Genomic DNA, 144,179 nt, shown 5'->3' on the forward strand with positions numbered 1-144,179 from the left:
CTGTGCCAAAGCTGACGTAGTACTCAAGTGACTTCAGCTCGAGTGGCCACCCATCTGCATCAGCAGAGATTGGGCACGCGTGGGGTCCCGCTCACATTCTATGCTGCCATGCACAGTGGATTCCAAGAGTCCTCTGTCACTACTAACCAGACTAAAAAAGTGCAAAGGAGGGACATCTTGGAGGTTTCACTTGAGAACTATATGAAAGAGGTCTGCAGATTTTTCTTGAGGATCTTGGCTAAAGCAACGGTGGGTTGCAACTAGCCCCTGAGTGATTTCTAAGTGCAGGCCGCAGTCCATTTGGACATTCCCAGAGTTTACATGGATGCTCTGACCTGTACAATTTAAAGATGCAGTAAGAGGCTTTGCTGGCCCTCCTCGCACTTGATCATGACTCCGTTCAGCGTGCATTGTCCAGGTATTTGGCCATTCAACGGCAAGTACTGTCTCAGTTCGGATTGGTCCAATCAAGAGGAAGGGAAACAGCTGGAGAGTGCAGGATTTCCCAGGAGACCAGGATTAGTTGGGGGAGCAGGATTACCCCGACAGGAAGGCATCAATGAGCTTTAAAGCTTATGGTGAGGAACTCAGAAGATAGAAGGGTTTGAGGTCCTCAAACCAGTCCAGATTGAGCTCTCTGTAGGTGCAGTGGGGTCGCACAATGACAAGTGGAAGTCAGCATAAGTCCCAACACACTCCTAAGATACAGAATGAATGGCCAGGACATGCAAGCAGAACCTACGCGATTGCAGAAGGAGGGGCGGCGGGGATAATCCAGCATGCAAGAGGTAATGCTTCTCTACTCGCAAGGGCTCATTAGAAAATCAAACATATCTCCTTTGAGAGGGTCAATACAACTTCTCAAAGCTTAGGGCAGCTTTTATTGTCAAGAGGAAAATGTGACCTTTAACTGTGTACCCTGCGGATGATAGAATGTAAGCTCATGGCTCTTCAGCTCATTGTGGAGGAGGCCTCTCAGGTAGACATTCCAAGAGGAGTAGGTGGATCACGAATCCCAGTAGGAATAGCACCACCACGAATGAAGGACGTTTGACATGCTTGAGTCAGGTGGACCTTCCCAATTCCTGAAGAAGTTGAAGAGATGTTTAACCCCAACATCCTGCAACCGTCTAGGTTCATGAGTGGACGTATCCAACATTTTGGTAATCAAGGTTAGATTGTGTAAACCTTCAGAAGAGGAACGGAAGAAGGTGCATCTTCAATTGGCGACAGAATGTCACAGACCCTGACGCGAAGGCAATGTATCCACAACCCAGGAACTTGGCCAATGCATGCTTAAATTCATGACTGAAGTTTATAGAGACCATAAGAAGGAGATTGATCACTCTTGGCCGTCCTGTCAGGGGAAGGCTGTGGATTCGTGGAGCCTCAGGCGGAGACAATGGGCGTAGCCAAAGGGGCTGAAAACAGAGGCAAGCCAATCATATGCGTGACTTGCTGGGAGCATTGGGCCACTTAGGAAACACTAAATGCACAACATCTTCCCAGAGGCATCAACTCATCCCGCTCAAATTTAACTCCAAATGGGACATTTGAAGGAAAAAGTGTGTCAAACTCATTGCCTTCTCCTCAGAGACAGTTTTACAGAAGACATTGGCAGGTTTTGGGTTATGCAGCCCTCAACAAGGCCTACTCATCTATTAGGACAATTGTCCCTACATAACCTTTTAGCAGGTTTGGTGTGGCAGATGGCTCTCACTTGCCTTCGTTCAGAGTAGAACTAAACCGTTCAAAGGCAGAAGAGAAGCATCCCATACACCTTCTTCACCTCCAGGGAGGTCATTGACACCACTGGAGGAACACTTGTAGGTATCCCGAATCGTACATGGAAAGGAGCTATTGTTCCCATGTCACTGCATCCGAAAGGGCTTTTGAGTCAAATTGTTCTGGTCCACAGGAAGGAAAAAAGGTAAGTACAATGATCAATCTTCAGGGGTTAAATGGTCGGTAGTGAACCAGTGTTACCATGTCTACCGAAGTCAGGGACAGGTCACATGGAGCCAGTCCCTCACCAGGACAGCTTGATATGCAGCGTGCTGGACCTGCAAATAACATTGCTGTCAAACAGAAGGTGGGCTATGTCCTAAGCCCTTGACTTATTCAACTCCAAGGGCACACGGACACTAATGTGCCACCACTTCTCTTACCTACCTCACACCAGGGTACATTACACCCTAATGTTCCTATCCCCTCCCCCTTACATACATAGCTACCCAACACTACGAACATTCCCCTACTTAACCATTAACATGCCATATTACTAATCACTGCTATCACACATAACCATAAATATACACCTCTATCTAAACATGCATTTAACTTATGAACACATATTAGAATACATTGGGCTGACTGCTGCAGTCAGCCACCCCTTCTCAGTTCTTGTATCTGGTGCTTTCCTTGCTGGTTAAGGGGGACTTCCCCCAATGGAAATAGGGGCTCTGTTGTCCCTCCACTTCTGTCCTCTGTCTGTTTTTATTTATTTATTTGTTTGTTTCTACCATGCCGCAGGCATCAGTGCGCCACATGTACATGCAGAATCACATTATACAAACAAAACACAGGACAACATGAACCTACAGATTTTCAGGCGGGTTTTGGCTCAGATTAAGGGAGTCATCTAAACAAGTGGGTCTTGAGTTTCTTTCGGAAGGTAATGTATGAGAGCTCCAGTGTTATTTGTGGTGGGAGGTTTTTCCATAAGGTCGCAGCTTTGGTGTGAAAGGCTTTGCCGAGTCCGTTGGTTTTCCTGAAACTGGTGGTTACGAGGTTGCCCTGGGCTTCAGACCTTAGTCCCCATTTCGGTACATATGTAACCAGTTTCTTCTTGAGATATGCTGGGGCTTTCCCATGGACGCACACCTGTGGGCTAGCGTCAGGGTCTTGAGTGTATTCTATCTTCGATAATAAGCCAGTGTAGATTTCTCCTGTCTTCACTGATGTGTTCTGTTTTCCTTTTTCCTTTGATGATTTTGCAATGTGCCTTTTGTTAGCTCCTAGTAGCAGGGCATTGCTGTAGGGGTAACCCCGACCATCACGTGTAGCCACCCAAACTCACAGCATGCCCCGCACCTACAAACTGCCCTTAGGCCGCCCCGTTACCTGGGTGGTGGACATTCGCACTCACGACGCACCACCAGCAAACTTCAGTTCTTTCTGAGCAGGTGGCCCTATGCCCTGGAGGGCCACCCACCATCACCCCAGCAACCAGCAGCCCTTGGTCATGTTCCTTGGCAACTCCACGCCCCGGAGGCCCATCCCCGGATCACCTTCACGCCTGCTGCCCCTTTATCTTTTCCAGCGGCTTCCCCGTTGTCATGGGGACGCCTCTGCTGTCATTGCACACAGCGAGGAATCATTGCCCCGGCCCTCCCTCTCTTTGTTGCATCGGATTGATGCTGGTGTTCGGGCCGTTGAAGGAACATAAGCAAGAAGCTGGGGTTTGGGATTGTCCTATTCTGATCAGTAAATTGGAAAGTATGTATAAATTCCAACTATATGCTAAACAGGCACTCTTTTTTTCCTGAACCCTTTAATTATATTATCAAAGCTAAAAATAGCGAACTGTGTTAATATGAGACTCCGTTTGAATTTATTGCACAGTGTTGACAATGTAGGGGCTTGGTCTAACATACCTTATAATTTAAGGAAATGCTTATTATGGGCCTCATCACGAGTTTGGCGGTAACCCTTAAATCCGGCGGTCGCGCTATTACCGCCGGATTTAAGGGTCCACCAAATCAGGGCTTCGGCGGATTTCTCCCCAGCTCTGAGCTGGGAGGAAATCTGTTGAAAATTCGCGCTCATACCACCGGGGGGAAATCTGCCGGCGGTATGAGCGCGAAAATTCCCCATTGAGCCCAATGGGGAATGGGGCATTCCCGAATGGGCTCAGTGGGGAATGGGGAATTCCATTACCGCCAAACCCATGATCCGGCGTAATAGCGCCGGGGATTTGGCGTTAGGGCAGATAGCGCCGGCTCTATTAGCGCCGGCATTACCGCCCAACTCGTGATGAGGCCCTATGTCAGATTGTAGTGGAAACTGTTAGGCATGTGCTTACTTCCGGCCCTTTTCTTTGATATAGGTACATCAAAGGCTATAGCAAATGTGTAATTTACAATGAAGATATTAAAGGGGACCCGTTTTGGTCACAATCATTTTCTGAGAGTCCTTTAGTGGCGGTAGTGGTGGTGTATTACATATCGAAGGAATTTTTTTAAAGTGTTAAATAGTGATTTGATATGGGGTTATCCTCGTTGCTTCTTCTTATATGGCTGTTAACATGGATTGATATTTTATAATAAACTGTATAATGATTTATATGTGATATGTTTTTTTAATCGATCTTAAAATATGTGTTCTCTTGGGATGTTTGTTTGTATTCATATATATCTAAATATTGAATATGTGCTAAGGTTTTATTGTTAAACCAATTTCACTTTAATAAAACAAACGCATTTAGAGGAATGTGCCAAGGATGTGGGCTGGCCGCCCAATGCTATTTAGCTTGTTTATAACAGACACCATTGGGAGGATAGCTCAGTGACACCATGCTCGCCTTGGAAGCAAGACGACACGGAACTACACAGGCTCGATCCCCTGGTCCGTGCTTAGAAACCTCTGGGTGTAAAGCACATTATAAATAACCTATCATATCATACTAGATCTCTCATACCAAAGTTGGGATCTACTGTGGCAGAACAGTTGTTTTATGCTGATGACCTGGTCCTAGTGGATCATACCCCCATTGGTTTACAGCGGATACTGACCGCACTCGGATACTATGTGGAGTCTAATAATTTGGAGGTTAGTCAATCTTAATTATGTCATCCACTAACAAAAGAAGTAATTTCACATGGAACATTAATGATGATAAATTGGAGTTAGCTACCTCTTTCAAGTGCCTCGATTTTCCAATTGCAGTGAAAAACGTTAAAATAACGTCTTCAAAAATGTTCAAACAAAAACAATAACATTGGTAGTCCAAGCTAAAAGAATTAACTTTCATTTCTTCCATTTTTCCTTACTTCCTATTATCAAGTTTTACCAAGGAAAAGTAGTTCCAATTCTGACGCGTGCGGCAGAAGTTGGGTACATCTCTGCTCCTCTCAGACCTGCCTGTTTGAGAGGTGCTAAGGCTTCTGATATAACTGGTGGGGCACCAAACCCTTCTTCTTATTGTAATTAATTTAAGACATTGTGCAGTAACTCCCCTTTCTTTTTATTAATATCTTCACCCACATAACGGGTAGTACAGCTCAGTGGCAACATGCTCGTCTTGGAACCAAAACAGCGCAAGCCGGGTCCGCGTTTAGAAACCTCTTTGGTATTAAGCATGTTATAAAAAAAAACAATTATAATTATATGATACAATTTCCCTCAAATCTTCTTCAAATCCATTATATGTACCTAATGTGACCTTTCCTCTATGTGTCCTAAAGTGCCTCAAGTCTTGAGGTAACATTATGGAGGGAGAGACAGTCCGATCTGGGCTGTCTAAGGGATTCCAGATGTTAGATAGGATCATCATCATTGGTGGGTGGTGGACTCGTGGGTGTGGGGACCGGGTGAAGGGCATGCTCCTATTTTGTCATTCTTTTTTTTATCATGAAACGTTTTCTCTAATTTGACCTTTTCTTCCCTGTGCTTCCCTGTGATGCTTCTTCACTCCATAGTGCACAGGCAGACTATTCCTTTGGATCGGTTCTATATCGTGGATAGTCAAGTAGGACCTGCACAGAATTTAATTCCCCCTAATCAAATGAACCTGATTGTAGGAAATGTTTCATCCCTTGTTTGGCAGTTGTATTTTCATGCCACTTAACAACAAATTTAACTGATGCTGGGCCATAGGCTGTCTCCATCTTGGCAGCAGGTGTGTCAGTTGGGTACTGAGTATAGCATCTATGGGTAACCAGTCAATATATCTAAAATATTACAGTGTGGTACATTTCAGAGTGGCCCATAATACCGAAAACACTTCAAGCATTAATTAAATCAATGAAGGGTAGTTGGATAAAGGGGTTGGGATGGGGTTGGGGTGGAGCTATAAGGGTTAAAAAATGGGGGTCTTGGGACCCACCCAAATTAAATTGTATCCACGATGAAATGTACCACTCTGTAATTGTGGTCATTAAGATCACATATAACCACATCTATGTGACTGGGTATTACCCATTCTCTCTTTATGGGAACAAACTTGCAGAAATCGCTCCAGCGACAACAAGGGAAAGGGTTGCCACAACAGCACAGAGATAACAAAGGGAGAGAGTTGGCATCAGTACCCCAGAGAGAACGAAACAACAGACTATAAAACTTAAAAATCTAAAATAATCATATAACTAAAAGACTCCTCATTTCAAAACCAGGTTAGTCCATTCAGACGACAGGATATGTGCTCTGATGGCAGCGTGGGAAGCAGCTGAATATACTTACTCCAGTGTCGAAGCGCGGCTGCCGCCCCTCCTCGACAGCTTGACAGACCGTTTTTGGAAATATCTCGAGTCAACAAGGCACAGGCACCACTCTGTTAGGACCAATTCTTCACATCCCATTCTCTGGCATCTGAAGAGGGATTTAGGAGCATGGCACACACAGCAATAAATGAACACCACACACACCGTCTGGTTTTATGGAATCAATTTCCAAAGGGTTGGCGTGGGCCAGGAGTAGGATTGTTAGTGGTTCCTCTTTTTGCAGGTGAGTTGTGATTCAAGCCGGTTTGTCGAATTGCTACGCGAGGAGGTAGGGACACCAGATATATGAAGCTTAGCTGCCAGGTACTCCAGAGTGCTATTCGTGACTACTTTCTAGATGATACATCTAAAAAGATGATACAGTCTTGAACAGCATCCTGACCTGGAGAGGAAGCCTGACCTGGAGAGGAAGCCAATGTACTTGCTTGCACAGGACGGAGGTGATTCCGTCAAATTTCCGTGCACCTGTTATAAAATGTGCTGCAGCGTGGTGGACTGTATTTAGGGAGACAAGTGAGCAGCTGGAAGCCCCCTCAGGAGAGCATTTCACTCACCATTTGTTCCAATCCACGGTGCTTGGAACATGACGCCCCATGGTATATTCAAACTGGTTAATTAGCTTTCAAATATATTTTTTGTGGTGACTTTAGTTCTCAAATCGGAAAAGAATTTGTATAGATGTCTTTATCATCTTTTCTCTGTCATTTTCTCTAGTTTTCTAGTCTTGGGAGGATAGCTCAGGGGCAATGTGCTCGCCTTGGAAGCAAGAGACACAGAGCACCACAGGTTTGATCCATGGGTCCGCGCTTATAAACCTCTGGGTATTAAGCGCATTATAAATAACCTATCATATCATATCTATGTGCATCTGTTCTGACAGTCGTACTGTACCTTGTTAGGCACTGTGCCGTTGTCCAATTACAATAAATTTACCAGGCTGGCGAGAAGCAACCTGTGAGCTTCATTTAGTATGTTACAAATGTTAACGTTGAGTGGATAATGTTACAAAATATTTACTGAGAAAGGGTATTATGCAATGTCAACATGAATTTCCATGTTCATTTGTTGGTTAACACTTCCATGCCCTTTCTCTGAATGATTAAGATGCCTATCCTATTGCACCCATCCCATATATGGCTTTCTAAGGGCAGGAGGCAGGCCTCTGATGCAAATCCTAGCACTGCCATCCAGGGTAAAGATGGCCGAATCACTCAGGCAATTAGAGCTCTGGTCGCCCAACCTGCAGGTCCCAGGTTTCAATCTCTTCTGGGCTTTATACTCAGCCTGAATTATACCCACAAGGTCAATGCATTCAGTCCCATTACATTAGGTAATAGTAACACGTGTTATTCACAGAACTAAGAAAATCCAAGGATGCTTTGGAGTGCCAACCTTGACACTTATGTGCTGTTTCGGCCCCTGAATGCAACTTTCTTCAAAGTCCCCTTTACTCTTTGCTTTTACTCTCTGTTTTTAATTTTAAAAAGTAAATGCTCTCTGCAAGTTACACTTTGCAGACGGCATTTACAATAGGTTCCCATGAAATTCTCCAGTTTTTAGCAGGTGCTAAAAAGTGGAGGCTTCCATGAGAACCCATTCCTTGTATGCCTGCATGAAATTATCATAAAAGTTAATTGCATGTGCTTTTGAAGTCAGAGGAGGAATGCACAGCGAAGTGTTAATTCTGTCTCGTGCTTCTTCTCCACCTCTAAATCACTAAGAAAATCTGCGGTGTGTACGAGAAAGACGGAAACAGCTAATGCCTTGCGTTCACTGCTAACATTTGCACTCCCAGGCTTAGAAAATTACCCCCGTGTAAAAAAGTGTTATTCATATGATTGTTATTATCACCTATTGGGCAATAAGCGTAAAATATCCTATGGGTTTCTCAATACATTTTCCTATAGGTTGAGATTTAATCTTCATCTAACAAGGGAGGTTCTGGCCTCGCGAAAGGGCCTGGAACTTAACTGTAGAGGCTGCCACTTCTGTAATCTAGACCAGGAATCATTGAGACACCTATGTGTGGAGTGCCCTTTTCTCGAAGACCTGCGACATGAGAAGTTGGTCAGATGTATTCCCAAGATTAGGATTATTCCTGAAGATCACTTGCGAATTCGAATTTTAAACTTGAATGAACCAAGTCTATTAAAACAATTTTTGAGTTTTCAGAAATAATTTTGAATCCTGAATTTTTCTTAATGGGAATATGAAATGTATTACACTTACAGTTTTTATACTCTATGTATCATGTGTTTTATACTCTATGTATCATGTGTTTTATGTGTGATGTAATCTTTTTTGAATGAAATGTTTTGTATCAATGATTGTGTCAAAGGTTTTTAATATTAACCAAAATGCACAGTAAATCAATAAAATTAGATCTTCCCTTTGAGATCCCTACTTCCAATTGAAACCCATAGCTTGATTTAGTACAGGAAGTCAGACAGGCATGGCTCGTGTCTGGAACAGGGGTTCGGTCCCGTCGCAGCTTATATGGGGAATGTATTCAACCTTTTGACATTTATGTGTGTAGAGGCTTTTAGGATGGTGCCTGTTTATCTGTTTGCAACCACGAAAGCTGGGGGACATCATTTAGTAGGTCACCTTTTGAAAGCGGAGTGATAAGGCACCCTGCTCCCTTTGGATGGTACAGGAACTTGACAAGGAGCTCCATGCTCCTTATCTTCTCACGCCGGATATAGAATGATCTTACTCTTAAAGCACTGACTATACTGACGTGTCCTATGTCATGTGTCCATTGTCAGAGCGATGTACGTGTTAAAAAGGCCTTTCCCCCAGAAGCGATGATGTCGGCTACTTCGAAAATGCAACAATATGGGTACCAAGTCACCTTCATATCAGGCTTTTCTAGCCAATCATCGGCTGTGCATTGTTTGGAAGCGTAATGAACTGGCCACTGCAGCTTCAAGATCCCCCAATGAGAAACAATTTCTCGCTGCATTGAAATGACCCTTCAAGGCCATATCTTTGCCCATGGTCACCCATCGAGAGACCTGGGTCATGGAGCAAGCTGGGAATGACATTTCTCTTTTAAGTACACATTCCACCGGAAGTGTTGTACCATTCAAATCTTTCAGCGTAGAGCTTGGAGGATATAGGGAAAGCAGCAGCCTGGCCAGGTGTTTGCATTTGTCACAGTATTTCCTGTAAGCCTATTGAGGCGATGGCTGCGTCAGTGCTGAGTAAGCTTTTGACAAGCATAGTTATTGCCTCCTGTCTTGCCATAGAATACGGATTCCCCATACTGAATAGCACAGGGAGTCTTGTTTCTCAAATTTAATGGGAGTGGCAAGGATATTTACATAGTGCATTGGTTTGGTTTAGACGATGTTTATGTATGCAGCTTTCAACTTGTGCTTCATACAACCCACACCAAGAGGTGATACTGAGTGTTATTCTGAGGTAGAGATATTAAGCCCTCATGAAAAGGCAAACTGTTCTTGCTCCAGGAGAGTTATTCAGTGGTTGCTTGCAGGAGTCTTTGGCCTGGAGGGGTTGTGTTTTCATGTTGTACAGTTAATTTAAAGGTTTCTCATCCATCTGGAGCCAAGCACTTTTTGATGTAGTTGCATTAGAGAAAGAGGTAGTACAAAGGACAGGATCTGAGATCCTGGGCAGGGCAGGTGGGGGATAACAATATGATACAATACATTTTACAAAATGTTAAAACTACACAATGCCCATGGTGTGCTGGGAACTGTAGTTTATAAGAGCTGTTTCTCTTTGTTATTAATAGCCTGTAGTAAAGAAAGTGAAGCATAATGTTTGCGTCTGTGTCTTTTATAGAATCAGGACTCCATCTACTCTCCAATGTAGGGACTCTACATTCTAATTGATAAAAAAAAGAGTAGTTTGAGAACTTTTCCTGAAAAACCCTGAAATTAGCCCTTAAAGACAAGACAGAAAATGAGACATGCAGGGGATGCCTGATGTCAAAGGGAGTATGACGAGCAGCGAGAAGAATGGCCTGGCAGAAGAGCATAGCCAGGGCATGGCTGGGAAGCATTCAATATGGCCACTCTTAAGTGGACCTTTCTTTGACGCCTCTGTTCCAGGGAACATTTAGCAATCTTTTGCAAGGCAACCCTTCCCATCAATGTGTAGGAGCCGTTGGGATGATGACACTTCATTGAGCCTTGAAAGGGTATTCTCACTGGCGTAAATCTTCCCCTAAAATGCAAAGAAGTCATCTTCAATTTTCTCTGATGCGTCCATCAATCCAGCATCTAGTATAAAGAGAATAGTCAATTAAACCGTATGTAGGTAAATGTCTATTTGATCTTTTCTCTCAGAAGGTGTTTCAAAAATATAACATCATTGAAAATATATAGAGCATACAGAAAAACACAATAATACATTAAATGTAGTCCCTTTGGGGAGGAATCATCTGTACCTTCAAGAAGTCAAGGTTAGTTGTTATATGGGAGGGATAATACTTACCCAACTGATGCACCTGCTGCCAATATGATATACAGTGATTATAACGAACTGAAAATAACGAATAACTTCTATAATGAATAATAAATAATGAACAAATATCGAATTTATTGTTAAAAGCATATACGGGGGTTGGGGTTAGGGTGGGGTAATAAAGCTAGGGAAATGGGTGGCTTGGGGGGGACCCCCCAAATTTTAAAATAGAAAAATATATAATTAGTTAAAAAGGTTTTCATTATTATTTCATTTGTTATTATCACATGGAAATGCCAATACTTATCTGTCTTTAATGAAATCAGATTTTCTTGTCACTGAAAGATATTAAAATCTCAATTTGCATTCACTTCATAAGGCTCATATTACATACACATTTAAAGGGTTCTGAGATGATGCATGATAGGAAAGCTTAAAAAAATATATGAAAATAGGAATCATTCAACTAATCAGCCAACTTGAAAACTTCTTCAAAGATTCTTCTCAGGCATCAATGACGCAGTTGAGTTTCCTTTCAACCCCATCTAGAGACTGCGTGCAAGTACAGTCAGATGCAAACATTTCTTTAGAGATTAAATGCTGACCTGTCCCATTTTGCATACTTTTTCACACACCTAACAATGTTCACTTTACAGTCTTCAATAACAGTTCTGAGGGAAATCAGCATAAACAAGGGGGGCTTCGTACCCTCAGAAAAGTAAATGCACTAATTTCTTGCACAAAATTATTCAAACCTTTGTGAGAATCTCAGTTGATCAAAACCAAGTTTGTACCACTAAGAAAAATCCATTAATACACATCTCATAGTTACATCAGCCTATTTTATTTGGCTGTAGATGTAGGTTTAAAGGTTTTAAAGTTTAAAGTGACAAACAATACATATACACAAATAAGGTAATGTGAAAGTACAAAACCTGCAATAGATTGAGTTTCTACAATTTAATAAAATATCATCAATCATGTATGGTTATTTTGAATTTGCTGGTACATTCAACTGGACATGAAAAGACAATGCATCAAATAGGTTACAGATCCAGTGACATATTAATGTGTCCACTGTGATCCATATATCGTCATGAACTCATGAATCAGTTGTAAGCACAACACAGGTAGTTGTATTGTGTACATCATTCAAAACATAATGCATTAGAAACATGAGTTTGAGATGCACATACTCCAAAGTTCTTCACACGTGTGTTCTGGTGTGCTCATCACTCAGTAACAGAGAAGAAAAAAAGTGTCCAGGGGGGCTGCCTATTAAAGTTTCAATTCATGCAGATTCCCAAGGTTCTAGTGTGAGGACACTATAAGGGTGATATGGAGATCTATAAGAAAGGTCTACCAGAGCCTGGCAAAGGGGTGACCAAAGGACTGGTTGGTGGCCCTTAATTTCACGCATATTCCAGAGGGTGGATCTGGGATTTTTTTGTCTGGTTCTGGCGTGGGTGAGAAAATCTTTGAGGTTCTCAGATCTTCTTAATGCCATCCTGGGTAAGGGTTCCGCTGGGAGGCTAAGTTGGACTAAGGGCCAACATTTTTTGATCATGCTCTTAAGTTTAGATGTGGTAGAGGCGAACGTGGAGACACAGGCCATAATATTTTCATTGGTGGTGCCGTGTTGTTTAGGCATGAGTAGTGTTTCTCTTGGCATATGCAGTGCTCTCTTCATTGTATTTTTCAGTCGTTTTTTCGGGTATCCCCTGTCTTGCAATTTGTGTTGCAGAATGGTGGCATGTGTTTTGAATTCTCTGATTTCTGTACAGTTCCTGCGAATCCTGAGAAATTCTAAAAAGGGGAGGTTCTGCGGTAGGTTTTTGTGATGATGGCTCCTTTAATGTAATATTGTGTTTCTGTCAGTAGGTTTTTTGTAAATGGAGCATTCTAACTGGTCATTCCTGGCAATTATGTTGAGGTCCAGAAAATTGATATTCATATTGCTGTTGTTGATGGTAAATTAAATTCCCTGGGTTCGGCCATTAATCCAGTTGAAAAAGCTCTCTAGGTCCTGGTTTTGACCCTTCCAAATAAAGATATCATCAATATATTTGCGTCAGAGGCAGATGTTCTCATGGAATGGATTGTGCATATTGAGCACATAGCTTTGTTCGTACTCAGCCATATAAATGATGGCCATGTAGGGCGCAAAGGCGGCCCCCATGGCTGTCCCACATGTTTGTAAGTAGAAAATCTCGTTAAACGAGAAGTAGTCATTGGTCAAAGCTAGGTCAAGTAACTCAACAATGAAATCACTGGCACCCTCCTTTGGGTCATGTGTTGTGTGAGGTGATGTCTTATGCACTCAACTGCACTGTCCTGGGGTATGCTGGTGTATAGAATTTTTGTGTCCATAGAGACCAGCTGGGTTTCCACCTCGTCAAAGGGTTGGTGTTCAAATATGGAGATGGTTGCCATGGTATCCTTGAGGTACAAAGGGGTATTTTGACACAGCAGTTTTAAGAAGTAGTCAATTAACTTTCCCACCAGTTCCAGAATGGCCCCACACCCCGAGATGATAGGTCTAACTGATGGTGTGATGCTGTTTTTGTGTAATTTGGGTAGAGCATATAATGCCTGGATTCTGCCCTCTGTGGTGTTGAGAAATGCTTCTTCTTTTTCTGATATCCAATCATGCTCTAGGGCAAATCTGGTTGCCTCCTGTATTTTGATTTTGATGCTTGATGTAAGGGGGAAATCAGGACATATAATGTTTTTGCTCTCTGGCATATATTACATGAAACTGGTCATGGGACAGAATAGTTCTTGGAGAGAGGTAGAGTAAGGACTTGACATCAGGTGCATTTCACGTATGGAGGATTGCTCAGGGGCAACATGCTCGCCTTGGAAACAAGACAACACAGACCACCACAGGTTCGATCCTCGGGAACCCCCTTAGAAACCACTGGGTATTAAGCGTGTTATAAATAAACTATCATATCATAACTACATCATAACAGTGTTGTCATTTTCAATACATTTCACCCAATAATAGTGCCCCTGTCATATGGCTAAACTAATAAGATGGGAAATGCCCTGTTATCGTCCCCAAAACTCGTACTCTACTTACATCCTGTGGGTATTTTCATTGTTATGCTATTTAAATGAGTGACCTTTTGTACACAGACCCACCATTCTCGAACACATGAGCTTCTGCTAGTTATCACCAATAAGCATCAATATTGCAATAACTAACAATAAAAACATCCAAATATGTTATGCTACAAATGCCTCCACAGGGTCCAGATCCTGTCCCATGATTCACTAAACTTTAGAATTCATAGCTGACCCACATCACTTCTTCATACTCTGAGCTGAAGATTCCCTCTCAAGGTTCGAAGTGGAGTGGGAAAAGGATTTAGACTTTTCAAGGCCTCTAAGTTCCCCAAGCAGCTTACTACAACTGCCTGAAAAGCCCAACTCATATGTTTTGCCTCTGTGATTCAACAAGACTTCTTCAGACATCATATGATGCTACCATGAACAAAGTTAAATCACATCACCATTTGGAGAAACAAAGCAAGTACAACAACCTATCTATCTGATAATCATGGACTAATCAAGACCAGTGTGGCTTGGTTCCTTACCAGCAAGATAAATCTAGTATCCAGACAATAGGCCATCAGTTACAAAAAATAATCCCCTGGACTGTAGAAAATCATCTTTTGTTCGATGTCCCGGGCCTGGCCTTCAACTGGAAAACCTCAGAATCAGGGACGTCTGGAATGTGACAATCATACCTACACCAAACAAACACTGTAGTTTAAAGAAAACACTGGTAAACTTTCCAATTTCATGCATTCCGGAGATATCTCAAATTCCCAATGAACTGAGGATATTCAATAGAACTGGAATATACTCAACTATAAACAAAATGTTACGATCCAAGCAATATCTCTAGAATTGCTCAATATTCAACTTTGCCTTCTTCATTGACCTGATACGTCCACATTCATTGATATTTTCGAGGCTGAACTTTTTCCAATTTTAACAAATTGAAACCTTATGAACCAACCAAACTCCTTATCATAACTATTCTTCCCTCTAGCTGCAGGCAACTGAGATACTTTCTGTTGTTTCACAATTTTCCTTCTGCTGTGTAAATTCTATGCACCACATCACAGTCAGGGACAACAATCTGTTATAAAAGGCCTCTCTGGGCATGAACTCCACCCTTATATATCAAAGTCTGTTAGCACACAAAGAAAGGGTAAATGGAGATAGCATAAATAGTATTATATCATTTGTGTCAGAGTCAATCTGTTATGTCAAAAAAGGCTATCCCTACAAGGAAGCACACCCTGTCCCTGTCATGGGGTACTCGCCCTAGGTCACAGGTGGTGCACTGTCTATCTAAAAGCATAGAGGAGAGAGACTGTCCCTGTTGCTATATCACATGCAGCAAATCATCCTTAGCATAAGACTGAGTACAAATACTTAAAAACAGAACAAAAGTGGTTGACTGTACCTCTATGCCCAAGTGCACTTTTATAACATTGTGTGTATTTTCAGAGGGGACTATTTCCTTTTGCAGAAATTTCCTAATTTATTCACCCACACTGGAGTATGTAAAACTGATGTTATACAGAAGTCAGCCAATATTAAAAAACTTGTGGTGATCCACAGTTTTAACCCATCTATTTCTAAACAAAACCTGCCTCCGTATCGTTAAGCAGGTATAACGCCAGGGTCATTTATAGCCGTAATATCGATGACTGCATGATGAATGTCATCTTCCTCAGGACTAGCAGAAATTTCAATTGAATTCAATCCATGTCGTCCATCCTGCTTGGACTGGCAGCCGAATCATGACCTAGGGTAAAGTAAAATAGGGTACTAAGTATAAATGGGGATAGCACCGTGAGCTACTATTCATTACAAGCAGGATGTACCATGCTCTATTAAGTATAATTTCACATTGCATCGGATCAATTTAACTTCTCATTCTCTGATTTTCTTATTCAAGGCTCAGTCTCCCCTCCTCACATACACACTTGCTTCTATCAATCCCCTTAATAGTCATAAATACAGGAAAGGGCGTACCTCAGGGCATGGGCATAATTATATAGGTGGGGACAGGGGGTTTTGTCCCCCCCAACTTCTGTGGCATGCCTATTTGTCCCCCCATCTTTTGGAGGTAGGGCCGGGGGGGCTGCAATCATCAATTATGTAATTGGACAGCGTGAGCAAAGCTGGGGTGCCCAGCAAGGCTCGCGCTGCCTCATTACATAATTCTGAGCTGCCTGGCGGCTGCGCTGCACCATATTCGGGGCTGGGATGCCCCGCATCACTCAGTTCCTCATGCTGGCTGGCCAGACTCGAAGTCAGCAGCCAGGGTGCTGAACTTGGTGGTGCGGGGCCCAGCGTCTGTGCTGTCACGCTAGCAGCAGCACTTCTGCGGGCCACAGCTCAGAGCGTCACTTTACGGCTTTGCGTTCGTGCGACACACAGACATGAACTAGGAAGCTCATTCAGCTTACAGGTTTCTGTCAGGAGGCGCGTGAGTGCGAAGAGGTTAGGTCGCTGTAACTTGAGACGTGGCCCTTGCTGCATTTGAAAGCAGAGCAGAGGTAAGTTTAAACAAATAATAATGTTTTTGTGTTTGTGTATGTTTGTTGGGTGGCTGGTCTGTGGGCTGGCCTTAGTGAGGGCCCAGGTAACATTTGGACAATATGAGCAGAGCTCACAGTACACATTAAGGCCCCAGGTATGAAGACACCCTAACAATAACTAATTGTGCATTCTCAGTGGCAAGCCACAGCTCTGTGATGCATCTAAAATGAGCCTTGCCACTTTTCAGGTGCTACGAAAGCACCACCATCCCAATTTCAAAATGAAGTTGGGGGAAGGTGCGCCCTCCCCGAGTAGAGTGGAAAAAGTCAAACTGCGAAAACCTGTGACCCAAAACTGTCATACTATCCAAATTTGATGAAATGAAGGTGAGTGCTATACGCCTTTGAAACATGGTGAACATGTGTTAAGCAGTTTTTGCTCTAGGTGCGCATTAGGAATCGTATGGGATTTTGTGTTAAAAGCAAACATTTGGGAGACCCATATCATTTTTCCCACTTCTGCCAAAAATAATCTTCACCAAACTGGCAAAAAGTATTTCGAGTTATGCAGATGCTTTTTCAGGACAGTTTGGTGCTTATTAGTCAATGGGCCTCATTACAACCCTGGCGTTAAGGGGTTAACGGCGCCGTAAAAGGCTGCGGGCCGTTAAACCCTTAACGCCAGATTCCCACTTTAAGACCTGCTTTTTGCAGGCGTTAAAGTCCAAGGCGCTAAGCGACCTTGGTGCTAATTACGGCACCGTAATTTACGGTGCCGTAATTAGCGCCTTCCCCATTGAGCCCTATGGGGCAAAAATGGGAATGGGGAAGGGGCAATGGTGAATGGGGATTTACCGCCCCACCAACCTTGGAATGGGGCGGTAAATCCGCCATCCACCATGGCGGAATCCGGCATGGACCATGGTGCTAATAGCACCATGGTCCTACGCCAGGGTTGTAATGAGGCCCAATGGGTGTCATGGTTCAGGTTACTGGCCACCAAAAACTGCTTCACTTATGAAACTAAGCAGGGGAGTGTCCAACATTGTAAGAGTGGGGGTTGAGGGGTGAGCGATGAAAGGCAGTGCGTGCAATTCCACATGGTCTCATTCGCGCCCCCAAACCGGCCACCCCTGCCCCAATCTATCTTTTTTGGTAACATTAGTGGTAGATGGCATTTTAATACATAGAGCAAATAAAACTGCAGGATCATTCCAGAGCACTGTCCAAGCCGGTGTCCAGTCAACTGGTCGACAACAAACTGGTCGACTGCAATTTGGTCGACACCATTTGGTCGAATGCCAAATGGTCGAATTTTTTTTTTTTTATATATATATGTGTTTTGTGGGTTTTCGTGTGGGGAAAAAAAAAAAAAAGAAAAAAAAGGGGGTTGGGTGGGTGTTTTCGACCATTTGACTGGTAACCGTCCAAGCCCTATGGGGCAAAATACATGCAAACCTCCTAATCAGTCTTTGATACTTGGGGGCACCATGGAAGTGACTTTAGAATAGGTTGCCATATGTAAGCCAAGTGGCAAATAACTTTGTGGTGCAAAATACCTAAATTGCACTATTGTTATATATGGAGAAACTCTATAGTCATTAGGCTTTTTTTTAATTATAATAGCATGATATATTAACATAAGCTTTGAGGTGAATCAGAATCAGTTACAGAGCTGCAGATAAGGCACAATGTGATTAAATGATTTGCCCAGGATCACACACTTTGGTTAAATGGTGAAACTGGGATGTGGACAATTTAAGCAACTGCACACATCTTCCCAGGTTTAGTTGATATAAATATTTATTAAGATTTTGCTTTACATTTCATGTGCTTAACTAATTATTTATAGCAATGCCTTGGAAGAAAACCACATTACATAATAAACTAGCCTTTCATAGTAAGCTAACCATACACTATATAAAATGTCATAGAAATATGTTCAGCAATGAGAGTATGGCTTTAGTTTTATTCTCCCCATCCTGCATACAAAGTCACAATAGCATTGTGTAGATTAATGTGAGCCTAACAAATCCCCTTGTGTTTTAAAGCCATTGTCATTATTTCATAAAGCATGCAGCATTATGCAACCTCCTCACTTCCGATCACTCCGTCCGATTCACATTTCTAAAAGGACAAAGTCCCTGCTAATAGCACCCCACTCCCTCCCATCAGTGCCTAATAGCTCACATTCTAATCCTCTGTTGACACAGAGCAATGTGAGGACCTTCCGCTGCCTGGAGTTCCTTGGGACATTGTCCTGGCAGCGGGACACCTCACCTGTGGTCACACACGTACCCCTAATATTCCAAATCGGATGCTCGAGCCACCAGCAGGATGCAACACCACAGCAGATAGTGTTGCCGCCATTGGGATATTTCGGGTGTAATACTGGTAGAGTATGGATCTTTTATCCCCGCCTTCCCTTTTGCGGAAGATCGTAGTGAGAGCACTGTTGATCAGCTCTCTATTTACAGTGCTGTGAATTTTCATCACAGCTACTTGTTTGGGAACACCTTCGCCCACTTGTACTATGTGTGAGTTGATTAGTCAATAACCAACCAACATATGTATGTTTCCGTGTGCATAGACATTAGTTAGCTTCTGAGTTTCTAGCACTGCGAGCCGTTGTAATGCGCAATGAACATCACGCTTTACTGGCCAACGATTGTGGACTACACATACCATGATACCAGTGCTATCGAGAACACCTGTTTACCATCTCGTCAGCCCCGGGTTGCCGCCCCTTTTGCGACAGCGCAATGGAGAGGTGGTCCTTTATTATACTGGAGGTCGGTTGCAAGCCACACCCCCCCTCTAACTTTGTGAGAGCGGTGGATAGTACGTTCTGTACGAGAGGAGGAGACACGGACACCCCGCCGGACGTAACCGACATTGTCTTCGGTAAGCAGTGTTCTATTAGTTTGTGTTCGAGTCACTAAAGCGGATGAGATACATACTGTGCCAACCTCTATTGGATGGCAATGTTTAGCCAAGGGGATACCTATTTAGTACGTGTACCTTTATGACCCTATAGCTACTACTACCGGATCTTCTACAGGTAGCCGGGCAGCTGTGGACTGAACAGGCACAGAGCGAGCCCCTACAACTGTTCCCATGAACCGCGTGGTGCAGTCAGTTGCAGACAGATAACATCCGCATCCTCAGGTACATATGGAACCCCGCTCTTCCACTGAATTTCAATCTAGGCGCACCTAGGTGTGCCGAGCTTCATCAAGACAGGACTAATTCGTATTTTTATCGCCTCACCAGTGAATTTTTATGGGTATCCGCTGAAAACATAGCGCATGACAAACTGTGGGCAGCTCCGGGTGTGGAGAATTACTAGACATTTCCTGTCCTACATCCCGAGCGAGGTAGTAAACATGGAGCACATATTGTTGGGTTGGGGAAGGGTGTATAATGAGTTAACGTACACTCTTAGTCCCCGGATTTCCCACGTGCCATTAACAGCAGACGCATTTGTATTTACAATAGGTAGCATAACCGATTTGTTTCCACACGGCTGGCCAACGTGACCCTCCACCATGACCGATTTAAGAGCGAGCGACCCCAGAGGGATCTACCCCTTCACTGTTGTTCCCTGTCTTGAGTGATGTCCCTTCACAAGCCTTTTTACTCCTCCATGTCCAGTTGACGCATGCATCCACCGAGGTAAGCAGACCCAGTGCAATAATGGCATCCTGTAGGTGGGTCGTGTGTGTGTGTTTTCATAACAAGTCCACAAGTGTTAACTTAATATATGCCATCAGGTTAGGGTAACATGATTTGATTTTTCTCTCTGTAAGCGAGAAATCCTCGTAGATGGTCCCCTGAATGAGCGGGACGAGCAATGGTGTTTTACCACATGAATCTCTTTGATAAAACATACCTTTTTAGATATGAGCCACTTGTATTACTGAGCCAGTGTGATGCGTGAATCTCGAGTTACTTTGAGCTCTACAGACTATCTAACTGTAAAGTCTGCATATTTAGAAAGACCAGTCTTTTCTATCTACTTTTTATTTGTCTACAGGTGTGATCTGTCTATCTCCCGCTGGAGTAAAGGCCAAGCTGATTGTCAGAGCAGGAAAGAGTTGCTTGCAATCCTTCAGCATTTAACCCCCACTCAACAATAATAGTGTTTGTCTGGGTTGTATATTGTGTAGAGTTACACATATGTTTCCATTATAAAACCGTTGTTGCTGCTTTTACAGCCCTTCAAATTGTATATGAAATATTTGTGCAAATTATTTTTTAGATACAAGTGCATGCCCCTGATGAATTTCCCTTTACTATGCGTGTTTTGAATGAGTGAGGAATGAAACATGTTGAGTTGAATGGGTATGAAGTAGTGTGAGATTTAGTGGATAATTGAGTACTGTATGGTCTGAAATCGGTCAACTTCATTTATTTTAGTATTGACTTTAGACAGTGATTTATCATTTGCCTAATTCTTAAACGTGCTTTGTTTGGGTTTATTTATACTTTCTATCCTTGTGTGTTTTTTTTTCTCTTGTTATTTGCAACTTTCATTGTAACTTTTTGATGAATTGTAAGATAATTTTAAGGCGCTTTGTTTTTTTACCTAGTGATTATTAAGTATTGTGCTATGTAAATAAATAAAATGTATATGCTAATGTCTTGTTCATTGTGTATGGTTTAGTGGTAAACTCAAACTGCCTAATCCCTTGGGTACCCTCTTTGAGGTGCCTAACGGGAGAGGTGTCCCACTGACAAATGTCCCGGTCTGGCTCATAAAAGAGCCATCGGGGGCAGCATTCCCCCCCCCCCACTGCCTCTCCCGCTTGGTACTCCACTGCTTCGAGTAATTTGAACACATGAAAACATACTTTAATTTTAATCAGCCAGAATCTTGTAGAAAATATCTATCAGCACGTACACACATAAGGTGTTGTGCAGAACCCAACCCTGGAGATATATGGCATTTAAAAATCTATACCAAGTATACTTGGTCAATCTCTGCAGTGTATTAACGGATGGCTTCTGCCTTTGAATGAACGGAAAAATCAAGGAAATTGCTGAAATTCCAGTGAATTTGTTCCTTTCTGCCATGGCTTTATAGTTCAGCATGTGTATGTACATATATATGTTGTGTGGACACACACAATGTAAATGGAGGTGCTGGGTGCATTTGTGTGTGAGTGAGTGTGTGTGCAAGCATATGTGTGTTGATGTTTGTGTCTGAATAAATGATAAATAATGCATTGTTTGGATGCTGTGGGTGGAATGAAGTTTGTGAATGTTATGTTGTGTCACTGGGTGCATGGCAGGCCCGGCTGAAGATGTGTGGGGGCCCAGTTGAATTTTAAAGGTAGGCCAGCAGTCTTATGAAAGTTATAGCAGAGCGTCGGCAATGGACTCTTGTTGTGTATTAGTTTATTGTTATCCCTCAGGGATTTGGGTTGTTTGACAGAGTTAAAAAGATTTGCGGCAAAATTGACCGTAGTCATTTTTGCTGTGAATACATTTTTACCTCCGTACAAAAAAAAAAACATGTCCCCCCAAACTACCAGTAGACCCACAAACCCCCCTACTTACCTTTTCTCTGTCCGCCGTCTCTCCTGTACTCTGTGGTGTCAGTTCCATTCCTCTTATGCAGGTTGGATCTGACTCAGCATGGGGTCCCTTTTTCTTTTTTCTTCTTTTATTTTTGATGGGGTCCCCCGCCTCCAATGTTGAGGAAGCGGGGGAGACCCCCGCAACCACACAGCTGAAAATAGACCCACACATCCCCCGCTCTACATGTTTGGTATCTTTGACTTCAATTAATCGTTGTAACCGAATTTGGTCAAATTTACCATTCATTGAAATTTTTATGAACAATTTCTGCGAAACGATCCCTCAGAGCCACATCCGCCCTTCTTCCACCCCGCCGCTTTCCTACCCTTGCCATGTCCCCTCCCAACATTTTCAGCAAAGTTACTCCACTGCCTCAGGGCCATGATGGGTTCTCCACCGGCACCAAGGTACAGGTTTATCAGTCCCGTGAGCCGCTTCTTGCTTTGTCTGATCTCACTTCGGGGAGACAAAGCACCAAGCGGTAATCAGTGTGGTGTTTGTAGAGCTAGTGAAAAAGGGAGTAGCACCATTCTGTTATACACATGCCCCCGTGGTGAGCCGTAATGCACTTTCCACCATTAGTAACAATGTCTGCATTGAACGAGACATCTCCGATACCATTTTGTTTGGTTTGATGTCGCAAAGTCCCTATCTATAAACGGAAGCATTGCTCGCATCGCAAGAGCCATAGCTGTCTCCTGTTTGTCAGTGATTTCGGTCACGTGCAGCATGACCCGACACAAATCAATATTACTATATTTATGTTATAGCGGGGCAAGCGGTGCAAGCTAATGTCGAAGCCCACACTTACCGTTACGCCACTTCTCTACTTCTTGGGGGACGGCAGTCGTGTGATAAGCCATGCGTTCCCAGTGAGTATATACATTACTGGGCTTCTCACGTTGGCCTACGCTCAAAGGAGTGTTTACAGCATAATGACCTAAAGTCAGAGTGGGGGGGACTCTGGTGTCCCCTTAAGCCACTTGGCCGTTCCTCCAACAGAGCAGTAAGAATTGTTTATATTTGCTATTTAAATGTGGACCCGCCTGGAGCTGCCAGTAGGGTAGTTATAGCTTAAGGAAAAAGACCTCTCTGTCCTGCTGGATCTCATATTTTTATACGTTTTTGGACTTTACCTCTACCTCTTTTGCACTTTTTCAGCATTTTGTTAGCATGACGTTGCAAATTTAATTGTAAGTTTTATATAGACTAACATGGGCATGGACACATGCTTTTTTAGATTTTTTTAGAATTGTATAATTCATTTTTTGCATTGTCACTTTTTCGTGCCCAGGTGTCAAAAAAGTGTAATTTGGAAGGATGAGTAGGAGAGCTTATAACCTTATGGCTTCTATGTGACTTCATCGAGGAGATTTGATCGAATCCAAGTACCTTTAATTTTTGTGTTTCTTTCAAAGCCATTTTGCTGCAAATATATATGCGGGGGAGGCCTTCCCCCACAGCCCCCCCCCCGCACTCCCACCTTAATTATTACCCTTACCCACCACACACCTATATTTTCGGCCAAATTCAGCCAAAAAAGGCGATGAATTTGTCTTCGACCAAATCTCCTATGATGAAACCTCCCTATAACACTTTATGTGCATAAACCTTGTCAGCTATATCAAGGGGCTGAGGTTGAAGGTACCTGAAGGGAATATAGTTGATCTATTGTTTGAATTGCATCTGTTTATATAAGTATTGATTGAATGATCAGGTCCTTTAGGGGAAGGGCCTGGTATAGACTGCCTCTGAAGCTAGCTGGGCAAGCCCCTCCAGGGACCTTGCGAAGGGTGCACAACCGATAGATATACTACTGTTAAGTAACTGGTGGAAGTACGTTAAAACGTAAAACAACAAATTTCGCCAGCTCAGTGCTCGAACGGAACTGGCAGCTGACTGCCCCAATTCAGGGGGTTCATAACCTGATAAATACGGTTGAGGTCCTGCTGGATGATGTCAACTAGGAGGAAGGGGGAAGAAGGGAAAGACTCCAAGATTGAGGAAGGAAAGGATTTCAGGGGGCGAGCGAGGGGGACACGGGGAAAAAGACTGCAAGCGGGGCAAAACTTCAGCAAAGCAAACTGATATTTCCCAACGCAAAACCGAATTTGCCCAAGGCGGGAACAAATTATATATTTTTCGATTCTAATGCCATAGCTAGTCCCCGGCTAGAACACCAGGCGGGGAGTTGCAATTATCCCTTCCCAGTTGAACTGCATGCCTTAACAGCAAACGAAGGGAGTATTCCCGCTAGACAACAACCTATCATGGGTAGTAATAACCCTCCAACTAGTCAACCTGAAATCCCTATCCTGCCCCATGTGTTATTAATGAAGCTGTTCCTCCAGCAACATGCGTTCTTCCCGTGGCAGAGCTAATGATGCCAGAATTACCCACTTGAGAGGGGAATGATCCTCAACCAATGATTTGGCGGGTGTACAAAGGCCTACTGATGCCAAGCACTGGGCACGTGTAAGGCCACTAGCACATCCATCACACAGAAGGGCCCTACTAATGGCGGCCGACACGTGTGTGGACTGCCACTTGGTGGGGCAAGAAATGGTTGCATTGAAAATATTGGTGAAGGAGATGAAAGCAGAGATGGGGTGATGGGTCAAAAGCTAGTCCAGTTAACCAAGGTATGTACATATCAAGCAATCTTAGCCCACTTACAAAAAGGGATGGGCCCTCATCTTCCAACACACACATTTTGTCTATTAACCAGGTGAAAAATCATCCATACCCTCTAAACACTTTAATAAGATCAGACAATATAGCCAGCCTTTCACAGCAGATCAGTAATACTCAGAGAAGGTACCTACAGAACAATACTTCTCTACAACCAAGCCCACTGACTGAGGCCAAAAGATACCCTGATAATGCCACCTGATCAGATGCCAATATATTAGTAGATATGACCAATGTGCCGAGTCTGACAAAAAAGGGGATCCCAGAGGGCAAAGATAGCCTATTGAACAAATGCATCCATTGGATACGGCATAAAAAGCTGAAAATATTTTCGATGTATGCCGTATCCATTCTGATTGCCTGGAGGATGCAGATTATTTGAAGATTACCTTAGCTAATGATTATTTAAAATCTTGGAGTCTTATCAATCGATTTTCAGACGCTGCAATCATTGAATTTACAGATTGAATTTAGAGGACGGTCCCCAGCATATTCTACTGATAAGCAATTACCTAATAGCCAATTGCAATATCTGCTGACAATTATATAGAGGTATCCCCGCAACTCAGGCTGTTTACTTGACATCCTCTGCCCCACTTATCTGGCCCGCTAGGTACCAGAAATATCCCAGAATATATAGTTATTAGAACAAGAGACCTTAGAGTGGCATCTTGGAACATTGCTGCTTTAGCCAAACATATGGAAAAACAGGATTCGGTTAATTTCAATCAAGCCTTCGACATAATTTGTCTCCAGGAAATGTGGTTTTATAAGCCACATACACTGGATGGATATTCTAATTTTGTGGTACCTGCTATTAGGCCAAAGCGTGAGTTGGGGCACCCTAGTGGGGGGCTATGTAGATGGGTAGATGCAGATCTCAATGCCCAGATTAAATCACTGGGTACAAACTCCAATGATCTCCAATGCCTTCATATTGAAATACTGAATGGTGTCAAATTGCTAATCTGTAACATATGGACTAGAGGGAGTGGAAATTCCTAATACGGTGGAATGGCTAATCGAGGTAGGGAAGTGAGCAAGTAACTCCAAAACGATTGTGATCATTCTTGGGGACATGAATCTCCAAATTGATCCATTTAATAAACTGAACGAACCTATTGAAGAACAGGGTAGCAAATATGATATCCCACACATAGTAGGGGCGATTAAGAGAAAGCCCTATAAACACGCAGATAGCAAACCTTTCATTTATAATGGGTCTGCGTGCGCGCAACAGATGAATAAAACCCAATATTCCTCGACACTCAACATTTTAAAGTGGGAATAAAAGTAGCCATGTAGAGAATGCCCAACACAGCCGTAACAGGCTTAAATAGGAGGACTCAGACCTAAAATCTAATCCGTCATTGGCATGGCAGGACATTTTACCAATCTTGAAAACAGTAATGACCACAAGTATTGTAAGGATTTCTGGCAGATTTTTTTCGGTGGAAAATCAAAGAAATAAGAACCCCCTTCAAGCAGCCATTACCGAAAATACTTGGCTTGACCCCCTTTGCAGGCCAGGATCTTGAAACAAGATCTGATTGCCTAGTTTATGGGAATCACCCCCTTCATTTTGTGGATATTGGCCCAGATTTAGTACCGTTCGAATTGGCAAATGAGGAGGTATTGGTAGCCATATGGAAACAATCCCGACGAAAAGCTCCTGATCATGATTCTGCACTGGTAGACCTCTTTACCAGTAATGTAGGTGTCATATCTCCAACTACTATGTAATGTCATACTTAAAGTGGGCCAAAAACCTAAATTTTGGCAGAGAGTGTGCCTCTCTTTAAAAAAAGGGGACCCTATTGATCCTGGGAACTATAGGCTGATATCCCTACTAGAGGCTAGTAACAACCCTTTTGGGAAAGCCCTCCAAACAACATTGGAAAAATGTGTAATGGAGACTGATGCCTTAAGTCAAACGGGGTGAGCACCATGGAGCAGGTTCTCAGACTTATATTAATTTTGAACAAGTATGTGTTGGGGAGGACCACCAGGTATGCCAGAGGGACACTGGAAGTCTGCAGACTCAGAGGGCCTAACTCCCTCCCCAGGATACGTGGAAGACTCAGTCAACAGTAAGTTCAAACTGTGGTTTATTACAGGCAAAACCAACAGGGATCAGCACAGGAACAGAAAAAACCCATGCACATATCGCTCTTCCTCAGCTCGCAGGCCAATTCTATCACCTATAGTGGACAATATAGATGTTATTCTACTGGCCCTCGCATTTCAGGTGGCTGGCCTGGTCTATTCCCAAGTAACTAACTATAACATTGTTGCAGTGTGGTGGATTTACCATTGGTTCTTGCCCGTTGCTACCCACCCCTAGGGTACTAAACTGTGATTGGCTAGAGCTGACGTCCCCCGGCATGGGATCTGCAAAGGTTCTCAGCCCGCTGTGTACCTCTTCAAGGTAACAAGTACGACTATGTGTCTACATTGTAACTTGTGTGTACCACCTTAGTTCATGAGAGTGCTCGCCTGATCGGCACAACACTTATTGCATATTGTTGCATACTTGTCGCTGTCTGTGTCTGGCGGCCTGGGACCAGTGCTCCTTTGCCACTGCTGCTCGCTGTCCATTGTCTCCTCCGGCCGTTTCACGTGTCTAAAGACCACGAATTTGAGTTGTGCAGCTCTGAATTATGAGGATTTATTAGTCTTTTTCTGCAGCTTGACACTTTGTCGTCTGGGTTTTGGGATGTCATCCGTATCTCTTGGCCTTGGGTGCATGTCCTGTTTTATACGTCTTGCTCTCTGTCCAGCCTGAATCAGCTCAGCCCGTCTCTTGCGCTGAGGCCTGAGGCCTGCAGTAATTTTCCTAAACATTGTAATGTGGTTTCTACAGTGTCCATGCTATACTACATTTCCATAGGTTAGTCACACTTGGTTCTGTCAAGTCCCTTAGGTGCTCCTGCAGTTCCATAGGGTTCTTCGCGTGTAAGCCTCTGCAAGCCTTGCTCAGGATCTCTTGTCTCTTGTGGTTTCTGCATTGCTGCGTTTGGCTAATGGCAAAAATAATAAAAACAGTGACAGTATGTATATGTATCTGTCCACTGACTACAGAACTGTATTCTCGTGTTTTCCATGTATTCGAGTGCGTGCTTGTGTCCCGAGGTGCGGATGGCACGTGTGTTTCATGTCTAACGCTGCTATGTCGTGGTGTATCTAACGACGTCAGCAACATGGCTTCTTGGTGTTTAGTCCAAACTGTCCATACAGGTGTCCTTGATCATGGCCTGCGGCTCTTCATCCACACATGGATGGATCTGTTTGTTCCTTGGTCGGTATGGCTGGCTGAGGGGATACCTCTCAACATACTTATCAATCATGTGTCCATTGGGGATTTGTCCGAAATAGAATGGGTGATTGCTGTGTTTTCTGGCCTTCTTCCTTATCATGAATTTAGTAGGAGGGTGAGAGGGTGGTAGGCTTCCCCATCCCTCTTCATATGTGACCATCAAGTGTGGCAACATACGTTTACCTTTTGTCAATTTGATAGCTCCCTTTGATAGCACACCAACAGCGGAATTATGGTGAGCGCTATCTGCCAAAAGAGTGCCCACCTCACTGCTGAACGCGATCATGGATTTATACGAAGGCACAACAGCAAGAGTGAGTTGCGGCTTAGGTGGCGAAAGCACCCAACCTTTCCCAGTTAATAAGGGTATAAGGTAGGGCTGTATACTTGCCATTCTTCTTATTAAACAGTTTTTTTGATGGCCTACTGATCGAATTTCCAACAAATACATTGGATGCTCCTTCTCTTGGAGCCAAAAAGTTTGGCATTATGTTTTTTGTGGATGATGTTGTCATTATGAAGTCCATCAGATCTCGTAAAACAGACAGGCCACTTTGTTATATTTTGCATGAAAAAAGGTCTGAAAGTAAATGCAAATAAAACAAAACTGATGAGATGTGGTCGACAAGGGGGCGACGGTCATGAATGGGCATTAACATTCCATTCTAGGTCAAATTACCCTTTTTTTTTACGAAAAGAAAATCGATTTAGAAAGACCACTTTGTGACCACACAGAGCAGTCTTTCTGAATCGCACTGTCACGCCCCTGCCGCCCCCTGCCGCACACGAGTGCACGCAGGGGCTGTCAGGCTCAGCAGGACTGGAAGCGCAGGGCGAGGAGAACGGGTAAGTGAGTGTGTGCGCTTATGTGAAGGTGTGTGTGTTGTGTGTCTGGGTGTGTTTTTGTTTGGGGGAGTCTCGGGTCGGGGGGTCTTGCGTGGGGACGGAGGGGGCTGGGGCTGAGAGATGGGGGTACAGGCAGCAAAACACCCAATTTCAGGGAAATTCCACGGTAGAGGGTGGGGGCGGGGGGTGATGGGCGTTGGGGAGGCAGGAAGCAACAATTTGGTGATTGGTGGTTGAAATCCCCCGAAAATGTTTTAAAACAACTAATTTCAAAGCTCTCAAGAGAAAAAAACCTTTACAGTGCTGATTTTACGATCAATAGAATGTTGCTCATTGTAAATCGGTCTTTTTCTCATGAGAGCTTTAAAATTAGGTCTTTTCACACAGAACCTAAAATTCGGGGGTGTGAAAATAGAAGACGTTCTCTACGTTGAGTCAGGATTGCATGGGATGGATCATGGCATGATCATGTAAAAAAGGCCAACATGACATTGGAAGTGTAATGGCATTCTATCCTTTTCTAATTCCAGCAATGGAAATATACAGAGCTCAGGGGATGGCAGCTGCTCTATCCAGAGCAGAGCTGTGGGGGCACATCAAGGTTTGCAGCACTACCGGTGACTGAAAACAACTTCTAAAAACGTTACTAAGGGTTCCCAAAAGTACACCTAATATTCCACTACACATGGAACTTGGTTTGATATTCATCAGTGACCAAATAGCTTTAAATCCAGTGTTGTTTTAGGGGCGCATTTGGTCCTGTGATTCACTCTCAAAATAGAGAGTAGTTGTAAAGGACGTTCCTCTCTCTTACCAAAACGCCCGCTCATTGAAATGGCTCAGGCACGTTAAAAGGTATTTGCACTTGCTTAAGCTAGAAGAACTCTGGCACATCCAGAGAATATCATTGGCCGCAGCAGACATACTGTTATTAAAGCGCATACAGACATGGTGTGGGGCCAATATGTATCCAAGTACCTGCACTTATCAATGGTGTTTAATTTTCTAGATATCAAACAAAGCAATTCCCTGGAAGATTATTTACATGTTATTGAAAGCCCATTTCAGAGAGCTGTGTACCAAGAAATGTGTCTATGCATTTTACCAATAGCGGTGCTCAAGGCTCCATGGAATGATAACTGTACAGATCTATGGCTTTTTTTGTCCTGACCAAAAAAAGACTCTTTACAGCACTTTCTTTTCGTATGTCCCCCATAATGCTGATATTAGACAAAGAAACGAAAAAATGTGTTAAGCAAACAAAGGCATTGACTCATTGTCAAAAGGCAAGAGCATTGGATATCATTTCTGCAGTCTCTAATTATTTTGACAAGGCTTGGTGGAGAAGAGGGAGGTGTGCAAATATTATACCTTAATAGGCGTCGTGCAATATTAGTGATGGCTTCTTAAATGCTCCTCATAACTGCAAACATTATTATACACCATGAATGAGCTAGGAATGTAGCAGGGATTGGAGTCTTCGAGTCTTTAGAAAAACATCTCTGGACTCGGATTGTACACATGGTAAACTATTATGACTGTGTTATTTATATTTGATGTATTATGGATACAGTATGGAACTTGTTTTCTTCTTTTCACAGATTTGTTCATGGTTGTGGTGCTTTAACGGAAAGGTTTCTATGTATTGCGGTCAATACTTTTATGGTTACATACCGAAATTAAGTATAATAAATGAACAAATATTTCTCTTTCAGTCTTGGCTACTATATTACACAGCCACCATTGAAACTCTTCTTTAGCCTCTGCTTTCATAGATATCCGCAGGATCTTCTTGGGGTGATACTCGTTCAATTCTTCTATTGTCTGTAATACAATGGACCCAAGAAAACTGTCTGCACAGACGCCAACAGAAAACCCATCGTTCTTACCAATTGGGTCAACAGGAAAGGCGTCTTCTGGAACAGGACTGTCAACACTGCCCAGACCTACCACACTTTTACCATTGGACGCCGGAGGGTAGATTTCTCCTCATCTGCTTAAAACCTGTCCATTGTCTGCCACTAAATCCTCACTGTTTGTTTGCAGTTCGCAATGTAACCCAGACTGAGCAAAAATTGTCCATTCATAGCCAATTTATCGCCAACCTTTGGCCATCCATGATGATGTCAAATTGCTGTCTATGTAAATTATTTGGTGCGTGCCACCTGCCACCAACCAGATTGCTAGTGGCTTTGAAAGCCCCATCAAGCACCACGGCCCAGCAGACAAACCAAATGGCGGGCCCGATAACCGCAGAAACCACCACTGCTCAGACATTTTTGTGTTGAAAAACATGCGTCTCTTATGCCTATCCACCCAAATAAGATTGTCTGTGAGCAACTAGAACTTGCTTCATTTTAACGAGATGACAGACAACTCATGATTTCGGATGAAAGTATTTTCTACTTTGCAAGAACAATATAGCTCAGGAATCATAAGGTCTGTGAAACCCTGTTCAAAGGCACCTTTCTCTTGTATCTCTTGAGCTTCTGGTCTCAGCAATTCGCTTTCCTTCTAGGAAAGCGAATACTTTGGTATTGAGCATCCTGCCCTGGAATCAAAACAAACAGAATGCTGACTCTGCTGACTCTGCTGAAACAGAGAGTGGATGGTGGCATTTCTGTTCTCTGTAGCAGTACCTTACCCTCTCCCCTATCATTTGTGAGTGGGATTCAATGATGGAAGGATGTTCAGCTGTTGATCCACTGTTGCTGGCTTGAACTTGACAGCGGCCTGGTTGCCACTCTAATTCTCGGCCACGCCTGAGACGTAAGCCAATGGTGACTTGATATCAGTTTGAAGCCGCATTGGCCTCTCTCATAGTGCCTCTGAAGTCATGTCTACTATAGGACAGCCCTACCTTGTTGGTTTACAGGCTCAGGAAACTCATCTCTTGGTTCAAGCTGATAGTATGTCCCCTTGTGCAGCAAAGGCATTGAAATACCTCTAGAGTCCCATTGTGGAACTGTCTCCAACACAAACACCCAGAACTCTTGGTCCGTCATCTATATTCACCCGATCCATCAATTTAGGGCTAGTCCTCATGTGCAATGCTCAGTTTTGACATAATGCATGCAATGCAATTTCCCACTAGCCGAAAAGCCCTTCAGACTCATCTCATGACATGGTAATGTTCACCTTCCTTTGTTGCTGCTTGCTCTGTTCTATCGGTAATCCCTCCAAAAATCGAATACAAAAACAACGAGGACGAAAATAGTGAATTTATTTGGTCACTTTTTTTTGTACCTTTTAAAACAATAAATGGATGGGGGGTTGGGTTAGGGTATAACAAAGGTGGGGTATTTTGAGCAGAGGTGGGGGGCAAAGGGTCTCCCCCGCATTACATTTTCTTTTTTTAAAAATGCAATTCGACCAAAAAACTAATTGTTGTTTTGGTCCTCTTTTTTTCTATGACATTTCAACATAGAACCGGTATATCTGCTATTCAGATAGGAGGCCCAAAAGTATTTAAAACCTTGTCATAGCATTGCTTGCTTTGATCCGTTGCCACCATCTCAGGAATCACTCCTATTGCGTATCAAACCCTGGTGTATTCCCAGGCCAAGATAACTCAGCACTCTGAATATTGCAGGATTGCCTTTCTCAGAGTCTTTGTATGTTTAGTCTTAGATGCTCCATGCTGTGGTCTAATGGTCTCTAAAGTTTAAAACAGATGAAGGCATTACATCCAGTTTTGAATATTTCCTATCTTTGGCAATCATTTCCCACCTTTTCATGTTTAGTAGAAACTTCTCATTTTATTGTAATTTTTTCAGAAAGCTCTTCCTTATCCTCACCCATTGTGTTGTCCTGTTTCCCTATAGAAGGAGTCTACAAACCTTTTTATCCTCATCATCAGATGCATTTTGAAAGAGAACTTAATTTCCCTGATTTTGTGTCTTTGTGGCAGGAAATGTCTAAGTGAGGATTTTTGCTTCTTTTGGAGTTTGTCTTGCTGGGGTGCGGGTTGCCTTCTGCAAATGGCACTCTCAATCTTTACTCCTTCCATCATATTCTTCTCCAGATCTGATCCTGTACTGTTGTGTCTTCGGAGATCCTTGCTTTACATGGAGCCGTACCTTGCAGTTCCCTTACCTGTTTTATACGCTCTGTCCCACCTCATTACCTATTCCCTGAGTGGGGTGATACCAGCACTAGATGGCAGTGACTTGTTAGCTGTGCATTTTGTTCTCATGTTTACTGTTCCTGGCATCTGTAAACTCTGGTTGAATTGTTTCTTTGTTGCCATTGCCAATAGGCCTAAGAAGAGAACCAGCCACCTTCTCCATTCTTTGAAGGTTTGCGAGCCGCCTATGGCGAAGCCTTTGTGCAGGCCTGGTGCATGGTGGTGTATGAGGATGAGTTGTCGCTTATGTACACTTCTACAGGCTTTATAGTTAAAACATTGATTGTAAAGTGGTTAAGAGGCTCACATCTGAAGAGGAAGATGGTTTGGAAGGGAATTCCATATCCTAACTCCTATAACATCTTTTTGAAGTTCTCTTGTTTTTTTGGTTGTATTTGTTTTCATGTCAACAAACAGTAAAAAATAGAAAAATAAATAGGACAAAAACAAAAACTGTAGGCAATAAAGGATCCAATCTTAACTGCGTTTAGGAATACATTTAGCCCTATGGTCTTTTGGTCAAGGTGATATACATCAGCCTGTGCAGTGAGGGTGGATCGGCTTAGATAGTCTGTCCATGGGTCAAAGTACCCAGGTTCGAGACATTTTGACATCCAACACAGTTCTTTGTCTCTTCTTCGTACACAGTCATACGTTTGAAATTTTACAGAATTAAAATAACAACAAACTTCATTGTCAATATGTGCAGTACTGTTTGTGCCCTCTTTTTAAATGTACTTCATTTGAATTTCGGATTTGATTTTGGACTTGGCAATGTTCATGTCACTTACTGTGACAAGACTTGATTTGTGTCAAGAAATATGCATATTACATCTTGCAAGCTTGGATCCTTATTGTTTTAGTCTTTATTTGCCCATTGGGGCAAAGCTTCTGTAGACTTGGTGCAGAAGTAGGCCCCATGGCTTTGTGGGCAATGGAAAGTGCTGCAACCTGTGCAACGCTTGATCATTTCAAATAATCCATCCATGGATGGAAGTGCACACGTTAGGAATCCCTTGACATCCAACACATTCTTTTAGTTTTCTCTTTATAAACAGTCTGTGTCATTTTTTTTATTTCTTTGCTTTGCATTTTGCGTTGGGTTTGGGTTACAGCAATGCTATTACCGTTTGGTGAGCACATCCCCCTTCTGAGTATTCTAATGGCGTCTCTTTATTGAAATGGATACTGCTGTTCTGGCGACCTTTTCTAAATAATTTCTTTTGAATTTTGGATTGCGTTGCTCTCTGGTTGAGGCCGCACCATTGATATGGAGATCTTAACCTTTTGCACAGTGCCCTGTTTCCCTTTTGTATTCTTGCAAAGGCTTCTCACCTTTTTGCTTGGGTAAGCTCTCTCCATCTTTGATGAAAATGTCAATAGGCTGCATCCTGGCGCCCACTCTATTCAACTTATATCCAGCCATTCTTAACAATGTGGCTTATCACTGATTATCTTCCAAATATTGGATATTTGAGGTTGCAGTAGCTGGGTTGCGCTGAAGACATTGTGATATTTGATCGCACCACATTTTACCTGCATAATCAACTAACCGCTCTCTAATGATATGCAGATATCCACTCGCCGATTATTAATACCTGAAAAACTAAGATTATTGTCTTTAATAACAGCAGTAAAAATCAGAGATAGAAGTGGGTTATTAATCAAGCAGCAGTGAATGTAGTTCATTGCACTTTGATCATGTGCAGAGTTCTATCAAGCAAACATTGCTAGCCCTCAGATAGTCTCAAAAAAGAACTGTGGATATTCACTCAAACCGTGAATTGATCAATTAAAACTAGCACTGTGATGCTGGAAATGCAATGGGGGGATAGGGCCTCCCTGTCCTTGCTCTGTAGTCCTTTTGCATGTATGTTCTGTGTTGTTTTCTGCCCAGGAATCCATGTGGGACTCCTGGCAGTGCAGCGCTTCCTCTTTTTGGCCTTGGTGAACAGAGCCTTCGGATACCCTTATGGCACCCATGGTTGGGGGGTACAACCCTGCACCCCTAGTGTATGTTTTTGGGCACCTCTGTGTGGCCCACAGAGCAGGGTATGGGCTGGTGGCAGCTCCATGCTGAATTTGACAGGTGCTCTGAGTGTCATCAATTTTGGGATACCCAAGTCCTGCCATTGGAATCAGTTGTGGCCTCTTGCTTTCTGTGATTGCCTGCTACCCTGATTTTCCAAAGTCCTGGGAAATCCTGACTCTATCCCTCCCCCCTGTCTTGCTGTTGGGTGGAAGTTCCATGTATGGTATTGCGGGGAGGCCCAGGCCAGACAATGACTGTATGTTGTGGGTACTCCCTTGGGTTGGGACCTGGGTGAATGGAGTGTGTGACCAATATACATTTCATGTTATGGGTGTCTGGTTTCTGGTATGTAACACAATGAATGAGACAGCCCTGTCTGAAACTGGTATGAATGCAGTGTGGAGGGCTGAAAGGCTGGGCGCTTGTTCCAATACACATTCCATGTTGTGAGTGTCTTGAGGGAGAAGAATGGCCTGAATGCGCTGTGAGACTGATTGGCTGCCTGCCTGCATGAATGGCATTCTGAATGATTGGTTGCCTGAGTGTGACCCAGCAGAGTGAATGAGAGTCCAAACAGTATATCTGGGGACCTCTCACTGATGGAAATCATTCAGCGGCTCAAGTCAAAACTTAATGCTTATTCAGAAGAAGAAGGTTGACTGCTGTTTCCCCTTGACGCAATCTGAAAGCTGCTGTGCTTTTAAGGAACTGATCCAAGAGAGGACCTGGCTACAAGACCTCCTCCCGAGCTACGAGGGACCAACGTGCACCAGCTAACCTTCATCAAGGCTCCTGCAAAGTCAGCCTTCGAAAGACTGTTGACCGGAGACGGGGACCGCTGAGGAAACTGAAGAGAAGCACCTGGATATCCGTCCACCATCGTCGACCATGGTTTGGAGGATCACTGTAACCGCTGGAAGCACTTCGAAGCCATGTTGCTCAGAAGCAGAGACAGCCTGACGCACTGCTGCCGATGACCAGAGCCGCAACGTTCCATTGCCTAAGAACACTTTGAATCAAGGACTCCCTTGCTCATCACAGTCAACCACTTTGTCCGGCCGGATAAAGTCAAAGTCGCTGACGAACTGAGGAGAATCCGCTGGTGGGTTTCACGCCACCCGAAGAGCACAAAGACTCCGACGACCCAACGCCCTTGCTGGGCCAAAGTTCTTCATTGACTCTTTGCGGCAACAAACTATTATCGTCAAGGTGCACTGCACGCCTTATCTTCTCAGGACGTCCACGACCGATCGTCGACGAGCACTGAAATCCATTATCTGGAGGGCACATATACAACTATGGCCTAGGTCCCATTTTCATGTTTATTTATTTATTTATATACTTATTTTAATTTTTGTAACACGCCACTTGCCCATGGGCCTCAGGGTGCACAAAAGACAGACACAAGACAAACAACAAAGTACGAGAGGATGTCGGGGAGAGGAAGAATGCTAGATTAACACGTTTTTCAGCCTGGTTTGAGGTTGAATAAGTGGGACTTGGTCATTTTCTTGAATTCTTTAAGAGAGTTTGCAATCTCAAATTCTGTGGGATTCGTTCCAGGCTCAAGGAGCCTGGACATCAAAGATGGTACCACCAAATCTAGTGAGCTTGAACCTGGGTTGCACCAATTTATATGGGTCTTGTGACCGTAGACTGCGACTGGGATGGACAACATTGAGGCAATCTACAAGGTATTGAGGCGCCTTTTTGTTCTGACACTTATTGGTCAAGGAGATGAGTTTGTGCATGATTCGATGTTTCACAGGGAGCCAATGTAGCTCCCTCCTGCCATTGGTAACATGATCTCTCGGAGATAACACATGGACTGCCCGAACCGCACCATTTTGGGTAACTTGAAGTGCCTTGACGTTGGCTTCTGATGTGCCTAGGAGCAGACTATTACAATAGTCTAGGCATGAATTCACCAGGGCCGTGACGAGCAAATATCTGATGCTAAAGGAAAAATAGGGGCAAATGTAGTTTAGGAGTTTTGTGATATAGCCACAGGTGGCCCGAATGTGAACGACCTGTTGTCTCATAGTGAGCTTGGCATCAAGGATAATGCCCACTGTCTTGACACTCCTACTCACTATGATTTTACTGCCTGAGATGTTGAAGCTCTCATAGTCGGTCTGGAGTTTATTAAGTCTTTGCCTCGAGGCAATGATTAGTAGCTTAGTTTTATCGGTGTTGGGGGCAAGAGAATTGGTTAACATCCATGCCTGGATTAACTCGTAAATTGAGTTAATGGCCAGGGCGTCCTGAGCATAGATGCCTGACAGCGCAAGGATGACCTGAGTGTCATCAGCATAGTTACTATACCAAACACCCAGGTCATCCAAGAGAAAGAAGGGGCATGACGTAAACATTAAACAGTGTAGGAAAAATACATGACCCCTGAAGGACCCCACAGGTGATGGCAGCTGACAGGGAGCTGGCGCCCTCTGTTGCTATTCTGGCATTCCGAGGTCCCAAGAAGGATGAAATCTATTGTGTGGCCATGCTGGTACAATGAGTCAGCTCTTCTAACCTGGTCACCAACAGGGAATGGTTGACCAGGTCGAGGCCACTGAGAGGTCTAATGGCATAAGGACGGCTGGCTGATCTTTGTCCACAATGCTGGCAAGATTGGATTTAAGGTCCAGCATTGCTGTCTCAGTACCATGTCTGGCTCTGAAACCTGACTGCCAGGGACTAAGGATAGCATTGCTTTCAATGAACTCCTGTAGTCAAGTGAATGCCACGTGGTCCATAATCTTCAATAAGTTGAAAACTTTAGTTATTGGACGGTAATGTTTGGCTATAGAGGGATCAAGATTGTTCATCTTTAATAAAGGAGTGATGCAGGCTTCCTTAAGTAGACAGGGAACACTACCTTGCATAAAGGAAAGGTTAATCAGCTTGGTTATCCAAGGGGCTAGAACATCCATACAACCCTTGAAGATACTAGAAGGGCAACTATCACCAAGGCAAGAAGTAGGTTTCATTCCGGCCACGATCTTACAGATTCTAGCTTTGGAACAGTGTTTGAATTCAAATTTAACTGGTGTTTGGGTAGCTCAGCGGCCGGAGAGTGGAAGAGAGCCATTCCTGGAATTTATAAGCACCCCTTTTTGGGTCAGGATTGCTTGTTAATGGCCAGTAGTTTTGGAGGAAAATTCATCACAGGCCATTTGGCACCATGCAGAATATTTGTTGGGTGCTGGTCTACTGATGGATTTGTCCTCAAATTCCTTCAGGATTGAGAAGAGCTCTTTGGAGTTGGATTTGGCAAGAGCAATTCTGTGGTTGAAAATCGTGGATTTTTCCTCAACAATTGCTAATTTGAATTTACTGTTTTACTGATTGTTTATGTAGCAAAAGGGCCTGAGGGGAAGGATGTTTCCGCCAGTCCCATTCTGCTGTACCTTTCGAGCATCTGAGTAACAAAATAGTTTAATTGAAGCAGGAGCTTCTATTTGATTCCAGTTTCACCAACTTGGGTTCTTTGAGGATCTAGTGGGCATGGCCTTTTTCAAGGAACACATTTTCTGTCTGGTGCTGGTCCCTTATGTGCAAAGGTTTTTATCCCCAGGGCACCCAAAAACTAAAGCTAATACGAGACAATGATCCAACACATTCCTTTGCTACAGGATACAAAAAGAGACAGGGTCTTTTTTGGGTTCGGACTCCCCCTGAGTGAACAGGCTTAAATCTGGCTGAAATGGTGTGGACTGATTCCCAGCGATATTTAATGCCGCTGCATAAACCTGTGAACAAAGTAAGGCTTGCTCATGGCATCGAGAAGTTTTTCTCTCTAGTACTTAAACACAATGTTTCTTGCAGGGCAATTCCCAATATTTAAATGGCCTTTGCAGTGGTCATCGAAAGGAATGGGACAGTGACATGCATACACTGCATGAATGTGAGTGTCTTTCTTGCCTACATTGATGATAAAATATAACAAATATATGATCCTGTATTATCCTCACTTTGGAGCCATTTTGGCAGTGGAATTAATGCAGCAAGATTGCCCAGAGTGGTGGGTGGGGCTTTGCCATGCAAAGGTAATGGTAGCGCCAAAGGGTCAAAGGCCGAGTGCTCCCTAAAATAGGTCTGTGGACCAACACAGACAGAGAGCCAGTCACAGTTAAATGATGCACGTTGTTTCTTGGGAGGCACAGGTGACGTCTCGACTGAACAGCCCATTTAAATGCCTGCTGACATGTTGGGGAGCTAGTAAGCCTGCAAGTTCTGGGCACTTTTGTGGGCAACCATAACTAATGCCGGCAAACCCAAAGGTAACTTGGGCCGTGTTAGGTCTGGTATCACTAGCCGGCCAGGCTAAGATTCAAGCACTACAATTAAGCATAGATATTGATAACTCAATGGAATATTCACATTAAAATAAACAGCATTTCTAAAATAACTCTTCTACTCTTCAACTTAGTCTTTGTGACCACAATTAGGTAGAAGGAGATAGACTCAGCTAAAAGGTTCATTGAAAAAACGCCCATAGCAGGGGGTGTGGAACCCTTGATGGGTGGCCTGAATGTATGTATTTATTTGTTTTTGCATTTATAGCAGTGCACCAAGCTCGAGAGCATCTAGGCGCTATTTACAGGAAATGTGGGAAGGAGAGAACAGGAAAGGGGAAAAGACAAACTTAGTTGAAGAGCAATGTCTTGAGGTGCTTCCATATGAGACAAATGTAATTGAAAAGCCATGTCTCGAGGTGCTTCCTTAAGGCGTAGTAACATGTTTCGGAGTGAAGGGAGAGTGGGAGCGAGTGCCACATCCTAGAGGCAGTGACGGGGGAAGCTTGAACCACTGACTTTCTTGGACCACATCTGGGCGTAGTGAGGCAGTGACTTTACTGTGAGCATAATGGTCTAGAGTCACTGTGTTTGGAAAGCCTCTGAGACTGGTGGGATGGGGCTGTGTTTGCGAGGCAGCGGTGATAGAATTTGAATTTGATCCTTTCTCCGACAGAGAGCCAGCAGACTCTTCTAGACAACCTTATTTAAGAAATTCCATAAACTCTATGGACTTCAACTCCCATAAAGCCTCAAGTACTGAGATGAGGAAGAGGAGGAAGGAGTCTGGAAGAAACCCAAAACTGAATGTGCAGACTAGTTGTTTGGTTGAATCACAAATGCAGAACATTTAACAATGGCACCTGCAGTCAAAATGAAAGCACAACGGGAGAGGACCGTACCGGTGGAAGTCAAGGGAACAGGCACGTCTATGCAGCAGCTCACAAACCCGAGACTCACATATCAGTGTGGCGAGAAGGAAGGAGCGATGCAGCAGGCACCTTTGGAGGGCCTTCAGAGTATCAGGAGCAGCAGAGGAGCTCCTCAAGATATGGCAGTGCCGGAAAGCAGCATTCTCCAAACCTGGCCACCGCGAGAAGTCGACGGGTGAGCGGATTGCTGAAAGAAACCCTGGAAGAAGATTTGCCCCAGAGAGGATGCTTCATCGCACAGACACGCCACGGGTCGGGAACGCTGCAAAGTACCAGTGAGTCTGCCCAGAGCCATTGGCGACCCCAGGGCATACCGACAGGCATATAGACAAGTTAATGAATTAGTAACATTTGAATACTGACCAGATAAAGTAAAAAGTACAAAAACATCATCCAACCCATTTTTGTTTAATAAACATGTCTGATAATGAGAAAATTACAACTTTGTGTCCCCCTCTCATTTCTGACCCCTCGCAAAGCCCACAAGGAGAAACCTCCAAAGAGGAAAACCTGAGATGCAGTGGTTGAAGGGTGGTTGAAAGGCGATTCCAGGTTTGCAGAAGAACAGCCCTTTTCAGAAAGTGGGGAGAAGCCAGAGCAAACAGCACTTGAGCGTAATGTATCAAGCAGGATGAAGGTAAGGTAGGATACAGGAATAAGGCACTGCGAGTGGCGACAGACTCAGGAAAGAAGGCAAACAGGTGCAAGGACCAGAACAGAAGCGAGAGGAAACAGGGGAACACAGGAGAAGGATCACTGAGGAGGTCCAACAAGGCCGAAACATGTCTGGGGTTGCTTGGTTTTCTGTGCAGAGGGGACCTGGCCTAGCAGTTCGGGCTGGGCTGCTACCTTCGGTGGCGGCAGCTGCTGACTGATTTGCACATGGCTGGTCCCCTTTTGCAATGGCGCAGACGGGCTAAAAAACGGTGGTGTGGAACGTTACCCAGAGCAATTGCCAGTGGTTTAGATTCATTTGAAACCTTCTACCCATCACTTTTGTGGTCAGTTTGTTTCTCCTTGTGAGAGAGGGTATGCCCAGACGTGGGTCCCTTGCTCGCTGCGCCACAGGGAACCAGGCTGCACCTCACTGAGGAGGTCCAACAAGGGCGAAACATGTCTGGGGTTGCTTGGTTTTCTGTGCAGAGGGGACCTGGCCTAGCAGTTCGGGCTGGGCTGCTACCTTCGGTGGCGGCAGCTGCTGACTGATTTGCACATGGCTGGTCCCCTTTTGGAATGGCGCAGACGGGCTAAAAAACGGTGGTGCGGAAGGTTGCCCAGAGCAATTGCCAGTGGTTTAGATTCATTCGAAACCTTCCACCCATCACTTTTGTGGTCAGTTTGGGAAGCGGAGAACAACAAAACGCTGTGGCTACAGGGAAGGACAAGTTGTGACACATTGACTGATCCGCGTGTATCCCTGTTGTAGAGACACAGAGCGGATTCAATGTCTGTCTAATCTGACGCCCAGCTGACGTAGTGACCGTGAGTGGTAGCGGAGGCAGCCATGTTGGAAGGGGCTTCACCGGCCTCTCGAAGTCCACCGCTGTAATAATGACTGTGGGAGCGTTTGACCGTGCAGGCTTCTGACAATATGTAGCTGCAGAGAGTGGAAGAGGACTTAATGTTTGTTCCCAGCTTGTCACTCGGGTGATTGTTTTTGATGAGTGAGAGCCCATTGAAGCGTATGGGCGTGGAAGGTTCTTGGCAGGCGAGTGAACTAATTACATGACGGGTGACACGAGCCAAAAACGCGTGCGTTGAGAAGTATGTGTAAATACGCTGACACTGCAAGTCTCTGAGATGTTTTTGAAGGACTTTCTAGAGGAGGAAGGCCTTGGCAACGGGAATCCCAGTGAGGTCTAGTCACTGCTTGAGCAAATTGAAAAAGCGCTACCTGCGTGACGGTTTTGGCAACAACGCATTTTGCATAAAAAATCGGGCTCAAGTCGAGGGTACACGCGGGTGGACGGTGTCCGCTCACCTTTTTCAGAGGGCGTGCGTTGTCTCCCCATGTATTTTAGAGGCCATGTGTAAAACAATATACTTTGACTATTTCAAATTTATTATTTAAAGTGAGACCTGGAGATACGAACGCATGTCGGGCCCTTCACCACTGAAAGTAACCAACAACTACAGGTGAAATGTCACATTTCGGGAGTGCCCTCGCCAGGGGAATGCACTCGCCAGGGGAAACATTGGCTTTGATTATTCGGGGTTAAAAAGTGCCCGCCTTTTAACATTTGTAAACCCTAGTAGAAGAAACGAACCTCCCTTGCTTCTTTTCTTGTGCTGATTTTATGAAAGGCAAATGCCCATTGCTTCTGTGCAATTTGTATGGTTATGCAAAGCCAATGGAATTGCATTTGAATATATCGCCTTGATAGGCTAATTACTGGTGACGTCACATTCCATTGCATATGTTAATGAGTCCCCCCACTTCTCTTTAGGACTTGAAACCTGAACAAAATTGCTATTTCTTTGTAATGTGAAAGCTTGTCGCCGTATTATAGAAATAATTTCTACAGAACTAGCAGAAATGAAATAATTCATAACAGCGGTGGCGTACAACCAAGCTGGAGGTCAGATGCTGCAGAAGGCTTCCGGAAAGTGCACTACTGTCCCGTCCGACCATATTGGCTTTGTTCTGTCCGTTCACTATGTTGGCCCTTTCACGTGAAAGGGTGTGCTAGAACCGGATGCCATAAATCCGGCAATAGTGGAAACAGCAGATGGACTACCGTGTTTACCAACAGTCCAACCCGACCACACCTTATCATGACCAGGGAGGAGGTTCTGCGTGTGCTAAGCCAAGAGTTGAAATGTTTTGAAGAAAGACTAAACTGCTTTTGAAGTGATAAAATCCAAAACATGTAAGTGGGTTTGGAGCCCAGTTGTCATTTATCTAAGTGGTCTACAACCTTTAGCTCTCCAGATGTTTTGGAGTTCAACTCCCATGATTCCTCACTGTTGAATATGTTGACTGGGGCTTATGGGAGTTGAAGTCCAAAACTTCTGGAGAATCCCAGGTTGCAGAGACAACCACCAAGTGACCCAACCTGGAAGTGTTAGTTCAGTAATGGTGATGAGTGTTTGGTTATCCAAAACACCACAGTTTAGGAATGCACCCCGTTTCCATCCAGTGATCGACTTCCTTGGTCAATTTTGGAATCAAATGTGTTCTGTACTGCTCAACACGTGGCCTTACATGCATGGAGTTCTATGTTTCCTCCCCCCTCACCTGTACAGCTTTCTCCCCCATTGTGGACATTTCCATTGCAGCCCATAATGTTGTAGCTTCTCAGCTAGGTTTCTGCTGCATGCTACCAACTAACTACATGCTGCACATATACGGCATGGATGCTTCCATTGCAGCGCTGTAGTCTCGCTGATTCCCAACCGGAACATATAGGCCTCTCATATAGACCATAGCACCTGGCAATATGGTTATCAAAATCTTCCAAAGTATCTTCATGCCATCAAGGATCACCATGGTGATTGCACCTGGTGTTTATGAAGGAACCCATATTTTGACGACCTAACGATTGTAACATCTGAGATACTTTGGTACAATATGTTCCGAACCCAACGAACAATAGTCAAAATTGCTGTTGTTAGATTTCTACTGTCGCTAGACATAACCTAAAATGACTATCAGCATCGCCGACTGTATCTCATCATGAGTTTTTATTTCTAACTTACAAGAGTTTGAACATTTTATAATCTCTAGTCAATTGTGTTTTTTATTTTTTAATTTGTAAGTCCCATTGTATCTAAACAAATATTGTAATATTCTATCACTGTGAATGACCAAATGGAACATGTCGAATTGAAAGGTTGCTACTTACTCAACCATAACAATATTGAAAAATAAATAAGAAAGAGTCAATTGATGGCATGTAAGTGAATATTATGCATTTCACTGTTCTTCTTTTCTTTAATAGCAGTAAGTGTGCATCAACCAAGAGCCGAGACATAACATCAGGTATTATCAAGCACGTGCCATAGTCCTCCAGGGCTGCTCTCAAAGCCTATCCAAACCAAGCCTGTCCTTCAAAGGACTCCTGCCCTTAAACAGCATCCTCTTTTGGCCACTGATCCTCAAGATACAAGGTGTGATAGAAACAAGGGAAATGCAATCACAGTACAAACCAAATCCAATGGGAAAATGGTGAACCGTTGGAGCAAGCACTCTTGTCAAAAGAACTGATGCCCTGTGTAAGTGTCCTGTGATAGATCTGGAAATGCATACAAACCAAAGGGCGCAGAGGGGGCGTTAGAAGGGTGAGATAATACTCTCCTGTGTGCCATTCCTAGAACTCCTATTTTACTTCATAGATTGTAGGAGCAATCAACATTCTATGACTTGCCACAGAGGCTTCCTCTGATGCCAATAGAAAATCCTTCCAATGAGCACAGAAGAAGCAAGCGCAATGGGTTTAGAAAAGAAGGTAGAGAACCCTCTGTCACCCAACCAATCCACTGCCATGAGGATATCCTTGAGTCTCGCTACGGTCCAAAAGGTTGGTGGAGCCATGGACCCTCTAGCAGAGTCAGCCCCAAATAAAGAAACAACCATGCCATCAAGGATGTGATCCAATTAACCCAACTGACCAGCTTGGGAGAAGAAGCTGGGAGATGGGACTGCATAAAGGAGAGAAGTAACAGATCACAAGACTTCATCAGAGAAGCACTTCCGAAGATATGAAAACGGACTGTGTCTGGGTTAAAATCTCTACCTGATAGATCCAGAGCACTAATGTCTGTTACACGTCGGAAGGACGCCAAACACACCAGCATAATAACTTTACCCAAAGGTTGCTGCAAAGACAAGTCATCATTGTTCGGCCAACCATTAAATAATGTGAAAAACAAATTTACATTCCATAAAGAGTACCATAGTTTGGGTGGAATTGACATTTGAATACCTTTGAGCTGGTGGCCTATCAAAGATTGAGCCACAACAGGCCTCCCTGTCCACCAAATGATGAAAAGAACAAATAGCTGGCAAGGAAGCAAGGGAAGCCAGAACATTTATCATGTGTATCACATAGACCATCCACAGCACCAATGAACACACATGCCCAAAGCTGATTTATGGGTGTTGACCCGGCTTGGGCCCGAAGCCCTTCTCATACGTTCCACAGCCTCTTCCAAAACAACCTTTGGCGCCCATCTACTCTGAAAACCCTCCAAGCTAAGGGAACCTCACAGAATCAAGGGACTGGTTGTGCCCTTTTTTCAGAAGCAGATCGCTGACCCTGGAAAGAGAACAGGAACATCTCAGAACATCCACAAGGTCTGTGGAAACAAAGTCTGAGAAGGCGAAAGTGGTGTGCCTAGGACCATCTTGGTGGACTCCCTGCGAATCTGAAAGAGGACTCTGAAAATCACAGGAACTGGAGGAAAGTCTTAAAGGATCCCTTTCACCCAGATTGACAAAAAAGCATCTGCCACGACTACAAAGGGATCCAAATACTGACTGAAAAACATGGAAAACTGGTTGTTCAGACAGGAACCCAACAAATTACACTGGAAGGGAACCCAGCAGTTCTGAAGGAGGAGCAAATAATCTTAACCTCTAACTGCTGCTGTTCACCCTATGGTGTGAACATTGGTCTTGGATAAGTGTGAAGGTCCCTGAAAGAAAATGCTCCTGCACCTTGATCAGGGAGCGAAGGTAAAATTCCCAAAAGTTCAATGTCAGATCTGAAAGGTTGTGGGATTTTGTGTCACCTAGCTTGTTGATGTGCTGGAAAGCAAAAGACATCCATCAACAGACTCATCACACAGCAGGTGTAACCTTTTGCAAAACTTCAAACAGAAAAATGAGCCCGCCAGACTCTGCATGCAACTGATGTGCGAGGGGGATTCCTGTTTTGACCATGAACCTGGGGCAGAAGGAAGAATAGCACTGCCATTCCAAGCATCAAGGTTCACCATCCACCATTCTAACTGCACGGAAAGTGGGACCCAGTTAGAATAATCTAAACCTTTGCTTAAAGCCTGGATGATTAAATGCCGAAGAGCCCTGTAATGGGGTGGGGCAGAAAGAAATACTTGAATGCAATCCAAGAGAAGGCCAATGCTTCTGGCCTATTGTCAGACCAAAATAACCAAAGGAGAGGGGTGGAGGGGTAACTTCAGCTCCTTCCTGGTATCCCAGACCATGTGGATGGGAAGACTTAATGTGAAGGACCTGCAATTTACCTGAAAGCATAGGAACAGGACAGACTAGGGTGGAACGCTCTCAGATTTGTCCAAGTTGATGGAGAACCCCATGACCTGCATACTGAGATGTATTCAAGACTACTCTTTGGAGTCTGCCATAATCAGAAAGATATCCAGGTACACCAGACGTTCTTCCATCCTTGACCGAAGGAAAGCTGACACCGGTGTGATCAACCTCATGAAGCACCACAGGACTTAGGAATAGCCCCTAAGGGAGTGCTCAGAAAGTGTGGGGAACCCCTTCTCAAGCAAACTGAAAGCATTTTCAACACATCACATAGCTGTACAATTGTTTCCTTGAAGTGAGAGAGGATGAGAAACTTGTTCTGGTCCCTGAGGTTGATATCGGAACGCTATCTCTTGCCCTTCTTCGTGACTAACAATGTGTTGCTTACCACCAACCCTTGAATGAAGGAACACCTCTCTCTTTTGTCCTCTTGCCTTGCAAAGTAAGTCCTTAACTTGTTATACTCAGGAGAAAGGAATGTGGACACTCAGCATTCAGCTTGCTACATGAAGCCGCATTCTGTTTGGAACAGAGGAAGACCTCAGTAAAAGCTGCTACTGGTGGAGTAGGACGCCACTCCATTGAATCTGGTGTATTTCAAAGCATTGGGCGTGAGAATAAGACCCACAACTGAATCTTAAAGCCCTGAAGGGTCCTCCCCTGGATTGAGTTGTATATCTAGATCACCAGCATTGTCACCACATGAACCTAAGCTGGTGTGACCAAACTCATCTATGGGAATAAGAGACAGGGCACCAATCTAGGCATCGTCAGGTGACAGGCCTAGAGCCACCCTGGCTCTCTTAGCGGTTCCATGTGTTAATATCCCCGCAAAAATATTGCAATACAAGAATATCGCCATATTTTTGCAACGATATTGAGGCATGGACCATGCTGGGGACACCCCGCAACCCCTGCATTATTTTTAAATGTGCGGGGGACACCCTCGCTCCCACAAATTACCCCCCCAAATAAATATCGCCTCTGGCATTCCAGGCGACCATATATACGGCAATATTTCTGGTGGGGATAATATGTAGGTATATCCTCTTAGCTGGGTTGCTGTGCTCCTCATGACCAAGGTGCTCTGGAAGTTTCCAATAGAAGCTAATTTAGGGACAGCCTGTAACCGTCCCAGTCCTAGTGTCAGTGGTTTGAGGAAATACACAGCTTGTTCCCGCTCATGTGGTATGTGCTTCCTCTTAGAAGGGTCTTTACCCAGCAAAGGGGGAGTAGACTCTGCGTCGCTGACCTGATCCTCTTCAATGCCCAAGGATCAAAGTTCTAAGACACCTGATGAAGTCTATGTAGGTTTTTTCAATGGATAAATGACAGTTCTTAGAGCCAGCATCCAGTTTATCCTCAAAAACTCTGTGTAATGCTCCAGTTGCTGAAACATTTTCAAAACACATGGCCTCCTTGCACCAATCACCAGAGTCTTGCTGCGCCCTCTACCCCGAGCCATAATGGCCTCACCCTCCCTACACAAAGTCCCAGTGGGAGCTTGCTTAACCATAGCCTATACATTACCCACATGAAAATAAGTTGAGGAAATAAATGTATGCTAATTTTCCATGGGGCCTAACCTCCTAGTCAACATATTAAGGGCCTTGTCACAAGTAGGGCAGTAAGGTCGGCAGTATTTTCGCCGGACACAATTACTGTTACTGCCATGGTGTCTAACGGAATTACTGCCACATCAAAGGTTGACGGGAGCGACACACACTGTCGGAGGTAACAGTAATTCCGTTGAGTGCCATGTGAAGGGGGGGTCGAACATCATTACTACTAATCAGTGCATGCCCCGCCAATGCCCCATATACGCAGGGCCTGCCCTCTCATGCCACACATGACAACTACCAACCTACAGGACTAAGCCCTGCAGGACTATGGATCAGAGCAATGCATAATGCCACAACAAGGAACTCCTGCACAAACAGATGACCACAGGAATCCCAATGCATAGGGCACAAATAGCTACACAGTCAATGAAACAGTTCAACACTGCACAAAGACAAAGCAACACTTCCAGACATGGATGGCATGTACAGTGCAAACCATGGGAATATATTGTGGCAGGAAAGCGCAAATCACATACGTGCACACGAACAACAGCAACAAATAACCCACCAGGGCACTACTTGACAGCACAGCACACAACAGGCCCAACACAGACAACATGAACATTTGATATCCTATCACAGGCCATGTCTGACACAAGTTGCCTGTGAGTTGCTTGCACAGTGTATCTCTAAGTGACAATGCACATGTACCCCCATAGTATATCACACATCAATGAATAACTGGGAATGAAAACCATGTAGCACAAAAGCAACGTAACTGCATCAAGACATTGTCCTTTAGCAAGACATGTAACATGATATGCATCCTCAATGCACTGTGACTGACATATGGGGCCTATGCTCTTGCACGTGACTCTGGTTATCCCCCAGCTCCCATGGCTGATGACACCTGTGCACAATCCACGTACTCCATAGGAGGTGGCCTACAATGAGGTACACGTCAGGACCAGGCTGTGCATTGAGCAAATCTTTGGCCTGCTGAATGCACGATTCTGGTGCCTGGACCATAGCGGAAGGGCCCAGATGTACAGGCCAGAGAAGGTTGCCCACCTATTTGTTGCTTGTGCCATGCTGCACAACATCTGCCTTATGCAAAATGTCTCCCTGCCCACTAATCTGGACATACCACCCCCAGCAGACAATCGGCGCGTGCGCTTCCAACAACCTAAACCGCGTGCGCTCCCTTTGTTCTCTAGCCATGTGTGCTCCCTCGCATCGTTGGTCCCCGCATCCTGTTCGTGTGCATGCACTCCCTCGAAACTTGGTCACATGTGCTCCATTGCTTCTCTAGCCGTGCACACTCCCTCACATCGTAGGTCTCCGCATCCTATTCCGCCCACTCTGCCGGCGGTCCCTTCCGTCCTCTCGCATCTTAGCCCTTCCCTTCCTCGATCTATTGTGTACTGTTTTTGACACTCTGTTGTGCTCCTGGTTTCTTTCTTCTAGGTTCCTGTTGTGTTCTGTGCCTTGCTGATGGTATTGACTTTGTGCTGTTCTCTATGGTTCTGATATTGTGTTGTTCTCCACGGTTTGTGGTATTACATTGCATTGCCTGCCTTCTTCACTTCTAGGTTCCCTATTGTGCTCTGTGCTTTGCCTGTGGTTCTGTATTACATCTGCATTATTTACTTCTAAGGTTCCCTGTTGTGCGCTGTGCTTTGCTGTTGGATCTGTATTGCATCTGATTTATTGGTCAATTGTTCTTGTTCTTTGTTGTGCTACACTCCCTTTGTGTCCTCCTCTTGTGCCTACCTCATGTTTGCCCCCCCCATGTGACTCCCCTCTCTCCTGTTTGGGCTCCCCTCTCCACCCCTCTTTCCTCCCCGCAGCCCCTATAATGCTCTCTGTCTCACCCATCTTCTCTAACTGCTTTTCTATCGACTAGCCTATCCCTCTCACTAGGTCTGGCAGTATGAAGCTCAAGAGGGACCTCCTGGTCTCCAACCCAGGCCTCCCTATCGCTGAATCCTACACCAGTGCTTCCTCCAGACAGACCGTTACCGACATAATCTTTGTCGTTCCCTCTCCAGAACCATGGAACCCCCAAATGGTCTGTGTTCTCTCTCCTTTTTCCTCTTCTCCCACTAATGGTGGCACTCAGGAGGCTCTCTAGGCCCCCTTCTGCTCCTCTAAAAACCATCATTAATGTTTACTTAAATGGCATTGTGTTGGTCCAGGGCCCTCAGGCCAATCTTCTACTTTTTTTATAGACGCTTCCCATGCCTTATCAACTTCCTTTCCTCTCCTGCTATCCCTTCTTACCCCTCTCTGTCTCCTCTGCTGCCCCCTTCTTCAGCCACCTCTTCGGCACCGCCTGCTGCTTCTCCGACTACCCTGTTGCCTCCCACCTCTGCCACCCCTCTGGCACTCTCTTCTTCCTCTCTGACTACCCTGCCTTCTCTTCCTTCCTCCTCTGCCCATCCTCAAGCACCTTCAGCACTTCCGCAGGGTGTACCCTTGCCTTCCGAAGGCCTGTACCTCTCCCTGGAAGTCATTCAAATGTGGCAACCTGCCCTACACTGCTACTCTCAACTCTCGTTCAGCTGTCAAACATTCCTCTGACATCTGTCATCTCCTGGAAGAGCTTGATTTGGATGTACTCGGTTCACGGCCACCAATGTCACAAGTTTTGACACTCTCCTTCCCGATTGCTACAAGATCCTCTCCGATCCCATAACTAACCGTCCTGGTGGGGGTGTAGCCTTGATCTTCCCAGAGTGGATCCCTGCCTATATCATTACATTGCAGGACTACTCCTACTTTGAATACTTGCTCGCAAGCTCTCTATCTCTCCTGGCCTCTCTCTCACCGTGGCCTCTATCTACAGGCCGCCTGGCAAGGTCAAGCACTCTTCCTGTCTGAGTGGGCTGACCTCTGCCCTCCCTTCTTGCCTCTACCTCTCACCTTCACCTCCTCAGAGACCTAAACATCCACTTGGATGCTATCAGCCCTTCTTCAGTACTCTTTCGCAACCTCTTCGATTCTCTATCTCTCTTTATTCTTCCCTCTGGCCCGACTCACTCTGCAGGGCACACCCTGGATGTTCTGATCTCCTCAGACATCCCCTTCCCTAACCCTCTCATCATCCCTCTCTCTTGGAGCGATCACTTTCTCCTTTCCTCCCACCTCTCTCTCTCTACCCCTCAGGCCAAGCCGACTCCAGCACTGCCTACTACCTTCTTGGTCATCCGACCCATGAAGTGTGTGTCAGTGGAGGCTTCACCGCTACTTTCTCTCCTCCTCTTACACCTTTGGCTGACCCTACCTTCATCTCTCTATCTCTAACACTGGGTGTCCTTGCCCCTGTCATGAGGATCCACTTGAAGCCCAAATTCATGTACAACTCTTGGTACGATTCCAACCTCGCCACCCTTAAACGCAGGTGTAGGGTGGAAGAGAGGAAGTGGAGGGCATCAGGGGCACCCCCTGACAAACTGGCCTGTGCCTGCTCCAAAGGCAGTACAGACCTCTGTCCTGTCTAAGAAGAGAGCCTACATCCAAGCCGTTTCTCTGTGGCATCTAACAACTCAGCCAAACCTTTCAAAATCTGCAAGGAGCTGGCCAATCCTGCTACTGTCTCAACCTCTCCTATTCCCTCCAAGGCACTCTGCACGGTCTTGGCTTCTCATTTCACCACTAAAATTCATGACATCCTGTCCACTCTCTCTTCCTCTACCTCCTCTGCCTCCTCCTCTACCACTCCTGGCCCGTCTGAGTCCATCTCTCTTTCTACTTTCTCCTCCTTTCTGCTGTTCACTCCTGACAATGTTTCTAGGCAAGTCCGATCTATGAAAGTCTCATCACACCATTTGTATATTGTTTATTGTTATATCTAAATTTGACTATCTGTATATTGTACTTGATTGATACACTATGTAACCTTGTAAATTGTGCATAAAATTGCTGTGGCCTGTTACTGCCGGGTCTGGTGCGCTTTATAAATTCAATAAACAAACAAACAAACAGCAGGTTCTCCCCTGCTCATCCAGAACCATCAAGCACCACATTGACACCCTTTCTCCAGCCTTGGCCGATTTCTGTAATCACTCCTTTGCAACTGGAACTTTCCCCTCTCCCCTCAAGCACTCCATTGTGCACCCCCTTCTAAAGAAGCCCTCGGCCGATCCTTCCTCTCCAGCTTACCGATCTCCATCACTCTTTTCTTGGGCAAACTCCTGGAAAAGCTGTCCATCTACCAGCTTAATCTCCATACTGAATCTGTTGGTTGTCTCCACAACCAGAAGGTAGGAAACTGCTTTCCTGAATACCTGTGAAAACCTGCTCTCCAATCTTGACTCTAATTTCCCTTCTGTCCTCATTCTCCTCAATCTATACCCTGCTTTTGACATCGTCAACCATGCTACCCTGCTCAATTGCCTCAGTGACCAACTGGGTATCACTGATCAGGGCCTGGCCTGGTTGACCTCACCGACCGAACCTCTCAGGTGCAACTGGGGTCTTTCCTCTCTTCTATCCCTCTCTCTACCTGTGGTGTCCTCCAGGGGTCTAACCTCTCAACCTGGCTTTTCACCCACTACCTGGCACCCCTTGCCCACCGCATTGTACTTTCTGTTCCAATTGTCAGTCTTATGCGGATGCCACCCAGCTCTCTTTCAGGCTCCCCTCAGCCACCTCTGCTCCTTCTCCCCTACCAGACTGTCTGGCCACAGTTCAGGAATGGTGTGCCACCAACAATCACTGCCTTAATACCAGTAAGACTGAGATCCTCCTCATGGGGCCACCTGCTCCCTCCTTTCCTCTCTCTCTCTGGCCGCCCACTCTGGGACCTCTTCCTGCTCCTTCATGCCATGCTAAGAACTTTGGTGTCATCTTCGACTCCACCCTCTCCTTCTCTCCTCACATCTCTGACGTCTCTAAGAAGTCAAACTATAAGCTGAAACTCCTCAGCGGTATTCTTCCTTTTCTCACTTTCCCCCAGAAACTCATTGTCTCCAGAGCTCTGGTCCTCTCGAAGCTGGACTACTGCAACAGACTCTTTCTAAATCTGCCTGCCTCGACTCTTCGGCCTTTACAACTTATTCATAACAGGACTGCAAGACTTGTCCTTGGCCTCAAGCCCAGGGATCATATCTCTCCAGCCCTGAAATCGTTTCACTGGCTACCTGTGGCTGCAAGGATCAAGTTCAAGACCCTCTGCATTGTCCACAAAGCTTTCTGGTGCCTTAGACCACTCTACCTCCAACTTTCTCTTCCAAAACATCTTCCTTCTCGAACTCTTTGCTCATCCACCTCCAACTCTCTGAGGGTCAGACGCTTCTTCAAGCAGGTAGTTGAGGACAGATCTCTCTCATCGGCTGGGGCCTCCCTCTGGAACAGCGTCCCTGCCTCTCTCAAACTTGAGCAGAACCACCTCTGGTTCCGGAAGCAACTCAAGACCGCTTTCTCTCTTCCTCTCCCCTGCTGACCTATCTGACTGCTCTGTACAATGGTCACCTGGATACCATCTGAACTCGGGTCCAGGCTCCTGCATTTCCAGTTGCCCCTGCACTGCCTCTGGGCTCCCCCAGCACTTAAGGGATTGTACCTGCAACCCTACAGTCCCTTCTCTCTGCACTCATGAGCCACCCACTGGCTGCACTTATTGAGATACCTGCACTTCTCGCTCCTCCCCATGGCACTTCTCCCCTTCCCTCTTCCCCGCACTTGCCCGATGTGAATGACACAAGGCTTATTAAGATTGTTGTTTTTTCCTCCCTTTGTTTCTCCCTCCTTGTCTTGTTGCGCCTAGAAACACTTGTGTACAGGCGCATTATAAGTGCCATATCATATCATATCAATGAGGCACTATCCGCAGATGCAGTGCTGCCGCCCCTTGAGCATGAGAAAGCCAGGGTCGGACGTCTGGCGCAGCAAGAACTAATAGACCATTCTTTTTAGACACATTACTTCTCACATGTATCACATTTTAGCATATATGTACATTTTAACGTAGCACCTACACACAAAAAGTATTGTCTTCACATTCCTTCCAGTGAACTATTTATTTAATGATCAAAAGTGGTGAGTACCCATCCCCAACACCCATGTCCTCCCACAAGCCCAATCCCAACACCCATGCCCTCCCACCTCCCTTGTGCCCAGTTAAATAGTGCCATGTTACATCATGTCACTTTCGTGGCCTCTTGCCCTTGCCAGGCTGCTCAGGCACTGTATGGGCCAGATTGCGTAATGAGTGTCACCACGGGATCCCAAGCAATGACCCCTCCATGGGGGCGATGGAGGTGGAAGGCTCTGATTTCTGGCCCTGGATGTGTTGCATTATGAGGAGCATGCATGCATACATGCATGCATGGTTTCAGCAAAGTCCAGCATGCCCTCTGTGTTCTCCCTCCTCCTCTGGCCCACAAAAGTGATGGCAGCAGTCTCCATGGACAGCTGCCGGCACTGGCAATCCAATGACTTGGCGGGCCTCCTTGTGATCCCTGCACACTGTCGCTAATTGCCTGCAGATGCTGCACCTGCCTCTCCGCCAGGTTCTTTATGGTGATCTGTGCCTGCTCCATGACAACCAGCCTCTCCCAGATTACCGCCAAGTGCTGTTGTACAGACTGTGGACCTTGGAGAGGGCAGGGCTGAAGCAGGGCGACCTGAGGCCAGTGTCATCCTCCTCATATGTATTAGTGCCATCAGTCCCTGTGTCCAGCACAGTCTGGTGCTAATAATGGCTATCTGCCCTAGGTGACAAGGAGGTGTCACGGGGCAGACGGTTGGGTGCAGGTCTGACAGTACAACCATGTTGCTTCTCAGGGTTCACCACAGTGGCCGGCTGTGCTGTGGCAGTCACAGCTGCTGGGGATTGTGCACCTGCGGTTGCATGTGCAGTACCTTCTGTGCCATCTGCAGTGCTGATAGAGGGGTCACTGGGCACACTTATGGGGGCTGTGGTTGTCTCCACACTTTGCACGGCTGACATTGGAGTTGATGTGAAGTGGCCTTGGTGCCTCCCTCATGCTCTTCCTCCTGCCACTCCCATGGCTGAACTGTTCAGGGGTGGAGGTATATGCGCTGCCGGTCTCCTGGGCAGTGGAGGGACCGCCTCTTCAGCCTGAGTCGACTGTGAACCTGTTGGGTGGATAATGACATGCTGTCAGTCATCATACATAATAGTAAGTGGGCTAGCGAGACACTCATGCAACATGAAGTATGGTCATCCTACACACATTTTGTCTGATGGGCAGGCCAATGAGTACAGCTAATGGAATGTGGGAGCAGTGTCTGCTGAGGGCGCACACAGCACAAGCATGGGAACATTGCCTATTGTTGTTGGGGCAGTGCAGGGGGTTCACTTTACAACATGGACTTTCACAGCACACATGGGTGCTTCTCATGGTTCCATGGCTACACATGCACATTTCCCCTACGTGCATGTGCATTATAACAGTATCCCACCATCCCTTGCACATGCATATGGTCTCTGTGCCTTTGTCCAGATGTCCATGTAGTTGCAGATTCCACTGAACATTGGGCCCATCTATGCTGGGGGACACATGCTTTTGGCCACTGCATTCACATGGGAGTGGGAACTTAAAGACTACCTGCATCTCCTTGGATTCTAGCTCCGAATTCAGCACTGCTGATCCCCTCTATCCCTTCGATGGGGAGGATGGAGCAGGCCTTTTCCTCCCTTGGTGTAAGGACAAGTGGCTCCACAGTGCTGCCTCTTGTGACGGAAGTCTTGCGCCTGTGCTTAGAGATTTGTTTTTTTATTTATTTTAATTGGTTATTTATAACCAGCTTAATACCCAGAGGTTTCTAAGCGCGGCCCAAGGATTGAACCTGTGTTGCTCCACATCGTCTTGCTTACAAGGCGAGCGCATTGCCCCTGATCTATCCTCCCGAGATGAGGCTGCGGACCCTGATCTTCAGGTCGTTCCACCTTTTGCTGCAGTCTTCGGTGTCCCATCAGACAAGGCCCACTGCCACAACTTTGTCCTGTATGCTTGCTCAGATGGCATCCTTCGTTTTGCTTTCTGGCTCCATACAGCTCATCCGCATCGGCAACAACCTCATCTGCCATCACCTGCAGTTTTGCCTCACTCAATTTGTACTTTCGCAGCCTCATGTCGGGCACCTTGGGTTGCCCCTTTTCCTGGGACATGTTCCTCACAACTGTTGTGTTTGGATGGCACCAGGAAATGGGAGATTCAGAGTGGATTGGATACTTCAACATGGCCGCCGGCTGGCTTCCTGTTCCAGGGATGACGCTATTTCCGCAGGCAGTAATTCTAAGAAGAATTACCATTACCGCCGATAGTGTGTGCATGCTCCCGTAAACCTGTGATGTGGCTGTAATTCCGCCAGACACAACGGTAATTCCGTCTGGGGGAGTTAGCTCTGCCCTTACTGACCTACATGTAATGAGGCCCTGCATCTTGGCAGTAATTCTGCTGGCGGAATTAGCGCCTATGCTAATTCTGCCTGATGTTGGCGGTAATTCCACTGGCAGTAATTACGCCAGTGTTAATGCCACCGGGATAATTAGTGCCAACCCCTCATCTGGTGTTGTGGTAAAAAATGGTGGTAATTCCTTTACAGCCACTTGTATACTGCCAAACTCAGAATGAACCCCTAAATGTATTCAATGCATTGAAAAAAGAGAGCCCCCAAATACTAGAGCAGTGCAAACTCCCAGCATTCACCACGGGATATGCATGTCACGCAGGAAGATGCTTTCCGCAAAGGAAAGCCATTCCCAACATGCAAGTGTAACAGTATGCCAGAGGACGGGGGTGGGGGAGCCTGCACCAATGATATCACAAGTCATCAGAATATCTAAGGCCCATCAAAACCTCGCCCGACAATAACGGAAGACTCAGCCATGGGGCAAAGTTTACTCTCTTTTATTCTCCAATAGACAGGGATCATACAGGAAATCACAAATCTGCAGCAATCACAACTCCTGAGCTCATGGCACCCGGTTGTATACCCTGGTGACGTCACAAAATCAACTCCATCCCAAAAAACCTAAGAGATATCCCAATTAGGTAGCTCAAGTATATTACTATGGAGACAGTTTACATTAGAATCTTCATTGGTCTAATATGTCAGGCGGCTTTGCCTGAGACTTCCACAAAAAACGATCTATTACATTGCTGCAGGGTCGCACAAAGACCATTGGTCTGTGCGACATTCTACACCACCCCATGATCAGAGCATCGGGATTGCTAAAACGGGTCATCCCAGGCCTGGGACCCTGTTCTGTTCACAGAGCTTGGTGTACCTTTTTAAGGTAATGGGAAGGCCTATGTGTTTCCATTGTTGCCACTGGTCCGATCACCTAGCCTGAGAGAGAGCGCCTTCAGGTTGCAAGTTTTGGTGAGCAACGGTGTGCAAATTATGTATGTATCCATCTTCACTGCTTCGGTGGGAACTGCTTCTCTTCTCACCATGAGTAAATAGCCATTGTTCGGCTCTGCTCGGTGACGTGTGCGAAGACCGTGAAACAATGCCTATTTGTCTGCATTTATGAGGATTTTATTCAAAATTCTTGCAGGTGTCTCACTGCCTCGGGAATCAGGAATTTTCCACCCGCCCTTGCCCTTGGCTGCGAACACCATCTCTGTGCTTCGTGCTGTAAAACCTGCATCCCTCTCTCCATGTATTTGAGGCCTGTGGTCTCATGAGTATTGACTACAGTCATTCTATGGTTTCCCTATGTGTTCTAATATCTTCTTAGAGGTTAATCGCGATAAAGCCCTATGGGTTCCTTATATGTTCCCATAGCTCCTTATGATTAGTTGCAATAAAGCGACTGCAAGCTTGGTCCACGTATAATTGGCTTTCTTGCGTGCATGTGTTTCATGTATGCTTGTGTGTGTCTACGTATCTTCATGCACAAATGCAAATTTGCTACATGACTAACGCTGCTATGTCATGGAGTCACTAGTGACGACATCACGGCTGGTCCTTGCTGTCAGTCAAATTGGTCCATTGTGGGACACCTGTCTCTTTGAAGCATCAATCAGATACGGTTTGAAAGGTCATCTGAGAGAATATCTCTTTGCATATGTAGGATACATCAGTGTGCCTGGTGGCTGGCCAAACAGCGAGTTACATCTTTCATTCTTCATTCTGCGGGTTGACATTCGCATCAGTGTTATGAGGCCATTCCAGGGACCCGCTCTTCACAAGCTTTCCAAGTTCCACACACACAGAGAAGAGGATGCGAGACTGATTGGAACACTCAGATCCACAAGGACATCAAACACTGGCCATCCACAAAGAAAGGCACTTATCTTGTATGCTCCTCCAAGTGTAAGAAAAGAGGATGAAATTGAAGTGTAAGAGTCCTTTGCATGACATGATGGGTTTGGATAGCCTGCGAGTGGAGCCGTGGAAGACTGTGGAACTTGTGGTTCTCACGTAGCTTAGACGTAATATTACCTCAGGTTATGGCTCATTTTTCTCTGGTGAGCTTGTCACTGCTGTGAAAAATAAAGTAAGAAGATTGAAATGCATAATAGAACGCTTCCATCCCATGCCTCAGAATAAGCAACATTGTGAAAGACCTTTGGTTTATCTATGAGACAAAATGGTGGCCTGAACTCTCAGGCGATGCCTATACTCCACTAACTACCTCCCACTAACCAACAGCATTTGCATGTTCAGTGACATCCATTTTGTTGTCCAGGCGGCTCCTCCCCACATCCCTTCTTCCACCCCAAACAGTAACTCTTACCTTTTTTTAAAATCATGGTTCGCCCTGTTTCTCCTTCTAAATCTGCACTTTGTTGGCATTTTCGTCTGCTGAAGCTGTGTAAAATGCCTAGTGATCCAGAAGCATGCTAGAAATTGCATTTCGATTGTTGAGTAATTGAGCCAGTTCAGTGCTTGTGAGGTGCCTTTTCATTGGGAGTGCACAGCACCAAACCCCTTGCTGCTGGCATCTACTCTCACAATGCTTGGTAGCCGTGTGCCGAACTGTTTGAGGGTGGGAGCATGTGTGATGGTTCTTTTAATTTCTTCAAAGGTGCCTGTTCGAAACAGTTCCACAAAAACCTTGTCCCCTTCTTTAACAGTTCCCTGTGCAAACTTTGAATATAATTCAGTCACCAAAACAATGAGATTTCTTGCTATGTGGTGGGCCTCCCGGTGATCCTGGCGGCTTGCACAAGGTCCAGCTTGGTCTTTACACTCTCTGGGGTGATGGTGTGCCCCAAGTAGTCTACTTGATTGCAGAACAGTTGACACTTGTCCTGCTTATGTGCAAGTATTCTGTTTTGCAAGATGTTCAACACACCCTTGAGGATTACCTTACTGTCTTCTCAAAAAGATCCGCCTTGGAAGCAGCGCATATAGGCAATGCCTTTCAAGAGTCTAATCATGATACATTGAGCAATCGCTGTCACGCTGGTTAGCTGGAAGGTCATCCATAAGAGTTGGAAGGTACAAAAGATGGTTACAAAAGCTGTCTTGCGTTTGGAGTCTGTTGTCAGTTCAAACTGGTGCAAAGTCGTCTTTAGGTTGAGAGTGGAGAAAACTCTGGCACCATTCATGAAATTCACCATCTCATTAATGTTAGGGGTTGGGTATGAATCCACTTGAATTGTTTTATTCAGTGACCTGAGGCTGAGGCACAGGGTTATCTCATTCGACCCAGTCTTGGTGGCAAGCACAATAGGGATGATCTATTCAGTTGGCTCTATAATCCCTTCTCTCTCTCTAAATTGTCTACTGTCCTCTTCTAGTTTAGGTTACAACGTTAGCAACAACCGTCTCACAATGTTTTTGCCTGGGGTGGCTCTGGGCTTGCGAATAATTCTGTGTTTTACCCAATCAGTTTACCTAACCCTCAACTGAAAACAGCAAAACAATATTATCACTTCTTCTCTTGACTGTGTTTGGCCGCCATTGTTCACTGGTAGTACGTGTTCCGCCCCTCCAGGTTTCAGGGTCATCCTGAAGTCTGCTTTGTGCTTCCATCCTAGGATTGGTACTCCAGAGGTTGTTACGAATACTCTCTCTGTGTCTCGGTTTTTGAATTCCAGGGTTGTTCGAAACCACCTCAGTAGACTTGTTTTATATCCAGAGTACCTTCTAGGGAGAAAACTAGGATGTACCCGTTTTTTTATTTTGTCTGTGAGCTCCTCCTAAAAGATGCACTTGGGAATTACTGTGTATACAGAACCTGAATCTGTCATCAGTGACATTTCTACTCCGGCTATGGTAATGATGGCTGAGGGTCTGGTCTGGTGTTCATCAATTTCCTGGACCAAGAGCATGGTGTTGTGCAAGGGCATTCATGTTGTGCTGTTTCTCATCCAGGTCATCAAGTGGGGTGAGTGTTTTACTCCCATGTGAAGCCCTCGATTCTCCCTGGTGAAATGGTTGCTCCTGCCTCAGTGTCACATCCCGGTTAACATCCCGGTTAAATTGGAGACTACCATGGCGTTTGTCCGAGCGCTACCCGACACGTAGAACCCTTTGAGACTACAATTCCCACAACTCCCGCTACTTGTAGTCACGTGACACGTGCACTACGTTGTTGTGTTTCCCTCATTGTGGACCGTATTTAAATGCCGGCTATTCGGAGATCGGGTGCTCCTAAACTGTTGTTAGTTACGAGCTCCTGTTCCCGGACTCCTGTTTAAATCCTTGACTACCCGGCGCTCGAATCAAGTTGTTGTCTCTGCCTTGTCCTTGTCTGCCTCCCAACGCCTGCCTCCCTCGATTGTCCCCCTTGGATTACATGAACCCGGCTTACTCATTATTGACCTCCCATTTCTGAATCCTTAAGTCTTGGTGACCCGATAACCCGAACATTTCCGTAAGGGAACTAGCGTGAGGTGAACGCTCGCTTCCCTGGTCATTTCATTTCTTTTCCTTGTCCGCTCCTGTTACTTTGAACATCTTTTGGAACACTTTGCTGCCTTAACACAGGATTGCTTTGAACACTTTTTGGGACGCTCTGCTGTTCAAACTCTGGATTGCTTTGAACACTTTTTGGGACGCTCTGCTGCTTAAACTCTGGATTGCTTTGAACACCTTTTGGACGCTTTGCTGCTTTCACCGTGGTGTTCCTAGGATACTGGCACACCTTCCCTTCACCATACATCCTCCTTGTCTCTGCATTTCGATACTAGTAGGTTACTGGTATATTGTTTCTACGGAGCAGGTAAGAGTGGGTAATTGTGGGCGGTGTTGGCTGTTTGTTTTCCGGCACTACTTGGCTGCATTTCCTGAACAATTGTTTTGTTCTTTGTCCCTCTAGCTCTGACGATTCTGCTCCTGCCTTTTCACTCAAGCCCCCGGCCTGCCAGGTGTATTGATCCCTGTAGGCTGAGCTCTTGGGGGGGAAGTCTTTGGCACATCACCATAAAGATTTCATATTCCTTGAGTGAAGGTCACTTCCCCAAAAGAGTGGGGACGTATTATCTGCAACGACCAGAAAACTATCCCTGAGTTGTGACAGATTTAGGAGCCTTACAAAAACGCCTATTGGTTATGGAGTCTGCATCAGATCCGATGGCAGCTCTCATGCAGGCTTTTTCTGCCTTACGTACCGATATGGCATCCGCACATGTGACCTTACATCAACGTATGGATGTATTACAGAGCTTCGTGCAGCCATTACCCCATGATGAGGAATTTGGTGATGCCGCTGCGGCGGCACCTCCTCCTGTACCCCCTCCAGCTCCAGCTCCAGTTGTCCTTCCTGGGCCCTTTCCTTTGGCCCCACCCAAACGCTTTTTGGGGGATCCCAAGGCGTATCGGACTTTTGTGAACCAATGTCGCCTTCACTTTCTTTGTCGTCCCTTGGCGTTTCCAGACGCTACCACTAAGGCGGCCTTCGTTCTCTCCAATCTAGGTGGCACTGCTGCAGCATGGGCAATCCATTGCTGGAAGCTAATGATCCGGCTCTATATGACTTTGATAGGTTAATCCAAGCCATGAATAGCGTTTTTGATATGCGATACAAAGCACAAACTTCAGATTTGGAGTTCTTGGCTATTAGTCAAGGCAAGACAGATCTTTTGACTTACCTGACTCGTTTCAACCAATTAGCGGCTGAGACCACGTGGCCAGAACAGAAGAAAGCGGCTGTTTTCTATTAAGGTTTGTCGGATGACCTAAAAGACGCCCTATCAGTGGTACCCGCCCTTCCGCCTGGTTTTCCCGAATTGCTCGACCTAGTCCTGCAAGTCGATGCTCGGCTTCGGCAAAGGTGCGGCGAACGTCGGTACCCCGATATTCGCACCTCTTCCCGACCAGATGGAACTACTTCTGTTTCCCATGGCGAGGCCGAACCCATGCAAATCGGGGCCATCAGGGGTCCGTTATCCAAAACTGAACGAGAAAGACTGGCGGTGAATAACCTGTGTTTCTATTGTGGCCAGTCAGGTCATTATATTCGTTTGTGACCTAAAAGACCTGCCAAGTTGGCGGGAAACGCCAAGACTCGTCCTTAAACCGGGCCTTCCGGACGAGTCGAATGAACCCGGGCTCGGATAACTGTTTTCCGTCTTCACATGTTTACCTTGCTATGCGCTTCGAGGCTCCTGGCATTAAAACCTTTTCCAATCCTGTAATGATAGACTCAGGGGCTAGTGGAATTATATGGATCTCAGGTTGGCCGAACATTACGGACTACCCGTATTTCCCAAAACGCGACCTGAGGACATCCATGCAGTAGATGGTTCCTGCTTGGTATCTGGACAAGTAACGGAGCAAACGGCTTCACTACAAATGTCCACCGCACAAGGTCATTCGGAACCCATTACCTTTGACCTTATTACGGCCCCTCAGTTCGGCATAATTCTGGGTCTTTCTTGGCTACAAATTCACAATCCTGTAATTGATTGGGTTGAACAAACTGTGCGGTTCTCCTCCTCTTTTTGCATACAGAAATGCCTTGGATCCCATGATGTAGCAGCATTTTCTCCTTGCCTAGTGATGGTGACTAACGTCCCTTCCGTCAGCGCAATGTCATCTAATCCAGTCCCTGCACTTCCATTGGAATACCAGGAGTTCTCGGATGTGTTTGATAAAGGACTGTCAGAAAAACTGCCCCCACACAGATGTTATGACTGCCCCATTGACCTGATACCGGGGGCAGTAATTCCACATGGTCATATTTACTCGCTCACTCAGAAGGAAGAGGAACATCTACGGGATTATGTGGACAATGCTGTGCGCTTAGGACACATACGTCCGTCCCGTTCACTGGCGGCCTCCCCAATCTTTTTCGTGGCGAAGAAGGAAGGGGACTTACGCCCCTGTGTGGATTATCGGGCCCTCAACAAAGTCACGATTAAAAACTAATATCCACTGCCGCTCATCACGGAACTCCTCGATAAAATGACCTCCTCTACTATCTTCACCAAGTTGGACTTGCGGGGAGCATACAACTTGGTGAGGATACGAAAGGGGGACGAATGGAAAACTGCATTTAAGACGAAATTTGGGCTCTATGAATATTGTGTAATGCCCTTTGGGCTTTGCAATGCCCCTGCGACATTCCAACATTTTGTAAACGATATCTTCAGAGACTTGCTGGATTGCTACGTCGTAATATATTTGGACGACATCCTGATATATTCAGAATCCTTGTCTCAACATGTACAACATGTGCGCTCTGTCCTACTTCGTCTAAGGGAGCATCCCCTCTTTGCAAAACTAGAGAAATGTGTGTTCCATGCATCCTCTGTGGAGTTCCTGGGGTTTCAAATTTCCCAAAAGGGAGTACTCATGTGCACCTCCAAGGTCCAGGCAGTATTGGATTGGCATGTCCCGACCTCAGTAAAAGCTCTCCAATCCTTCTTGGGCTTTTCTAATTTCTATAGGCGTTTCATCGCCTCCTTTTCCGAGATAGTAGCCCCACTAACCCGGTTAACCAGTCCGAACGTCCCTTTCCTTTGGGATGACAAAGCACAATCCGCATTTCAGACATTGAAAGAAGCTTTTACCACCGCTCCGGTATTGCAGCACCCTGATCCATCTCTCCCGTTTATTGTGGAAGCGGATGCCTCCGCTGTTGCAGTAGGGGCCATTCTATCACAGATCTTCCCCGCTACTCAACGCTTACATCCAGTGGCCTTCCATTCTCGGAAACTTACGTCGGCCGAACGAAATTATATGATCATGGAAAGAGACCTGCTGGCAATAAAGGTGGCATTTAAGGATTGGAGACACCACCTCTTAGGTGCCAGGCACACGATTACTGTGTACACGGACCATCGAAATCTCCAGGCCTTATCCCATGCGAAATGTACCAATGCCAGGCAGATACGTTGGCATTTGTTTTTCACCATGTTTGATTTCATAGTGACATATCGCCCTGGTCCATTACATGGAAAGGCAGACGCTTTATCCCGCATTGGTACGGATATGGAAACTGTGAAGCAGACTACCCCGGTATTACCCTCAGGGGCTGTTGTATGTGTTTGTTCGGTCTCTCCATCCATCCTAGACGGATTAAGGAGGTGGGCTAGGGATCATGTTCCTGTTCTTGAGGAAATGGGCGCCAAATTTATCACCGGCCTTCCGTATATTAAGGGTCTACTGTACCTGTCTGACAACCAAACCAGACGGAAGGCTCTCGAATGGTCCCACGATCTCCCGTTAACCGCTCATCCTGGCCGGGCCAAAACCTATGATCTTCTACACCGATGGTGCTGGTGGCCGGGTATGAAGAAGGACGCCGAACAATACGTCTCTAAGTGTGCCATATGTACACAGTGCAAGAGACAGCCGGGTAAACCCGTAGATCTTCTAATGAGCATGCCATTACCACCGCATCCGTGGCATACGGTTACCCATGATTTTGTGGTGGAACTCCCTTGTGTCGAGGGAATGTCCACCATTCTGGTGGTAGTGGACGTCTTTACCAAGATGGCTCGGTTTATACCATGCTCAGGATTACCTACTGCTTCTACATTAGCCAGCTTGTTTTTTGACCGTGTGATACGCTTTTTTGGATTGCCTACGGTCCTGATTTCCGACCGACGGTCTCAGTTTACCTCACGTTTCTGGCGTTCTCTCACTTCCTCCTTGGGTATTGATGCCCGCTTGTCTTCGGCCTACCATCCTCAGACAGACGGCCAGACCGAACGTACCAATGGTACCATGGAACAGTTTCTTCGCTGTCTGCGTCTACAGCATCAATCAAACTGGCTCTCGCTTCTAGGTGCAGCCGAATTTGCCTACAACAACGTCAGGCACTCGTCGATTGGTTGTTCTCCGTTTTATGCCCTATATGGACTACATCCTACAATTCTGCCGCCTGTCTTGCCTTCCCTAAAACAATTCCCCGCAGCTGATGCTGTGAGGGATTCTCTGCTCGCCATCCGTAAATCGGTCTTAACGCATCTGCAAGCTGCGCAACGTCGCACCAAAATGCAAGCTGACAGGCGGTGCTCGCCAGCTCCTTCGTATTCTTGTGGCGACCGTGTATGGCTCTCTACAAAGCACCTGGCCATGTGGGGCAAAAGGAAACTCTTGCCATGTTTTGTGGGACCTTATACCATCCTACGGTGCCTCAACCCTGTCACCATTTGTCTAAACATTCCATCTCATTGGCGGGTGCACCCTGTGTTTCATGTCTCCTTGCTTCGCCCTTTTGTTCCCGGCACACGGTTGCCTGCTGTCCCAGCCCCAGTCAATGTCAAAGGAGAGGATGAGTATGAGGTACGTGCGATTTTGGACACTCGCCTCTGTCGAGGGGTTCGAACTTACCTGATTGACTGGGTGGGGTATGGTCCAGAAGACAGGTCCTGGGAACCGGCCTCTAATTTGAATGCACCACGTTTGTTGCGTGCCTTTTGGTTGCAACGCTTACAGAAGCACAGAAGATGTCGTCCTTTGTGGAGGGGTACTGTCACATCCCGGTTATCATCCCGGTTAAATTGGTGACTACCATGGCGTTTGTCTGAGCGCTACCCGACACGTAGAACCCTTTGAGACTACAATTCCCACAACTCCCGCTACTTGTAGTCACGTGACACGTGCACTACGTTGTTGTGTTTCCCTCATTGTGGACCGTATTTAAATGCCGGCTATTCGGAGATCGGGTGCTCCTAAACTGTTGTTAGTTACGAGCTCCTGTTCCCGGACTCCTGTTTAAATCCTTGACTACCCGGCGCTCGAATCAAGTTGTTGTCTCTGCCTTGTCCTTGTCTGCCTCCCGACGCCTGCCTCCCTCGATTGTCCCCCTTGGATTACATGAACCCGGCTTACTCATTATTGACCTCCCATTTCTGAATCCTTAAGTCTTGGTGACCCGATAACCCGAACATTTCCGTAAGGGAACTAGCGTGAGGTGAACGCTCGCTTCCCTGGTCATTTCATTTCTTTTCCTTGTCCGCTCCTGTTACTTTGAACATCTTTTGGAACACTTTGCTGCCTTAACACAGGATTGCTTTGAACACTTTTTGGGACGCTCTGCTGTTCAAACTCTGGATTGCTTTGAACACTTTTTGGGACGCTCTGCTGCTTAAACTCTGGATTGCTTTGAACACTTTTTGGGACGCTCTGCTGCTTAAACTCCGGATTGCTTTGAACACCTTTTGGACGCTTTGCTGCTTTCACCGTGGTGTTCCTAGGATACTGGCACACCTTCCCTTCACCATACATCCTCCTTGTCTCTGCATTTCGATACTAGTAGGTTACTGGTATATTGTTTCTACGGAGCAGGTAAGAGTGGGTAATTGTGGGCGGTGTTGGCTGTTTGTTTTCCGGCACTACTTGGCTGCATTTCCTGAACAATTGTTTTGTTCTTTGTCCCTCTAGCTCTGACGATTCTGCTCCTGCCTTTTCACTCAAGCCCCCGGCCTGCCAGGTGTATTGATCCCTGTAGGCTGAGCTCTTGGGAGGGAAGTCTTTGGCACATCACCATAAAGATTTCATATTCCTTGAGTGAAAGTCACTTCCCCAAAAGAGTGGGGACGTATTATCTGCAATGACCAGAAAACTATCCCTGAGTTGTGACATTCAGGTGAAGCAACGCTTGGCCCACGCAGGGCAGTTCCTGGCATGGGACCCTCTCCACCTGAGGGTATTTTGGGGCTTCAGTGCAGCAGCTGGTAGCATGTGTGGCACCTTGCAGTTCCTCCTAACTTGTCCCTTAGAGTCCCTTAGAGTAGATGAGTTCATTGGGGAGGTCACCAGTGGGTCTTTGTAATGATCGAATTCTAGGTTTGGAATGTTCCACATTTTCTACTAGCTGGATGGCCAGATCTAGTCTGGTGTCAGCTGCCTGCCACAATCTTTCTCCTACGACCTTCGCCTGGACCACAATTTGGTCACACAGAACCGCTTCTAGGAATTCTCAGAAAATGCGTGTGAAGGCAACTACACATTCTTCTATGGTCTATGGTCTCTCCAGGCTGTTGTTACCTGGTGTAAAAAGGAGTCTCTCCACTACCACATTTGTTTTGGCGCGATCGTCCAACACCAGCTTTGTGATAGTCTCTATGCATCCCTCTTTATGACCACCACCTGCCAGGGTGGGGGCCAGTGTCTGCAGCATTCTTGTGCCTGCGGGAAGGGTGCGGGCCAGTGTCTACAGCATTCTTGTGCCTCCGACCCTAGGTAGCGCATGAGAATCACCCTGCACTTCTCCATTGGGTCCTCCAATCTCTCCATGGCTTTCAGGTAAGTCATTTCCAATGTTGCAATCGCCACCTATCGATCACCTGCTTGCATACCATCTCAGGCTCTGCACCAGATCTTACTTGAGCACATCTGTCATCTTATATGACACCATTTTCCTCTGAATGAATCCTAGGCTGAGTAAGGGCCTGTTGTTCATTGGCGGGACATATTGCATCTTAACTCGGACAAGGTTTACGCACATTGAGACTACTACTGTGGTGAGCTGAAACCGTCTTAAAATGATAATTATACCTGGTAACTGCAGAAATGTTGGTGGCAATGCCATGTGTTTCATGTTTATGTGGTTGTTTGGGGTCCTCCTAACTGTTGGTTGTGTTGTTTTTAGAGTCTGATCACTTGCCCCCTCAACCGGTTCACTGGCATTCCAGTCCCGCAGGTCAGTGGTCCTGCATAGTTTCCGTTGTCACTGGTCAGCTGAGGCAGTGAAACTGTGTGCTTCACGTGGAGTTGGCTACTCCCACTGTTGGCCTTGCTGATTATTGGCTGTCTCCCTGTGTTGCGTAGGCCTAGTGACAAGGCCTCTGTGACACTCCCTGTTATTGCTAGGGAAGGAGGGTGGGACTGGGGGCGGAAGCAGATAAGTTCTTTGCTGGTTGGCAAGCCTACTGTTGGAAGTTGTGGCTTTCTGCAATGCTGGTCACCAATCTGGAATTGGGTTGGCATTGGGCTTGATGCCATGGGAGGCCAGCCATAGTTCATGGGTTGTGATGGTGGTGGGAGCCGTCCTCTTCTGACCAGAGGTCCTCCTTGTACATTTGTTATGGATCAGCAAGACATTTGTACATTGCATGGGTTTATTTGGTTCACAGGAGCAGCCTGAAGTGGTGGTCACTACTGCCCAATGCATGGGAAAATAACTGATCCTCCCCCAATTCCAGAACTTTGAACCCAGCTAAGGATGACAAGGGGGAAGGGAGAGGGAAGAATGACAACAAGGTGCCCTCATGCTCGAGATGGGCACTAATGAGGCAACAACATGGCATGAAGAGAGATCCTCAATATTAATAGTACCTGTACCACTCCACCAACCACATAGCTAGAGTGACACCATGCACCCAGTGGGCCCCTTGATGAGATCACCAGAAGTGGCCTTGTACATCCTTTGACCCAGTGACTTCACGTGAGGACACATCACAGACCCTTCGGCCAAGTCAACATCTCAAAGTCAATGTAAGGTAGACATGGAAGTTGCAAGGGGAAGCCTAGAGATTACAGATGGCCTGTAAAGGATTGCAGTATAAATGAATGGTTAAAGTGCCACAAAGTGCAGGAGATGGGTGGCGATGGGGGAAGTGCCTGTAAATCAGCACACCGTCTGGTGTTAGCAACTGAAAGCTGATCATCTCTGGCGCAAACAATGGGTTTAAGGTGTAAATCTACATCTACTGATGTCCAGGGGCGTTGCTAGGGGGGGCTAAGGGGGCTATAGCCCCTGATCTTTTGGTTGTAGCCCCGGATAGAATCTCAGGAGCTACAGCCAAAAGACTAGCTAGCCCCCAGTCCCAACAGTTCCAACATCAGCGTAGCCCCGGGTCTTTTCCAGACCTAGCAACTCCCCTGCTGATGTCTCCTAAATGCATCCATGATCAAGTGTTTAATAATTAGGAAAGGGCACCAGTGCTGGAAACAGCAGAGTTTGAAATACATTGATGAATGTCCCTTGAGCCGCTTCTGGATAAATTCTAGGAGATCGCCATCTCTTCGCCTCTACCGGGTGGTAGGTATGCATTTGGCAGTAAGTGAGAGGGACTGGGCCAAAGAACCCCTCCCTTATTTGCTCACTTGGGACAGCCAGTAATTGCGGTGATGGAGGAGAGTGGGATTAATGCAACACAAACAAGGATCCCAGGTGCTCCAATAGGTACCTATGGGCACTAATCTCTTCCTTCTGCGGGTGTTAAGTGATGGCTACCCAGGTGTGATTCAGCCATTAATCTATTTGTTTATTTTATGACTGGAAAGAACAGAATTGACCTCCAATCAGAGCACAATTATTAGCTGCATCTATGTTGTGTTCTGGCTACACCTATGACAAACAGAAAGAGCACAGTTTAAAGAAAACCATGAAGCGACTGGCAAGCGGCCACCGTCAAGATAAGACAAGGGCGGCAGACACATGGATTCTTAAAACCAAGGGTAAATCTACAGACGCTTACATGATAATACCAATGCAGTCTCGTCTGGTGGGTTTTATGTTGCTCTGCAGGTCAGGTGCAGTCATAAAGATCAAAATCATGCATTGGTGTATTTGAATGTGTAGTAAATCACTTGAGTTGGTTTTTCTTCTGGCAGTTTTCAATGGTAACAAGCACATTGTTACCAGTTTCCATAACCCCCAGTTACAATATCATTGGTAGATCTCATAATACCCGCTTACTATATCATTGAGAATGTCCATTATGCCCCAATATCACATCGGTGCCAGTTAACATTGTGCCCTGTCAGCACATCATTGTGAGTTTCTATCATGCCTGTTTAGCACATGGTCGCCAGCTTTCATTATGCCTAGTTGCCACATTACCACCAGTTTCTATTATATCCAGCTATATCCACAAGCAGCATACAAATATTCATGGCTCAGCTCTTCAAAAATCTTGTGAACAGTAAGAATGTCTGGATCGCTATGTAGGAAGAGGCAGACACACCAGCATGAAACCCCTACTCTCCTCCCCAATCAGAGCACCGTCATGGTACCTGGTCACCTGAACACACCTTCACACCCAGCTGCCAACTTGCTTGTATGGGTTATCATGGTGCCATCATGCCCACTGTAATTTTTGTATTTCTCTAAAGCAGGTGAGTCTCTGCACTAGAACTGAAAATATATATGCATATATATTTTTAGGGCGTACCAACAATATATATATATTTTTTTGGGGGGTGTGCTAAGAATATCTATAAATATATTATTTCCAGCCTGGTGGGTGGGTAACTAAGCACAATTCCCGCTGCCTTGTGGGGTTCTGCCAGGCCCGGGAAGGGTAGTGCTTGAGGTTTATGGCCCTTCTGGCAGTGGCAGCCCATCCTACACCGCAGGGCCCTTGCCTTGTTGACCCTTTGAACTCTTTCTACCATATCACTAAAGAAGTTTGAAAGTTCAGCTGACCTCCCCAATTTCTCTTAGAACTAGACGACCCAGGATTACCAGATAGCACATAATTGCAATTGTCCTTGATGCCCATTTAGAAAAAAATGTAGTTTTAAAAGTTACAACATCAATGCCGGTTTCCATTATGTCAAGTTAGGAAATAATTGCGAGTTTTCCAATACCCACTTAGTTTATTATTGAACATTGCCATCTTGCTCGATTAGCACATCTTTGCCAACTAACATTATACCCAGTTCCAGTTTGATTATACTCAACGCCTCCAATTTGCCACTGTCTCTGATGCCCATTATGGGTGGTTTAACCTGTTTAGCAGTGTGCCCACACATCACATCATTGCCAATTTCAATGTGCTCACATATCACATAATTGGCAATATATATTACATACAATTTATATTATATACATATTAAATACAGTTGGCGACTAATATTTGCTTCAAATTGGCAGTTTCCATTATGACCAGTTTCAGTTTTTCCCACACACATGTATGTGGCAAAATCTACATTCTTCAGGAGTTCAGTGGCGATTATAGAGCGACTGAATCTGACGGGTGGGGAGTATATTCATTCTAAACCGCATGTATTGCGTTCTATGCCAAGCGTTTGGAAATTTGGAGAGGTATTTCGGAAGACAGACCCAGGTCTTGTGTTCTTCTTTCGTAGCAGTTTTCAATCTGTACTGTATAGGTTTTTTTTCCTCATTTGTCTTCACCCAGTCATCCTGCCACAATTTACATTTAGTCTTTTCTGGGTTCGAGATCAGATCCTCCGTTTGGACTTCCAAATGGTCGAGCAACGTTTGACAACAGTCTACCCATTCCATCAAGAAGGTATTTTTCTTGGATTTCAACGCTCTTTCTAGTATCTGGTATGGTTTTGGTATGTCGGTAACCTGCATTTTCTATATAGCGAGAGAGATTTCCAAGTTACTTTAGCATGTAATGAAATTAAACCCAGCTCGAACCGTATCACCGACGTGGGGATGAGATTAGGAAGTTTGAGGCTTTTCCACCAGAAGACTGCTTCCAAGGAGGGCCATAATCGCCAGGAGGTAAGGGGGAAACCTTTGGCTCCATTGGTAAGTATAGGCGTAACCTTACCCTTGAAAAAGGTCAGGAAAGGTTCCATGGAGAAGTTCCAATATTTTCGATGCATCAGTCTCCTTAACGAGCCAAGATATGTAGCCCTGTTTCAGATCCGCATGTGTGCCAATCGCTCGGGATAGCAATCCATGAGTTCCAAGGGGAATCTTGACATTGGTATGGTCATAGAAGGATATAATGGCTTCCTGTAAATCAGTCGGGCATTGCCACTCCTTCCTTTTCTTTCAGAGGAATTGGCGGTCATCACCGTCAAACACCTTTTTGAGTTTAATGAATGCTACATAGATTTTTACTTTCTCGTTAAAGGCTTTAGTTTTTAATGCATTTATCAAAAAGAGGTTTAATTCCGTAGCAACCCCCTTCGCGAATCCTATCTGTCTTGGGTCTTCTCTGTTGGATTCTGTTGTGCAGCCCTGAAGATGTTTTAGAAGAAATGCTGCAAATTGCTTGCCCATGGAATTCAAGAGCGATATTGGGCGATAAATGGAGGGCTCAGATCTGAGTCCATGCTTGTATATTGGTATTACCATAGCAGAACGCCAAGAATCCGGAATTGTGCCCTGCTTCAAAATTTGATTGAACAATTTATGTATGAATGGAATCCAAGTCTCCAGAGCTTCTTTTATCATTGAGTTTCAGATCCCGTCAGGTCCCGAGGCTCTGGATTGATTCTCTTTTTTGATTGGAATTTCCACATTGAGAAGGTTGAGAAGAAATGCCCAACATCGGCCTGGTTTCGCTGCTGGAGTTTGGGGGGAGCTGTATTTCGGTTTGAAAAGCTGTTTATAGAAATTGATCTAGGCTTCTTTGGAGGCTATGTGGAGCAGGGGGTCTCCTCCACTTGACTGTCATCCATTTAGTTATCGCCAAATTGATCTGGTGTCTTTGTTGATAAGAACGTTAAGCATCTGCTCGGCATCCAGTTGCATCATCTCAGCTTTGTATAAGGACAGCCAGTTTTTAAACCTTTGTTTCCTTTTTCTTATTTCAATCAAATATAGAGGCTCACGTTTCTTGGCGATCATCTTGATGTCTTTATTTAAGAGTTTTTTCTCAAAAGCGATTCTTTTAGTAGGAGCGTGCTTATGGGTTGTTTCCAGTGACAGCACTGTTTTCAAAGGCTTTTGGAATTCCTGGAGGAGAGGAACTTAGTTCATTCCTTCATCTTGCATCAGCATATCGATAGCTTTCTTGGAAACTTGTAGTATATCGTGCTCAGTCAAACAGAGGCGATTTGTTCCACAGGAAGGCTTGAGTTCCACTTTATAGGTTTAGATTAAATGTCTGGGCCTACAACTCCCCATACATTTTAAGAGCATGTGGTCACTGGTGTTTTTCTCAATTATTTCCAGGGCTACGATATTCTGAATTAGTTGGCTGGAAACAAAGGTGTAGTCTAGTATGCTAGATCTGGATCCATTCGTCCACGTCGGTTTGGCCGGGTGGTCACCGGCTGTTGAGGATGTGAATGTGGCTGCTTGTCATCACGTTCCACCATTCAGCAGCTCTCGCCTCTCCTTGGATTCTCAAATCCCACTGGGGCGGGGGGCGTTGTTTTGTCAATACATAGACAATTTAGGTCGCCACCCACTATGGTGTTGTCCGGCTCAAATAGATAAGTCCAGTGGTCAACGGAGGTGGCCATCAATTCTAGAAAGTGATCAGTGGATAAAGCAGCAAGATTCCAATAAATGTTGATAACTAGGTCTTTGGAGGTTCCTGCTTTATGGATTTCTTTCAAGCAAACTATTTGTAGGAACGGGCATGGACTTTCAAAGAATACTGTAGAAAGCCCAGAACCATTTTTCACAAAAGTGACGAGGCCCGCTGAAGTACAACCTCTTTCACCCCTGTATGCAGGAGTAAATAGTTTAGTGTATCAGTCGAGGGAGGGGGCCTCGCGGATGCCACGTTTCCTGTAAGCAATGAACATCCAGTCCCCCTTCCTGTAAGTCACTGTCGCTCGAAAGATGAGCTAAACCTCTCGTGTTCCAGAATTATATTTATTTATTTAAATGATATTGTTTAAAACACTGTTAAGGGTCTGGGTAGTCAGCATTTGGGCCTACGTAGTTCCTTAAATGTGATACTTGTATAATGAATCAGTGTACAAAACCTTATTTTTTCTTCACCTTGGAGTAATCCACTTGAGCAAGCTGTGACTCTCTTCAGTCTAGAGCACCAGTGCCACACGGAACGGGCAGTCCGCCTCGCTCAATGAGAGGTGGCAGTAATGGGAGTCAGAATATGGCAGGACAGCACCAGGAGGCTGGAATCTGCAGCTATTAAATCCACCATTGAAATATCTGAGGTGGCTCATGCAAGGATGGGCAGCAGACAACAACGGCAAGTTAGGTGGTGGCGCAACGGCGTTATGTGCCCATCCTTAGTTATGCGCTAAATGTTAGGTAACAAGCCTATCCCTCCCTACAAGGCTAAAGCCAAAGTCTGACTGAGGAAGTGACTCTGTTTTTGAGTGCTATGCCTTATGAGTCCTTATACCCCCTTAAGCAGGGGAATCCCAAATGTACCCCATAGTGTCCGAGAGAGGGGACCCCTCTCTATTGTTTGTTTGTTTGTTTGTTTGTTTATTTGGTATAGCGCAGAACCAAACCCGAAGGGGTAGCTGGGCACAATCAGTGCAAGATTACTTGAGAACTTAGTTACAGGAAAAATACAATTTATGCAGATCGCAATTGAATCAAGAAAAGTGCAGTTTATACAGTTCATGTTAGATCAAAGGTAAGTATAGAAAGAAAGCAGAGGAGAAGAAAAATATGCAGAGCTAAGGTACAGTCTAGTTGAACGGATGTCATTCAGCTGGTAGCAGACATCTAGTGTCTGTGTGGGAGGGGGAGGTCAAGTTAAGTGTCATTGGCATGGATCCAAGTGAGGACTTTTCGCCTGAAACTAGAGTAAGGTTGGTCCATTCTGAGATCCAGAGGGAGTTTGTTCCAAGTTTGCGCAGCTATGATTGGGAAACTAGAGCCGCCGGCTGTACTCTTTTTGTATCTAGGCATCACTAAGGTGAAGGCATTGGTCAGTCTCGTGGGACGGTTTGAGGTTCTCTTGTGGATTCTGTTGGCCAGATAAGGGGGGGCAATGTTGTTAAGACATTTGGATGTGAGGGAAAGTATTTTGAGGGTGATCCTGTCTTTGATTTTTAGCCAATGGATATTTTTCCTAAAGGTGGAGATGTGGGCTCTGTTAGGAATATTTAACGCTACTCTGATAGCGTTATTTTGGAGAGTTTGTAGTTTGTCAAGGGTATACTTGTTAGAACCAGCATAGAGGGCATTGCAGTAATCCAGCTTGGATATGATGAGAGCATTGGCTAATGTGATGCAGCTAGTCTCAGTTAGAAAAGGTCTGCATGCTCGGATCAATTTGCAAGTATATGCCGTGGAGGATGCTAAAGAGTTTGTTTGTTTTTTGAAGGTAAGCGCTGAGTCAAGATAAACCCCGAGGGTTTTGACTGCAGTCATCACTTTGATCACGTTATTGTCGGTGTTAAATGAGGCATAGTTGGGACCGAGTTTTTTGATGGCCAGCGCTGAGCCAAGGATCAGTAGCTCAGTCTTGTCGTCGTTCAGGCAGAGGCCATGGGATGCCATCCAAGCCTGAATGAGGAGATATATCTTATTTACTAAGTCCGTGTCTTCCAAGAAGTTACCCGAAAGGGGGATTAGAATCTGAGTGTCATCTGCGTAATTAGTGTAGACAACACCCAGTCTGTCCAACTTATCAAACAGGGGTTTAGTAAAGATGTTATACATCGTTGGAGAAACACATGATCCTTGGGGAACACCGCATGAAACTTGTATGGGATCAGCGGCAGCTGAGGGGGAGAAGACTCTCATTGTGCGGTTTGCAAGGAAGGATTGTACCCAGGTTATGGCATCACTTGAGAAATGAGCGGCCGAGCTTAGGTGATTGCATAAGACTGCATGATCTACCAAGTCGAAGGCCGCAGATAGGTCAAGGAGGAGTAGCATAGCTGTTTTACCATTGTCCTTCAACTCGTCAATTTGGGTCTTGAGGTCAATCAAGGCTGTTTCAGTGCCATGAAGGGGACGGAAGCCAGATTGCCGTGATCCTAGTAAATTGTTAGTTTCTAAGTAGTCCTGGATTTGCAGGTATGCTACTCTGTCTATGATTTTAAGTAAGAAAGGGACGGTGGTGATGGGTCTGTAGTTAGTTGGTATGGCAGGGTCAAGTGTTTGTTTTTTTAGCAAGGGAAGCACCCAGGATTGTTTGAGGTTGTCAGGTACTAGATTGGACTTAAAGGATGCATTAATGAGTTTCGAAATGAAGGGTGCTAGGTCTCGAGCTGCATCTTTTATAATTTGGGCCGGACAGTTGTCACCTTTACAGTTGGAGGGTTTTAGAGATAGTATGATTTTTTCTGTCTCCAATATGGATATTTTTCTGAAGCTAAATGGGTGAGGGGTGTTAGATTGGTTTGGGAGGAGCTGATGTTGCAATATGGGTTCTGTTGGCAGGAGCAAGGAGGCTTTTTTGATAGCAATTTTAGATTGGAGCAAGCTAATTTTACCCGCCAGGGCATTTTGTATGTTAGTGCACCAGGGCTTATTTTTAGGAATGTTGTCAGGTGGTGTTATAGGTGTTTCCATTTCACGGAGGATGGAAAATAGCTCCTTAGTGTCTGATTTGGCTTTAGAGATTCTGTCATTGAAGGTATTTTTTTTAGTACTTATGATTTCCTTTTTATACTGTTTGGCGAGGGTGGCTAATTTAGTTTTGTTCTCCTCAGTGGGTGAGTGTTGCCAGATTGACTGCAACTTTCCTTTTTGGATTCTAAGGTCTTTTAGGTATGGCGTGAACCAGTTGTTAAGGTGACAGAGTTGTTTGCTTTTGCGCAGCTTGGTAGGGGCAATCGAGTCGAGTGCCTTGATCATTGAGCTGTTGTACACTTTTACAAGCGACGTGGGGTCTGTGATGTTGTCTAAGTTATTAAGGGTAGGGAGAAGGTGGGGTAGGAGTTGTTCAGGTGTGATGTCTTTTTTATTTCTGGTGGGGAGTGGCGGGGCCATGAGTATAGGTTTGGGTCGGATAAGGTCTAGTGAGGCATTGAATACAATTAAGTGGTGGTCGGTCCAGGATTGTGGTATTATGTTGGTAATGCTGATGTTACAGTTCCGATCAGCAACCCAGTCTAGGGTTCTACCTTTGGCATGAGTAGGAGAGGAGACTTTTTGAGTTAGGGCGTAGTCATTCAGGAGTGAGGCGACAGATAGGGCATGTTTGTCGTTACTGTCATTAAAGCCCAGGTTAAAGTCTCCCAGTAATAGTATTTGGGCGTGGTCTTTAGTATTGTTAGTTATGATGCTGGTTAGGTCGTCTTCAAAGGTTCCCAATGGTCCAGGTGGTCTGTAGATAGCATGCAGGGTGAGAGTCCGGTTACAAGAGAGGTGCAATTTGGCAGTAAGGAGTTCACAAGATGGGAATATTAGAGTAGTAGCTAGTTTGAAAGGTAAGGTAGCTTTATGAATGATGGCTAGGCCGCCACCTTTAGTGTTAGGTCTATCGACTCTTAGTAGTTGGTAGCCGTCGGGTATAGCTAGCATGATGGCAGGGCCAGCCGCATCGTGGAGCCATGTTTCGGTTATGACTAATAGGTCTAAGCTTTCATTGGTTAGGGTGTCCGAGATCTCAGTAGCATGGGCGACCATGGATCTTGCGTTAATAAGAGATCCAATTATTGATAAGGTACTGGTTGGTTGAGTCGAGGGAGGTTGTTTATATTTAGTGGGGGCATCTCTTTGTGACGGTGGCTGGTTAGTAGTTATAGGAGCAGGGCGAGGGGTGGTGGGTTTGGGGTATTGCGAACGTTTGTTTGCTAGATCGGTATATCCTCTGTGATTGTAGTAGGAGGAAGGTTCATGAAGACAGGGCAGTCTTGCCCTCAGTCTCATGTTTCTATCCTTAGCAGGGTGTGAGTCCACGGCTGCAAATGCCATGGTGGTAAGGAGGCTCAGGGCAATGTGTAAGGATTGGTAATGGGTGATTATCATTCTGGTAGTGGGCCGGGATGAGAGGGTGGGCAAGTCCAAGTTCAAACTATGGGCGTGGACTAGGTTGCATGCAAAGGCGTGTAGCTGGTGGTTTGGTGCCAGAGAGGTCTGAGCAGTCTGTAAAGAGATCTGAATGTTGGCAGTTGGGTGATCTAGGCGAGTACCAGGCTAGGTTCTATGTGGGCAAAGCGGTGGCAGACTAGGCAAGTGTAGAAGGCTAGCTAGGTAGTGTGCCATCTAAGTGTGTCAGGGCAACTAGAAGCACATTGAAGTATATAGAGTGGCTAGGGCAGTGTTATACCTAGTGACAACCATGGGGCAGGTCAGGGCACAAATCAGGTGAAGTACTATCTGCAGCAGCATCGATTAAGGCACAGGTCAATTGTAGTCTATTGGCAAGCATAAGGCACAACACAAAATTAAGGCACAAATCAGGTGAGGTCTGATGGCGACCATAGGGCACAACACAAAATTAAGGCACAAATCAGATGAGGTCTGATGGCGACCATAGGGCACAACACAAAATTAAGGCACAAATCAGGTGAGGTCTGATGGCGACCATAGGGCACAGCACAAAGTTAAGGGACGAATCAGGTGAGGTCTGATGGCGACCATAGGGCACAACACAAAGTTAAGGCACGAATCAGGTAGGGTCTGATGGCGACCATAGGGCACAGCACAGATTAAGGCACAAATCAGGTGAGGTCTGATGGCGACCATAGGGCACAACACAAAATTAAGGCACAAATCGGGTGAGGTCTGATGGCGACCATAGGGCACAACACAAAATTAAGGCACAAATCAGGTGAGGTCTGATGGCGACCATAGGGCACAGCACAAAGTATTAATCATGGCGTTAGGCAGGTGGTCGTTATTTTGGCTTCATGCAAAATGGCTACACTATTTGACCTGGATAGGTCCTCTTTGACAACCTCTTCAATATGCAAATTGGAGGTTAGCTTTGTTTGCATCGAAAACCTGAGGGGTCACCTGATGAGCATGTGGGTGTGTATGTGTCTCTCACCATCTTTGGCCATTGAATGCCTGTATCCCAGGAATGGGCAATGTGGTCAGTCTGAAATGAGTTCTTACATATGTGGATGACTGTCATTGATAGTGTGGGCTTCCTTCCTTTGTGTCTGCATGGGTGTGCGTGGAGGGATGGGCAGGGATTGGTTGGCCACCCCTCTTCTTCAATAACATTTGGTGTGTAATTGGGTCCTGTGTTTGTTGCCTTGAGAGGTCTTGCAAAAGCTCCACCAAACTTGCCTCCCAGTCCCGCTTCCATTGCTGGCTCCTCTCTGGTGTGGCCCTGCAAACAAATCTTCAATTATTGTTTTTCCCTGGTGTCTTTTAAAAGGGACCCCAGTTTCAAAAACTGAAGCCTGTTCCTGAGGATGTTGGAGGAACTCTGCATCGCAGACTACCGTCGAATGCAACATCTTTGCCTTTTTGCTCCTCTGGCTTAGAGCATCAACCTGAGAACAACCGTATCATCAATAATTGCTTTTTCCAAGGGTCTTGAGGTCTCGCCTACATCAGTCTATCACCGCTGGAGCTTACTGTGGTCACCATGCAATGTGCACAATGGCCCCCTCTTGAAACCCCAAAACAGCCTCCTGCAATGTTGCTTTTTGGGTTTGGGATATTGCTCCCCCAACTCTCTGGGTCTTCTGACAAGTCCTTTCTTTGCTGGAATCTTCATCTCTGGGTTCCCTCTTCATCACTAAGGGCCCCATTCAGGGAATGATTTGCGCGGAAAATAGGGGGCATGTGCGCGAAATCGCGCGCAAGCGCCAGTTAGTGTTTTCATGGAACACAATGCGCTGGGCTTACCAGGGACTTGCGAGGAATCAGCGCCGGTCCTACACGTCAGTGCGACACCACGAACGCCTTGTGCGAGACTCGTAGCGAAGGGGCCTTGTGTTTGGCACAGTCACCTAAAAAGGAGCGGAAACACGTGGAATGGGGGACAGCAAGCGTAAATGTGGGCATTACGTGGGAAGTACCACAGTAAAATACGCACGCTAACAACGCGTATTCATGGAATCGAACAGGGCTCACTGGCGTGCGGAAAAAGACAGGCAAATCTGGAAACACGTCCGCCACATGAAAGCTGGCGTAAGTGTCACTGCTCACTAAAAACAGCGCAAAAAAATGGGCGCATGAAAAACCAACGCATGTTTACAGCTATGATGAATGTTCAATTTTTGGGGGCTGATGAAATTGGAGCACACGATGGCTCTGCAGATGTTGTAATGTAACAGTCTGTTGAGTAAGAGACCTTACTGATTAGTTTCTTTATCTCCTTGTTTGCTCACAGGTGCTTGATGTCCTTCCCTTGCTAGAGGAAAACTGAAGCTCATCACAGTAGCAGGAAATAGCTGCTCTGTTTGGTGCTCCAAAATAGTCCACTTGAGTAATTTGGCAACTCATTATAGCAGCAGAAACAGGCTGCCGGTTTTTGTGCTTTGTATAAATCTACCTCCACACGACATTGCTAGTGTGGGGTTGGCTTAGTACAGTCTGACAGTATTTTATGCCTTGAACACAATTTATCAGAACGAGTGGCGTTGAAAACTTTACCGCCTGTTGTTTTAACAACCTTGGCACTCTTTGTTTTTAAGTGCATGCCCCTGATGAATTTCCCCTGACTTTGTGTGTATGGAATGCTTGAGGAATGAAACATGTTGGGTTGAATGGGAGTGAAGGATTGTGAGATTTAGTAGTCATTGTAGCCTTGTTAGTATTCTATAGTAGATAACCTATCTTTTGGTTGGGCTTAGAATGAGTTAGTTGATTTAGACACATTTGTTTGTGCTACTGTTTCCTTAACCGTATATTTCTTTATGGTTTTTGTACACTTCTATTCCCGGTGTACTTAAAGTGTCACTATTGTGTTTTGGTTGTTTTTCTTTTCTTTTTTTCTTTTTGTGCAAATTCTTATGGACTGTGCCAAATATCTGTATAAATAATGAATGATGCCAGCTTTGCATTTTTTATGATGAATTTAATTATTGTTGAATGTCTAATAAAATTGATACGTGAACATTTTGGTAATTGTACTTTTCTGTGTACCTACTCCTCACTGTGCAATCCTTGTAGTGGCTATTAATTATATAGAGATAAGGGAATTTTATCCCTCTCTCTTTTCAGTTTCCCGCAAGCAAGGCGGGATATCTTATCCTGTGACAACGTACAGTTGACCAAATCTTTAGTTTATGAAATTTAGGTGTACCTAAAGTTAGGGGGCAGTTTGGTCAAACAGTTTAAATCCTCCCACCTCTTTTGGTATTTGGCCATTTTTGGGGGCTGCCTGCAGCGTGGCTCATGGGTGATGGGGACTGTGGTGTCTCATGTAGTGGGGGCTACCTGTAGGGTGGGGTGATGGGGGCTGGGGTATCCCATGTGGGGCGGGCTGCCTGCAGGGTGGGGTGATGGGGGCTGGGATGTCCCATGTGGTGGGGGCTGTCTGCAGCGTGCCGTCATGGGTGATGGGGGCTGGGGTGTCCCATTTGGTGGGGGCTGCCTGCAGGGTGGTGTCATGGGCGATGGGGTCTGGGGTGTCCCATGTGGTGGGGGTTGCCTGCAGGGTGGCATCATGGGTGATGGGGGCTGGGGTGAAGGGGACTGGGGTGTCCCCTGTGTTGGGGGCTGCCTGCATGGTGGCGTCATGGGTGAGGGGGCTGGGGTGTCCCATGTGGTGGGGGCTGCCTGCAGGGTGGCACCATGGGTGATGGGGGCTGAGGTGTTCCATTTGGTGGGGCTGCCTGTAGGGTGGCGTCATGGGTGATGGGGGCTGGGGTGTCCCATGTGTTGGGGGCTGCCTGCAGGGTGGTGTCACGGGTGAGGGGGGCTGGGGTGTCCCATGTGGTGGGGGCTGCCTGCACGGTGGTGTCATGGGTGATGGGGGCTGGGGTGTCCCATGTCTTGGGGGCTGCCTGCAGGGTGGTGTCACAAGTAAGGGGGGCAGGGGGTGTCCTGTCTGGAGGGGGCTGCCTGCAGGGTGGCATCATGGGTGATGGGGCCTGGGGTGTCCCATGTGGAGAGGGTTGCCTGCAGGCTGGGGGTGATGGGGACTGGGGTGTCCCATGTAGTGGGGGCTGACTGCAGGGTGGGGTGATGGGGCTGGGGTGTCACAGGTGTTCTGAGCTGCCTGCAGGCTGGGGTGAAGGGGGCTGGGGTATCCCATGTAGTGGGGGGTTCCTGCAGGAAGGGTGATGGGGGCTGGGTGTCCCGTCAGGAGGGGTATGCTTCCTGTGGATTTGTGCGGGTATCGCAGGTTGTTTTGGAGCGAATAGGGTGCGGACGGGGTATGTGCTGAGTTTCCACGCGATTTGTCTGGCTTGCGGACAGGGTACGCGCTGTTTCCATGCGATTTGGCTGGGGTGCGGACGGGGTACACAGAGTTCAAGTTAAGGATTTACCGAAAAAAGATTTGAGTCCAGAGTTTGACTTCTTCTACACCACAATGATCTGAAAATGCAAAGGAGAGGTATGTGTTGCTCCTTCAAGTCCTCGGACACGTGAATACTGTGAGCAGCATGCATTCCTTATTGGTGCTATTGCTTTAAGCAGTCTGGGAATACCAGTGGGAATATCCCTGCTTCCCTAGGGTGCTGTCGGAAGCGGGAGAAAGGAGAACTGTTTTTCGAATGTGGACTGGGGCAGAGAGGGGTTGTGCGAGAGATTTCTATTCTCTTTTTGAGCTACAGACTTGTAATGCTTAGCATACCAAATACATGTTAAATTAGGTTACAGTATTATCTGTTATAATGTGGTCGTCATCACCACTGTAGTGCTCTTAAAGCGACCAGACCTGTACTTGCACCGACACATTGTGACCCCGCCGTGGTTGGCAGCCACACCGTGGTCTCTGGGGTTAAAAGGAAACAGGGGCCAAGGAGAGCAGCAAAGCAGAAGAATGAGAAACGACAGGGGTACAAAACATACAGACCTAACTCACAACATAAAGGGAAATTAAAACATAGATGAGGGATCTTTTGGGATAAATGTCTAGTTTTCAGTGTTTTTACTGGCGGAAAATGTAATCAAAAAAACGGACGAGAGCTTCTCTTATTGGACTGCAAACCTTTCACTTAGTCCATTTCTAGTGAGGTGGGCCACTACGTTAAGTCATGTTGTGACCAAACACATGTATAATTGGTTATTTACTAAAGAGGTTCCTAAGCGCGGACCGGAACTCGAACCTGTGTTGCTTTGCGTCGTCTTGCTTCCAAGATGAGCGCGTTGCCACTGAGCTATACTAACCGTCCGTGTATAAGCACATGCCCTTGAATGGAGTAGAAAACCATGGCATCCCTTCCAAAGGAAGGTTTATCAATGGTGCGCATGTGCCCCCAATACGCTGGGGAGTATCTAGCAAAGGCTGAGACAATGGAAGGTAAGCCCTTAGGGAAGAAAAGCAACCATAAAAGATTTTTAACAAAACCTAGCCAAGTACCTGGTCAAAAATACATCATAAATGTTCACAAACGATATCCAGTTTTCCAATAAGCCAACAATACCCCTATCATTGTCGGGATCTGAAACCTTAGCACATAGTATCCCAAAGTACTGTGACCCAAGGCATTAACTCCATAGCTAGCTCCCACAACCCTGGAGACTAGAACAGGATACGAGACAAAGACCGGGATAAGTGTCATAGCATATTTTACATGAAACTATCCTATCGACGTCTCACACTATCCAAGGTCTGGGATTAGAGGGCTTTTGGTGGGGTTATTGATTTCTGCTGAACACAATTGCCTAAAGACCTCCCCAACCCTCCCGTAACCAGACATCGTTCTAATCACCAGAAAGTAATGATGGCCTTTCTCGCTGAGACGAGAACCATGTGTAGAATCTTGTGTTGCCCCATTCTGGGGTGCCACCACCAAAGAACCAGAACCTAGAAGAAGCAGCTCTTCAATGCATTTTCTAGATTTGTCCTAACCTTGGTCCAGAGGGTGTGCAATTTGGGACAGCTCTGTAATATATGCAACATTGTGCCCATGTTCTAACAACCCAGCCAACAGATCTGCAAGTCTCCGAGACCCATTCTCTGGGTACGGCATGGGGTATAATACACGTGATGGAAAATCCTGAATTGTTTTTTAATTTTACATTTTTATTTATTTATTGTGCAGTTAGTCAATAGATTTGATTTATGACTTTTTATATTCAGTTATACATCAAGTGCTCCAGACCTTTAATCATTTATGTGCTGATAAATAATCATGATTGTTTATAATGATATTCTTACAAAGTTTAGTTTATTTAGCAATTTCAATAGCTGGATAGACAGGCAGACTTCCTTCCCATCTGATAATCTTATCCAAATGTCTTGTGTACTGATCCAGTCGGTATTGTGTACTGAGCTGGCAAAGTATTTTAGTCTTAGTTTCAGAGTTGCTTTGCATGTTATTAGCAGGTGTCTAATGTCTTGTGGCATTCCCTCTCTGCCTGGGTCACATTCTCCCATTCACAAGTCTAATTTTTGCCAAATTCTTTGTGTTTCCTTTGTTTTTATCAGATATAATTGAAAGCGCAAAAGTTCTGCGTGCCAGGCAGGGTTAGGAAATCGTCTTATGCAGGGGGCAATGTGTATTTTCTGGATGTTTCACCGATGCTAATGGTTTTGCAACTTTTCATGTCACAAAATGCTGCTCTGGTTGAGATCCAATCTGTTTTCATTACTGCACGTTTTGTGAAAACAGAAAAATAATATGAGGCCGGGAAGCCCAAAAAGAAACACACCAACACAGGTTACAAAGAAACATACAAGTGCTTTATTTCAAGCTATAATAGTTACCAAGGCAATTGAAAAACGGACAGCTATTCGGCTCTCAGTATAACATAACGAACTTCAACGAGGGTTTGATGTGTTAGTGAGAGAGATCGCATTTTGGAATACCCGGGCCTTTTATACAATTTGTCCAGCCCTTGGCCAACCCTCTTGCGGGTTAACCATTCTGTGAAATATTTAATTCTGGGCTTAGTGTTCCTTGCCAGGTCAATCCTTTAATATATGCATTTCGATTAGTTTTGCTGATATAAGTAGTACATTTACATATAGGTCAACGGTAGGACAAGGTCTCTGTTCGCGACCCCGACAAGAGGCCTGCAGGCATATTAATTATTCAGTTGTACGGAAGTCACAACGGCCAGAATCTTACTCAGAATGTCATTTGGCCTCCATTTTGATGTTCAGGGTGACTTCTACATAACAAGAGAACCTAAAATGACGGCTCAATCCAAGATGGCGGCTTACATTGGTTTCTCTAAGGTCAAGACCTTGCCGTGGAGTTTGTTCGCACATGATGTTTAGACAATTTGGCGAAGGCCAATACACATACAATTGTTACAATAGGAGGCATAATATTGTTTCTATTCCGACAAACCCTCCTTTTGGCCTATGCCAAGTGCTAATACCATTTCTAATGTCTTTGTAAATAACTCCATGCATTGTCGTCCATACATCCTGAATCGTTATCTGTAATATCTATAGCCATTAGGTCGTTCACCAGAACCTCTTGCAACACAAACTCTTTAGATGCTGTATCTGGGGCATACATTTTGTGCCCTATCGTGCTCACTGCCTGAGCGCAACATCCCCCTAGCATTGCACATATACTAGGTAGACATTGGATACAGCAACAAAGGAGTAGCAGGATTCCCAAAATAACCAGTATGACAGAAAGCACCTTCCAACCCCAGGATCGTGCAGACTCCCAGAGCCAAGCACTAATACCCCAATCTCCCACAGGAACATGCACTTCTGAACTAAGGATGGCAAGTTCTGTATTGCTTTGAAAATTGTCGGTGAGAAATCTGGTCCGAAAACACAACAAGCGGACCCCACTAATTTACATACTCCACTACGTTCTGCCAGAATGACATCTAATGCCATCCGGTTTTGGAGCGCTACCAATCTTATTGCTTTCTGTTCCAGTGTCATATTGTAGAGTATATCCGTGGTCCGGTTGATGGTTCTCTCCAGTACTCTTGCTAGCCCCCTAATATTTTCAGAATTTGCTATCTGTCCCCAAAATGGCACAACTGATTTTGATATATCTCCCAATATTTGACCAGGGGTATCTCCATTCTCGTCCCGCCGTGGGCGAGCCTTAGAAACTTCCAATGTACTAGCTATGAATACCCCAGGTAACAGGATTCCTAAATAACAGATTCCCTGCCAATCCTTGGGCAACCAGGGAAATGCTGTACTACCGCAAACGAAATAGACAGGCCCCCCTACATACAGAGGCCTGTTCTCTCCGGTCAAATTTACAATGTTCACACAACCTTCAAAATCTCCCATTGACCGAGTGCCATTTCTTTGTACACAGAAGGGGACTGAATCGGGGCTATGGTTAATGGAGTAGGAAGGAGGCACAGCGTCCTTATTGCCTATCGGAGCCATTTTAAAGGAAATTAGAGTTTGGAAAGGAAGGGACAGTTTATCAGATGGCCTAATACAAGCAACATTAGGCTTACTTCTATTTGCAAAAAGCGAGCATCCCAGGGGAGTCAATTCACGTTTCTCAAAATTATTTAAATTAGTTCCATCAAAGTTCCCTGAGATGCTGTCATTCCAACGGCCAAAGAATAGTGCTCTAAGAGAGGCATAGCAAGCAGTCGTTAAAGGTAGAGGGTGAATATACCATCCTAGCCCCTTGTTCCCATGTTGCGGTTAATGGGTGCAGATCCAGCAATTACTCTTATTAAAAATGGCATGTGTTGAATTCATTATTATCATTAAAGTGTTATTATGGTACTTTCGTCAATGATGGGAGTCCCTAGGTGACAGAGTATGAAGGTGTACAGACGGAGTCAAAGCAGTAGGTACAATTTCAATTGGCAGAAGAGGCTCTAGAGGATACATTTCTTCAAAGTACCAGAGTCCCTCGGCAGTAACTATACAAATTCCAATTACTATTATCACAACACAGCAATACGTTTTCGGGGCCCAGGCACATTGTTCATTGTCCGAGTTGGTCACCCCCTTCTTTACAAGTCCAATGCGAGCAGCAGTGGTGGAGGTGGCAGGCATCGTAGTTTCTCAATCGACGACCCCAATGTTCGTTGTTGGCGACACTACGGTCGCGCAACTTCTTAGTCCTTCCCCAACCCTAGCCAGCAGAATCCCTTTCTTTTCAAAAACTTTCTTTTGCAAGAACAAACTCTCAATGACTCTTTTCTTTTCCAGATGCACAGGCAAAACCCATGCCGCAGTTCTATTTTCTTCGTCAAAGGTCGTACCTGGTGATTCCCAGTACTGTTTGATCCGGAAATAAGGTAACGTCACTTCCTGAGGGAAGCAACGTATCAGAGGCGACGGAAGTCGCAGAACTTGAAACAACGTTTTCCGGAAGTGACCTTTCCAAAGAGTGTGGAGACAAAATGGACTGTTCCCCAAGCTCCACGGGCTCAGAGAGATTCTCCGACACACTCACAGTGCTATTTGCTACTCCAGGATCTGAGATTGTAGCATCAGCGAGGGGTTCTGCTTCTTCTGTAACGTGTGGCGTTGGTTGAGGAAGTTTCTTGACATGCGTCGCGTGGATCCAATGCTTCTTTCCAGCCACCCGCACTGCTGTCTGGGTGACCAACAGCACCTGGTAGGGTCCCCGCCAGCGAGGCGCGAGGCAGGAAGACCTTTCATAGGCCTTCACCAGGACCCAACTTCCAGGCTGAATATTGTGTCCTGGGCCCGTAAACCGTACAGGTAAAGCTGATTGAACCTGATGATAAATGAGATACAGATTTTTAGTCAACTGGTTACAGTAGTCTACAAGCAATACATTTTCAACCTCCCTCAATGCGTTAGGCATTGGAAGATCCCAAATATTAGCAGGTCTCCCCATCACTACCTCAAATGGAGAGAGCCCAGTCTTAGTTTGAGGTGTGGCTCGCATGGCTAACAATACAATAGGTAAGGCGTCCGGCCATTTTAGTTTGGTACCGGCGCATGTTTTAGCAAGCTTATTCTTTAGGATACCGTTATGTCTCTCTACCAAGCCAGCACTTTGAGGATGTCTAGCCGAGTGAAATCGCTTTTCACTGTGTAACGCTGTGCATATCTGCAAAATTACTGCTGCAACAAAATGGGGACCGTTGTCCGACCAAATTACTCTTGGCAGCCCAAATCGTGGAAAGAATTCCTTTACCATAGTCTTCGCAGTGGTCATGGCAGTAGCATCCTTAACGAGGAAAGTCTCAACCCATTTACTAAAAGCACAAATGATCACAAGGACATATTTTAGATTGTTACACCATTCCATCTCAATAAAATCAAAGTGGATGACCTCGAAGGGAACAGAAGGAGGCCCAAAACTACCCCTTGGAGTTACTGTCCCCTTCCCCACATTGTGCTGTAAGCATATCATGCAATTCTGGACATAGCGCTGCGCGATCTTCAAAATTTTATCATTTAACCAGACTTGTTCTAACATTTTCGTGATCTGCTGAGCACACACATGCGTAGGACCGTGTACCATCGTAACCATCGCCAGCACATATGAATCAGTGAGCAACCATTTCCCTTCAGATGTATCCACCCAACACCCATCTTCATCTAGTTTCCCCATCCCTTCGGCCCACTTTTTAGACTCTTCTATCGTGGCATCAGCTTGGATATCTCGTACAGACCCAATACCCTCATCCATTACATAGGCATCTTTTGTTTCTCTTAGAGCATACATGTCTGCGCTAAGGTCTGTGGCCGTTTGCCTGGCTATCTGGTCAGCAAAAGCGTTCCCTTTTCCCACATCATCTATGACCTTACGATGCGCTGCACATTTCATGATCACTAACTGACTAGGGAGCGTGAGTGCCGAGAGCAATTGCACTATCAGGGGGCCATGCGGAATCTTTGTCCCCATGTGAGGTTAGGAACCCTCTTTCCGACCAGAGCCTCCCAAAGTTGTGAGCCACCAGAAAGGCGTACTGGCTATCAGTATATATGTTTACTGTATGCCCTTCAGAGAGTTCACAAGCTCGGGTCAACGCTATAATCTCTGCGGCCTGTGCGGAGTTATGCGGAATTCTCTTAGTTTCAACAACCGTACTCAATGTAGTAACTGCATAGGCAGCTGTAGATGTACCATCCGGGAGTTTGAAGCAGGAGCCATCACAAAACAGCTCCCCTTCCGCATTGCCCAAAGGAGTATCTATAAGGTCTATCCTGCCCTTCGTTTCCTGTTCAGTAGTATACAGGCAGTCATGTGATTCTTCGTCACCGCAAACAGTATTTTGCGGGAAAGGTAGGAGTTCAGCCGGATTAAGAACACAACACCTCTTAATTTGAATGTGAGGGGCAAACAAAGTTAATTCATACCTCGTCAGCCGTGCAGAGGTGAGGTGCTGTGTTTGGGTTTTATTCAATAGGACATCTACAGAGTGAGGTACCATCAGGGTTAAATCATGGCCTAGGACCATTCCCTCACTCTGTTTTACAGACGCGGCAGCAGCAGCGACAGCTCGCAAACATCTTGGCAAAGCGCATGCGACAGGATCAAGGGCGGAAGAGTAGTAGCCGGACGGTCTATTCTTCCCTCCGTGTTCCTGTGTTAACACAGCCAAAGCACATCCATCACATTCATGCACAAACAACACAAAGGCCTTATTGTAATTTGGAGTACCCAGAACCGGTGCAGAGCATAACACGGCTTTGAGAAGCTCAAATGATCGTTGATGTTCCGACTTCCATGGCAGCGGCGAAGAGATGCCCTTCTTCGTCAAGGCCAACATCGGTTTTATCACTAGTGAGAAGTTCGGGATCCACAGCCTACAGTAAGAAGCCATACCTATTAAGGCTCTGACTTCCTTCTGTGTATTTGGAACAGACATGCCAGAAATGTGTTTTATTCTTTCAGGTGTCAATCTTCTCCCCTCCTTTGACAGGAGATAGCCTAAATAGGCGACCTCCTGACAACAATATTGAAATTTCTTAAGCAAAGCTTTATGACCATGTTCAGCCAAATGAATAAGCAACACTACAGTGCCTTCTTTACAAGCACTTTCAGAATCTGCAGCTAAAAGCAAGTCATCGACATACTGAAGCAGTGTACAAGTAGATGGCAATTCAAGGGTGTCAAGCTGCTCTTTCAAAGCCCTACTATAAATGCTTGGACTTTCAGTATAACCTTGAGGTGCACGAGTAAATGTGAACGAACGTCCCCCCAAGGTGAACGCGAACAAATATCTACTCTCCTTGTGTATAGGAATACTGAAGAAAGCATTCTTCAGATCCATAACACTAAAGTGAGTAGCTGTAGCAGGGATCATCGTTAGTATCCTTGTCACATCAGGCACAATTGGAAATTGTGGGGCAACAACTTTATTAATAGTGCGTAGATCAATTATGAAACGGAATGGGATTGCATTGTCACCTTTCTTGTACACGGGTAAAATCGGGCTGTTACATAAACTACCTGCAATCTCTTCGATCACTCCTCGATGCACAAAATCGGAGACAATGCACTTCAAAGCATGCTCGCCCTCAACTGATATTTTATATTGCGGAATGTTTGGTAGTTTAACTCCATGTTTCAAAACTATTTTAACGGGTTCAACCTGTAGTACCCCGACATCATTGTCGTCGACCGCCCACAAACATTCCGGGACAACGCTAAACTCAGGAGGCAATGGTCGAGTCAAAAACGAAGAACTGGGAAGTTGCTGTGGTGAAACCGTCAGTCGCACTCCGTCAGAGGAACAATTAATTACTGCATTTAGTTTCTTCAACAGATTTAACCCCAGCAAATTCTCTCCAAAGTTTGAAGTCAAGAGGAATGGACAGTGGTCCGTAAAGGGACCCAAAGAAACAGGCACCGGCGAAGAAACCGGACAAGCAACTGGTATGCCAGAAAACCCTACAGAAACATTGGTTTGACCTGACAGTGGAATGTTTGGAACCCGAGAATGATCAATGGAGCACTTCTGTGCTCCAGTGTCTATCAAAAACTGATGTTTCCTATTCCCCACTAACAATTCAACGTAGGGACCTTTTTGACTAACAGGAATAGGTGAAGGTTCCAAACCCTGCTTTGGGCAATCCTAACAAAATAAAATGTCGTCAGAAGGAAGCTCTTCAGAAAGGTAGGCAGCAGAAGGGTGATCAAATATGTTTCTCGTGTCCACACTCGAAGTCTGATTATCCCGTGAAAAAGGTTGCTGAGGATCTTGCGAGAACTGACCTCTATCAGGGCCCCCCACTCTGGGGCGACCTCTAGGTCGTCTACCCATACTCCCAAATGTGTTGTTTGACCTCTGTCGAAGGACGGGGCACTGTGCACGCCAATGACCTTCCTGGCGGCAATAGGCACATAGATTAATATTCACAAGACCCAAGGGGACGTTCCCTTTCGGAACATACTGACCTCTGGTCTGTGAATGACCTCCTCGGGATTTCTAACAATTTGCTGTAACAATACTTTAGTCTTCAAATCTCCTTTACTCTTCTCTATTCTCTCTTTTCATTATTAGCACGGTTTTCATATTACTGAGCCATGTGCAAAACTTCAGATTGGGATTTCACCTGCGAAGCGCTCTCAGAGGACATAATCTGTGACTGGATGTCAGGCAGCAATCCACGTATAAATTTGTCAACAAACAACCTTTTCCCAGACTCTGTGCCCAAGTCCTGTCCACTGAAGTCAGAGAATACCTGTTCGAATCGATTAAGGAATTCGGTGGCACCTTCAGATTTTCCTTGAACACAGGCCGTAAGCTTGTCCCAAATAATTCTTTTCTCAGGAATTATGGTTTTCAATTTTGCGACAATTCTATCAGGCAAAGTGAGTATTACCTGAGGTGGTTTCTCACCAGCTGGTCTTTCCCCATCAAACCTAGTTATGTTAGCCCACGTATCTCCCAACCCTGGCACATCGTCTATTGTTCGAACTTGCTTCCATAAATCTACGTGCAGGAGTACATTGAATAGCAAGTCAATATCACTTAGGGTGAACACAGAGGATTGTAAAACGGACTCTATCTCTTTGTAGAATCCTGTCGGATTTTTCCTAATATCAGGAATTGATTGTCTAATAGTGTTCACTTCCTGTCGCGAAAACGGAACGTGAACAAATTGTGATACATAATGTGCAGGGATGTCCACAGCAGGTGCACCTGTCCCAACGTTAGTGGGAATCTCAACCTTTGGGACAAATGTCGGAGGAACCTCTTTCATTGGCAACCGAGATATAGGTAATTCCGATCGCTTACTAAGCAACAGAGCCAGGTCGAGCGCTAAGGTAGCCGAAGAAGTGTCGGGCGAAAAAAAGCCCTCTTACAAATACCCAATAACTCTATAGGATAACTAACCTTCTTCCTTACACATTCATCCTCCAGGTACTGTACCATTACCTGAATCACCTTCCTCTGCATTTCTACTGTATACTGACTATAGGTGTCATATACTTCATCCGGCGGTATCGATGAATCCGAGATCCATCGAATCGCATCTTTGGTACAAATTCGTACTTCCTCAGATGCCGATTTACGACACGGAAGGAACCGTTTCTGTACATACATACTGTCGTCTTCACCATCCTCATCCCGTAATCTTTCTAAGTCCCTCCTATACTCAAATAACCTCTCAACATGACCATGTACTTTCTCCTCAGTGTCCCTGGCAAGCGCTAAAGTATTTAGATCCCTCAACCCTTGTGGGAGATCCGTATTATGTAATCTACCCCACATTACACATAAATGAGTCCCCAAACCTTCAATAAAAACATTTTTCTCAGGAAAATTGCCCATATTGGATAATGTGGAAACCGTCAGCTTGATCACCTCTCTCCATACAATGCTTAGCCCATGCAAATAATTCCCGTTTCTTTTCTGCAGAGACAGTATTTCGAGTAACAATCTTTGACCCCGCACCCTGATCAACTTCAGTCAGTACAGAACCACTCGGGAGCGGAGGTGCGGGCAAATTCAATGGAGGTGCGACTATCGGCGCAAGGGGAAGGGGTGGTAGAGTAGGTGGAGGAACAACAACTAGAGGAATAGGAACAATAGGTTGTACAGGGGGAACAGGACTAACAGCAGGAATAACAGCAGGAATGGGCAGAGCACCAGGGAGAGGATCATACGGAGGTGGCGCAGAGGCACCAGGCCTGCGTTCGTTTAACAATTTATCAATAAATTCTTCAGAAATATGAAAATCTTTAGAGGGATAGATTTTCTGGATACCGAGTGAGAAAGCCCTATCCATATTCTTGACTGACTCTGAAAGTTTTTCCTTATCATATAACAACGCCTTTTCGGCATTAGTTTTATGACGGCGTGCATGTTTATCCCTACTTTTAAGCTGCTTCAACGCTTCTTTTTTCCAATTCTGCAAAACATCAAATGCTGCAGGTCTGGCCTTCTTCTTTAGCAAGACCGATTCTAGGTATTCAATACGGGGGATCTCGAAACTACCATTGATTGGCCACTGAAATTCGGAGCCATGTCTGGTTTGTCTGTGCCAAATATCATTAAATACTATACTTCCAATGCCATGCTTACAGTACATAGTACACACCGGCGAACCCTCCTGTGGTGCCGGGCGGCTAAATTCCAAAGATTGTCGATCGCTGCGGAACAGAGCCCTAAAGCAGCTAGACAATTTCCCAGGCATTTCACAAAAATTTGGTATTACCTGGTCAATAATTGTGTCTGCAGATACAATATGCCAAATTCAAATTTTCAGGGTTAAATTAAGAGTCGGGTTACGACTACACCTGACCAAACCTAAGGAGGACCGTACGGTTTACCAAAGAACTTACCTAACGAATTTTACCTTGTGTTTGGTGGTTTCGACAAATCTGCCCGCCTCAAAAATGGACCCTCGTCAAGATGCCGTGTCAGACCACACGACTATCGTCCAAGGATCGGATCGTGCAGCGCTGCCGAGGTATCACGTCTCGTTCGGTCGGGCCTGCAGTATCACACCGTCCAATCCCGGTTCAATAATCTGCGTCAATCCTTCAATGATCCGGCATCAATCTTGAGGGTCCCTATTCGGGGCGCCAACTGTGAAAACAGAAAAATAATATGAGTCCGGGAAGCCCAAAAAGAAACACACCAACACAGGTTACAAAGAAACATACAAGTGCTTTATTTCAAGCTACAACAGTTACCAAGTCAATTGACAAACGGATAGCTATTCGGCTCTCAGTATAACATAACGAACTTCAACGAGGGTTCGATGTGTTAGTGAGAGAGACCGCATATTGGAATACCCGGGCCTTTTATACAATTTGTCCAGCCCTTGGCCAACCCTCTTGCGGGTTAACCATTCTGTGAAATATTTAATTCTGGTCTTAGGGTTCCTTGCCAGGTCAATCCTTTAATATATGCATTTCAATTAGTTTTGCTGATATAAGTAGTACATTTACATATAGGTCAACGGTAGGACAAGGTCTCTGTTCGCGACCCTGACAAGTGGCCTGCAGGCATATTAATTATTCAGTTGTACGGCGGTCACAACGGATAGAATCTTACTCAGAATGTCATTTGGCCTCCATTTTGATGTTCAGGGTGACTTCTACATAACAAGAGAACCTAAAATGGCGACTCAATCCAAGATGGCGGCTTACATTGGTTTCTCTAAGGTCAAGACCTTGCCGTGGAGTTTGTTCGCACATGATGTTTAGACAACTTGGCGTAGGCCAATACACAAACAATTGTTACAATAGGAGGCGTAATATTGTTTCTATTCCGACAGTTTTACCTTGTCTGGGTTTGTTACTAGATCTTCCCTCGATGTGCCGCTGTGAGTTAATATTCTTTCAGCGTCCCCATGAAGAATCCTCAGATGTTTATTTTTTTGGTTGCCATATGCTCCTCCAGATCTTCATATATGGAGCATTTGTGAGGTAAATTATTGATCTGTATAGTGCTAATAATTTCCAGTCAAGGTACGCTTGTCAGGATTGCAATCCTAGTTCTTGTATCAGCCGGGCAGTAGCCACGGCCGAATGGAGTCGTAGTGTTTTTTTCTCCAGATGTTTCCTTCTAAGTGACCCCAATTGTAGTGCCATGCACTGAGATGAATTTCCATTCCATAGAGAATTGCTGTTACTATTTTCCCTTTATAGAATTTTATTAAAGGTAGCAGCGAGAATCTACAAAGTGACCTCAATAATTTCTTGAAATGACATATGTATTGCGTTGCTTTAGTTTGTATTTCTAGTGTGAATTCTTTCATGGTTTGACTGGTTCTTATTTGGAAGCCAGATATTTTACGTTTTTTACAGTTCGGAGAACCTGACTATACATCTTCCAAGGGAATTTAGTTTATTTGTTTGAGCGTTTGCCAATTATCATTATGTTTGATTTTACTGGATTAATTTTTAAACCATTCTCATTAGGATACATCTCCATTGCTTTTATGAGGTGTTGTAGGCCAACAGGGGTGTAGTCAAGTAGAGCTATGTAATCTGCATATGCTAAAAAGTGGATAGGACATTTGCCCATTTTTGGATACGCCGAGATATGTGTATAAAGATACTTTGCAAGATCAGCGAGGTAGAGATTGCATAAGAAAGCTGCAAGAATACATCCCTGGCAGACCTCGTTTTCAATCGCGATTTCTGAAGATAGGTCTTCCTTCACATGAATTGTTATCCGACCATGCATGCTATTAGGATGGCTAATAGACTTTTGGGTATCCCCCAGTTCCTTAGCTTGATCCATAGTTTTGCTCTATTGACTAGATCAAAAGCTTCAGTTAAGTCTATAAGGGCCATATGAATTGGTTTTTGAGTACTCATGGCACTTTCTTCCTTGATAATGTTCAATATTAGTCCATTAGGCAGTGTTGATAGTCCCTTGCGAAAGTCGGTTTGCGTTTTGATAAAATTCCTTTAGACTGTGCCCAGATTTTGAGCTCCTGCAATACCAAGTTTGAGAAGATTTTGCTATCACAGTCCAGTAAGGCGATGGGGCGGTAATTGGCTGGATCTGTTCTATCACCCCTCTTGTAAATAAGGATCAGAATGGCTTGTTTCCAGGACTCTGGTAGGGTTTGACTGTATATAATTTTTTTGAAGAGGCCAAACAATATTTCTGACCACGCAGCTGGGTCTGTTTTAAAGATTATGTTAGTCAGGCCATTTGGTCCGGTAGATCTTGATCTAGATATCTAGATGACTTGATAATCAGACCTTCTCTCACTGCTCCCTCTATATGTAGTTCCCATTTTGCCTCTCTCATTGTGTTGAGCGATGATGTATTGGGGTTTTTCAATTGGTCTGTATAGTACTTACCCCACATCTTTTCAGTGATTGTTGTTGATTGTTGTGCGCTTTGGGATTGCATCTGATTATTTATAATGGACCAAAATTGTCTCACCTTCATTGGAAGTAGTGCTTTTAGCATTGTTTGTCCATCCCCCGTGTTGTGCGCGTATCTATGAGCTCTTGACTGGTTGCGGTATGTGTTACAAAGCTCCTTTTTGAAAATGCCATAACTACTTGCGCGAGGCCTTCACATTTTAGCTCATAAAGATTTTTAGTTGTGCCCTTTTTTTATGTACGCCTCTTCATTAAAGTTGTGTAGATTCTTTTTTCCATGTGAGCTGTCTTTGTTTTGTGGGGGTTCAAAGTCCCACAGGAATTTAACAAAGCTGTCAGGTGACAAGAGGTTCCATATTTCGCAGTCATAGGTGTCCGATATTAGGTTTCCAAGCTTTCTATTCAATGTGGCACCTTGGTTCTTCAACCACACTATGGGGTTTCCTCTCAGATTGACTTGGAGCTTGGCTTAGTATACCTTTTTGATAGGTTCCCTTTTTACAGCAAATTTCGCCTGAAGGGAGCTGTGATCACTATAATTCATAGGTTTGACAAGGAAATGTGTGTCATTTTGAAAGAGGTCTTCAGATATGGCTAAGTAGTCAATTGTTGAATAGGTTCTCCCATTTGACCATGTTTCAGCAGGTGTCAGATCAGCTACGATGTTTCCATTGAGGATCGTTAGGTTCCAGTCTTGGAACATCTTTTCTCAAAGTTCTCCATTATATCTACTTATGCAGGACTTGACTTTATTCCTGCTGGCGGGTACGCATGGTGCATTTAAATATCCTGCAATCATTATAGCATATTTGGGAGTGATTATATTTATTTTAGTAAGAATCATGCATATTTCTTCGATGAATGAGTTTAGGTTTTTGCCTACTGGGTTCCAGTATACATCTATCTATCTATCTATCTATCTATCTATCTATCTATCTATCTATCTATCTATCTATCTATCTATCTATCTATCTATCTATCTACCTATTTATTTTTTGTATAGCGCGCCTGACCCGGAGGCATCTGTGCGCACATCTTAGGTTACATAATGAAACAATGGCATAATCTGTACAAAATAACAGTCTTACATAATGGGCAAAAAAACAATCATACATCAATACAGGAAATCATACATCATAGTGAAGCTAGTTACATACATAATACAGGATGATTACAGTGATATAGATATTCATATTTACATGAAGATGCTGAATGTGACTAGGAAGTCAGGTTATGTGGTAGGATTGTGGTAGATGAGACTGGTGGTTTACATGTCTTGGTCCATGAGCCATAGTTTGGCTTTGCTTTTGAAGGAGTGAAATCAGGGTTTGGATATGAGATGGTTGGGAATTGAATTCCATAATTTGGAAACAAGGACCGGGAAGCTAGTCCCACCCGTTTTCTGCAGCTTGAATCTAGGTATGGATAGGCAATTCACTTGGGCCGCTCTCTGAGATCGACCGGGGGTGTGGGGTGAGAACCGGCGCGCCAGATAGTTGGGCACCTGGTTGGCAAGACACTTGTGGGTAAGAGCAAGTGATTTGAGGGAGACTCTTTGGGCTACTGAGCGGCAGTGAAGACTCCGTCAGGTGTCTGATATGTGCTGATTCCTGGGAATATTCAATGCTGCCTTGATAGCATTATTTTGAGTGACCTGAAGCTTACTAAGATTTTGTTGGCTTATCCATAAGTAGAGAGCATTGCAATAATCAAGTTTCGACATAACAAGGGTTCTAGCAAGATTAATGCAATTCGGTGAGGAGAGCAAGGGGCGAGAGGCTGTGATGAGTTTGCGGATGCTGAAATTACAGCGTTAGTTTGTCTGGAGAGTGATCGAGTAGCTTCAAGATAGATGCCCAAGGTTTTAGTTTCGTTGGACACTTTAATTGTGTTGCCATCAATGATGAAGGATTTGAAGATGGGATCGAGTCTGTTGAGTTGGTGGTGGGAGCCCAGTATGAGGAGCTCTGTCTTATCCTCATTAAGACAGAGCTCATGTTGGGCTATCAAGGCCTGAATGACCAGTTATACATCATTTAAGGCTTTGGTGTCCAGCGTGTGGTCTTCTGTAATAGGGATGAGTATCTGGGAGTCATCCTCATAGTTGGTGTAAGTGACACCCAGATAGTCAAGGATATCGAAGAGTGGTTTTGTGAACACATTGTAAAGAGTGTGTGAGACACAGGATCCCTGTGGGACACCGCAAGGTAGTGTAGAGGGTTCAGCTGAGGCAGACGGAGAGAAGACCCTCATGGATCTATCGGCTAGGAATGAGCTAATCCACATGGTGGCTTTGTCTGAGAAGTGGGCTGCTAATTTTAGATGTCGGCATAGTATTTGGTGGTTTACCAGGTCAAATGCCGCCGATAGGTCAAGGAAAAGCAAGAGGGCCAGTTTACCATTGTCTTTTAGATCCTCAATTTGTGTTTTTAAGTCAATTAGTGCAGTTTCAGTTCTGTGCCTGGGTCGGAAACCGGATTGTCACAGACCAAGTAGTTTGTTGGTTTCCTGATAATCCTGGATCTGCAAGTAGGCCACTTGGTCCAGAATTTTTAACAGGAAGGGGACGGTGGTGATATGTCTATAATTCGTGGGTATGCAGGGGTCCAAGGAAGGTTTTTTTAGTAATGGGATGACCCAATCATCCTTGAGGTTATCGGGGACCATGCCTGAGATAAACGAGTTGTTTATAAAGGCAGTAATAAATGGGGTTAGTTTCTGAGAAGCTTTCCTGATGATAGGAGTGGGGCAGGAATCGCCCTGACAGTTGGATGGTTTAAGTTTGCTGATAATGTTGTGAGAAGCTGAATGGTTTGAGGGTGTGAGGTATTGAGGCAGCAAACCCAGGGGTGGACTTGGGCTGAGGATCAGTCTGTAGGTGTTAATTTTGGATTGAAATGTGGCAATTTTGTCAAGGAGCAGTTTTTGAATATTGGAACACTATGAACTATCTTTTCTGCAGGTATCTGGAGAAGAGGAGGGTAGTTCAAGTTCTTTGAGTATCTTAAAGAGCTCTTTCGTTCTGGACTCAGCTTGAATGATACGCTTGTTATATGTCTCTTTTTTGGCTTGAAAGATAGCCTCTTTATAGCTAAGGGAGGCTATGATGAGACTATCTTTATTGGCGTCAGATGGATGACTTTTCCAGCAGGCTTCCAAGTTTCTGTTGTCTTTGCATAACACTCTGAATTGTGGCGTGAACCAGGAGTTGAGGTGAGCACGTTTTTTAGTCTTCCTCAGTTTGATAGGGGCAATGGAATTCATGGCTTTGAGCATGATGTGGTTGTATGTATCGACTAAGACTGTGGGATCTGTGCATGACAGTGAAATGAGGGGGAGGAGTTTCTCTCTTGTTATGTCTCTTTTGTTTCTAGTGTAGATTGCAGGTGCAATGTCCTGACTATGACATTGGTCATTGCATTTGATATTGAAGGAGATAGTATGGTGGTTAGACCAAGCACATGGTGAGTTAGCTACTACGTTAATGGTGCAGTTCAGGTTGACCAGCCAATCAAGGGTTCTACCTTTGTTGTGGGTAGATTTGAGTATGTGATTGGAGAAGCCCATGTCTCTTAAGGTATTGGCACTGTCTAGTGCTTTGAAGTCATTGGGGTCATGGAGACCAAGATTGAAGTTGCCTAGTAGAATGATTTGCGAGTTAGTCTTGGTGTTATCTGCAAGGATGGATGTAATGTCATCTGCAAAGGTAGTGATGAGGCCTGGGGGCCTGTAAACAATATGCAAGGTGGCGGTTTAGTTGGGTGATATGGGTAACTTGACCGACAGTAGCTCTGCTCAGGCAATTTGTTGATTGGGGATGACTTTGAGATCGACTGAGGTTTTTGTGGATGATGGCAACACCACCACCTTTGGATTGGTTAGTGTTGCGGTCACATCTAATGATGGCATAACCATTAGGTAAGGCAATGGACAGTAGAGGACCTGACGCTGAGTGTAACCAGTCTCTGTGATAGCTATGAAGTCTAAGTCATGCACAGTGATAAAGTCAGCTATGTCCAACGTATGCGCCGGGAGGGACCTAGCGTTGACAAGGGCACCTTTAATCAGGGTCTCTGTGGCAATGGCGATTTTGAGCAAAGTGTTGATAGGGTATTGATAACTTATCAAAGTTAAACCCCTTGCTGTAGACCCCCATTTTGCGATGCATCTCACTACGAATATCCCAGGAGTGGTTGCGCTTATACATTCCGTGTCATGTCCAATAGTATTTCGCATAGCTATTGGACAAGTTGCGTGTTGTTCAATTATTGTAAAATCATCTCTGTTCATTTTTTCTCTCAGCCATGTCTCTTGGAGAAGGATGATGTCATGATCATGGAAGATGAGCCTACTTGTAGTTTTGTCCTCTAGTGTTCCAACTCACGATTTTGATGTCAACATTTTCTAATGCAAATCCTCGCTTTCATTGAGTTTCTGAAAGACCTCAGATTGTATAGTTGGTAGAATCGCCCGTATTTTGTTTTTTTCTTTATCCCCATTACGGGAGCTGGTTTCTTTTCTCTCGGATGACTTTGTATGTATTGCTGCATACTGTGTAGTGTCTTGCATGGGATCATTCTTTTTAGATTTCTCCATTATTAGCGCTGGTTGATGATCATATACTTCTACACCTGCCTTTTTCAGTTTGTTTGTGCATGATAGTAAAGCACTTGCTCCTTCTCTGGTTTTCAAGATGAGCTCCACTATGTGGGTAGATTTTTCTTAAAGAAATTATATACATAAATGCCCTGATTCATGGAATTATTTGCTGGTAAAACGCAGATTTGCGCGGCTTTCGCCCGAAAATCCCTGTTTGATGTATGGGGATTTTCGGGCAGAATGGCGTGCAAATCTGCGTTTTACACGCAAATAATTCCATGAATCAGGCAGTTAATGTCTTTGCTCGCCTTTTTTCTATACGGTAGGATATTACTGTGATTCATGGCATTCTGATTGATTTGTTGCAGCCACACTTTCGGGTCTGCAAAAAGTCTGCTCGTAGACTTTGGATACTCTCTGCTATTTGCAGCCTCTTGATTTTCTGTGTGCATATTTGATTTTTCCTTATCTGGAATGATTACGCTGGTTGAGGCTGTTATATTGCGTTGTTTCGCAGAAAATGGGAACAATTCTTAATGTTTTAACTGGTTCTTTTATTTATTTATTTATTTGCATTTATCAAGCACGCTTGCAGCCCATGAGGCATCGAGGCGCTGTTACAAATGATAAGCAGACTTAAGTTACAGGCGGGTGCCCAATGGGCTCATGGTTACACAGTAGCAAACAAATATGCAGGAAATTGCTAAAACCAATTCGTGATAGATGTTCTGTTTTAGACAAAGAGTCTAGTTTTGATAGCCTTACGGAAGGCTAGGTGTGATTCAATCAGTCTTAGGTGAGGTGGCATTGCGTTCCAGTGTGTGGCTGCTTGGTTGGGGGAGCTGGAGCCTCCAGCGCGCACCTTTTCGTGAAATAGGTGTGACAATCGTGTTGGCATAGCGTGATCTTAGGGGTCTGGTGGCCGTGTGCCTGATGATTCTGTCGGTCAGGTAGGGCGGGGTAAGTTCGTGGAGGCTTTTGAGATGTCTATTGTTTGGGAGCCCGTACTTGTTCTCGATTTACAATGTGGATTCTGTGCGTCCTTTTCTTTGAGTTTCTCTGGGACGGCTTTTGGAAATCTTTTCCTACTATTATTTTGCACATACATCTCTAATGATGTTTCAGATTTATCATTCATTGCACTGATTATATTAATTTCTGTACGCTTATTAAATTGTTTTCCCCCCCTACTTTTTCTGTGGCCTGTGCTTATTTTTTGTTACTTTCAGAGCTACTTTTTGAGTGACCTCCACTATTATGACGGAGTCTTTTTTCTTATTTGTTTTGGTAGCCTTCCTAGGTGCCAGTGTGTGCCCTTCTGGTTGTTCTGTCTCAGAGTCGTTGGGCCTCATTACGACCCTGGCGGTACGGGGTTAACAGCGCCGTAAAAGGTGCCGGCGCCGTTTACCCCATACCGCCTCATTACGAGGTCCCCTCGCGGGACCCAGGAAGTAACGCCTGGTCAAACCAGGCGTGCTTACCGGGTCCCGCGAGGGGAAGAGGGAGCAAACAATGGGCAAACTCGTAATGGCCCGCTGTTTGCTCCCTCTCCCATTCCCATTCAGCCCTATGGGGGCTTTTTCTGCCCCCATTCCCATTCAGCCCTATGGGGGCTGAATGGGAATGGGGAAGGACCGGGTCCTTGGAGGGAGGAATTACCGGGCCTTCCGAACTCAGAATGGCCCGGTATTTCCTCATTCTGTGGACCCGGACGCGATTTCGGTGGCAGCCATGCCGCCAATAGCAGCATGGCTACCGCCGAGGTCGTCATGAGGTCCAATATGTTTTGCTTGCTCTTTGGTGGCATCTTGTGCAGGGCGGACCCTTCATGTGAATTGATTGATTTTGTGTCACGTTTGTTTTCTGCATTTTGTTTTAGCTCTATCTCATCAGCTATTAAGGCTAGGCACAAGAATTCCTCCATGCAAATAGGGGTTGTCATCTGCCTAGAAAGTCTCCATACCTTTTCCCTCGGGAAAAATGATGTTGCTGATTGGGGGGTTCTTTTTGTTCTTGTTCAAGTAACTCTGATTGTATTTCTTTCCACATTTGCATTGGAAGTTTTAAAAGCTTTGATATCAGCTTTCAATTCAATTAGGCTGCCTGTGTGTTCATCAGCAATCTGTTTTATGAAATCCACAGGGTCTTTTAGTATGTTATCCAGTCTGGTATTTAGACCAACAACAGAAGCTTCACGTCCCCCCACTTCTTTTGAAAGCTCCATTAGGATTCCGGAGTACATATGAACCTCTCCTTTCAGAGATTCAAAAGCATTCACGAGGGAGTTTAGGAGAAAACTCAATTTAGTTATAGTTGGGTCTTGCAGTTTCGGTTTAACATCATTTATATTGAACTCGGTTATGGCCTTCTTTTATAGACGTGCCTCCGTCATTTGGTACAAACTGGAAGCTCTTTGAAGTGTTTGAGAGACTTAAGCACATCGTCCCATCATTGTTGGAGTTGGGTTTATGACACACGTCGGACTGCGGTTCCCCCAATAATGCTTTGGTTGAAGCTGCCGCATGCATGGTGGGAACTGTTCTAATGGTATCGATCCAGTTATGCGGCTGTTGGTTTCGGGTCGTGAATGATCCATTTTCTATTGCGCTCAAGCTGCGTGCTCGTTTCTTGTTTGCTATAGTGTGTATTGGTTTTTTTTCTCCATTGTTGTCGTTGAAAGTGTATAGGCAAGTGTTTGTTTAATTATGTCTTTTACTAAATGTCTGGGTGTTGTTGACTGATCTACTAATTCCGGGACTTCTGTTCAGTTTTTTTTCCACGCTTGTGCTGCACACAGTTTGTTCAATCATTCTTGATTGAGAGGAAGTTGTCACATTAGTTTTTGGAATTGCACCGGGTGTTTCTAATTCTGGTGCTCTGAGGTCATCTTTATATATGGCGCTCCTCGGATCATACATGCTTGTCATGTTCACTTTAAACAATGATGTCTCTTTGTAATAATGAAAACTCCCTCTTTGTATTTTTTGCCAACTTGGTCGGCGCGTTGTCGGGTTTTCAGTGACTTAAACGATCAGTGATTTTTATTAGTCAGTGCTGTTTGAAAGGGTCCGGAAGGGCCACAATTGAAAGCAAGTGTGGCGATATCGGGGGACACACCAAATGGGATCACGTATTTTTACTAATTGGCTTGTATATGCTAAATACTATATATTTGCTTACTTGCTTGTTTGTCTGCTTTCATTGTACTGTGATCCGAAGAACAGCTTTGGAATAAGACCGCCTGAACCGCCCACACTGCCAACACCAGCAGCACTCTCCACGCTCCGCTCGCTCCGCTCCTGGAAAGGGTTATGAGAGGTGGGCTCCGCCTCCACGCAAGACAGCAATGGCAATGGTAAGCAGACTCTGGATTCACGAGTAGAGTCACGATAGAACAGCAGAATGCAGAGCAACCAGCAACACTCTCCCCACTTCTTGAATTAGATTTCCCTTTCACAAACCTTAGTAGATATACCAGGAGTGACATGCCAATAAACTACATCACTTCCTACCTTAAGATCTGCCACCCAGGCTCAGAGGCAGAGATTTCTTAAGGGTTCATAATATAATAGGTTTCGATGTCAGTGGCTCTGGTGTCAGTGGCGGTGGCGGAACCTATGTGGGGTGTAAATACGCATCACTCAGAAGTAAACGAGCCAGCAAATTGATCACATCTTCCACCACCCTTTGAGGGTTTTGAATGGATCTTGCGGCCAAGACAATTTTTTAAAATCATTGTTGTAAATGATGCTTTCTATAGCTCATTATGGATAAAAAAGCCTCAATGTAAACATAGGTAGACCCAAGAACTGCAATTAGGCATGGACACATTCGTGCTAATTTGAACTACTCCTGGACATTAGCTTTGAGATTAATCAGTTAGATCAATTTTCAGTTTTAGGGCAATGGTTAGCCAGCAAGCGATCCTCATGTAGGTGTCTTGCTGCCACTTAAACTGGTATCCAATAACCGGAAAGCTTAAGCCTAGCTCCTTGTGCCACTCCCTGGAGTTGGAATGTATCTATCACTCTGATTGAATTATGATCAAAGCCTTTCTGATGAGCATTACCCTCGCCAAGTATGGCCTTTCTATTTATCTTCTTTGATCTTGATCATGTCAACAAGTGACTTGAACAAAGTATCACAATGTGCGAACGAAGAATTCAAACAATCTCTACTATCGTTCAACAATTCACGTTTTGTGAACTATGCTGAAAATGTCAACACCCCGCTTAATTGATTTAGTAGTCCAAACCGTGTTTATTAGGAAAATGTTCATAAAACGTTCACTTTTAAAGTGTCATGCCAATATCACACAGTTTAAGCACATCGGGCCTTATTACGAGATTGGCGGTAAATCCACTGAATTACCACCAAAATCAATTACTGTTACCACCACTTGGCCACTGGAGTTACCAGGGGACTACAAGTGGTGGTAATTTCCCATTTTTGAAGTCCATCGGACTCGCTGGGGAGTTTTGGCAGATTTACCGCCAGTGGAATTACCACACAATAAATTCTCCGATTTGTGAGCGTACAGTGGCGGATTCACCGCCAGCTTTTCGCTGGATGTAAATCCACCACTTTATCTCCAAATGTATACGGCAGCAGTGCAAGAAAAAATAAATTCTGTTACAGCCAAAAAAACTAGCGGTAACGGAATTACCACTTTTCTCCTGCTCCACCGAACGTGTAATGAGGCCCATAGCCATACTAGTTTACACATTGTGCTCAGCTAATACCATGCATTGACCCTAAAAAATGATCATGCCACTTACATACTGCCCCACAGCATTGCCATATTCTACATTCTCAGTAACCAGCCTGATTCTATTTTCATATTGCCACTGAATATTGGCCATGCCACCAATACATGGCACTTAGATGTATTTGTCCCACTTCCACATTCCTATTGCCACTTTCGCAATGTCCCTAATCGATTCCCCAGTGTAACGTTCCCATTACATTAACATTACATCATTACAGCATTCAATATTTCTCCATGCCGTTTTTTCATTATTGCCAAAGAATTATTCCGTTCCACTTTCATACTTGCACTAGAATTTCCCCTTGACATGAATAAGTGCCGGGGCTCAAAACTAAGTGCCGGGGCCTAGTCCTGGCAAGCCCTCACACAAATTACGCACTGTGTGCCCCAGAATTGCTCCATGACACTGTCACATTTCCCCGAAACGTTTCCCCCTGGATGCAGAATAGGCTCATGCCAGTTTCACACTTTTTTTGTGAAAAGAGCCCCTTAACATTGCACCATGTCACTTTCATAGCACTCTCAGAACTAGTTATGTTATGTTACATTCATGGGATTTATAACACACATTTCTGCCATTTGCATGTCCAAGTCACTTCCACATTGCTCTAGACCCACTCCACCCCAGTCCCTCCGACACACATGCACACCCACTTTGCACACACACTAGACTCTCGCTCACACTCTGACATGTTCACACTCACCCTGAACACACATGCACACACATGTATATTCCAACAAATATTCTCTGTCACTAATGTCAGCTAAGGGCCTCAAACATCAGTGATGCAGGAACATACAAACGGGGAGATAGCACAATAAAATCTCAAGTTACATTAAAAGGCACATGAAAGACAAACACTCTGCAACTTACCTTGCAGTGTGGTATGTCCCAGGAAGAGCCATGTTGGACATCCAACATTTCACGGTCCACAGCTAAATATATTGGTGGACAGCAAAGTAACACAATACTGAAAGGCTAAAAGGGTGGGGTAATCTTTATTTAAAGGTTGCATAAGCTATTCACATCTGACATGATATGGCACCAATGAAAAAGTGGCCCGCAGTTGAAAATGGATATTCATTCCTTTAGGCACAGACTGTTTGAATAGTACCCAAGGGTTTTTTTATTGTTAAAATGTAAGGAAATTGTGATATTTAAAGAACATTTAATCAGCGACAATGGTCAAAACTACTAGCTTCATAGTGAAGTGACTCATCAAACAGGGCCACACTAGCCAAATAAATTGGCCCATTTTGACTGGCCTACACTATCATTTTGCATTTTTGGTACGGGCATTGCCCTATTGCCCTATAGGCCAGTTCGAGCCTGGCGACTCATCCATAATGAGCGAGGGGGCGTTTTGCTTCTCCAGCCTTGCATAGCTCATTGGAAATGCTGGCTGGGGCACTGCATGTCTTTATGTGCGAGGGGGAGGTCAGGCGCCACCTCGCATATACGGACAGAGCAACCTGGCACGGGGCATTTCAGCACCCACACGCAGGTTCCTGCAGAAGGTACGCTTATGTTCATTTTTTCTTAATTTAAATATGTGTATGGATGCTTGTGTTATGAGTGAGTGTATGGTGATTGGTGCTTGTATGAATGATAGAGTGATTGCTGTGTGAAGGTGTGTGTGTTTGTTTTGGTCCGTTGAGCTGATTTTGGCATGAGGGGTAGAGGGGGAAGGAAGGTTGTAAAACAATGGCATTATAAAAATGCCTTTGTTGCACAATCCCCTACCCACATACCAAAATCAGCTCTCCTTCTGAGGTGCTGTGGAGCCAAGAGGACAGGGATGGTATTTTTGTATCTATCATAGATGTCCAGTCAAAAATACCATGTTTTCCCCCTTGGCCCCCAGCCCCAATTGCAAACTGTTTTGCTTTTTACCCATTTTTTTAAAGTATGCTCTAAAATGCAACATTTTAACCCATTATTGAAAAAAAATTCAGGAGGGGGAACCCCCGAACCCCACTCAATCAGTTGGGGCTCCCTCACTGCTCTCGGTCGCTATGGCATTTTTGTGGGAAATATTAATGCCGCTCCACTTAAAAAAATTCACCAGCTCCCACTGTCCCTGGGACTGTGTTGGGAACGGGGTGGGGGAGCCCAGGGACTGTGGTGGGAGCAGGATGGGCAGGTGCACTGGGATAGTGGCAGGAGCAGGGTGGGGAGAACCCAGGGTCTGTGATGGGGTGGGGAGAGCCCAGGGACTGGGTAGGAGTGGGATGAGGGAGCACAGAGACTTTGATGGGAGCAGGTGGGGGAGACCAGGGTTCGGTGACAGCGCACAATACTTCATAGCCATTTCTACATACTGTCCATTTGACATTTTTGGGGGGGCCCGGCCTGCCCAAATTTTGCTCAGGGGGGCCCAGGCCAAAAAAGTTTGAAGACCACTGCACTAGTGTATTAATGTATGCTTAAAGCGTTTCCTTTTATGTCAGTGATGCCGTTTGTTATGATATCATCAAGGACAAAGACCATGTGCCAGCACTTCCTGGGAAGAAATGGAGAACTACAGTCAGGTGATGTCCTTCATGGGAGGTCCTCGAGCAAGTGATGTCATTTCTGCTACCCCCAATGGGGCCACATGACGTCTCTTTGGATGGCCCTAAATGCAGTGGTCTAAGTGAGCGGGAGTGGACGGGAGCGGTGCTCCTCTACTTTTTTAAATAAAGTTTCACAGCTCCTATACTTTTATTTTAAAAAGAAAACGTTCCGGAGTGGTTTCGTTTTAAAATAACAGTGTAGGAAGAGGTTGAAACTTGTACTTTCAGTGCACTGCACTGGACGTTCCCTTAAAGAGCAGACACATGTGGTTGGGGGTTTGTATTGCGTGTTTGAGAGGGCAGGGCGATGGGGTTTGTGAGGAGCGGGGCAGGCTAGCAGGGAACATAGTTCAACTACTTCTTTTCTTACACTTCGACCACTGCCTAAATGTACAATGGGCCTAGTCTAGTCGCTATATGTTTTCACGCCAACGTCTAGCTCCCATTTTAGTTATTGCATCTTCTAAATTCTGCTATATAATATACTTAATTAAAAAAGCATATTTTGCACATAAGTATTCGATTTCGAATTCCATCTAGTCCTTTATTTCAGCACTTTTTGGTTCAGGGAAATCGCCACTGGCTGCTAAACAACACTGACGTTTCGGATGCCACGTCCTGCAGCTAACAAGGTCCCTGGCTGCTGGCAGCGCTTCCTGGTCGCTCACAACAATCACTTCCGGCTTTACATTTCAGGGTCAATGGCCCCTTGCGCGTGCTTTAAGAGGAGCTTTACGTTCAATAGCAGAGCTCTCTGGTAATCTCATCTGTATGAAAGCCCCATAAACTTCCATGACTCATGCTACCCGCCCTGGGAGGCATCGCTGGAGCTCTGCATGCCATCCATCGGCGGCGCTCCTATAACAAGCAGTGGGCGTTAATCTGGCATGAACAGATCACTTATGAGCAAGTACTTGCATTTAGGGGCTGAAGTAATGTCACTGCAGGTGGCTAATCACAGGACTCATTGACTCATATCACTGGGATGCCAAGTTCTGACAGGGCCAACAGGTTTGACATTATTGTAGAGCCTGTACACTCAAACACGATCACAGGCACACATGCACACACAGGCAACATAGTACAGGCACGGATCGACGGCATTTATACTGGCACAAGTGCACATACAGACACAGGTGAACATGCATACACACACACACACACAGGCGTGCCCAATACATGGGACATCATTTCAACATATGCCAAGTAAGGCTTCTTCATGCCAGGTATTGGCATCATATGTCCAGGTCCTCCAATCACAAACCAGAGGGTGGAGGATACTTCCACAGGCCAGGCATTGTCAACAAAGGCCTGTTTGCAACCTTCTAAAGGCAAGCATTGGCATCCCACCACATGCATGCTATTACCGTCACATACCCAGGTATACTCATGATGTGGCAAGGTGCTGTCACCGCATGCCAGGTATTGCCATGGTATGCCCAGATACTCCCATGAAACTACTGCCACTTGATGGGTAGTGTCATTATACTTTTCAGTACTCTCGCCACATGCCAGATTGTGTGCACGTATGCTACCACACTTCTACGGTAATATTATCATGCACTGGGGCACTGCTGTCAAATGCCTGCAAGCTGCCCTGTTCCCGCACCACTAGCCCCGACTTACCTAAAAGGACTCTATCCTGATGCCTTCTAGGTTGGGGAGAAAGGCACCATAGTGCAACCGTCCTACCTGACTCAACCACTGCCTCCCGCGATACTTCAGAATGTCATTTTGATATTTAATTAGTACCGCTCTTTAGTTTGAAGCACTTGCCCCCTTGGGTTAATGTTACCTTTGTAAGGCACATATTTTCTTATATAAATTTGGCTTCTGTTTATCTAGTTTTGTCCCTGGTATGTGTCCTAATTTTGAACACCCTCATGAACTGGCCCCCTGCTTCTCATCTGTATGCTGTTTAGAGGCACCCTTCGTGGGAATGCTTCCGCTATCTGTAAATGTGGTATTGTAAGTCATTTCTGATTAAAATTGACATCCTTGTTATTCAAATAAACACAAGTACAAATAGTGCAAATCGTCTGTCAGGCATTCTTGGCTTTCGCCACGGTACGACGTCATTACATCACCAGGCTTTTTTTCACTGAGTTTTTTGCTGAAAAAATATGGAGGAGGTGATATGGAGATAGAAGGGTTAGGGTGTGTGGGGAATAGGGACTAGATAATAGGGAAGGAGCGTCTTAGGGGGAACCCCCCACACCCACCAATACGTTTTTCAGGTGAAAATATTCAGCAAAAAAGGAGCAAACCCAGCGAGTATGCGAAACTCGCAGTATTGAACCGGAGGGAGAGAATCGGATGACAGCAACTCAATACTTGAGGAAGACCCACTGGCTGTGATCAGGAAGTCATTGGCCTACCATCCTGTTGGAAATTGGGGGCATGATGTGGGTGTGACAATGCACGGGGGGAGGCAGGAGCCAACCCGAAAACGCGGTGGGTGGTGCCCTGGTTATGCCCACAGGTGCGGTGGTGAAAGTTGGCGGCACAGAGCTGCTAGAAGGTACAGATGCACTGATCTTGAGAGCCAGAGTGGCCAGTGATCCTGCTCTTGGCATGCCCGCTTGACCCGTCCCCACCAACCCACGATATATGCCCTACGTTGGTCCTGCATACCCAGACTCACACTAGTTGTGGCCCGCGGTGGTGCGCGGCGAGGCAAATCTAGAAGCTGTTCGCTGCGGGAAAGCGGAAGCATGAAGCTAGGAACCTGGAGTGCAGTGGCTGCCCATCTCCACCTGCCTTCCCACCCCGCCACACGCACATCTTTGTAGAAATAGATACACTGAAACAGCTCAGTATACTCAACCACCGAAGAAGACTGGTGCACATTACTGAGGCAACACCTGACCACCTTTTGGCATGCCAGACTCCATTTTGATGTGATGTTTTTCCTATTTTCTCAAATTCATTATCTCGAAGGGATAGCTAAAGTGCTTGCTAGTAAGATTTAAAAAAGAATACACATTTTACATGGGCTGGCAATAAGCACCTCCCAATGGGAGGAAATGTAGAACTTTGAACGTGGGTTACTGTTTGCACTGCTGCCCCCAACATTTCTAGGCCAGCCCTAGTTGGTGACAGCAACCTGAGAGAGCCATTAATGACAGACACCAGTGGCAACGCGTTCGCGCTCGTCTTGGAAGCAAGAAGGCACAAAGCAACACGGGTTTGAATCCCAGGTCCGCGCTTAGAAACGTCTTCGGTATTAAGCGCGTTTTAAAAAAACACTTATATATTTATAACTATGACAAGGGCTGGACACCGAGCAGCTGATGCTAACCCATGTTTGACTCATTCATTGTTTTCTCAGGCTAGTGATGTATTTTTGCCCCCACCAAACAAAGCAGGCGGGTGGGGTCACACTTGCATCTGGAAGGGAAATTCACACCTGCTATAGGACACTGTTGTTTGCTCACTGCTTACTTGCTTGCAAAATATATCACTGCAAGATCCTGTGTTCATCTTGCTCACAAGGTAGTCCAATCAAAACCAGCATGGGCAAAGCCAACAGTTTTGCGATTTGAGGTTGGTTGTGGCCTTTTACATTTATAAGTACACTGGGGCCTAACATTCCCAGTCATTGCTTTAATAGTCCCAGAATTGTCTCCCCACCACACTCTGTGAGACTGAGAACCTTCAGGAAGCTGCATGAAACATACATCACTGTCCTGCTGGCAATACTTTCTTTGGGTAGAAGTGTGTTTGTAATGGCTGCTGGAGGGTGTACTATGGGCAAGGGATGCAGTGTGTGTGGTTGGCGGTGTGTGGGCAGATGAGGGAGGACTTTTCAGATTATTGCTGTTTCTTTAGGGTGTGAGGGTGAGTGCAATGGACTCGGGTGCGTGCAGTGTTCTTGGGCAGGTGTAGTGTGTCCATGGGTGGAGTGGTAGGGGCATTGTGTGAAGTCTGGTGGATGTCGGTGGGGTGAAGAGGGTGTAGTGTGGAGGAAAGGATGCAGTGGGAGTGGTGGGTGCTGTTGGGGAGTAGTGGGTTCTGGAGGGGGAGCAGCAAGGTGTGTCCAGAGTAAGTATGGTGCAGTCTGGAGACTGGGAGCGGGCCGGGGTACATTTTTGCATACAGACGGATGCCCTCTGCCTCAGTTCATGATGAGGTAGTGAGTGCTCAGCTGAGAGTTCACTCCCTGCAACTTCCACCTGCCCATGCAGCATCTCCCAAAGTGCAATCCCCACTGGCTGCAATTCCCTCAGAGCCCTGCAGCCTGTCTCATAGCCTCCTGTAGATCCCTGTCGCTGCAGAGGCTGCCCCCGCTGACTCACTTTCTCCTCATTAGCTTTGTTTGGCAATGCGCCCCACGCGGCATTTCAGAGGCGTTGCTAGGGGGGGCCTTGGTCCTATACCCCCGGGTTTCTGAGTTGTAGCCTTGGATAGACGCTCAGGGGCTACAACCAAAATGCTAGCTAGCCCAGAGTCCCGACTGCCCGACATTAGCGTAGCCCCAGATCTTTTCCAGACCTAGCAACACCGCTGAGCATTGATCGCTCTCAATTCTTGGCGGCAGCGCCCCAGCCGCGTCATGATCTAGAGCCCATATGTCCTTTCTTGCTACCCCGCTCCATTGGGCTCTAGTAGTCCAAGCTCTGCCGCTGCTACTGATAAAATATCCTTGTTTCTGTTCATGCCAGGAGCCCATTGGGTGTGCAGGACCATGTGCCCCACCCCATATCCAACTCCGATCCTGGTGCTCTTGCTGTCAGCTCTGCCATAATGATAATTCCCTTCTTGATTTCTAATGATGCATGTTTTGTTTATTGTGATATTCAGAGTATTTATAGTGATTGATGAATTTTATCTGTTTTATCTTTGTGTATTGTTTGTTGAAATGTGCTAAAAGTCAAATTTTGGTTATCGCACAATAAAAAAATGTAAAAAAAGAAAAAATAATAAAAAAGATACTGGGTGGCAGCTCGCCCAGGGCCCATGCCTGAGTGTTTCCCACAATGAGATTCCCGCATGATGAGACTTGAAATGAGGAAGGACAGGTTACATTTGTCTCATTAGGAGACAGAGGAGGGGTGGGAGGGTGAGTAGTACCAGATCAGTGGGCAGGAAAATCAATCAGGTGGGGGCAGCAGTACATTTGATCGTGTTTAATACCCTTTCACAACACTAGCATGTCACATCGCCACCAGACTCTTCCTACAGGTGATGAAGAAGAAGGCCCAGGAGGAAGGAGAGGGGACACAGACCAGTGGAAAGGACACATCAGGAGTAGAGCGCCTAGTACTGCGGTTCGGTTACCAGTGCTCCGGAGCCTAGGAGGCACAAACCCACAGGGCTCACTGGGAAACAGAACCTCCCGGCATCCTAACAGATTGGCATATATTTAATAAAATAACCCCTCATTTGTTAATATGGTGGAAAACACAAACAATATCAGTGGGTATACCAGTCAATGCATGCCACAAGCATTGCCAGTTATTTGCCAAGCCAAACAAATGTTCTGCTTCTGAACACCTCTTCCCCTATTCACTCCATGAAGCAGTGTTTTTGCCACAGAGCGGTGCTAAAACCACATCACGGATGCCAAAATCAAAAATAGGGTCACTCACAAAGAAAAACAGTTTTCTTAAACTAAAAAAATACCAGTTGGTTTCAGAAACATGGTGTATATTTAGGCTTTAATTTGGAAATCCACCGTATATTCACAGTATGTACAATTTCTGTATTTCTTTTTTTAGATTAATTACTGTATCAAACTATGAAAAAGAGCAGATGATGGATAACATTGTATTAAAGAGATGTCAATGTGGACCATGACAAGGATTAGATAGTCAGTGCTGGCTTTTAAACTCCAATCGCATTGCTTTCTGGTGCTTGTAGTTGTGTGTTTATAGTGGGAAATAGGCATCCAAGTGCTATACCACAAAACAGAATGGCATAAGCAAAAAGTCAGAACTTGCAAAGCATTTCAACCCATACCCAGGAAACCTGAGAGGTTTGTTCTGAATAATCTTTACACAATTGTTTTACCTGCCTAGCAATGTAAAGGGCTATAGGCCCTCATTACAAGTACAGCAGTGCCGTAAAAACAGAGGTAACTGAGTGGTAACTCCGTTACCAACGCATTGCCGCTGCATTACCGTACTACTATACTACTATGGTGGTGAAGTGGGGGATTTACCTCCAGCAAAAAGCTGGAGGTAAATCTGCCGCTTTACAGCCAAAAATCAGCGGAATCAGCAGAATTACCGCTGGCAGTAGTTCCGCCAAAATCCCCATGGAGTCTTATGGACTCAAAGAAATGGTAACTAACACCGCCTTCCCCTACTTGTAATCCGGCGGTAAATCCGTCAGACCAAGTGGCGGTAACAGTAAACTCATGTGGTGGTAATTTGGTGGATTTACAGCCAAAATACCACCAAACTTGTAATGAGGCTCTTTAGTCTTGAGTTTCTGTTACCTCAGACTATTGGGCAGTAGCGCTCGTGAACTTTGTAAATGGAAGGGTGTAAATAGTTTACACAAATTTGTGAGCATAACAAGGAGTCCCAACCAATAAAGGGAGGTTTGTTGGGTTTAAATGGCGACTTTAATAGCACACTTTTTGGTGAAATTGGGCAAAAAGTCATGCAATTTAAAGTTGGTTGTGTAAAGTAACACAAAAAAATCAATAGATTCCAGATGACCAATAGTGCTCAGGAGCATTTTCCAACACGTTTAATGCCTTTGCCCACAATCTATGCTAATGTTACCACTGTAAAACACGCTTCAAGATGCTTTTACCCACAACACATATCAGCACTGCCATGGTAAAGCACATTTTCAGGATGCCTGTGCCCACAATATAAGTTAGCATTCTCACAGCAAAACTCACTTTCATGGTCCCGTTCCTACAACATATGCAGCACTGCTACTGTAAAGCTCATATTAATTAAGCTCGTGCCAGCAGTATATGCCAGCCTTGCCACTATTAAGTACTTTTTCATTATGCCTGGACCACAATTTAAGCTACCATCACCAAAGTAATGTGCATGTTCATAATGCCAATATACTCACAATATACGCCAACACTACATCTGCAAAGAACATGCTCTTGATGCCCGCGCCCAAAATATATGTCATTACTGCTATTGTAACTTTTTCATTGTCTATGCTAGCATTACCATGCCAAAACACATTGTTATGCAGCCAGGGCCAAAAATGTGCCATTAATGCCCTGTAATATGTTGTTTTACAGCCAGTGCACAACATGTCAAGATTGCCATTGTGAAACACAGTCAGATGGTGCTGTTGTATGCTTCCCTATATAGCTTCACTTTGACCCGGCTGCACACATAAATATACAGTCAAACATGCATGCGCACACATGCACATATAAACACGTGCACACATACCCACACATGTACATACATTCAAAAAGACACGCACAATGACATCAAACAACATGCACACACAATTATATTTTATATTTGTACATTTCATTGTTTCTGTCCATCTAAAATGGACTAACTTAAAACGCCAGCATTATTGTTTCAAACATACGCGTACGTCTTCCAGGTAGATCACCTTTTCTTGTGTGGTTGCTCCCAGCGAGGTCAAAGGTTCCCGCTTCAGACGGAGCCCCCTCGTACAACACAGAACATCTAGAAGTAGAAGCTGTAGAACCAGTCTGACTTTTGCTAGAATGGTATGCACACAACATTGCATGCTGGTACAAAACTCAAGATCCAACCGGAGAAGGTTTAGTCTGAAGTCCACACATTTACAAAATACGCTGCCAGTACATCTGGGCTCCTAGGCGGGCTTTCCCACGTGACCAATCTATGTGATCCTGAGAAAATCACTCTTCCTTATTTTCTTTGGGTGCCACAATTGGGACCACCTATAATTGATTCTCTGAAGTTTGCCCTATGCAAAAGGCCTCCTACATATATGGTTTAATACAATACTGTTTAATACATAATATTGATCGATCTATATGATGCACATTGCAGGCAGAGTCATCCTGTACTTTCTTCATTGCATATCACATTTATGTTTATTTAGTTTATATAGCGCTTTAAGCCAAAGCGCTTTACATGATAACACCTGAGCGATGTTTCTCTCCTAACAGAAACGTTAAACAAACGATGTATTCCATTGTTTGGTGAGCATGGCGCCTGTTGTGATGTCAGCAACGAGCCACAGGGCTCGTGCTGAATCACATGTTTAGGGTCACGTGCTCAAGCATGTGACCCGCAAAAATAAAGGAGCCGAGCGGCCTGCCGCAGAGACAGGGCCTGTGTGCTTATTGTAGCCCCGCTCTGCACAGGCCGCCCTGCTCAGGGCATTCTCACATGGTGGGGGACGGAGAACTCGGGCCCTAACAGTGCCTTGTCTGATGACTGTGTCATGGCCCAAGCTAATAAAGGGGGCCCCTGCAGGCACGTGAGACAGAACAGCTGCAGACTCCAGAAGAGGAACTCCTGAGTCCGTGTCTCATTTATGTAGGCCTGCAGGCCTTCACGTGGGGGCACCTGCCTGCATGCTCCGATGCCGTGGGACCCTCGTGCCAGCGCGGTGGGAGAGGTCCACATGGGCAGGGGCATGGCGGGCGCTGCTCCCACCCCCGATGGTGCTGGTATCATATTGCACCATGGGCCCTGTCCGATGACCAGGGCAGGCCCCAACGCCCTCAGGCACTGGGACTATCCAGTACTGATGACCATAGGGCTCTGGGGGCCCGCTGGATGTCAATGGTGGGCTCTCCACAACACTTAGTATGTGGGGCGGTGGAGGTGCATGAAGGAAAACCGCCCACTTTTTCCCCAAAAATATTCCTGACCAGCCGCCTTTCACAAGTGGCAGCCTTTCGTGCGCAGCGCATGCTCAAAACTGCACAGGTATGAGCAGAGCCGGAATTAGCAGTAACATTGGTCTGACAAGGGAAAGGAACCAACGGGCAGCAGGGGTGGTGGCAGGGAGGGAGGAGGGGGAGGGGAAAGGTGAGGGGCGGTGAAGGAAAGGGGCGGTAAGTGGATACGAGGGAGGGGGCAGAGTTACAGGACATAAAGGAGCGAAGCCAAGGGGAGAATGGGGGTTGGGGGTATGTCCTAGACATGAGAGAATAGAGCAGGGATGGAGCACAAGCACTCAAAATGCTTCCCTGCAGTGTCACAGCCAGATCCAGTAAATCCGGCTTTGGTGAAATGGCCTGTGGGCAGGCCTTTAAGTGGGCAGGGACCGAGCCCCGGCAGGATCAGAAGTCTCGTTCTGAGGCGGGCCCCTGCCGGGCTAATTAATCTTCCCTGGCAGCCCCGGCTGCTACAGGGCAAGGCTTTTTTTCAAAAGCCTGAAGCTTTCGATCATGTGGGAGAGCTTCAGGCTTCAGAAAAAAAATGCCTTTCATCCATAATGGTAGAGCCGCACCTGCGAGGCATCCCTTCAAGCAAGAGATGCCCGTGGGCCGCTGCCACCATTATGGAGAGAAAGGCAGATGGCTTTCAAAGGCCTTTGCTTCCAATGGCCTCACCTTTTCAGCCTCCATGGTGGCGCTGCCCCTCCCCAGCTTACGGGCGCTGTCCCCTGCCAGGCAAGCCGTTTGTAAATAAATGCAAAGATGAACATCCTCTCTCCTAGTGGGGAGAGGGTCCTGAGCTCTACAAAAGGCTGTCTGGCAGGGATGCCTGTAGCCCATTGAGCTGGGGCTCGTCAAGAGGGCGTGGCCTAACGAGCCGACAGGCGACCCCCCCTTGCCTTTAGGCCACGCCCCTGTGATGAGCCCCAGCAAATTTTTCAGTGCCACTTAAGGCACTGCCTGTGGGAAAATCACATTGATCCCATGATGGCACACTCGTCATGGCATGTGGATGCTTGCCGAGCCCTGAGGCTGGCCACCCGCCACATATTGCTTTACTTTTTCTCCCCTCTCTCCCACCATTCAGGACAAGTAGGTGCCATCTGCTGCTCCCCCCCTGTGTCTGCGTGGGATCCGGATAAAGCTCAAATGGGGTATTATATCTTAGGAATTAAGCACAGTATAGGGTGACCCGATTGTCAAGATGAAAAACCGGGACGGCCAACAACATAAAAGGACTTTGCCCCTCACAGCTCGTCCCTCAAACCGAGACACTCCCCCCCCCCCCCACCTCCAACCCCCACTCCATCCCACAGTATTTCCAGCACTGTTCTTGCATATAAATTGCACGGATTTGACTGTTGATGTATATACTAAACAGATATCTCCAAGAGCTGCCGGAAATTATTTTATAAAACTGAATTGAATCTTAAGTTTTCAACTGGTGGTATCCCTAAGATGGATATCCAAATATTATGTACCCTTTCCTAAATTCTTGAGAGTCCAAATGTAAATATAAAAAAAAACAATATTTTAAACACAAAAAAATATTATTGAAAAAAACATTTTGGTCAATCATTAGAGACAAAATGTATTCAAAACAGATAGGAATTCTGTGGAAAACATATTTAACATGAAAAATAATTCTAACGTACTATAGAGACATGAATCAAGTATACCAACATGACAGAGATCAAGGTAGATCAAATCAAATCAGATCTGGGAAATCAGACAAATAATAAATAAATAAATAAAAAAACAGGTCTGCCATAATTCTAATGTACGATACAGACATGAATCAAGTATGCCAACATGGCAGAGATTGAGGTAGATCAAATCAAATCAGATCTGGGAAATCAGACAAATAATGAATTAAAAAAGTCAAAAACAGGTCTGCCTACACATATGAAAAAGTATCACAATCATTTACAATTTTAAAGTGTTCAAAACAAGTGTTTTTATGTATGAATCCAAATGGACTGTTGATGTACGCATATTACTAAAAAGAGCTTTTGCTCTGATACATATTACAGACCTTGTAGTTCATTCATTCACCAGTTGGTCTCTGTGGCACAGTTAAGGCCCGTGCCTAGGACCTGTAATGTTAGGGGTTGAAGCCCAACTGTGACTACATTTCCATTCCATTATAATATTGATGTACTTTATAATTGTTGCAAACCCTTCATTTCACCAAATCCGGAACAGGTTTTTTTAATTAAAAAGATTCTCGGGATAGGGGAACAGGGGGGGCATTTTCGGGACTGTCCTGGCAAAATGGGACATCTGGTGACCCTAGAACAGCCAGTGCTAAGGTCACAAGTACCGGTCGGTGATGTCACTTATTAGGACCGTTTTTCTGAAGTTCTACCAAACTTCATCAAAACCATTCAACTGAGACCCAATAAGACTCCACTCTTAGTATAAGGCTGTGCCACCTGAGTTCATGGTAGCGTAGACAGAGCAGCCAGGCTTATTTTAGGTGGGAGAGAGGGCTGTAGAATCAGTACAAATGAAATTGTAATACAAATGGTCCAAAGAAACACTGAAACACAATGGGCCTCATTACATGGTAGACGCTAGCCATGGCACTATTAGCGCCATGGCTATCCCCTTACTGCATTCCGGGTCCGTGTTCCCGGAATAGGGGCTTACCGGGTCATTCCGACCTTGGAGGACCCGTTAAATCCCCATTCCGGGAACCATTCCCCATTCCCATTTGAGCCCCCATAAGGCTCAATGGGAATGGGGAAGGCGCTAATAACGGTACTGCAAATTGCGGTACCGTTATTAGCTCTAAAGTCCCTTAACAGGTCGCTTCCATAACGCCTGGGACCCGCTGAGGGACCTTGTAGTAGGGCGGTAAGGGATTACCGGCACCAGCGCCCTTACCGGTGCTGCTAATCCGTTACCGCCTACCGTGTAATGAGGCCCAATGTATTGTAAAAATAAATGGTTTATTTAAATACAAGTAGGCCCAGATAAATCTTGGAGGAGATAAGTACTATCACATTATATATAACCACAATTAAAAAAACACAATACTATGCTTGAAGTTACACAGACCAATGCATATAACCTTATTTGGAACACGTAACAGTAGTTCTAGTGAAGTCAAACCTTTTTAAACAAACTCAATAAAGGACACACCTACTCTTGGGGAGTAAAACCAATGGTTACTTTCAGATGACATTCAGTAATACAAGGATAGTAGACCCTAACAGTTGTACCATGATGCTCAGCAAGAAATCACATAATCAGTCACCTGGACAACATATGTTTTGTGAATAGTGGAACACTTATTCTAGGTAAAATAAAAACCTATAACTACTTTTGTGTTAACACACAGTTATACTAGGTGAGTAAGGCCTAAGGATGTAATATTCAATTACAAGTGCTTTTGAGATCCGTGAAACACAGATTGGGATAAGCAGTAACTCTTGTAACTTATTTTAGGATGGCACACAGCTAACTCAAGGTAAGTAAAACCCATATACTTTTTCAAGGAGCTATCAGCAACTTGGGGCAGGTAAGAACCTAAGACTGTTTTTGTGTCTGCCTAAAACAGAGCAGGGAAAGCAACACCCATGACTCAAGACTTATTCTGGACAGGCTAACAGCAAGTCAGGGGAAGCAAGACCCAGTTAGGAAACTTACACACTAAGATTCTGAAAGAAATAGGTAAGTGAAGTCAACAGCATTACCTTTGGGGAAGAGCCACAACCAATTCACAGGTGAGTAAAATAACCTTATATCTACTTTTCAGAATGGCAGAACATTTCTAAGCTAAGTAAACCAACCTTATATATACTTTCCAGAAAGGTTAGACCATACTTTCTTATAATGTGAAGACAGTTTGAATCCTCTAATGAAATCTAGCAAAGCCTTTCCCAGCAGTAAAAGTGTTCAACAAATTACAACCTACAAGGGGACAAGCAATGCCAAAGTCGATAAAATTAGAAGGGTGGCTTTAGGGCACCGGGACAGCCAAAGTCAAATGGAAACAGTCTATGTTTCTGATGCACTTCTTCTTGGATAAAGTCTTTCACAAAGTTAGATAGTTTAGGAAAACCACTGGAGGAGCACAAGCTGTTAAGCCTGTGCAAGGGGAGTTGAGGTCAACTCCAAAAAGGTAAGCAAGCGCCCTTCTCAAGTGAGAAAACACGACTTATGGCATTAGGTAAGCACCTCAAGCCCCCAGAGTATCTCTTGTTGAAAAAAGTGTTCCAGCTGGATTCCTCCTTGCTACAGCCAAGCAGACTCTTGTTCCTGTGCCTCAGTCGTGGGGACCAGAGGGAGGACGCCTGGCGGGCTCCTGCGACAGTACTCGGGAGAGGACTTCGTCAGCTACAAATATCCTTAGATTCCGCTGCACTTCGTGGTGACAGCACTTTTCAAACAGCACTGATAAAGAACAAATATAGCTTGTCGGATTTTCGTCGTTACAAATATTCAGCACTCTGGTGAGGGGACTTTTCGGACTGGAATGTGCCTCTGGAGATCCAGCAGGATGCCCACGAAGTTTCAACGAGATTCGGAGCACTGTGCACCACACAATGGCTCGAGGTCCCAGGGTATTGAGGTATTGCAGCCCCGTGAGACCTCAGCATGATGTGGGATGGCTCAAAATGCAGGTCTTAAATCTAGTGGATCTCACCAGGCTCTGGGTCAGGGTCACCATTTTCGGAGTCCCCAGGTAGATTGGAAGGAAGAGCAACAGCACGCTCAGGTTACACAGCAGGCTCTCCAGTCGCTGGAAATCATCTTCACCCCTTTTCCCTCATCATCCTCTTTGGTTTTGGTTCCAGTGGTCAACTTGTCTTCAGCTTCCAGGTTTGGGGTATTTAACAGGAACTACAGCACAACTTCTGCATTCTCTCCCTACATTTTACAACAAGGGCCGGTTTGGTTGTCCAATCAGGACAGCCAGCCCCCCACTCGGATTTGTCCCCATACTGGCAAGGAGGAAGACAAAGGGCTGTGGAGTTTTGGACTCCTCCCTCGCTTCCTGCCTTCACAGACAGACTGGAGTCTGGCCGGGCCCACCGAAGATAAAAATAACACAAAGGAATTTACCACCATGGATGTCAGGGGAAGGAACAAGAAAGGACAAGGAACACTAAAATGGCGAAAAAACACAGGTAAAGGTGCACCAAATTAATAAAAGGTATCACTGCCACCAGCCATTAATGGTAAGTTTGTCCTTGTAACAGATAGTTGCAGTTTTAGTGAGAAAGGGGATACGCTGTATCCCCCCAGCACTCCACAGAAGGTGGGGTGTGCTGGTTTCACCAAATAACATGTAAAAGGGATCCAAAGATCCTTTCTACCCTTGGGAACTGTAGTTCTCACAGGTTTAGCCAGAGAAAGTTAAAAGGGGAGCCCCTATGGCAACCCAGCAACAATAGACAGTATGTGCCAAAAGTTGTCAAAGAGGATACAATTAAAAAGACACTATGGAGAGTCAAAAACATTACACCCATAAAAAGAGTAAAAGACTCTGTGATTGTGGAAAAAGGTTCCCACTCACTGAGGTATAAGGAACAATAATCCACCAGTAAAGCAAAAGGTTCTGGGGTTGACACAGATCAGGAAGATGTATCATTACTATGAAAATCCTACCTAACATCACTCCAGGTGATCTCACTTTCCATGGCATCACCTGGGTGAAATGTTGTGCCATAAGGATTCCCCTTCAGTAAATGTTAACGCCCATGGAATGTTTGTAAAATGCACTGTTGCCACCCAAGGTGTCATGGCGCTGGAGGAAAGCGGTAGAGCTGGGTATGTGAAATCGGGCAAAACGTTTTTTCGATTTAAACAGCAGAGTCTGGTGCAGAGGAAGTCAAGTACAGGGGGAGAAGGCACACCGTGGGGAAGGGGGGAACAGGACATTCCCCATTATTTGTGTCCACCTCTGTTTCAGGTCCTTCCAGGTAGACACCCTTTATCTAGAACGATCTGCTGTGAAACAAGTAATGACTTAAAAAAAAAGCACACTTAAGTCCTTGAGGGCGAGCAGGGCACATCACCTGGTGGCACGGTTATATGTAGCTCACATGGTTGATGATAAGCAATGACAGGGGCCCTTCTGCAATAGACATAAACAACATGCATTCGTGGAGGAGATGTGTTCACACAGAATGAAATGGCATGTGTCTTGTGCAGCAAAATGCTCAAGAGAGTTGAAAGGTCAGGTTTTCCCATGAAGTAGTGCAAACCCTGCAAGGTTGTCAAGCAGTGCAAGCAACGGGCAAGGTTGCCCCATTCCGCCTTTTTCTCCTTTGGGGAAGTATACCCAATATTCCCACTGGTGGAATTGGCAGGGACAGGTTCTAAGCCCCTGAAAGGCCTATGCTCCTTTGATGCCAAGTGGCAAAGCCTAGGCCAGGTTCCAGTGTCTCCAGCCATTCTTAGCACCTGCATTTGGGAGACCACCACAGTCGCCCAATCAGTTTCTTAAATTGCATTGTCAGATGTCATCCAGCAGTTCCTCCAGCCTGGCAGAAAGTCAAAAACACAGGGAAAATAAAATCTTCAGACAAAAAGAGAGAAAGGCAACGGCCCACAAAGGTGCCGAGTGCATGATTTCAATTTTCTACAAGATTAATCAAATGAGAACCCCCAAGTTATTGTGCAGGCCACAAGATAAGAGCGCCCCACTTGTGTTCATCCTAAAAGGTTAATGCGTCAGGAGCCCCTTCTCTGTCAACATTCATGGGGTCTCAACCCGATTCCCCTCATCAACAAAATTGGCTTCCAGAAATGTGAGCTCCTCTATTTTCTTTAGCTCGCTTACAGGTTCTTGCATTCCTCTGTGCAGATTATGGGTAGTCATCATTTAGATGTCATGTTCAGTGTCATATTAGCAATCCACAGATCATGGACGTCATTTCACCAAAATGCCGGGGTTAGCGGAAGTGACATCACATGACCCTTGACCTCTGATGACATCACCGGACGTGATGTCATTTGACCCCACCCCCGAAGTGGCATCACGGGAAGCGATGGAACACCACAGTTTACCCCTTGACAAAACAGCAAGTGTCATCACACAGCATTGTTTCTAAGCACACTATGAAAGATATGGTTACAATATTACTGTAACGTGATATACATTTCATACAAGAATGGATCAGCATATGTATCGGCAGAAAAAAACATGCTATAACGGCAACTTGCGAAAAGCAAAGTACGTAGTCCGAAATGGATGTTTATTCTACTCTAAATGCTCATTGGAGGATTTTGTCTGCATTGTGAATTTGAGGTGTTCAAGTACAGACAAAAGCAGTGACTCACCCCCTGAAGTGTGCCTGAAATAAAACTTTAATGCGTCTTGCAATTATTGTATAGAATTGCAGAAAGACAAATTATTTGTTATTCCTATTCTTTCTTATTTAGGGTCACTGCTCAAAGTGTTACACTTGTGGAACCCCTTGTTTTATTTTTAAGAAGCCTGAACAAGAAAGCCAGCCACTGCAGAAACAGCCCAGGAGTTTATATATTTTTTTAAAGTCATATTTCTTTTTTTAGGGGTAGCAAGGGAGACCACAGGGGTAGCAAGGGAGACCCCTGGCGACCCCTAAATGACGTCCCTGCCACAGATCCTTTATTCTTTTGGTATTTTACAGCTGCTGAATTTGGAAACAACCGCCCAGACTAGACGCTGTAAGGATCAGAACGTGTTTTGGAAGTTCTTAACCTTTTTGTGCCCCATACTTGCCCTTGGTACTGGGGTGGGGTTTTACCTCCCGCATATGCTAAAGGAGGACGCTTGGCTAATGATTGTTCCAAGGTTGTCTCAGAATTGAATGTCATCGGTGTTTCTATGCAGCCCATTGTTCATTCCTGGATGAGTTGGCAGGCGTTGGCAGCCTGTATGGAATGTTGGGATCCTGAGACCCAATCAGCATCCAGGGTTTCAGGTCAGTGATGGTTGGCGCAGCCAGGGGCCTTGATGGCTCTTCAGATTCCATGTGCCATGCCGTGTGCGGCCTCTGGCTGCACTCCCTCCCTCCCTCTGCAGGTCCCGCTCCTCTCTTACCTGTGGCCACCTTGCCTCTTACCCTTTGCTACTCGTCGCAGTTACTTTTGGCCCACTTTTCACTCACTACCAACATCACCTGCCCCAGCTGCCAGGCGCCAACAGTAATATTGAACAAATCCTCCGGCAATACTGCTTGTCAAGACTAATGAACTTTGATCAGGCCTATACGTTAGGATTCCAGGCTCAGTATTGTCCAAGGGTCCGGGCAATACTGCTTAACTGTTGCAAAGGAGATCCGGTCTGTACATCTGTTATTAAACATCAGCATCACCCTCCTGGTAACACATTACACAGTCCTAGGCTTCATTGACTTCACTTAGGCCCCCCTCCTCTTCTAAATCATCTTTCCATGTCATCGAAATGATGCTTTAGGATAGCCCTTTGTATGTCATTTCTACAATATGGAGACATTTTGAATAAGGTACGACTGGAGGAAGGCAGAAGAGTGGTGGATGGGAAGGATTTTGCAATTGTGAGGCTTATTTACGTTCGCAAAGTTAAGTTTTTGGTTGCTAGATGACATAGTGAACCACTTCCTGCTTACCGACAGGGTGACGTATGATCTATACTCCACTACTACCGCAGAGCACCTAGAAACAGCATTGCTCTACCCACTGATACTCCTTTTGCACATTTTTTCTCTTCTACGCGCTATGTGACCAAAGCCAAATAAATACAAATACAAATATTATTCGTCATGTCCAAAAACATACAAAACTCTTGTTCAGACAGCCCCGTAGTATGAAAACTCAGTGAATTGAGTATCCTTTATTTGGGTTGTAATAAAGCCTATTGTTGGCTTGGTAGGCCAGAGAGGACCGGGGTTCATACTACGCAGTCACCATTCACAGCACCCAGGGCCCAACAAACCCTCCAAGGGCCTACAAACAGAGGACTCAGCCAAGGGCAAGTTAGAACTGTCCTTTATTTTCCATAACAGACAGGGATCATACAGGAAATAATTATCCAGCAATCACAGCTGCTGAGCCCTTGTCAAGGGCTTTTCTTACAGTCTGACATCACAAATCAGGGTGCTTCCCCAAAAACCTAAGAGCATACGTGATTAGGTGATAGGGGTGGTATTGCCTATAGATGGCACATATAGATGTTATTGGACTGACCCTCGCATGTCAGGTGGCTTGCCTGAACCTTGCCCAGAAACTATCTATTACATTGTTGCATGGTCGGGGGATTACCATTGGCCCTTGCCCTGTGCCATCCACCCCTGGATTTGTGTTCCCTGATTGGCTGGAGCTGATCTCCCCAGGCCTGGGAACCAGCTCGGTTCTCAGGGCTCCAGGCACTTTCTCAAGGTGATGAGAAAGACTATGTGTCCCCATTGTTGCCATCAGTATTACCACTTTGCCTTACAGAGTGCCTGCAGGGTTGCAAAGTTGTAAAACAATATATGTATCGCTTTATGACTGTTTCGCTGGGAACTGCTCCTCTTCTCACCACGAGTAAATGGCCATTGTTTGGCTCGGTTGCAGCACGTGGGTGAAGACCACAAAATTTAGCTTTCTGGTCTGCAATTAGTGAGGATTTATTCTGTTATTTGCAGATGGCTCCTTGTCTCTGAGGCTTAGGTATGTTCTGCTCGTCTCTGACCTTAGCTGCGAGCCCTGGCTTGGTGCTTCTTGCAGCCTAATTCTGCTTTGCTTTGTCTCTCGTTCTGCAGCCTGCAGCTTCATGTAATTCTACTGTAGGTGTGCTATAACATCTATATGTTTATACCATGCTATTCTTAAAGGTTAGTAGTATTTTTGTTCTTCCAGGTTCCTTATACGATCTTGTAGTTCCATATGTTTCGTTGCAATAAGCATCTGCAAGCTTGTGCATCTCTTGTTGCTTTGCATTTCTGCATTTGGTTAGTGAGAGAAAATAAGGCTTTCGACAGTATATATATGCATATGTCCTCTATCTACAGAACTGTGTAAGCATGTTCTTTGTGTGTGCATGTTTGTGTCCATGTAACTTCATGCAGGGTTGTGAGTCTGCTTCATGGCTAACGTTGCTATGCCATGGTGTCTCTAATGCCGTCAGCGCAGTCAGATAATTTTCATTAGTCAATCATGCCCATACAGGCATCTGGATCCATGATCAGTGTTGTGGCACCTGTATCCATAATGATGTTAGCTGGATAAGGTTTGAATGGTTGTCTTAGAGAATATCTGTTTGCATATGTATTTGTCACTGGCCCTACTAGGACTGTCCAAACTGTGACTGGCATCCTGCATCTCTGGCTCTTCAGGCTGTCATGCTTATAGGTGTCAAGAGGGGCATTCAAGGGACCCTCTCTTCATTATTATTACAGCGCCAAGGAGGATTAGCAACGTGACCATTTTTGAAGTTGTATGACTGCTTGATGGTACGTACGCAAGTGTTAATGTGTAAAAATGTGTTTTCGAAAACCATGTAGCACTTGGCAAACACTGTGCCCACATTGACCCCCATAGCCGGTACTTGTAACTAAGAAAAAAAAAAAATCCTTTGATTTGAAATAACTCTTATTGTGAATGTACCTAAAGAGCTGCAATGGGAATACAGAATGAAATAGTGTATCATAGCTTTTCCATTTTTTGAATAATGCCAGCATATCAGAATCATGATGTCTAAGCAATATAATCTGAGCAGGCTGACTGGTAATACCCTGGGGCATTCGCTCAGGCTTCAACGTTATCCCCGGGACATTACCTGACCGGTAATGCCTCCTCTGCGAGGGTTATTTTGCTTTTATTACCCCATCATGTTGTACCGGGATACTAATAGAGTTTTTTTTCTCAAGTTGAGAAATTGTGTGCTTGCCGTTTCTCAACTTGAGAAAAACTACAAAACAAAATGGCTGCCATGGATCGGGGGAAAGGAGCTACACATAGTCCCTTAAACCTTTCCTTGGTGGCCATTGTTGTGTCGTGGATGCTCTGGGAATACTAGTACTCCAGGTGCCATAGAGGGATTCGGGAGCTCAAAACAGCCTTCTTCAAGATGTTCCCTTTGAAACTGGAAGTCATTAATATAATGAACAAGATCCTTGTTTGGTTTCACAAAAAGGTCATACAAATGTAATGGATTTTCTCCGTTCCTCTGGTTTGGATGTGCCTGAACGCTTCCACTGCAAAAGTACCTGTATGGAACTACATAACTGTTGATAATTGTCATTGTGTATATGCATATATAATATGTTGCTATAACTCTTAAATTTTTAATAACAAATATTTATCATGTACTAATTCAACAGATTGTTTTGGAATCTTCTTCGCTTCGATAACCTTGGACTTTATGGCAATTGATTGGTTAAGCAACCTTGCTACTATAGTTGTTCGATTCAGTAATCTTCTTTTTTCCTTTATCTGGACCTTTAGTGTAGTTCACTCCTTAGGCTAGACAGCTTAATGCATACCAATTCCTGTCTGTCACTGGTCACCAAGCTAGCAATTAATGACACCAAATGGATGTGACTGTATAATTGTGTACTCTCAGCAGCCACCATGTCAAAATTAGCAATGGCTTGTATTTACATATTTTTATTTTTTAATTTTTTTATTGTGCATTTTTAGTTTATTAACAAACCTTCATAGATATCATGTCCTCCATCCTAAAAGTTTCACATACCATTAAAAGAAGGGAAGGTCCACAAAAGCCAGTTCACAACATACATTACTGGTGCTTTAGGAGTGGCATATCACTAGGCCTGTTAGGAGCCGGTATCGATTGGCCATCTTATCCAGTCTCAGGCAATAGTACAAATGTCATATCAGTTCATTCTTCTGTTCTAGTAATATCTTTTCTTACCTTCTCTAGAAGCTTAATCCCTGCACAGGTCATTCCGAACTTTCTGACCGTCCAGAAACATTAGCCAACAGTTATCGGATGTCAACGTTTGAAATTTGCCTATATAGTTGCCCAGGAACGTTGTTCTCAAGTTGGTTACTTTAGTACAGTCTAGTACTAGATGTTTTGCTGTTTCGAGTCTACTTTAGTTGTTGCTTAGTCTACATCAGCCTTCGTTCTCTCCCCGTCTTAATGTTCTGTGGAGATATTGATTGGTCGGTATACATTCAGTCTCATTCATAGTTCATGTTGGCTTGGGAATTTCTGCAAATAACAGGGAAAGGTATTTCTCTTCCTTTGCAGCCTGTCGATAGTTGTTTTTGATGCTAATTTTGCATCTCCGTCCATTGAATGTATCCAGTCCATTTCTTTCAACGTCCCTTTTACCTTTCCAGGATTTTCTAACAAAATATATTTAGATACGAATGATTAAGATATTTTGCACTTGAGGTGCAGACAGGTAAAAAGCCACCTCTGCCTTTTGGAACTTTGAATTCCAGCAGCTGTGGTCTGTGATACATGTACACAGCCTTTGAACCTGCCCTGCATCCACTGCAGGGCAGCTGCTGGAGATGTCAGGACACAGTCACAGTAATGTACATGTGCATATTATGCTTTTTGCCAAAGAGCATTATGAAAGTGGGATTTGATGTGCAGACCTGCATCATTTTGCTATTAAAATCTAAAAAGCTCAGGCTATGATGTGACATACTGTCACAGCATGGGGATTCTTAGGGGGAAATTTGCCATTTTATAAGGTCTGGATGAATCTGAGTGACATTGGACAACTCATGGGGTCAATGTGGAGTGTCATGCACAGTTCTCGGAGCAATGTGATGTGGCATGGGGAGTCCTGGGACAATGTAAGTCACCTGGTACAAACGAGGGAACAATGTGTAAGTGATATAGGTAGTTCTGGGGACAACATGTTTGAAATGGAGAAGGTTAATGGTTAATTTGAAGTGGCAAGGCAGTTCTGTGGATAAAAGGAGTCAGAAGGGGCACATCAGGCGTGATGTGAAGTAGTTGGGCAGGTATGGAGGAAATGGGGTGTAGTGAGAGGCAGTAGTGTGGGCAATATGAGGCACCCTGAGAAAATGGGATGGCAATGGAGAATGGCATTAGCAGTCCTGGGGACACAGTGAATGACATTGAGCCACATCATTGGCACTCTGAAGTGGAATGGCATGGCATGGCAGATCGAATGTTACATGGAATTGGGCATTTAAGTGGCAATGTGTATTACCTGGAGCACTTCAGGGAGCCATGCAAATTGGTATTGTCCATTCTTGGGGAAATGTGAGGGACATCGGTATCACACTATTGGGTATGGGAAGCTTTCATGACCCCAAAACAGAACATGCACTAAACACGGTGCGAGCAAGGGAGGTGTTGGAAAAGTTTATGGATTTTTGGGGCAAGCTGCCGTTGTCCGTGGCGGGGAGAGCAGCGCTCCTCAAAATGGTAAGACTACCTAGGCTGGTGCATAGCTTCCGCAACGTCCCATACAATATCACGAGGCATTTCTTTCGAGACCTTGAAAAACTGTGCAGGTGGATCGTGTGGCAGGGAGGGCGAAAACGGGGGATTGAAAATACAAACTTTGAATTGTATTTCCTGGCATGCCAACAGCGGCACGTGGTACGATGGAAGGCGAATGAGATCACGACAGAAACAACACTCCTTCAGCCGGACATCAAACATATGTACCTCAGAGATCTGCTCTGGACTCCTGGTAAGGAAATGAAGGATCACCCATACTTGATGAAGGTGTGGGATCAAATCTGGAAGAGGACTTGTAGGATCATGGGATTGGAGGACGCGGTTTCTCCACAGATCCCCATTGTGGCTACTATGGTCGGCGAAAGGTGGGGCAGCACTATGGTGAGCACCAGATGGGAACCAAGTGGGGTGGCCACACTGGGTGACCTACAGAATGAAAAGGGATTACTGACGTTTGCTGGACTACAGGAGGTGTCTGGTATACCCGTGGGGCAATTTCTACAGCATGGGGCGGTGTTGGGAGTGATTACTAAGAGGTGGCCATGTGTCACTGGCAGGGAAATGGGGTGTGAAGATGTAGAGAACCGACTTACAGTCGCAGAAGGCGGGCATGAAATCTCGAGAATTTATGAAGTATTCATTGGAAACACCTCAAGGGATGAGCTAAAATGCAGGACAAGGTGGGAGGCTGAGCTGGGTAAGGTATTCGAGGACAAAGAATGGGGGGCCATATCTCTGTATCACAAGAAGGACTCCAGGAACGCCCGATTACAACTGATACAATTTTATGTCACCAATAGAGCATACTTTACGCCGCAGGTCATTTCTAAATTCAAAGGTGCAAGCACACAAGAATGTCCCAAATGTAGGTGAGCGGGGGCTGGGATGACTCACGTGTTTTGGGGATGCCGAGTGATACAGTGGTTCTGGGAGCAGCTAGCTCGGAAGGCCACCTTAGGCGGAGTGAATTTGGAAGTACAAGCCCCGGAGGCATGCATACTGGGCAGGTACAAGAGGAGTTCAAAAAACAAACCACTAAATAAACTCAAAGATTTAATGTATATACGAGCTAAGCGATGCGTAGCTATGAAGTGGAACGATACTAAGGGACCGAGTGTCATCAGATGGTGGGAGGACCTAAAGAAATGGGTGGCAGCTGAAACGGGAGTGTGAAAGAATGCCCTATGTACACAAAAATTGGACATGAGCACAGTCATTCAGCAGTGGATAGCCCTGACCGTGCCATTGTTCCGCCCGGAATCGGAGAATGTAACCACATAAGCGGGCAAGAGATGCTGGTAGATGTTGATACCATAGACAGTAGTGTAATATAGGATGGGTAGACTGGGTTTACAGGAAGTTAGGAAGTTGGGGGGAGAGTTTAAATACCAATGTTAAATTGATGCATGTGTGATATTGATGTGTTGTGTTGGTTATGAAAAACAATAAAAACATTATTTTTTAAAAAAGGGTATGGGAAGCTCTGGAATAAATGTGGGACAGCATGGGGTGGTTCTCGGGCAAAGTGAATTACCCAGGGTAAATCAGAGGGCATTGTGAAATGGCGGCTATAGTTCTGGGAGCAATGCGGATTATATGAGTCAAAACAGGAGGCAATTTAATTGGAAGGGGCAGTTCTTGGGCAATGACAGTGACGTGTGATAACCCATGGGGCAATTTGAAGATACATGGGGAGCCCTGGCGAAATTTGATTTGGCGTGTGCTCGTCCTGGTGTAACTTAATCCACATAGGGTTGAGCATGGTGAACTGTGAGTGCATCAGCAGTTGTGTGGCAATCCGAGGTCACACGGGGCAAATGAAGGAGCGCTGTGAACCCCACAGGGTTAGTTGGGGTGCAATGGGAAGTAGCATGGACAGTTCTGGCAATCCACAGTCACATGGGGCAAATCACGGAGCAATGTTGTGTTGCATGGGGCCATTTCGGAGGAAATTTGAGAGATGCGTCAAATCTAGGGAAATGTGGCATGACATAGGGCCAATTTGGGAGTTGTTTTTTGTGGTTTGAGTCGTTCTATGACCAATGTGAGAGACGTAGGTCAAATCTGTGGACAATGTTGGGTGGCAAAGACAAAATTCAACCTTTAAATATTTACACAATCCATCTTAACGTCGCCAATCTGTGATTGGCACTCTGGTTCCCAGCCATCTCCACTACTGTGTTATCCTCCTCCTGGATCTGCCTCTCTACTCCTTTCTCCTTGGAGATGAAACTCTTAATTTCAGCTACTACCCCCTCATTCCTCTAGCACTTCCCTCCTTCCACAACTACTGCCCTCCTTCCACTACTATTCCCCGTCTCCCACTCCACTACACACTCTCCTTTCATCCAGTAACATTCCCTTCACATCCATCCTTGCACTAACTTCTATCCATCCGCCATACAAATACACACACTCACTCTGAAGTACCCTTGCACTCACTTGCCAATGCCTCATCTTTCTCCAATAACTGCCTCCAAACTCTGCCACTCTCTTTGCCTCCTTCTCCCTCTCTGACCTCACCCGTCAAATACACACTTCCTGCTTTCTCTCCCCTACTTCCATTTCCCTCCGTCTGACCTGATTGGCTAGTTTACCCTAGTCAATCCTGATCTTCCTTCCACTCCTGGAGTGGTGTATGTGTAAGTGGGAGTCTTTACAAGGGGGCTACATTCTGCCCTTTGGAAGATTGCTCAGGGGCAACGTGCTCGCCTTAGAAGCAAGACGACACGGAGCAACACGGGTTCGATCCCTGGGTCCGTGCTTAGAAACCTCTGGGTATTAAGCGCGTTATAAATAACCTATCATATCATATCAAACTACATTTGAAAAGGGCCTTAAATCGAGAGCTAAGCTGTGCATGTTTTCTCTGTGCAGAGCGGTTCAACCATGGTGGGTCCAGGTCTGCCAGCACAGTATCCCAGTTTATGTCGGGGTTTCCACAGCGGTCATTCTCTGCAGTAGGTATAGTCTCTGGGGGGGCTCTTACCCCTCTCTCATGTCCCTGGTGGTCTGGGATTGAACACAGGTCTCTGGTGGAGCATCTACCTAGGTGCTGAAGTGAGCCTCTAATTGGGGCGTGCTCGCGTTCGCCCTGCAACCCCGCTCTCTCTTTCCCAGGTTCTTCCCGCTGTTGCTGCGGGATACTGGATTCACGGCATCTTGGAGGGTTGCTGTCTCACATGGTTGTCTGGGTCTCTGTGGTTCTGTCTCTGCTGCTCATCTGCTTCACAGGCTCTACAAAAGATAGAAAGAGATTGGCAATCATCTTGGGGTAAGGGCATGGTGGGAGACACTGGTCTGCATGCAAGCATCCTGGAACCAGAGTGATTGACAGAAGCTGGGGTCCTTCTCCCTCCACAAGCTTCTATGCCACCTACTCCATCATTTCCTAGAGTGACGCCCTGTAAAGCACCCTGCAATAGGATTACTCCACTCATCATGATCACCCTCGATTACAGCATTTCTGACTGAATTGCTCAGCCTTTTCTTTAAATACAAATAAACACAAATAGAACTTTGGGAGCAATGTGACAAAAGCACAATACTGGTTCAATGTTCCATTTTCTGGTTGTAATATAGCAACCAGCATGAGAATGTGCTTTAGAGTGGAAACAATGATATGGCACTGTTGAGTCTGGCATCATAATTCTCTGGAGGAAATGCAGAAACCAGTCGGAGAATGTGTTTTACTGAAGAAGCATTGACATGGCATTGTTGATACCGACAGTGTCATTTTTGGGAGCAATGAGGACACCAGCAGGGGCAACAATGACATGTTATTTTTTGAACTGGCACTACAATTGTGCATGTCGCTCCAGTAAATCACATAGTCATGCTGCTGTGGTAATGTGTTTTACTGGGGAAACACTGGCATTGCTTTTCTGAAACTGGAACCACTACCTTTGGGACTAAGGGAGAGGTGAGCATGAACATTTTGGTAATTGTGATGCCACTACAAGCAACGCCATGCCAGTGTTGTCCCAATTAATTAGTGCAACGTACATACCAGTATGATAGCGTGTTTAATGGGGGCAACAACAGAATTGCTTTGCTGAGTCTAACATACAAATTGGAGACAAAATAAAAATGTGTTTTACTGCTGAAACATTGGCACTGGGGAAATCGCCATTACATTGATAATAACTGGTTAAATTGTGCCATTTGAGACTAGCATTATAAGGTGCAAATTGGCATAATGACATTTAACTCTTCGAGTGCCCTTAGGAAATACATATGTATATCCGAATGTAGCCTCTATCTGACCATGTAATACATTTATTTTTCAAACAGGGTGATGGAATGGGAGCTTGCTCTTTCCACTCCACATATCAACCAAATGTACCGACAGAAATACTGAAGTCCCAGAATTTAAAGGTTTAAACTGACAAGCTTGAACATTGAGCTGGATTCTGACACATATCCTAACCAAGCATGTGATGGCAAGTTCTTGCAATTGATTCTGAAAATGTTTAATGTTCTGGAAGAGCTGATTATATTTTATTAGTACCCGGTGTGGGAGGTGTGGTGGCCTCTCAGCCAATGAGGACGCTCAGAACGGAGTCTTTACCACACCAGGAAAGACCCCGCTCAGAGCCTCCTCAGTGCAGAAAGCCGCCATCTTCCCTCACGAGATTGACGGTACGTGCACCTCTAACTGCGTCCCCTTTCTCCACCCCATCCCTTCTTTTTCACATCTCGTCTCCCCCTATGTGCCCCCACCCCACCTATCTGTGCTGCTCTGTCCTTCACTGCACCGGGAATACTGGTGTTCCTGGCACAGCACTGAACCGGCAATGGCCGCCATGGAAAGGGAGAAGGTACACCATGTAGTTCCCTTCTCCCCGTTCAATGGCAGCCATTTTTGTTGTAATTTTCTCGAGTTGAGAAACGGTTTACGTGCCATTTTTCAACTTGAGAAAACTAAGCTATTAGTACCCTGGCACAACATGCCAGGGTACTACTAGCTATAGAACTCTCAGAGGGGGCCCATTACTGTTCTGGTAATAAGGCCCAAGCGTGGCACCCCGGGTTCTTTACCAGACCAGTAATTCCGCCCCCCTAAGGGTTCTAGTGCTTTATGGAGTTGGAAAGGGGGTGACCAACAGAGTGCTCTTGGACCGGTAAGGCAGCATTCCTCAGTCAGGGATGGTTGAGCCACAGTGAAATCTGGAAAAGGGTGAAAGTTTAGCATCCCTTCCCATGCCTGCACAACCCAGGATCACAGACATAGGAGTGTTGTTAGTTCAAGCAGGAGGTGATGTGGGAGGCTTTTCTAACCTCACCATGATTTAGCCTGAGAGTCACACCAGCCAACTCAGTCTGGAGAAAAGTGACTGACTTGGCTCTGGCAATGGGCAGGGAACAGAGCAAATGTCCCCCTACTCACTCCCTTGGTCCGAATGCCAGCGCTCCAAAGAATGGAACATTGGGTGGGAAAGTATTTACGCAGCACTTTCGCCGCGCCACGTCTTTCCTCTTCACCTGGAAATTCATTTTTTGCTGTAGTGGCACGTATTTCCCAAATGCTTCTTTCTGTTCACTGAGCTCTTCAACCTCCCTCCTCTACCCCTCGTGCCTTTCCTCTGCCATCTCCACTTAGTGCATGTTGTGAGGAGACCCCCACAACCTCTGCATCCATCCGCCTCCTTACCTGTGTTCATCATCTCTACGCTGTGGAATGCTTGCCACCCCTCCTTCCCATTGTCTGGCTGACTACTTCCCTGTGCCATGTCTAACACACAGCCGCTGAATCACTGCCAACTGCAGTAGAACTTCGCGTAAGTTACTTATGTCAGCGGTCCATTTTTGAAAAGTCCTATTTGCTGGAGTCTTTGTGCTGGAAGCAGGTTAATTGCACTGTGGCCACTCTCAAATGTTGATCGGCTATGATCTGTGGCGCCTTTGTGAGCAATGATATAGCCCGTGTTGCCTGGGAGTTCATGAGGCCTGCTAGGAGCTTCCTGGCGATGGTTGTGTTGAAATGACCTTTTCACACAATATGAGAATTGAGAGGGTTTCCATCTGCGAGGGTATAAATCCCTGGTGTTTTTATCATTAATTAAAACGATGTGGATAATTCCTAGAAGGGGGTGTCAGCTAATCGGACCCCTTTCAGAAATGCTCCATTCCAAAATGATAGTGCCAACATGAGCCTTCGCTGAGTCTACTGACACTCTCAGCACCATTCGTGAAGTGACAAGGGGCAGGTTCAAAGATCACATATGCATCCCTGGCAGCTGTGGAAAACTAAGTGACAGCAGGAAGAGGCAGCTTTTTAACTGTCTGCACCTCTGCTACACGTAATAACTGTGTAACCTAGTCAGCCTGGTGGCACATAACATTTGAAATATAAGCCATGCCTTATATAGTGGCTGCTAAGCTCACAAATATACAGCCATTGCAATGTATTACTGGTATCATTATGTATTACTAGTGTCAGCTTTGTGAGCAGGGTTCAGCTTTGAGAGAGCAATATGTCTTCGCTATCTAGACCGAATGTCGCCACAACTGCCATGTTGGAAAATGCCTTGAAGCTGCCTCTGTGGTCCTCCTACAGAGGGTAAGGGAACACTCCCCAGGAGATCTCGTGGGGGGCTTTGCTTCAAAGGCAACACTGGCATAACAAAGCCACACTCACACTATGGTGCTGACCACTGGAGTCCACTTAAAGTCAGCAGACATGGGAATGTCTGGGTTAGAGAAATAGGCTGAGAGAGGGGTTCCACCATTTTGGTTCCTGCTGGGGCTATTTGCATTGTCCTTTCCGCCCCATTTCCTGTAGACAAGGCACTCTGGGTCTGATATCAGAAGGGAAAGGAAACTTGTAATAACAGCCTGGATTGGACCCCCTACAGCAGGATTGCTTTGGACCATTCTCCTGTGACATTTGGCCTTTGAAGGGAGGGAAATCCCTCTCCTTGGGTGATTCGTAATTGGACTCTCAAGACAAGAAGAATACACTGGACTTCACTGGAAGTCTGTTGGGAATACACCCTATTCCAAATTCCTCAGGCAGGGAGGTGAAGACATACGGCATCCAAGGCAGAGGCAAGCTCTTCTACCTAACCATCCCCAGGGTACAGTGGGGTCAACTTCTATGGACCAAGGTTTATCTGATAGCACTGGGACCAGGATCCTGTTTGCTGGAGGTGAAGCCTCCCCTGAAGGTGCCAGCCATGCTCCCTAGAGTGGAAGCACAGAACCGAAGGACGCAACTTGTCTTGGAACCCCTGGATAGGGCACCCCAGCAAACCAGAAGCCCAGAAGCAGTTTGGACCCTGTTTGATAGCCTTGAGACATCTGTGAGCAGGCCTGACTGCGCTTGATGAATTTTGAGTCACTACAGGTCCAGTAGTGCTGCTTTTGGCACTCGCCAAACCTTCCAGCCGTTTGTTGCACTTAAAGCCTTCCACATGCCAGCTCGACTCTGTGGAGGCAACTGATTTGCAGGATGACATGACCTGCTGAAAGCCATTGACTCACCCGTCTCGAATGCCAACTCAACCCAGCAAAAGCATTGTTCGCCAACATGACCCAAAAGGAGCCCGCACATCGAACCAGCTTGATGCCTCCTTACCAGTGGGACCACACAACTCAAAATGTTTCAACATCGGCTCAACCAGAGCAAAAGCACCTAGATACTCAGAATGACGCTGTAGAGCACCCAATGATAAGAACCAAGGTATTTTGAAGAGGCCCTGTTCTCCATGTCCATTTTAAGGACTATAGTGACTTTTAAGCCCCCTTCTGTACCTTCTCAAGACATATCCGTGAACAATTGTGATTTCTGCTGAATCCCTTGCCGGAACACCCCCTGCTGCTCAACCTAGAGCACCCTTTCTTATCGAAAGTCTGCATCCTCTGAGTTTTTATCGATGTTAGTTGATTTCACAGATTGCTTTATTAAAGTCCCTATTTGCATAGCCCCTCAATTGGACATTCTTTTATGTTGGAACCATTGTACTAGCGCTGTTTGGTTTGAAGCTATCAGCTCACATCCCTCCTATGAAGATAGCCTGCCCCAGGCTGACAACATCAAAAGAGGCAATTAAGGAACACCTGTCAAGCTGTGCTTGTTTCACCTTTATGATTGGGATCACTGCTGGTTGGGTAGTATTGCAGAGCTGAGTAGGCGGTTCTGCCACTTCTCATCTCTGTACCCCTGCGGAGCAGTATCCATGTTGTCGCAGGAGTAGCAGAGTGGAAAAGATCTAAAGGAGTCGGGCCCGCTGACTGCGGAATTCTGAAAGCATTGCTATCCAAGATACATGTGCTTGGTTTGTACTGCCTTTGTGATCGTCCCACCATGCGGGGATGCCCTTTGAGATTTGATGACCAATGAAGGCATGCAATGTTCATAGTCTTTGTGATTTTTAGGACTCCATGGAGAATGTACACCTTCACAGCAGCATACCTTTGGCAGGGTTTGAAATTAAGATTCGATGAGCAGGAGCTAAAACCAGCACCTGGGTGTTTAGGCATCAGCCACTATGCAGGAGCTACCGCTGGTGAACCAGACGTGAGTACACAGCGCTCCAGAAAGCTAATGTCCACATGCAATACTCACTTTAACTTGCTGGCCATTATGCGTAATCCATTATTTATGTATTTATTTATTTATTTTATATTTGTAAAGCGCACTAGCAGCCTGCAGGCATTGAGGCGCTGTATCAGAGCTAAAGCAGGCTTACTTAAGGGTTACATTGAAGCCACCCATGAGAGAACTTGTTCATAATACACGGTTGCATGTTTTTGAGCGTACAGGATTACAGCACAAGATAAATCAAACAAAGAGGTTCGTTTTGACTGCATTATGTTTAAATGAGTCCTAGATGTGCCATAATTTTGCTTTACCAGCCCCCTCAAACACTACAAGGGTATCCAGTGATTATAACGAATACAAAACAGAGAATGTTTTTTTAACGAAAACAATTACAATGAAAAAACATTCATTTTTTTATTTTATTTTACATATGGGAGGTGCGGTAAGGGGTGGTGACGGTGTTAGGGTTGGGTTAAAAGCATAGGGGAATGGGGGTTTGGGGGAGGACCCACCAAAATAACAAAAATAAAATTCAATGTTTTTTCGATATAAAGGTTTCTTTTTAAAAGCATTCTCTTAAAAAGTTTTCGAAATAATCACATAAAAAAACCACTGCAACTTAATGTCACATCTGCATGTTTGTAAGGCACCAGTTGGACTGGGGAGTCAAAAGCTCTGGTCACTGTTGGAATTAAGCTAACCAGGCTCTCCTAGGGTAGAAGAAGGGGGTAAATAGCTCCCAGATCCCAGCAATTTTCGAACCCTGTTTTGACTGGATTAGACGAGTCATATTTACTTCTGTTTTTTATTCTATGAAAATGCTTCAGTAACAGTATGAAACACAAAATGAATTGTCTATGGGTCACACTGTGACTAATATCTCACATCTGGTATTTTTGAGACTATCTGATTCACTTGCTGATGTAACTGACCATCAGAAAAGCCTCCCTGTTTGAAGTCAGGTACATTCCGCTGTGAGGTTTTCCCTTTGTGGAGTGAGGGAAATCCCAGTCTGAGGTGTATAGTGGCTACGTATTGTGGGCAGTTTTTATTTTCTCGAAATATTAACTTGCAAGTCTCGGAACTGAAACTTAGTGCATTACAATATTGAAGAGGAGTTAGCAGGTAGAGGTACAACCAGATAAATAGAGGCACTAAGCCCCAGCGGGCGGACAGTCATGAGGGGGATGGGAGTAAGGCGATGAAGCAACACCCACTTTAAGGGGTTGGGGGTTCAACCAGACTGATGTTTTAGATTTGCATTTGGCTTTCTTTGGTCAAAACCGAATATTTCTGCTTCGTTGTAACTCCTTTGAGGGTTATAGGAGGGTTTCCCTCCTGGAAATTCTAGAATTTCTAGAAAAAAGGAAAGGGAGATGGCCCTTTAGATTTTCTTTCGTTGTCAACCCCTAATATGACATACTTTGAATTATTGTGCAACAGTTCTACTCTCTGAATGTAGAACTGTTTAAAACTTTGATTGTACTTAAAACGAATTCATAGGCCCTGAAAGTTGGTCTCATTTCCTCCAAAAGGGCTTACAAATGCATCGTAAATTGTGAGGGGGTTGTAAGTTTTATCCCTTTCAATCCCCCCCTTGAAAAAGCTTAGGGACACCATGCAGACCTTGTTTTTTTGCCCCAGCTTTTTGGGCCCCGGTCGGTGGTGCAAGAAAGGCAGTGGTGCAGTAACCTCTATGCTTTCCCAAAAAGTAAACGTGCGAGGATGGGAAGCTCTGGATTTCTAATGTAGCCATTTGTGAACTCTGCCCCTTCTTACTCCATCCAGCCTCTGGGGCAGGGGTAGTTATGTTCATGTGAACAATAGATATGCACATGTGTACGTTAGAAAAAGGTGCAGAGGGGCAAAGAATACCTGAAGGACACATAGATCCAAGAAATAACCTATTTGTTGTGGGTATCTGGATTACGACAATGCTTTTAAGAAAACCGGAATGGAAAAATGTGTGTCTGTCCACTTGCACAGCATGCACCCCAAAAAGTGACTCTTCAATTAAAGCAAGTTCTCACTGCCGTCCCCACCGCAGGGCTAGAGAGCAGCACTTAACAAGGTCTTACTCCTTGTTATATTGCTTACCACCGCAGCAGGAGCAGAAGGAAAATGATTAGCCTCATTCAATGTCAGTTTCAACTGCAAAAAGAGCATTTTCTGAACTGTGAACATGTTTGCAAAAAGTAGTGACACGATCAACAGTGTAGCATAAAAGTGGAACTCAGAACCTCCAGTTCCCTTTAGTTCCCCCTCACTTCAACCTCTGTTAGCAGGTCTTCCCATGTCCTTTGCATGAAATGTCAGTCTTCAAGGAGCAGACCAGACCAACAGAGGAACTATCAAGAATGTCTGGCTGCTGGGCCAGATCCTAAACTATAGGGGCAACTTTATTATTTGGTGATATTCCTAAATGTTATGAAATACATTGCACTATTATGGTAATAATTATCAAACGTAAATGTATTGCAATACACAAAATATGTCACGATTTAAATCAAGGACATATATTTTACAATTAATAAACACTCTACTCAAAAACATACACTACATGACACAATGATTCAAAGCATCCTCCGCTTTAGCCAATGCAGCCTGTGGCCTTCCACGACATTACCCCATGCAGCACTGCCACAGAGGCCCCCTTCTGTGTTCTGAAAGTCATGCCCGCCACATATTGTCACATATTGGTGACCTGGCAGATGTCCCACACCAAGATAGCGCCCTGAATCACAGGCTAAGATTAGGCCAATCCTAGTGACTAAAGACAAGAGAATATTCAGGGAGGAACAGGGGAACGATGAAGAATATCCCAGATTTCTGGGGGTCGGGGGGGGGGGGTTCTAGGGAATGAATAAATAGATTCGAGGGTAAAGGAAGCCATCCAGGAGCACCTGCTGGAAGGGAAGGATTTTTATCTAAGCAATGGAGTCCTGGAGTGAGGGATGGAGAGGGTGACCAGACGTCCTGGTTTTTCCCCCTTTCTCAAGATTATGTTCCAATTGGAAACTGCAGTGGTTTCGTTTTTTGTAGTAGGTCTTCATAGTTGGCGCAGGAAGGCACAGAAAAATACTGCATTTTACAAATAAGATAGTGTTCGTTTGTGATAAATTAATTATAATATGTTTCTTTGAACAGTAACACTCAAAGCCCTTTCTCATCCAGACGCTACTGAAGTGTAGTGCCTTGACTGTCACTTTCAAGAGCGAGTCCTACTTTTATGTTAGTTGCCCTGTCCAGGTTTTTTACTTTTCAAATCTGGTCACCCTAGGGATGGAAGTCGTGTCTAAAGGAATGTGATAGATTCGTACTAGGCATACCTCTTTAGCCACAAAATCAGGGACGCCTGCACTACATCATTTATAATTGGTTATTTAAAACGCACTTAATACCCAGAGTGCTGCTCTGCGTCATCTTGCTTCCAAGAACGAGCGCGTTGCCCCCGAGCTATCCTCCCGTTCAAGCAATTCTGCGATACCTCGAGCTGGTACATTGAGGATTCAACCAGACCCTCTCAAAGTCTTCAAGCTCATCGTGTCTCCTTTCATCTGGAGGAAACATGCTGTGCAACCACTGGAGTCCAGGTGCGGCTAACCAGAGAGTAGCCTTGACATTGGATTCGTGTGTGTGTGTGTGTGTGTGCCAAGCAATGCCCTAATATATGTCTAGCCGCTAGGGTTTGGGGTCTAGCTTGGAGGCCATGGTTGCGCACGCCCAGACTATAAAGAGTAGGCCTGCCATTCTGGAATCACGTGACCCTGTCATGGAGGCCACCTCATTCTGCCATGCCTCCCTCCACTCTGAATGTGTGGCACTGTTTTGTCTAGAAAAATAACACTAAGACCCTTCACACGCGTACCAACAGGAGGCGTTTCCCTTTCGAGACATTCTTTTAAAGGCTTTTTATTTTTCTGGTAATTATTTATTATTTTTCAATTTAAAAAAACAATTGCAAAAACAGTAGTCATTGCAAAAACATATTATATATATATATATATATATATATATATATATATATATATATATATATATATATATATATATAAATATATATATATATATATATATGTCTATGCCCCATTCAGTTCATGGGAAAAAAAGACATTTTGGGACCCCCCCTATAACTTTGGCCCCCCCATGACGAATCCTTTAAAAACTTTGGAAAAAAATTCAGAGTGGCCCATATACTTTTTTTGCAAACTTTGGTAAGCATTCGTCCAGGGGGAGCCGAGTTATAAGCCGCCCAAAAAGTGTTCTTCCTATGGAAACAGCAACTTAACCATAACTACATAGCCACTACCGTGGCCATGTAATATATATATATACATATATATATATATATATTTATATATATATATGTATATATATATATTACACTATTCACAGGTAAACATGTGTACATTGTTCTGTAAACCATCTATACAACATGATAGTTCATTGAATCATCCCCAATTAACTTCACACTTCTTTCTATTGCGCTTGCCCTAATCACTAAATAACTGTTTCACACTCATCCACGCTCATTCACAGGAATTCATACTCACTATGAATATAATCTACATGTTTCATTCCGCACCCTATCTTAAAATCAGTATCCGGAAATTCTTCAGGGGTAGCTGATTCCAAACATTTACAATCCCTGATAATACAGTGAATTAGTTCCATGAAACAACACATAGTAGTACATCTAACAGCAAATATTAGTCACTTCCTCTTTAAACACAACTAAAGACTCACAGTCCCTGAGTGTACAATGAATGAGTTCCGTGTGCCACGATTTAGTTCCTTGTGAAATAACACTCATTACTATATCTAGTAGTAATGCTGCCATCACTGGCAGATCTTTTTACCCACATGGGGCAATGACCAATGTCTATAAATGCATGCGGAGCTCACAGTATTGCGGCTCCCTTCTCCAATTATTCAGTGGCTGTGGACTCGCTGCATTCTTAACACTGGCTCTAAACTTGCTAAGAGTCTGACTATACACAGAGGGGAGCATGTGCCATGGTTGGTTGATGATGACCATCCAGGCTTTAGGATGGGAAGGTTGGCTTCACACAGTACGATGGCGTTGTTGCATTATTCCAGGTCACAACAGCAGGAAATCAAACTTCCTCTACAAGGCCTTTAACTGTCTGATTTTTATTGCACAGCCTTTGACACTGCCGGAAGGTCCAGTATCTTGATAGACA

The sequence above is a fragment of the Ambystoma mexicanum genome, chromosome 8, assembly GCF_040938575.1.
Source record: "Ambystoma mexicanum isolate Mex_15411 chromosome 8, UKY_AmexF1_1, whole genome shotgun sequence".
Taxonomy (NCBI): Eukaryota; Metazoa; Chordata; class Amphibia; order Caudata; family Ambystomatidae; genus Ambystoma; species Ambystoma mexicanum.